This window comes from Diplotaxodon limnothrissa, linkage group LG5, assembly GCF_057381915.1.
Source record: "Diplotaxodon limnothrissa isolate DT_005_m linkage group LG5, D_limnothrissa_male_GT1.1, whole genome shotgun sequence".
NCBI classification, from domain to species: Eukaryota; Metazoa; Chordata; class Actinopteri; order Cichliformes; family Cichlidae; genus Diplotaxodon; species Diplotaxodon limnothrissa.
In genome coordinates, this window is record NC_140600.1 from 22,320,913 (window position 1) to 22,450,015 (window position 129,103).

General features: G+C 41.3%; 4 protein-coding genes across 8 annotated transcripts; 3 read left to right on the forward strand and 1 right to left on the reverse strand.

Moving 5' to 3' along the window:
- Nucleotides 1-32,020: 32,020 nt before the first annotated feature.
- Nucleotides 32,021-61,040, forward strand: LOC146632295 (inter-alpha-trypsin inhibitor heavy chain H3-like). Of its 2 annotated transcripts, XM_085353271.1 has the most exons (23): nt 32,021-32,144; nt 32,767-32,927; nt 33,055-33,159; nt 33,465-33,627; nt 33,724-33,834; nt 34,758-34,886; nt 35,009-35,125; nt 36,420-36,588; nt 36,685-36,795; nt 36,973-37,154; nt 37,264-37,443; nt 37,539-37,660; nt 38,680-38,912; nt 42,396-42,470; nt 42,827-42,877; nt 44,349-44,381; nt 45,450-45,482; nt 57,841-57,912; nt 58,314-58,421; nt 58,562-58,730; nt 59,712-59,860; nt 59,934-60,018; nt 60,118-61,038. In XM_085353271.1, exons 1-23 carry the CDS (start codon nt 32,073-32,075, stop codon nt 60,230-60,232), a joined length of 2,745 nt encoding a protein of 914 aa, XP_085209397.1. In that variant the 5' UTR covers nt 32,021-32,072; the 3' UTR covers nt 60,233-61,038. The 2 variants fall into 2 exon arrangements, with proteins under 2 accessions (XP_085209397.1, XP_085209398.1); XM_085353272.1 differs by lacking the exon at nt 42,827-42,877 and having other exon boundaries at nt 60,118-61,040.
- A 2,708-nt stretch (nt 61,041-63,748) lies between these two features.
- LOC146632296 (uncharacterized) lies at nt 63,749-69,766 on the forward strand. Its single transcript, XM_085353273.1, has 15 exons — nt 63,749-64,118; nt 64,566-64,725; nt 65,008-65,242; nt 65,808-65,911; nt 66,005-66,110; nt 66,198-66,239; nt 66,364-66,482; nt 67,024-67,080; nt 67,186-67,246; nt 67,338-67,561; nt 68,516-68,569; nt 68,653-68,707; nt 68,788-68,889; nt 69,043-69,081; nt 69,166-69,766. Exons 2-15 carry the CDS (start codon nt 64,618-64,620, stop codon nt 69,735-69,737), a joined length of 1,878 nt encoding a protein of 625 aa, XP_085209399.1. The 5' UTR covers nt 63,749-64,118; nt 64,566-64,617; the 3' UTR covers nt 69,738-69,766.
- Nucleotides 69,767-70,547: 781 nt separating this feature from the next.
- Nucleotides 70,548-74,596, forward strand: creld1a (CRELD disulfide isomerase 1a). Of its 2 annotated transcripts, none has more exons than XM_085353275.1 (6): nt 70,548-70,606; nt 71,563-71,734; nt 71,835-71,918; nt 72,081-72,176; nt 72,726-72,866; nt 72,972-74,596. In XM_085353275.1, the coding sequence occupies exons 2-6, from the start codon at nt 71,563-71,565 to the stop codon at nt 73,190-73,192; spliced, it is 714 nt and encodes a 237-aa protein (XP_085209401.1). In that variant the 5' UTR covers nt 70,548-70,606; the 3' UTR covers nt 73,193-74,596. The 2 variants fall into 2 exon arrangements, with proteins under 2 accessions (XP_085209401.1, XP_085209400.1); XM_085353274.1 differs by lacking the exon at nt 70,548-70,606 and adding an exon at nt 70,706-70,769.
- Nucleotides 74,597-78,920: 4,324 nt separating this feature from the next.
- erc2 (ELKS/RAB6-interacting/CAST family member 2) lies at nt 78,921-119,352 on the reverse strand. Of its 3 annotated transcripts, XM_085354259.1 has the most exons (19): nt 118,681-119,352; nt 103,257-103,280; nt 97,999-98,433; nt 97,577-97,651; nt 95,306-95,461; nt 94,329-94,496; nt 93,711-93,878; nt 92,733-92,870; nt 90,868-91,008; nt 90,477-90,617; nt 88,927-88,962; nt 86,484-86,686; nt 84,680-84,802; nt 82,764-82,775; nt 82,283-82,406; nt 82,027-82,187; nt 80,834-80,981; nt 79,415-80,041; nt 78,921-78,947 (listed from the first exon to the last, which is right to left on the reverse strand). In XM_085354259.1, the coding sequence occupies exons 1-19, from the start codon at nt 119,350-119,352 to the stop codon at nt 78,921-78,923; spliced, it is 3,579 nt and encodes a 1,192-aa protein (XP_085210385.1). The 3 variants fall into 3 exon arrangements, with proteins under 3 accessions (XP_085210385.1, XP_085210387.1, XP_085210386.1); XM_085354261.1 differs by lacking the exon at nt 84,680-84,802; XM_085354260.1 differs by lacking the exon at nt 82,764-82,775.
- Between the last annotated feature and the right edge of the window lie 9,751 nt (nt 119,353-129,103).

Consider the following 129,103-nt stretch of genomic DNA (forward strand, 5'->3'; position numbering starts at 1 on the left):
AAATACCTCAGATTAAAACGAAGGTTAATGTCTTTCCTACGATAGAGTATTAGGCCACATTAGAGCTGTTATTCATTCTGTCTGTCTGTCTATCTTTCTTTCTTTCTATCTTTCTTTCTGCATTGCATGCTGTGGTGGAGGAGCGTGTAGTGAGTCTGACTGAGAGATTGAGAATTTGTTTCTAACTTTACTTTTCTGTCTGTTATGTCTTTTTTCTCGATATTATAGTTTTGATTTTTATAGTGTGCGTGGAATTAAATTAAGTGTTACAGATTTTGTTGATTGCGTAAAACCGCAAATATTATTATTCCGATCAGGAAACTGTCACGGACCCAGTTCCAGGGATTCGGGGTCCGTGAGCAGTGTGGACTACTATTGTAGTTATTATTATTATCATTATTGTGGTTATTGTTATTATGGTTGTGTCTGCTGTCCTGTTCCGTGTTGGTGTACTGTCAGGTGTTTAGGGGTGTGTGCTTGTGTATGTGAGGGTGCGGTCGTGGCAGGCACTTTTAGGCCTGGTGGGTGTGGCCCTGCCAGCTGACCGGTCCCATCCAGGAATCCACACACACCTGGCGCCGATCAAGCCTCGTCAGAGGAGCTTCAAAACAGTGTGGCTGAGAGCTCCTCGACGCTGGATCGTTGAGTGACTTCCCGTCAGTCTCAGTTATTGTGCAAGGTTAGTGCAAGTCTGCCGTTAGGTTTTGTACTCACGGCTGCCTTTTGTATGCGTGTTTCCTCAGGAGGAATTGTGGCGACCAGGAGGCAGCACACGGACAGTACACAGGGAACGGAGACAGAGCATGGGATAAGGGAGAAGACACGGAACGGGAGTCGGGATCGCACGGGGGATTTATTGTTGTTTGGATTTTCACCCCTGTAAATAAACGCACTGCCTTTAGCGTCAAGTCCTGCATTTTGGGTCCTCATTTCTCACATCCCTACGGTCTGCCAGCCAGACCGTGACAGAAACTGTCATCAGGCTGCAAATCACCGCTGTTAAAGCATGTTGTCTCACACAGCTGACGGGTTCTTATGATCCTAAGTAAAAAGAATGAAGACCTTAATCTAGTGTTTAATGTGCGAATAGATGATTTTGACTATAACTTATATGTGACTTCAGGCGCGTTGGTGTGTTTTGGGTGTGAGAAGGTTGGCCATTTAGTTCGAACATGTGCTGGAAAAAATGTTCCTGCAAATAATTTAAACTCGGGTGGAAGGAGGGGAAAAGAGGCAGGGAACAACAGAAGCCAGAGATTCGGGGAGCAATGAATTAAACGAAACAGGAGAACAAGCTGCTGAGAAACTTGGTCGGACAGCAGCTGAAGTGCAGGAAAAGCAGACTACAGAAAAAGAGAATGTAGAGCAAATTATCCAAACTCAAAGTCAAATAGTGATAGATACACAGGAAAATCAGGAAAATAACACAGGTGTAGTGAAGGAGAGTTCAGGGAAGTCTCAAGAAAAGAGAACAACTGCAAATGAAGCAGAGGACACAGAAAGTGGTCAGATGCTGTTAGTGGAGTCCTTTAAAGTTTCTGCCCAAAAGACAAAATCTGAGAGTGTAGCTAGCTCTCAAATTGAAAATGATGTTAGAGATAAAATGGAGTTGGGAAGCTCAGGACAGAATCAGGCAGAATCTGATAGTGATATGGAAGAAGAGGATGAAGGTGACCCACATAGCAGACAAGTCTGGGCTGGATCTGGTGTCAAGCTGGCACTGCTGGCTGACTTATGGCATGGTAAGTGGTATGTCATCTAGATATGGGCCAGGCCTGGCGTAGATGACACAGTTTATGTGATGGCATGCCACATCTGGCCCGATTGTGGTTTGGTTTATGTGGCCCAGGCTCATAGAAAACAGGTCTTCCTCGGATCCGGCATCAGCTGGCACTTCTGACTGACTGGTGTCATGGCAGGGTGTATGGATGGATGTCAACCAGATGTGCGCCACCTCTGGCAAACCTGATCTGGGCCACCAAAGGGCTGTCATTCTTTGCGGTATGTGGGCCATGTGTAAGCACTTTTTTTATCCTTGTGTCTTTGGTGATGAATGACTTCAGAGTTTCTATTTTGAACCTGAATGGAGCCAGAGATATGAGGAAGAGAGTTAGTGTGTATGAGTTAAAGAAACTGAAGCACTTAAATGTTAATGGTCCAAGATGTTACAGTTCTGGGTCATTTTGACCCAGCTTTTTCAGTTTCTTGTATTTTGGTATATTTCTGTATTATGATTTATGTTCTGGTTCTTTAGTTGTGCCATTTTGATTATTATTCTAGATTTAGTTCAGTGTCAGTCTGCGTCTTTGTAAATTGTGGTCGTGTCCAAATTCATGGGCTGCATCCTCCTGAGGACGCGGCCTTCGCGGTCTATGTGGGCCAGGTCCTCAGAAGGTTGGGTAGGCCGGAAGTAAACGGCTGGGGAAATTGGACGGTCTAGCCTTCTGATTAGCGTCACCGCTGTCTCGGTGGAGTTTAATAAACTCGGCCGTCTGCTCCTTGCTATCTAAAATATAACAGGACACTGGCGTAAATTCTCGACCGTCTCATACTTCTGTTTAATCAGTTTTCTTTTTGACGTTTAGTCAGCTGTGTAAAAACCAAGGAGGAACCCACCCGGGGGATTAACAAAGTTTTATTTTATCTAATCTAATCTAATAACTTTAATCTCAGCCAAACCGATTTACTCACGAACAAACAAAACACTGAAAAAAGCCCAACAATAACATTTTTAGGTTGTCTAAGTGACTTATATATTACGTTTAACCCGAGTAGCGAAAGTCCGCGGAGATCTGAAAATGATGTGCCGAGAGTTGTGCCGTTCTCGGCCGCATCAGTAACCCTCGAGCTCCCGGCTAGCTATCGAGCTGGTGGGTATAGACGTCTCCGAAAACGTCGAAGCACTTTTGCAAATATGCGATATCTTGATAAACTGAGCAGATATTTGATGTTTACACAGCTACTTTCTCGCCTAAAAATATGTTAAAAGTTTATTTTGTGACCCAGAAAGATTAGTATGAGTAATTTTAAAACTTAGTAGCGGCCGCCATTGTTGGAAACTGGAGTTTGGCTGGGCCGCGCTATGAATTCTGGGATATGGTAGGCCACGAAGGACACACCCAACCCATCCTTCCATTTCTGGGAAAAGGAGGACACATTTGTCGGCTGCATTCGGAGGAGTCTACGAATTTGGACAGCCTACGGCGCGTCGCTGTGACATAATCTGTCTACAAATGCGGCCTCAGGAGGATGCAGCCCATGAATCTGGACACGACCTGTTTCTTGTTTCCTGTTTTACTGAACACACTGTCTGATCTCAGTGTGTTCAGTTTTACTTCCCTCTGTCTCGTTAGCCCTTATCTCTCCCAGCTGTGTCTTTCTCCTGTTTCCCATTCCATGATTACTCCACTGTGTATATAAGCCCTGTTTTTTCCTTTGCTCTCTCTCGTGTCGTACCCTCACTTTCACTGTGTGATCCGTTTGCTATCTCTCCCGCATCCATTGTCTAGTCAAGCAGATTTCCCACACAAAGGACGCTAAGGTGATGGCGATTGGGATTAACGCGATTGAAGCAATCCTGGAATGGAATCCTCATCTGCGTCAGCTCAGAGGATTTAGGGGCTTGATGGACCAGCTGCACAAAGCCCAGGAGGTGTTAAAAGCTCGGGAGCTCGCAGCCTTTGCCCGCTCCCAGTATTCTACGACAAAGCTGCCACTCCTGTAGCAGTGGCAATGTAGGGAGCTCACCACAGAGTTTTCCGCTGCGCAGCGGCATTCGCCACAGGTGAGAGGTATTTCCACACTGCGGCCACAGGATTCCACTACATGCCGCTCAGGGCTTAATTCGCCTGCCTCCTGTTTGGCGGCGATGTGGTCACAGGATGCGGACAAGGACCTCATTCCTCCATCATCACCAGCTTCTTCTATCGCATCCGCTCCCTCCTCCAGGTCGTTCCACACCACAGCCAGAGTTCAGCCACTCGTTAGAGCAGTCAGCAGTGGTGAGTGATGTAGACTGTACCCCTTTTTTTCACCTGTAAATAGTAATGGGGACAGTTTTCCTCTTACGGCTGAGATTGGTGAGATGAAGGCAGTTTTTTCTATTCACTCCGGCCCAGTAGATAAAAAAGACTTTGTGACTGGCTGTGACGTCTTTTCCGTCAAAAGGGCAGAAAATATGGAGAAAACTTTGATTGTGCACCCTTTTTGGAGCCCACTAAGGACTATCGTATTGATTCCAAGTTAGTCTCGTAGGATTTGAAGTCTGTTTTCACATGCACTGCCGAGTTTGTTAATAATTCTGTGGGTTCACAATCCAAAAGTGTGGTGGGAGAATTGAAGGACTATTTTTACCCTGCTCACTTAGAACAAAAAAGCCTAAGCAGGACTGTTTTTTCTGAGCTCGTCCCCGCTACCCGTAGCTCGGTCTTCAGTGTCCCCGCTACCCGTAGCTCGGTCTTCAGTGTCCCCGCTACCCGTAGCTCGGTCTTCACTGTCCCCGCTACCTGTAGCTTGGTCTTCAGTTCTGTCAGCCACTCAGCCACCATTTATTTCTATGCAGGGAGAAAATCTCATTCCAACCCTGGCTGTTTCTCATGATCTGGCTGCTGTAGAATTAGTCACTCCTTCCAGGGCTTCCCCTGAGATTAAATCTCAGCCTTCAACTGACTCTGGACCTCTGAAGGATGAAAGGCCAGTTGAGGATAACTCCCTGCTGCCGCTGCCCGAGCCAAGAAAATGTGCTGTTTTAGCTCCAGCCAGCATCAACACTGCCAGAGGTCTTCGAACCTGCTGGTTCTGTTTTGTGCCCGCCAGAGGCCTCCGTGCATGCTGACCCTGTGTCTGCCTCCGCCGGAGGGTCCGAGGGACCCGTTCAGCAGCCTGCCTCCGCCGGAGGGTCAGAGGGGCCCGTTCAGCAGCCTGTCATCACTGAGGGGCCCGAGGAGCCGCTTCAGCCATCTGTCATTGCTGAGGGGCCCGAGAGGCCGCTTCAGTCGTTCGTCATTGCTGAAGGGTTGGAGGAATTGCTTCAGCACCTTGTGTCCGCTGACAGCTCAGCCACCCCCTGCGTCTTCTGCACCGTCGCCTGCAGTGCCTCCACCTGCTCCATCACCGGTGGCTTCCACACTGTCGCCTGCAGTACCACCACCTACGGGACATTTCTAAAGCGTGTGATAGGAGCACAGTCTTTAGTTGATGTTTGGAGGAAAATGCACTGTTGGAGTCAAATTGTTAAATGTTGTCATATTTCAAGCAGCATGATAAAAGACATTCCTTTGTCTCTGACCACCAGCCAGTCTTTGGTGGGGGAGGCTATAGTGTTTTATTATAGGGACATCCTATCTGAAGGTTCTGTTTTTTGGTTAGTAAACTTCCTGCTTTTATGATCCTTTTGTGGGCAGGAGGTCACACAAATGCACCCCCAAAGACAAACACACATGCTCTCACACACACACACACACACACACACACACACACACATACAGTAAAAGCGCCATACAAATGCAGGTCATTTACCATTTACACACACGTGCTTACACGTGCACACACATACACACATAGTGCCTTATCTTTTAGAACCATAGGGGGGTTTTACAATGGGAGGTGCTTGTGTGTACTGTAACTTTTTTCAATAAAAGGCGGCAAGGACGGTTGTTTATTTGATGCTAACTAGGAGACAGGTGAGGAGTGTTTAGCTCCAAGAGCCTGGTTCTGACCAGTCTCCCTTGCTAGCAAGTAAAAGCTGTTCGTCTTGTTTCCTTCGTTAACAGGAAATTTTACCTCATGTCAATAAAGCTCATTTGATTCGAATTGTGAACCACGCTAAAAATAAATGTTGCTACTACAACCAAACTTTGTCCAGAACATGAACGTGACCCCCCCCCAGAACGGAATAAAAATAACAGCAAAAGTAACAGGAAATTCGTGACGATGTTTATGTGAAGCGTAGTTTGGATCGTCTTTGGCTGCTGGTTGAATCAATATTGTTTGGAGAGAGATAAAACCTGCAGTTTCAGAATCTAGCGCAAAAAGGACGTAAACACAAATCGTCCGCCGACGCTTCAAATTCAGTGAGCTGTCGGCTTTCAGCCCCGACGGCGTGTCCGCGTACGTGCCATCAGCTTAGAAAAGCGACAGCTCACTGAATTCGTGTACCTGCTCTCATTCACTGTTTTAGCTATTTGGTGGTTGTAGAAATTTTGTGAGGTTTAACCTGGCGTTTCGGGCAAAATAAATGTATATTTAAACATCGATTCAGGATTTGAATGAATCGATATCACACTGAAAAAAATAATCAGTGGGATAAACATAAAAAAATCATTGTAATCGGTTGCACGAAATTAAGTTATGTTTGGTTAACCTTAGTTTTTTATGTTATACCTGCACACATTTTTCTGGTAACACGAACATGACTTTTTTATGTTGTTGTTATGTTTTTCATTCCGGTCAAATATTTATAGAAACCACTTGTTTATCAGACATGAACTTTTTGTGTTAATTGTATTGGACTACTATATGTTATATTGACAAGATTATTTTATGGTAAGCTTATTTTATTTTATAACAAATTTCTAATATATAATATATAATCTAATATATAATTGAGTGTTCAATAAATAAAACTAAATTAAGGCTGATCTTACTGTATGTACTGTACACTTTCTCTCAATCAAAGAAATAAGCAAAACATTTTTGAACAATGACCTGTATTTTTGAAAATACTACACAGTTGTAACAATGGACTTTCAATTCATGGGTCATATTTGTACAATGCATCTCTTGAAAAACATTCCACAACATTCCTCAAAGTTATCTGCTGTAACCTGAATTCAACATTGTGGGGCCTTATGACATCGCGCTTATGTAAAAAATCGTTTTTTAAATGTAAGAGCCATAAGGTAATATGGCAACAGGGGTGTAATTATTAAAATGACACAAAGAAGAGACTTAAAATAACATTATAACCCACAGGCACAAAACCAAGAGACCTAAACTGATTAGTATTGGCTTGCTTCTATCACTAAACATCACAATCACTAATACTAGACGATGCAATCTGTTTGTAGTGGTGCACCTTGGGAAAAAAATTGCAAACTGGTGAAATTGGTGCAAGGCACCATTTCCATTGAGAAAAATGGAAATTCAAAGTTTGAATTTTTTTTTAAAAGAGCCATGGCTTGAAAAGTGAAAACTGCAGTAATAAAGGCCCCAAGTTGAAAAGTGCCAGAAAAATAGGTTTCACTATGTACTGCAACTTTACCAGTGCTGGCTTAAAAGAAAGGATGGTACATATTCGAAGAGGTAAACATGTTGTTCCCACATCATAACTGGAAAACTGTTCAATCGTACAGTCTGGTCCTGAAAACCTGGGCCTTCTTTGAAAGGCTGTTCCTTTTGAGCTCCATAACCAGTTTCTATAATACCTCAAAAGGTATACTTTTCCAGTGGATAGGTGAAGTTCAAAGTGTACATTAGTCCAAACAGCATTGCAGCTGCTAGGGTATAGTTATCCAAATCCTGCCAGACTCTCTGGCCTTCAAGGACTATCCTGATGTCCTCAGGGCTGCCATTGGCATCTCTTGACTTTATGATGTAAATTCCCATGGTTGTTTCCTTATTAGATCGTTGGATAATGGCTTCATCTGTGGCCTAGAAAATGCAGAATTCCAAAATTTAATTAAACAGAACACTGGTCAAAGAACATTATACCAAATCTTATTTTAATCTGTGTCACTATTCCAAAAAATGTTAACATTAACACATTAGGTGAACAAAAATGGATTCATTACAGCATGTGATTTGAGTCCTCAGAATGCTTAAAAAGGTAATGCATGAAGTGAAATCTCCATGCAAAGAAGCAGAATACTGTCAGAGCATAGAGAGGTGTTCAACTATGAACTCCACACATAGTTCTAATGCAGGTAAAAGAGAAAAACAAAAAACAAAAAACGCACCCATGGTAAATTGTGAAAATCCCAGGTGATTTTCAACATACTCCTGGCATAGAGTGACAAGCAGCATTTTGTTAAAATTATTATTTTCCCTAGAGTATATACACAAATTAATTTTTTTCTTACCTGGGCTGTGGGCTCCAGAATGTTCTGAAGTCTTCTTCCTATTTGTCCTCCTCGCCTTTTGAAGACCTTTATTAGTTTGTCAGATAGCACATCTATCTGTGAGAGTAATATGGACTGCAGTGGCATGGTGGTAATGCGCTTAAACTCTGCATTTATCTAAAAAGAGAAGTTGTCACATAAAAATGCTGTCAAAATCTCAAATCTCACAAGGTTACATCCACACAAAGTTGTTATTTTTTGTCATATTACTATTTATTAGCTATGGGTCCCATGTTGCTGAGCAGTTCCATAGTTGCCCTTACTTCCATACCACCCAAAGCCTGTTTGCAATCACAGCAGTTGCCTCCTTCTGGCCATTTTGCAGTTCTGCCAAATGACCCAGAAACTACATCTATTATTGTCATATACACATCAAGGTCTTTCATTAATACTTAGTTAAATTAGTTAATTTGACCTTTCCAGAAAATTTACCTTACAGAATGTGAGATAACATATGCAAATCTTCACTAGTAAATAAAATAATGTTATTAAAACCTTAACTGTAACACCTCTACATAACAGCGCTAGAGAATTGTTCTGAAGCAACACCAATCTGCCCTTCAGCAGGGATAAGCACCATATATCGATACAGAAAAAATTAATTTAACATATTTATATTGTCATTATTTTTATCTCTTTAAGCCCTCCTCTCAGTCTCTCTATAAATCAGTTAAAATAATTTGTTGGGTTTTTGTTTGTCTGTAACATGTTATCAGTACATTACATTCACTGTCCCAGAACATGAAATAAAGCCCCACGTCATGCACTTCCTCTCCTAATGAGTACTGCATAGGTGTCATGCCCTAAATAAACCCACTTTAGTGAAGACACCCCCCCCCCCCCCACCCCCCCCAACACACACAGAGCACACCCCATGGCAAACTAGCTTATTTAACTGTTTAACTAAAACATTTTAGGTACAACCAGTTAACTAAATGGACACAAGTTTGTTAGTCTGTATTCACTGAGAAAAAACAAGCGAATGTGACTGGGCACACACTGAAAAAAAGCTAATGCACATTAGCGGGGGGCGGGGGCGGTGGAGTTTCAACAGAAAACATAACTATTTTCTGTTATTTTGATATGACTGGTTTTAAAAGACTGAACATCCTTCTAAAACAAGTGAAAGGCGTGAGACTTAATTATGTTTAGACCAAAAATATAAATGATTCATGTTGGATATATTTACTGTGTTTTTACTATTTTAACAACCTCATCATTGCATTAGTCGCTTTATGCTATAGCATTACGCTTACATTAGCTTTAAGCTCAAGGTCGTCATTTTATTTAATTTCTTTTTCTGGGCTTACAAACAGGACACACAACATTTAGATAACCGTTACACTGAATCTTGGGTCTGTGTTGAGTCTTCCAGCTGCTGACTACAGAAGCTAGATTGACCTTTCAGCATGTTTATAGCGGCTGTGGCTATGTGCTGGTAATGTTACCGTGTGTGAGCAGTCACATTGGCAGCAGACATGTTTCAACAAACTAGTCATATCCCAGCCCTACATTAGCTTGTTTAATGGTTAAGACACTGCAGGTACCACCACTTACTACAGACACTGATGCAAGTTTGTAATAGTCTGTTAATTTAGACTGAAAGAATATACAAACAATATTAACTCACATTATATATGTTAATTACTAATTTGCTTATCGCATAATTTCGGTTACCATTAGCTAACTGGAGCTAGCTAACATTGGCCTTTCATGGTTTTCGATAAACAGCCCACATACCTGTAAAATAACAACACCCCAGTAAAAGTCCAAATATATAAAGGGTCTACACTCTTTCTCACTGGTGTGTTAGCTTTAAAATCTTATTTACCTTCAAGTGTAAAACTCCAGATGGTAGTAGATTTTCCAAAGCGAGAGACAAAAATGGCGGACAGTGCAGCCGATTTTTCCTTTCCAGGGGGCGGAGCTTGAGGATAAAACACGACTAACTTGTTTCTTTTCAACATGATTTGTTCTAAAAGAATGAATATTCTTAAAGAATATGTGAAAATTAAAAGACAAAAATATGTTTAGATGTGAAATTTAAATTAGTCATGCTGGATATATGAAGTAATTCTATGCAAATTCAACAACCACCCTATTGCATTTTTTTCAGTGCACCTTATCCAAGCCAGAATCGATTTTAATCGATAAATCGATAATCAAAACCCACCTCTAATCAGTATGGCCCCTCACGAGAACCCTCAGTGTCTACATGTATTTAAAATTGAGAGGTGGGAACCAGCACCACAGGTGAGGTTGAATACACAGACTGTCCTCTAAATGCTAGCGATGTGAGGATCAATCCTGAAATATCAATTCCTCTGATACCAATCATTTATGTTCTAGAATCGATTCTCACATTAAAATATCGATATTTTAGTAATTTAGGGTAAATTTGTAGTTTATCATTAACAGGAACACAGTGGAAAGAAACTATAACATTCGGATTGTCTACATTCAAAGGAACTACTTCCTCTTCCGCCTTTCATAGTCATGTGCGAAATACGGCTGTATAAATGTCTCGCAGCCCCTTGGCGTGCGCACTCACAACAATGGCTGAGCGTAACTGTGCGGACGTATTTTACCTCCATAAACAGCTGAGACATGGTTTGCGATACATGTGGCAAAAAAAGTGAGGTGTTGTGGCTATATTTGCCAACCTTGAGACCTCAGAATTAGGGAGACATTCAAAAGGGCTGTTGGGGTGGGAGGGGGGGGGGGGTGACTTTTATTGTGTATGTATAATGTAATACAGATACATTAAAAAACACTCCCAAAACAGATTAAATTATTACAAATAAATTATTACAAAATATTAATAAAAACTATAAAAATGGAGGCAACTTTGCCTGTGGTAGAATGTATACAATGACAACAAATCTTTATTGCAGATACTAATTTTACTAATTTAATAATAATAACTTTGTGTTGTAAGATTTATGAGTTTCATGCTTTCATAGTGGTACTTTTTGGACATTTTTTCTCAGGTGGTACACACTGTAAAAAGTTTGAGAAACACTGATAAGTGTATGTGTGCTTTTGGAAAACATTTAAAGCTGCTGTACAGAATCTTTGAAACAAGATTAAAACATTTTTAGAATATAAACAGAGCATCTGCTTCTCTTTACAGCTCCTCACTCCACCAGGGCTGTTTGGCACTTTCTGATAGTGTGCAAATGTGATGTACGTACTGCGGCAGTCATACAGGCAACTGGACGGTCGAAAAGTTGGCCTACCTATTACTGTCTGAGGTTTTAGTAGAGTTGTGGCTGAACCACATAAAAATATATCATTAATTTTAATCTCCCCAATCAATTATAATGTTATGTTGGAATGTTGTTAAAGAGGGTCAAAAATGTTTCAACCCAGTTTGTTTTGCAGATTCTGTATAGCAGCTTTAATATAGGGAGAACACAACTTCCAGACTGTGTGAGTAAAATCAGTTTTTTTTTCCTCTTTGTCAGTTTAACAGTTTCTGTTGTGCCTGTCACTGTTCCCTGTCTGTTTTCTTACCTGGTTCTTCCTGACCTTGTACTTTCTCTCCCCTCTTTCCTCTCTCCCTCTTTGGACTGACAATCATACACAAATAGATTGTATTCAATTAGATGAAAAATTACATTAATATGAAAAAAATTCTATTAAGATCACTAACAAAAAGTCCTCTCTCAGTCTACTTTCAACCAAAAGGCAAATAACTAAACCACATGAACATCTAATAAAAGATATAAACATTGAAACACTGATCCAACATTATTCTTGATTGATGGATCATTTGATTTTACACTTTTACCTGAATGTGGCTCCTTTTTTTGAAAAAACCTCCTTATATCCATTATGAACCTGGCTGTCTCTCTGCACACAAACACACACTCACACAACAGGAGTTATAAGGTTAATGGGCATTCAGTCAGTTAGCTAGTTAGTATCCATTTCAAAGAGGACAGTGGTAACCAACAGTAGGCTGCGGACAATTTAAAGTTTTAGATTTTAAATAGGCTGTATACATTTTAATGGGAGCAACAGGACGATCAAAAGTTGCTGAATTTACTACAGAGCAGGACGGATTGTAAGGTAGCAAACATTGTTGGAAAACACGTTTTCAACACTGCAGGTTACCTGGTGTAATGCTTTTCAGCTAAAAAGAAACATGGTCTGACTCCTACCGAACTATATAAGAGTAACTGAAGGTTAAATGCAGCTAACATGTCCTGTTTTAAGTCAGGCACTTACACCTCCGCTCCGCTGCGTCTCAGCCACCATCGCTGGCAGCAAGAGTGCTAGAGCCAGAGTAGGGGAGAGGCAAGCTGGAACAAACCATTTTGGGAGGGGGGTTATCTATACTTTAGTTGTTAAAATGTTACGTCTCAAACAAGTACAGTACTGTATGCTTTTTATATTTTTACTAGTGTGTCACACAAATAGCAAATATTGTCAAAAAAAGTAAGAAATCTTTGGGGGTGCTTTGATTCAAAAATGGGCTAAAATCGCCCCAGTATCAAAGTGACTTATATATCATGTTTAACCTGAGTAGTGAAAGACTGCGATGGTTTGAAGACCATGTGTCGGTCGGCTCAGATATTTGAAGTTTACACAGCTACATTCTCACCTGAAAATATGTTAAAAGTTTTTTTGCGACCCAGAAAGAGAAATAAGAGTGTTGAAATAAAAAGAGAAAATGCTCTCAATTATGGAGACAGTCAAATGGTTCATTTATGTTTGATGTGTGCTTTACATTTGTGTGGCTGTTAATAAAGTTAGCGCGCTCTAGGGGGCGTATGCGTTCATCAAAATGGCCGAAGCCTGATGTGTGTTTATTCCTCCCTAAATATCGTCGGTGAAGTTTGCCATGCACGTCGGATTTTCCTGCGCATTTTCATACCTCTGCCAACAGGTTATGGGCCCAGGAAGCTAAGAAGTTTTCCGAAAGAGTCCATGTGGTTTTGCCACCGAGAGAAAACGCCGCGACGTACTGCACACTCAGTGAGGATTAGCATACCATGCTAGCGCCATGAGCCGACGAGCCGCTGAGTCAAATAGCCGTTGGGCTCGGCTAGTTTTTGATGGAGACGAAAAGAATTACGAACTATGGGAGACGAAATTTTTGGGCCACCTTCGTTTGCAAGGTTTAAGAGACATTATTTTGAAGCAGCCTACCGACGCGGAGGGAGAAGAAGACAGAGCAAAGAATGCAGAGGCCTACGCGGAGCTGATCCAGTTTCTGGATGACAAAAGTTCGTCTCTTGTTATGCGAGAAGCAGCGGATGATGGACGAAAGGCACTGGGGATTCTAAGAAATTATTATGCCAGTAAAGGAAAGCCTCGTATAATTAGCTTCGCTCCAAAAGTCCAGCAGTGAGAGTGTGACTGAGTATGTGATACGAGCAGAGAGGAATGCTGGAGAAACTTTGAGTGATGGGCTATTGGTAGCAATGGTTTTGAAACCGTTTGCTATCCATGTCACATAAAGTGAAGTTGAAGTGACTTTTGCTGAATTTAAAACTAAACTGCGAAGCTTTGAAGACACAGAGAAAATGCGCGCCACAGCGTCAGATGACAACATCATGAAAGCACGTGCATGACCGAGCGACAATCCCATGTTTGAAAAATCGAATGACCGTGGGGCTGGCAACGCAGACATAGTGTGTTTCAGATGCGGACTAAAAGGACACAAAGCCAGGACGTGTCAGCGCAAGCAGTGGTGTAGCGAGTGTAAAAGCACCATCCATCGGGACTCAACATGCAGACGGAAACGGCGGCAAGACAACGCACGGAAAGTTTCCGAGGAGTCGGGTAGCAAAGACTACGCATTCCGGGTAAGCAGCGAGGATGCAGCGTTCCAGTCAGAGCATGGCATCAACAAAAAGGGTCTGATGGTGGACACAGGGGCAAATTCGCATATTGTCACAGATATAACGAAGTTCAGGAGATTCGACGACAGTTTCCAGCCCAAGTCACACTACGTAGAGTTGGCTGACGGCACTAAGTGCACTGGAGTTGCAGAGCAAAGAGGGGAGGCAGAGTTTTGCTTGATGGACAGCAGGGGGCAGTGCCACAAAACAACCTTGAAACAAGCACTGTACATCCCATCGTATCCACAAGACATCTTCTCTGTGAAAGCAGCTGCCTCAAATGGAGCAACTATGATCTTCAAGCAAGGAAAAGACACCCTGCGACACAAAGACGGTACAAGGTTCCCAATATATGAGTACAACAGACTGTACTACCTGCAAACAGTAAACACTGAAGGTAAAGACCAGTGTAAGGGTTGCTATGACATGCAAACATGGCATGAAATTCTTGGTCACTGTAATTATAATGACATTCAGAAATTACAGGGTGTTGTTGATGGTATGGCAATCAAAGGAAAAACAGACAAATCTGTCTTGCATTGTGAAGTGTGCACACAGGGAAAGTTTGTTCAAACTAGAAACAGGGACCCTGATGCACGAGCCAAAACCGCCTTAGAGCTGGTACACACAGATCTAGCTGGTCCAGTAGACCCAGAGTCCAGAGATGGATATAGATTTGCACTATCATTCACTGATGACTATTCCAGTGCAGTGTTTGTGTATTTTCTGAAAAATAAGAGTGACACAGCAAAAGCGACACAGAAGTTTTTGGCTGATACAGCCCCGTATGGGCAGGTTAAATGTATCAGGTCTGACAATGGAACAGAGTTTATGGGAAATGAGTATCAGGCACTCCTTAGCAAAAATGGAATCAGGCATGAGACCTCAGCACCATACTCACCACACCAAAATGGTACTGCAGAACGCAATTGGCGTACTCTTTTTGATATGGCCAGGTGTATGTTAATAGAGAAACAGTTACCTAAAGAGTTGTGGACTTACGCAGTGCAAACAGCAGCTGTAGTGAGGAATAGATGTTTTAACAGACGCACAGAACAGACACCATATTTAATGCTGACAGGAAGAAGGCCAAACCTTTCCAGGATGCAGACATTTGGGTCAGTGTGTTATGCCTACAGGCAGAACAAGAGAAAACTAGACTCAAGGTGTGAGAAAGGAATTTTTGTTGGATATGACAAGAACAGTCCAGCTTATATGGTCTACTACCCAAACAGTGGGAAAGTACAGAAGCATGGACTGGTGAAGTTTGAGACTAAAACAAGAGTAGAGAGACAAACACAGACTGACAAGGTGCCAGATGATGAGGGTGACTTTGAGACACCAAACAGGTTCACCAAGACCAGAGAACAGACTGATGTGAGTATAGAACACACAGATACTCAGGAACAGATCCCAGTAAGCATGTCTGAGATGAGCAGCCACTCACAGGAGAATGAACTCGACTGCGAGGCTGCAAGGTATCCTTCCAGAGTGAGAAAGAGGCCTGGGTATTTAAGTGAATATGTTACTGATAAGGAGGATTGTGATCAAGTACTTACAAAAATGGTTATGCTGATACTTTGCTATCATTATTTTCATCTACCTCTGATTTGGCTGTACCTGACGACTGTTCTCTCTGTTCGGTTGATGGTTGTGCTAATATCCTGTTATCTGTTTGTTCTTTTATTCTTGATTCTGTTGCTCCCATCAAAATGAAGTGCCCTAGAACCTACTCTCATTGCTGGCTAAATGATACTACACGTGCCTTACGACGTGTCTGTCGCCGTGATGAGAGGAGGTGGAAAAAAGATAAACTTCAGGTTTCTTATGATATGTTACGGACCAGCCGCTCACAGTTTCAAACTGCTGCTAGAATGGCTAAGGCATCTTTTCTTTCCAAAGTCATTTTGGCTAATGGTCACAACCCCCGTATGCTATTTAAAATTTTTAATTCTGTTGTTAATCCCTGTCCTGATATGCCTTTACTGTATTCACAAGCTCTTTGTGAGCGTTTTCAAATTCTTTTTTTAGATAAGGTTTCATCCCTTAAGCTTTCCTCTTCGTCTGCCTCTTATCCTGTCTTTTCCTCTGAGTGTAATTCAACTTTTCATCAATTTGAGCCCGTGTCGCTTTCGACTCTGAAGCAGCTGGTTGATCAACTGAAAAACACCAATGCTGTGTTTGATATTCTCCCATCACGCATTGTTAAGGGCTGCTTTGATGTAATTGGACCGAGCATTCTATTCTTAATGAATTTTTCTCTACTCTCTGGATCTGTCCCACTGGCCTTTAAGCATGCTGTAGTCCAGCCTATTCTGAAAAAAAAAGAATCTTGATTGTTATGATCTTTTGAACTATCGACCAATCTCTGAGCTTCCGTTTCTGTCCAAGATCCTGGAGTGACTAGTTCTCTCTCAGCTTCAGGCGTACTTAGACGCGAACAACATTGCAGAGAAATTTAAGTCTGCCTTTAAGCCACGGCACAGCACTGAAACGGCCTTGCTTAGAGTTCTCAATGACCTATTTTTAAGCACTGACTCTGGACGCTCTGTGGTCCTGGTTTTATTGGACCTTTCCTCTGCTTTTGATATGGTTGATCATAACATTCTTCAACTAAGACTTGAGCATACTGTGGGTATAAGAGGCACTGCCTTCAACTGGTTTAAATCTTATCTTGCTGACAGGTCTTTTTCGGTTAATTTGGGCAACTTCTCATCTTCCTCGGTACCTGTACGCTGTGGTGTGCCTCAAGGATCTGTATTAGGCCCTATTCTCTTTTCGCTATATCTGCTCCCTCTTGGAGCAATTTTTGAGAAGTATAATATTGCCTTTCATTGCTATGCTGATGATATACAGATTTATTTTGAGATTACTGACGATCTTGCTATGTCTTTTCACTATTTTCGTGAATGCATGCGTGAGGTTAAAGGTTGGTTCAAGAGTAATTCTCTTGTCCTGAATGAAAAGAAAACGGAGATCATGGTGTTTTGATAGTAAAATCCCCCGCGACCAACTGTGTGCTGCTCTGATGCCTTTTGCTAGCTCTCCTTCTGATTATGCCAGTAATTTGGGCATACTACTGGATAGCTCGCTTAAATTTGACAAGCAAGTGTCTGCTGTTGTGAGGTCTAGTTTTAATCAGCTGCGCCTCATTTCTAAGGCAAAGCGCTATATTCCGCACATTGACCTGGAAAAACTCATTCACGCATTCGTGACTTCCAGGTTGGACTACTGCAACTCTCTTTACATTGGCCTTTCCTCCACCCTTCTCGTTAGATTGCAGACTGTCCAGAATGCGGCGGCACGCCTTTTGACAGGTAGCAGGAAGTTTTCTTCCATCACTCCTGTTCTTGCTGGCTTGCACTGGCTTCCAATTAAATACCGTATTCAATTTAAAATATTACTTTTCACCTACAAAACCATTAATAATTTGGCGCCAAGCTACCTCAATGAGCTTCTCAAGTTACACACTCCTGTCAGAGCACTTAGATCTGCTACCCAAATTCTTCTGGAGCAACCTCGTTCTCGGCTGAAGTCTCACGGGGACTGCGCGTTTGCTGTAGCTGCCCCGGTCTTATGGAACAACCTTCCTGTTGCTATCCGGGCGTCTGACTCTATGCCACTGTTTAAATCACGGCTGAAGACTTACTTGTTTAATCTTGCCTTTCCACCTAGTTAACACTTGTTGTGCGTTGGTACATTTTTATCCGTCATGCTTGTGAACTACTTTTATATCTTATGGTTGTCAAGGTTTTTATAATTGACATGTGCCAGGTCCTTTCTCTTTTCCCTCCCATCTCCCTTTTCCTATTACTTTTTGTCAAGCACCTTGGTATACCCTTGGTTTTTTAGTGTGCTTTATAAATAAAGTTTATTATTTATTATTAAACATGGATTATTGTTACAGAGCAATGTGTAACATTCCCCAAACATTCAAGGAAGCAATAACTTCATCTAACTCAGAGAAATGGGTCAGTGCAATGGATGAAGAGATGCAATCACTAAGTGAAAATGACACATTTACCTTAACCACTTTGCCTGAGGGTAAGAAGACAGTGATCATTGCTGCTAGTGATGAAAGTGAACCAACTGTTGTGAAGAAAATGCTTGCAGCAGAGTGATAACTGTCACAAAAACAATATGTGGAAAAAATACTTGAAAAATTCAACATGCAGGATTGTAAAGAAAGACAGACACCTTGTGAGCAAAAACTGAACTATGCTGATGATGCAGAAAGGATGAGTGATGTCAAAAGGTACAAAGAGGCAGTTGGTAGTCTGATCTATTTGGCTACATGCACAAGACCAGACTTAAGTTTTATAGTCAGTAAACTTTCACAGTACTTTACTGAGCCAACTGAAGACCAATGGACTACAGTAAAACATGTACTGAGGTATCTGAAAGGGACAACCGAGAAAGAACTGTGTTACAGGAAATGTGACAACAAAGAACTGAGGTTGTGGGCATACAGCGATGCTGATTGGGTAGCTGATGTAACAGGCAGACGGAGTATTATTGCATAAGCTTGTCTGTAGATGGTCCTTTAATCTCATGGAAAACCAAAAGACAACCTACTGTTGCATTATCTACCTGTGAAGCTGAGTACATGGCTTAAGCTGCAACCCTACAAGAAGTTTTGTACCTAATGCAACAGTTACAAGAGATGTAAACATGTTGACATAAAGTACCACTTTGTGAGGTCAACTGTGAGTGCAGGAAAAATAACTCTGGATTATTGTTCAACAGAAGAGATGGTTGCAGATGTAATGACAAAACCTGCAACAAAAGTTAAGTTGTTCAAGTTTGAGAAGTTTATGTTTGGGCATTAACATGGTATACGGAGATGTATACAGTACTGAGGAAGAAACCTTTTGTTTGTTGTTTTTTGTTTACTTAGGAGCATCATAATATGAGAGCAAGTGGGGGTGTTGAAATAAGCAGAGAAAATGCTCTCAATTATGGAGACAGTCAAATGGTTCATTTATGTTTGATGTGTGCTTTACATTTGTGTGGCTGTTAATAAAGTTAGCGCTCTCTAGGGGGCGTATGCGTTCATCAAAATGGCCGAAGGCTGATGTGTGTTTATTCCTCTCTAAATATCGTCAAGTAATGACAATACAGTTTGTTGTGCTAATTTTACATGGGATCTTGCCTTTTCAAGTGATGTTAAACATTAAATTAGGAACATGTTAATGTGATTAAACAATGAAATCATCTATAAATAGGAAAAAAAAAACATCTTAAAAAAACGGTAATATTCCGGCAGCTGGGGTGCCAAAATACTACCGTAAAATAACAGAAAATAACTTTCTCATGAAAATACAGTCATTTTCAGTAATGAAAATAGTTTGTTGCGCTAATTTTACATGGGATTCTGCCTTTTCCAAGTGCTTTTAGACATTAAATTAGGAACATTTTAACGTGATCAAACAATGAAATTACCTATAAACAAGGTCAATGAATGTGGCAATTTGAATCATAATACGTAAATGTACAGAAATATACAGTTAACAGTTGGTTTAAATAATAATGGATCGCATGCCCTGGGACAGACTGACGGAGGAGCACCATCGGCCCCTCTGGCCATCACCAGTAGGTAAAGAGTCTTAACCACGGACACAATACCGAGAGTGTCCGAGCGGGCGCTCAAACCTTCTAATCACAAGGCGAACTGCCAACTCTTGAGCCACGATCGCTCTAAATAGCAATGATAATAATACTTATGTGATGTAACACAAGCTTATAGGAATCATGTTATATACTTTTCCATAGCATTACATTTGAATTCAACAGTTCAATCTTTCAAATAACGGACAGATATTTGTGAAATCACAATACATTTGTGAATGTATTTTAACAATCTAATTAAGCATATGTACAGACAGATACATTTAATAATCATGAAAATTATGTTTTATTACATTACAGTGATTTAACATTAATTTACATTTGAAATGTGAAATCACAGTCTATTTACGTAACTTTAATGATATTCTAGAAGAACAGAACAAAACTGTAAAATGCACAGTAAAATACCTTCATATTAGGATTTTTTCCTACAGTGCAGCCATACCCGCGACATTGTGGTTGTTAGTTCACATTCATTGGCCGATGCTTAGCGTCATGTTATTATGTGTCCCAACATCCAATGGCATGTCACATTGTTTTCATGGCCACACCCTCACCCCAGGTGCAGAGGCCTATTTTTGTTCAGGAATGTTGTGAATACTTTGAGATTCATATTAATTGCAATTCCTACCTCTACATTTATTTTTTAAAATATATAATTAGGACAGCGTGGCCGTGCAATGTTTTATGTCATGATCCTGGGTCTGTGGACCCAGCGTTTTGAGTTTTAGTTTATGTAAGCCCTTCAGGTTTCCTAAGTTCATTTGTTATCATGCCTAGGTGTTTCTAGTTCTTATTATTTCCCCCTCGTGTTTCCAACTATGTTAAGTCTCCCCTGCTCTTCATGTGTTTCATGTCTGTGTCTTACGTTCTCAAGTTCGGGTTGTCATGTCTACGTCTCATTATGTTTCCTGTTTTATTGTGAAGAGGTCTGGTGTTTCTGTGTTCATCGTGTTCAGTTTTACTCTCCCACTGTGACGTCATTATGTTCATGTGTCAGCTGGTTCCCCATGTGTTGCCACTTCCCTCATTATCCTCCTGTGTCTATTTAGTCCGTGGGCTTTCAGTCATTCTTTGTCAGGTCGTCTGTTCTCTCTGTTCACTTCGCTGTTGCTCCTTCCCTGTGCACCCCGCTGTTGTTCACCCCGCTGTTGTTCACCCCGCTGTTGTTCACCCTGCTGTTGTTCACCCTGCTGTTCATGTCTCTGCTCCAGGTACCCATGTCAGTTCACTATGTTTAAGATTTTTCATGTTTTGTTTTAGTTCACCCAGTTTAGGTTATTGTTTAGTTTTCAATGATGCCCTATTATTTTGTACCCTCGTTGCTAGCCTCAATAAACGGCTTGTTTTGTTAATCCACACCACGTTTTGGTCTGCGTTTGAGTCCTCCTCTGCAACACATACGGTCTGCCCCAGCCAGACCGTGACAGTTTTATATGTTCTTTTTAGTTTTTATTCCTATTAATTATATTTTCACTTGTTACCTCTCAATTATTGAATCAGACCTAGATGACATGAAATTTTCAGCAAAATTATAATTCAATTACTCCTTTAATTATTGATTATTCTCATGAATTTTCGATCATTTTAAATATTTTTCCATAGTATTACATTTGAATTTAACAGATCATTCTCTCACATAACAGACAAATATTTGTGAAATTATGATATATTTCTTAATGTATTTTTACAATCTAAATATGCATATGTACAAAAACATATATTTAAAAAACAAGTAAATTGTGTTTTACTATATTTAGAGTGATGTTATGTTATCTTACCTTTGACATGTGAAATCACAGTCTACATATGTAAATTTAATGATATTCTAGAAAGACAGTACAAAAGTGTGAAATACACAGTAAGATACTTTGACATTACTATTTTTTGGAACAGTGTGGTTAAAATGATTCAAATGCAGTAAGTATATACGTTTTTCATATAAATATAGTCTATAACTTAATTATTGTCTTTAGCCCACATAATTACACACTTCAGTTACATAAAACGTGAGTTTTGATCTTATGTACTGTATAGCCTGTATAATAAATAAATATGTAGCCCAATAAGTATAAAATCCAGAAAGCTACACAACATGGAGCGCTTCATTTACAAACACAAGTCTAACTTAAGTTTCACACTTTTTTTGTTAGAAAACAATCACAATGTTACAGCTTAAATTGCACAAAATGTCAGAAATCTGCACTGTCATGAACAAATATTTCAACCTAATTTTTCATGATTTGTTGGATTAACCCATTGAGGTCTGAAATACAACTGGCAATTTTTGACTCCTTTTGAGTTTTTAGTTTCACCCTCAAATTGTTTTATTTTATTTTTTTCCCCTTGCCTTGTTTGGTATCATTCTTTTTTAGCTCAACTGAATTTAGTTGTTTTTTTCACCGACATACTGCATTAGTATTACTGATCTGAAATCACACAAATAACTTTTTTTATAAGTATTTTTTTTACTGTAAAAAAAACATAGACATGTTGAGTAATTTTTATAACTTGAAATGCAAATATAATTGTACATTTTGTAAACATATACAACTATTTATCTAAAAATGCAGCCAATACACCTGCCGAGTTTTTAAATTTTGCACAACCATTTAAACTAAAACCATTAACCATTAAAATTAAAATGAGAGAACAATCAGGTTTCGCAATAAGATGCCCCACAAATGATGTGTGTCAGTAAAAAAAAAGTTTGTCCACCAAAAGACAAATGAGAACAGCACAGGGATAAACCTGCAGGCCTGACAACAGGAGGTGTATCACTCTGCTGGTTTTCTACTTAGTGACAGTTTTTACATTGCAAATGTGCCTTTGTGTTCATTAGTGCCCTCACTGACACACCAAGCAAAACGACTACACAACAGAACAGCTACACAAGACAACACAACACACTAAGTATACACTCCACACTAACCGTCACAAATCTCCCACATCTAACAACTCTCTCTCTCTCTCTCTCTCTCTCTCTCTCTCTCTCACTCACTCGCTCGCTCTGTCTCGCTGTCGTTACTGTCACTCCCAAAACTTTTGCCTCTTCCTAAACAACCAAATCTCAGTGTTGACTTTTTTTTTTAAAAATTGGTCGACATGGTACATTTTTCCACCGATAGGAAAGCGATGGCTTTTTTTCCTTTCTTTACTGTTTTCGCGCTTTCCTTAAAGAACGCTTAAAACACACACACAAACGTGACGACAGTATTTAGAAAAAAAGCATGGCTTATATATATTATCATAACTCTGGATTTACTGGCCTGTAATTAAAATTTATAAGCGTTGTGTCATGGTTTGCTGTGTGGCAGGCAGGAGAAGTACCCAAGATGCAGACTCACAGACACGGGGATAAACTCAAAAAACACAGCTTTATTGCTGGCCACGAGAAGTAATACAAAATAACCTAAAACTGGGAAAACTAAAGCATGAGCTGTACAAGGAACCGAACCACGGGGAGAATTACACACAACATGAGGGAGAACGCGACGCTGAACAGAGGGAGACTCAGACAGAAATACACAGAGGGTAAACGAGGAAAGTGGGCACACACGGGGAACACAGGTGACACTGATAATCATAACGAGACAGGGCGGGGTGAACTGAACATGACATGTACAGGCACAGAGGTTCAGACAGGAGGAGAGAGAGCACGGGGAAAACACAGACATAACGGGCTGGGGAAACATGAAACAACCACAAAGGGAGACGAGGGCTCATAAATACATAGAGGGCACACAGGGGGGAGAGAGAGCACGGAGAGAACTTAGACATAATGGGCAGGGGAAACATGGAATAAAACATAAGGAGAGACGAGGGCTCACAGATACACAGAGGGGCACACAGGGGGTAAAAGCCATGAAGGGAAAACACTTAGGGAACAACACAACAGGGCAACTCAGAAAACATGGCCTAAATAAGGAACGAAATACAAAAATACAAGGAACTAAGAATACTGGGCCCACATGGCCCAGGACCATGACACGTTGAAGTCCGAACTTTCAATGTGGGCTGAAATAGAGACTCAGCGTGGCTGCAGCTTTTTGCTAACTTAAATCAGTCATGTGATTTGGAGGTGCAGCGCGTCCGTGGACTACAGAGGGTTGATAACACTCATTTACAGAGTGTAACATCCAACCACCTGTGTAAAATCTGAAATTCCCATGGTGTTGTTCAAAATGTGCTCTGGCACAATCATAAGCATTGCTTGCTACTGAAAACAAGAAAAAAGCCGGTCCTGCTATGGGCTGAACCATTTGTTAATGGTAGAGGGGGGGGGGACACTATCCAATATATTCAGTTTTAGCATTTATATTCACTGTTGACTGTAACTATGCTCAAACTGTTAATGCTATCTTATTTTAATAAACAACACTGTCATATGAAAAACTGGGTTGGCACTTGGGGTGGCAAGGGATCATTTTAGGGTGGCACTTGCCACCCCATGCCACCCTTCTAGATCCGCCCCTGCCTGTAATCATTATGATGCTATAATTTGATGATACAATAAATAAAATGTTTTTGTACATAGTATCGGTATCGGATCAGTATCGTCGATACTACCCTGAATATTACTTGGTATGAGATCAGAAAGGAAATCAGTGGTATCGCACATCACTACTAAATGCCGTATGGAGTGCCCACCCCCAAGGTCCTATATGTATGTGTTATGAGAGTATGAATAATGTGGATGTCTAGGTTGTGGGATAAAATTCAGACACAGGTGGCCAGAAGGGGGTTCAGAGGAGGAATGCCTCCCCTGCACCTCAGTGTCACATCTGTACCCCAAAGCCCTGCATGTGTGGGGGTGTGAGGGATTCTTACATATTCTGAATATGAACGGGAAACAAAACAAACAACAGAAAACACAGGAGCACATGACCATAGTCCAAATAAAGTTCAGGGGGCCGACCCAGAGCCCACAGGCACAAGAGTTCATGGGTCACACGGTCGGGGGGCCGACCAGGCGGGTGGCACAGGTGACAGAGCTGGTCCGGAGGCCGGCCGTGCGGAAGGCAGCGGCGGCGGCGAAGGAGACGACGGAGCAGTTCAGGGGACCGACCGCGCCGAAGGCAGCGGCGGCGGCGAAGGAGACGACGGAGCAGTTCAGGGGGCCGACCGCACGGAAGGCAGCGGCGGCGGCGAAGGAGACGACGGAGCAGTTCAGGGGGCCGGCCGCGCCGAAGGCAGCGGCGGCGGCGAAGGAGACGACGGAGCAGTTCAGGGGGCCGACCGCGCGGAAGGCAGCGGCGGCTCTCCAGTCTCAGGCGTGCTGGCCGTGGCCTGGTGGGCACAGGACCAGACAAGGCAGGACCAGACGGTGGCGATGCGGGGGCCGGACCAGGCGTCGCTGCAGAGGCTGGGGCCGGACCCGGCGAGGATAACGACGCGGATGAAGCTGGACCAGGCGAAGCACAGGCTGAGGCTGGGCCAGACGAGGACGAAGACTCTGAGGCTGGGCCAGACGAGGACGAAGACTCGGAGGCTGGAGCTGCAGCAGACGAAGACTCGGAGGCTGGAGCTGCAGCAGACGAAGACTCGGAGGCTGGAGCTGCAGCAGACGAAGACTCGGAGGCTGGAGCTGCAGCAGACGAAGCACAGGCTGGAGCTGCAGCTGACGAAGCACAGGCTGGAGCTGCAGCTGACGAAGCACAGGCTGGAGCTGCAGCTGACGAAGCACAGGCTGGAGCTGGAGCTGCAGCTGACGAAGCACAGGCTGGAGCTGGACCAGGAGGAGCAGAAGCAGAAGGTGGCTGGGTGGGCTCCTCGGGCCCTCCAGCTGACGTGACGCGAAGCGGTGGCGTCGCCGCAGGGTGCCAGATAGGCACACCTGGGAGTCCAACAGCAGACGCAGGACAAACAGTTATGAAGGCCCCTGGCTGGACTAAGAGCTGAGGAAACACAGGCTGCTGAGGCACAAACCCAGAGAGAGAGAGAGCAGGTAAAAAACAGTCCATAGGGCTTAACAGCTTAACACAAGAAACCATGAAGTGGACAGTGGTAGGGACCACCAGTTCTGAGCCAGCAATCATTAGGTTCCCAGAGTCTACATCAGTCCGAAGGGGCTCAGAGGTTACTAGCCCAGTCTGTGTAGTCCTAGGAGAGGTCAACATAAGCTGGTTGGACTCAACCGGTGGTAGTGTGCGGCTCAGAGGAGCTGGTTCGACCATACGGAAAACAAGGACCGCCACTCGATCCACAAAAACAAAGCTTAGATCACCAGGAGCTGACTCCTGGAAAAACAGTAAATACACAGATATGGACCTAACCATTGGCACCGTGGTAGCATGACTGTGGTGTGTTGGATGGACGTGTTTGTTGGAACCCGTACCCGCAGTGATCTGTGGCTGCAGAGTGTTAACCCTATTGAGTGGAGAGACAGATACAGGTGAAACGGTATGTGAACCATTAACTGAAGCGGGTGACGCTTCAGGCTGAGAGAGGGTGGTTATGACATTGTTCGGGGCCAAAACCCTATCTAGTGACGAGTTCATAGAGGCAGGAGAAAATGGTGTCACATAAATCCTGACCCCAGCTTCCATCTCCTGAGTGGTGGTTATGGTGCTGGAGCAAAACAGTTCAGAACCACCTGGTTTGTTATCTATGGGGAGACAGGAGACGTGTTGCGACATTACAGTGTCCTGGTCACCATGATCTGCTGTTATGTGTGCATCTTGGTAACATGCTAGGGGTTCATGACCAGTGTTCACAGTCTCTGGTTCGTGAAAAGCAAGTGTAGCTGGGCACACCGGAGCACTAGCTATGCTTTCGTTGCCTTCATTCAGTGACTGATGGAGGAGCAGGGCCGGCTCAGGAGGGAAGAGAGAAACCACAGGCAACTCAGATTTAGTTGGAACTGCAGACACGGAAAGAGACACCAAAGGAAACACCTCCCTACTGCTATTAAAACCAAAGGCGGTGGGAAACCTTGTCAGTCTGTGAATCGAGTCTGTGGTCCCTGCCGGGTTGAGTGAAGCGGGAGCGGAACTGTCTCTGGCCTGCGGCTTGGTGACCGGCTCATTGCTAGCCACCTCACCGGCTAAGTCCGTAGCCTCCTCACATGCCTTCTGCTCAGAGGTAACTTGGAGCGACTGGACAGTTTCACTCACCTCCGAGCGTCGGGCGATGCGGTGGCGACGCGAACGCCGTTTTCTTTTGGCCGTGGGCCCCGTAGACGTGGGAGATGGAGGCTCCTGAGGCGTCGCAGCGGCTGAGGAGGCGGTAGTTAGCGGAGTGGCAGGCGGAAGTCCCAGGCAACTCCGGGGGCCCCCAAGGGCTAGCCGTGTCCCGCGGAAAACCTCATCGTAGGGGGGAGCGAGCCATGGCTCCTCTCGTAGCTCTTCCTCCGGTTGCGCGCCTACGGCGCGCTGCCGCTCCTCGAGGTCGGAATCCGCGCCCCCCACAGCCACCTCGTGTTGCTCAGTGGAGGGCAGAACGGGCCGTGGCGGTGCGCGACAGCGGCGGGAACGCCGTTTCCTCTTAGGGGCGGCCGTGGGCTCAGCCTGGCCTTCCGTGGCGACCGGCTCCTCGCCCTCAGACCACATCCGTGCCAGGCAGGAAGCAGGAGACGAGTAGCCCGATCGCGGCGGCGAGGGGGGGTGGTCGGTCTGTGGTGGGACAGCTGACGAGAGCTCCTCCTCGGTGATAAGCCAGGGCTTCCAACGGAGCTCGTCCTCCCGATACGCCCGTAACACCTGCTGCCGCTCCTCTTCACCGAAGTCGCTGGCCTCTGGCATCTCCGTGCGCCACGTAGTGTAGACAGGCGGTGGCGGAGATGTAGAAGCCGATGAGAAGCGAACAGGCGGCGTAACGGTGGTGAGCCCCATGGTCCCGATCCTGACCGTTTCTGGTTCTTTCTGGGACAGCTGCCCCGGACGGATGCCCACGGCGGACACAAGAAAGTCCCGGATGTGGGGGCGCAGCGCGCCGAATAGCCACGGGAGCCCGGACACCATCCGCTGAAGACGGACGGCTACGGTCTCCCGGTATTCGCCTCGAGGTAGCGTCGCCCATTCCTCACAGTGGTATTCCACCGTGTAGACCAAGTCGTCCTGGAGGTCCGCGGAGGGGTTGTGAGCTGCTGGGTCCAGTTCGGGGTCGCGTTCTTCTGTCATGGTTTGCTGTGTGGCAGGCAGGAGAAGGACCCAAGATGCAGACTCACAGACACGGGGATAAACTCAAAAAACACAGCTTTATTGCTGGCCACGAGAAGTAATACAAAATAACCTAAAACTGGGAAAACTAAAGCATGAGCTGTACAAGGAACCGAACCACGGGGAGAATTACACACAACATGAGGGAGAACGCGACGCCGAACAGAGGGAGACTCAGACAGAAATACACAGAGGGTAAACGAGGAAAGTGGGCACACACGGGGAACACAGGTGACACTGATAATCATAACGAGACAGGGCGGGGTGAACTGAACATGACATGTACAGGCACAGAGGTTCAGACAGGAGGAGAGAGAGCACGGGGAAAACACAGACATAACGGGCTGGGGAAACATGAAACAACCACAAAGGGAGACGAGGGCTCATAAATACATAGAGGGCACACAGGGGGGAGAGAGAGCACGGGGAGAACTTAGACATAATGGGCAGGGGAAACATGGAATAAAACATAAGGAGAGACGAGGGCTCACAGATACACAGAGGGGCACACAGGGGGTAAAAGCCATGAAGGGAAAACACTTAGGGAACAACACAACAGGGCAACTCAGAAAACATGGCCTAAATAAGGAACGAAATACAAAAATACAAGGAACTAAGAATACTGGGCCCACATGGCCCAGGACCATGACACGTTGAAGTCCGAACTTTCAATGTGGGCTGAAATAGAGACTCAGCGTGGCTGCAGCTTTTTGCTAACTTAAATCAGTCATGTGATTTGGAGGTGCAGCGCGTCCGTGGACTACAGAGGGTTGATAACACTCATTTACAGAGTGTAACATCCAACCACCTGTGTAAAATCTGAAATTCCCATGGTGTTGTTCAAAATGTGCTCTGGCACAATCATAAGCATTGCTTGCTACTGAAAACAAGAAAAAAGCCGGTCCTGCTATGGGCTGAACCATTTGTTAATGGTAGAGGGGGGGACACACTATCCAATATATTCAGTTTTAGCATTTATATTCACTGTTGACTGTAACTATGCTCAAACTGTTAATGCTATCTTATTTTAATAAACAACACTGTCATATGAAAAACTGGGTTGGCACTTGGGGTGGCAAGGGATCATTTTAGGGTGGCACTTGCCACCCCATGCCACCCTTCTAGATCCGCCCCTGCCTGTAATCATTATGATGCTATAATTTGATGATACAATAAATAAAATGTTTTTGTACATAGTATCGGTATCGGATCAGTATCGTCGATACTACCCTGAATATTACTTGGTATGAGATCAGAAAGGAAATCAGTGGTATCGCACATCACTACTAAATGCCGTATGGAGTGCCCACCCCCAAGGTCCTATATGTATGTGTTATGAGAGTATGAATAATGTGGATGTCTAGGTTGTGGGATAAAATTCAGACACAGGTGGCCAGAAGGGGGTTCAGAGGAGGAATGCCTCCCCTGCACCTCAGTGTCACATCTGTACCCCAAAGCCCTGCATGTGTGGGGGTGTGAGGGATTCTTACATATTCTGAATACTTTGGATTACTTAATATATTGTCATGCTTTTTACAACTACATGAATGTAATATTACTGTGTGATTTATTACTTTTACTGAAGGATACTCGCCATATCTATACCAACTAGATTTTTAAATCTTAACCCTTTCGTGCATGAATTATGACAACCTCAATCCAGAGTATTTTTATTCATCTTTAGACATGAAAAAAAGATTTTTGAACTTTTTTTTAAAACATGTACTTTTCAAAGAGTTGTTTACATGTCCACTTAGGTGGACAACACATATTTTGACTAGGGCTGGGTATCGTCACTGATTTCTGGAATCGTTTCGATTCCGATTCACAAGGTTCAGAATCGATTCGATCCACGATTCGATTCGATTCAATTCGATTTGAATCTGGGAAATTTTGCCTCAGACAGTCAGAAATATTATAATTCAGATCAGTACATTTACATGTTTTTGTATCTATAAAAAGGAAGCTGACACTCGCAAGACTTTATCAAAGGTGTAAGCATCACAGCAGATGCCTTTGTGTCAAAGTAGCTGAAGATAAAACACAGAAAAACATGAAGGTGATTTTCCTGGCCTGGGATTTTATAAAAAATATTCTGCAGTACATCAAAAACGAAAGAAAACCATTAATCAACATATTAACTAGTGATGCGCGAATCATGAACGAATCGTTCAATACTCGAGAATCACTTTACTGACTCATGAATCATGATTCACAAGCCCAACTGACTCACTGACTCATCCCTGTTGCTGTTAGCAGCAATATATCTAGCTTAAAATTAAAATTGTGGAGCAAAACACAACATCCAGTATCTTAACAAAATAATTTCTGCTCTGAACTGGAAGAAAAAACCCCGAGTAGAAGCTCACATCAAGACAATAGCTCCTTGGTTCACAGTAGCATCGCTCTGCTAACATGCTAACAGCACATTTGAGCTACTCACCCCCTCCCTCCTGTGCTGAATCATAGAGCAAGCGAATCACTCAGGACTCGCTCACCCCCTCCCTTCCTGTGCTGAAACGTAGCATAAACGAATCACTCACTCACTCACCCCCTCCCTCCTGGCTCACAGCTTCTTCTTCTTCTTGGTTGGCAACCAATGTTAAAGCGCATTACCGCCCCCTGGCTCACAGCTCAGTGGACATTTACATGAGAAAATATATATTTGACACATTTGAGGAAAATACTAATAAAATAAAATTAAAATCTTTTGCTCTTTTTTGCTGTATAAAAATTGTTGTTTTTCTTTTTCAATCACTCATCTTAGCAGTATGATATACATGAAAAGAGAAACAAATTAAGTTTGAGTGAAAATGTACATTTTTGCGCTCTCTGGGCAACTGACTCAGTGACTGAAAGGACTCAAAAAACCCGATTAATTTTGGTGAGTGACTCATTCAAACTCGATTCAGTAAAAAGAATCAAATTTACCATCACTAATTACCACAGCAGGAAGGTAATTTTGCAATATAATGACCAAGACTCATGCTTTTAGCATTAAGTACAGATGTGTGACCTTAGAAAGCAGCGGTCCCCAACCCCCGGGCCTCGGACCGGTACCGGTCCGTCAGTCGTTTGGTACCGGGCCGCGAGAGTTGAGGCTCAGGTGTGAAATGTATGGTTTTCAGGGTTTTCAGCATTATTTTGTTATCGTTTTTAGCGTTAACTCGGTTTTCCTCGGTCTTTTCACGTGTGTTAAGAATAAATCTTAGTTTTTTCGGTACCGGTACTAGTTTTATTTTGTTGTATTTATCCGCGACACCTTAAAGGCCGGTCCGTGAAAATATTGTCGGGCATAAACCGGTCCGTGGCGCAAAAAAGGTTGGGGACCGCTGTTATAAAGTTCTGTCACTAAGAGTTACATGCCAAGATCAATAGTCTACTGTCAGCACCTGTCCAACTTAGCTGACATGTCTGAAACTAGACAAAAAAGTATTCTGGAACATCCATCCGCAGAGCACTAATTTGATCTACCTTATCTGGGGTTTTATCTTTACAATTTAATGTAAATGAGATGTTACTGAGATGTTACTAAGTATCAATCCTCAACTAGGTATGAACCTAGGAAAAGGTTCAGATGAGGTGCACTGTGATTATTTGTAAGGAGTTAAAATAATCTATTTATTTAGGAATGAAAATGGCAGGGGCTCACCGAACGTCACAACCCCATATCCAGTGATGGGAAAGCCATTACTTTTTTCAGTAATTAGTAATCTAACGCAGTGGTTCCCAAACTTTTTTTTCCTAGTCCCCCCTTTGTTTTACATGAAAAATCGTCGATTTCTATTATTACTCCTAAACACAAAGATATATTAACTATTTTGGTGTCTCTTTTGGAGTGACAGCACTGTTGACTATACCCTTGTCTCTCCTCTCACAATGACCTGCTTGCTTATGTCTGCTGAATCTGCCCTTCAGAGACCACTGACTGATTTTTATGTTGCACAACACTGATTTGTCTTATCGAAAATGTAATTTAATGCATTCTTTCAGTTTCACCAATAATTACAAAGTCAAATTGTCTTCATGTATCTTTATCAGAACACTGTGGCTTACCACAAATGAAAAGATTGTTGTGGTAACAAAGTCCTGGTAAAGTGCACCGATCTGTCAACATTAAAGCTCACAAAACTGCAGGAAAATCACTTTGTTGGAGGAGTGGTTTGTGTGTGGGGGTGTTTGTTATTGCTGGCAGAAGAGGACAGAAAGTAGAGTTTGCTCTTTAAATATTAAAAATATTTACACAGCAGTGCTGTCCTTGTTTGAGTTTAAAAGGCAGTTTCAGCTGCCTTGATTGCACTCTGGTAGGAGGCATAATGGAGAGAAGTGTGGTGCAAATCACTCTCTTTGGACTGCTGCTGTCTTTGGCCTCCACACTGCCAAACAAGGTAAGATAATAATACTTAAAAAGGGCCACAGAACCACTTCAAGAATCCAAAATCTAAAAAAATGTGTGTGTGTGCATGTTTGCATTACGGATGTTGAGGAGGCAAAAATAAAAGGTTAAAGTCTTTAGCTAACTAATATACAGTAAGATCGCATAATGTCTTGTGAATTGAAGGAATTTTGATCAATCTCTGTTTGCATATTTACTTTATTCTTGCTCTGGGTCGAAGTCAAAAGGAAATTTGAGCAAACTTTAATAGTTAAAGCTTGCTATTGATAACGGTACTGGTAAGTTCTAAATTAAGGTTAAAAATGCCAAGTCCCATTAAGTAAATATTTATTGTCTATTCTTTTTTTAACTTAAATATTGTAATATTATTCTGACTTTGGAAACTTCTGTTTCCCAGTCGGTCTGGGAAATCAACTCTTTAGGGAAAGAATGTAATAGTTAAAACTAGAGGAAAAATAAAAAGAATGGGGTGTTACTGCAGTTAAACCAATTAGATTTCACTGATGTCATCCACCAACACATTGTTTTTCATCTGTTTTTACATCTGACCTTTGGTCAACCAATAAGATCACCTAAGCCACTTTTTTAAAAATGTGCCTCCTGTGTTTGCTCAGGATGACTGGGACATCTACAGCTTTCACATAAACTCCACAGTGACCAGTCGTTATGCCACCACTGTCATCACAAGCCGTGTGGCCAATCGTATGAACGAGTCAAAGGAAATTGAATTCCATGTTCGGATTCCCAAGAATGCCTTCATCAGTAAATTTCGAATGTGTGTGAAGTTAAAATAATGTGTAACCATCCAGAGACATTTGCAAATAAAGAATTCTATACTGAAAAACAAATTACAGGATACTCAATAGTGTGTATTTACACCAGGGCTTCTCTTGGTCCTCCAGGTTTATCGATGGCCAAGTTTATGATGGTGTTGTGAAAGCTAAGGAGCAAGCTCAGCAACAGTACTCTGAAGCTGTGTCCCGTGGTGAAAGTGCTGGACTTGTCAGGTATTTGAGTTCAGTCATAACTTGACATAAAAAAAACAATTCTCAGTCACGCAAAACAAGTTTTTTGGGGGGGATCCATGGGCCAAAGGGTGAAAGTCCAACAGGACCAACTGGGACAAAGCCAAAGCACACCACAAATCTCCTGGATACCCCCATCACAGGCAGGGTGTTTGAAACAAGGGTGTGGGAAGATGTCCCCTCTTCCCACTTTGGGGGTTTTTTGTTCTGTTTTTTTAATGTTCTCATTTTAGCAATAACCTGCTGTGACATTCTATTTAAGGAAATGATTATTGTTTCTGCTATAGTTCTGTAGGAAGGACTCTGGAGGAATTTAAGACCTCTGTAACTGTGGCTGCTCACAAAAAGGTCACTTTTGAACTCACATATGAGGAATTAATGAAACGAACACGTGGCAAGTACGAGCTGCAAATTCATGCTCGACCCATGCAGCCTGTCAGTGACTTCAAGGTGACTGTCTTATTGCTATCTGTTCGGTGATTGTTTAGGAGAACAATGCTGAGGTAAGCCATGACTAGATCTTATATTTACTGTACTTAATACCAGGTGGACGTGCACATTCAAGAGGAAGCTGGCTTCAGTTTCATCGATGTGAAAGGAGGCCTGAGCACCAAAGCCCTCGCTAATGCCATCACTAAAACACACACAGATAAAGAGGTACCGTATATTGGAAATCTCAGTTTTGTAAAGCATTAAGTGAACCTAAGTCCTGTCACAACAGACAATAAAATAGATACTATCAGGATAGGATGATAGGTTGTAGGATGCCTTTGAAAATCAGGAAGAGGAAGCGAGGGAAGGAAGAGGCAAGGATTAAATGGTGGAAGCTACACAGAAATGTACAAATACACAAGTTAACCATGTCATGTGTACATGGCAGTTGCATTTCTTATCACGTCAGTCCACATTCAATACGAAATAAGAAATTCAAATAAGAAATTAAATAAGAAATAAGTGTTTCACAATCTTGTTGATTTTTTTTTTATTTGTGTATACAACAACAAACCATATTAGCTGACAATGGTTTTCTCAAGTGTTCCTGAGCTCATGCAGGGATTGCTACTACAAAGTCTCGTCTATTTTAGATGTGGTGCCAACTGAATGGACAATGATAAAATATTGATTCAAACATTTGGTCCTTGAGTAAAAACATATGTCTCTATATTCTGAATCTTTTAATATATCATATTATAACTGTCTAGTTTCCTAGACAGTCTTTGAGAAAGTGGTGAGACCATCTTTACTGCTGAAATTCCCCGCTTCTCTTTTTATGACCAGTCAGACCTAAATATTTTTTAGTATAATTAGACTTGTTAGAAAACTGAATTTTAAGCTGCTGACCTTTATTCTTTAATATGGAGTGTAAGTTGTCTGAAAGTTTTGTTTATATTAAGATCTTACACATTGTGCAGAATATTTTGAAATTGAGCTTGTACATTCTCACCTTTCAGATGAATGCAATCAAAGGTTTGGAAGGAAAGGACACAGTTTTTTTTTTTTTTATCAAGTAAACAGAAATTAAAATCACTGACCTCTCTGTCTCTCATGAGTCTAAAGAATTAAATTCATTCTGTTTCCAGGCGTGGGTGTATTTCTATCCAACAGTTGACCAACAGAAGATGTGTGACAGCTGTAGTGATCAGGGTATGAATGGAGATCTAGTTATTATTTATGATGTCAACAGGGACAATGGACTAGGACACATCAAGGTAAAACCTGGTCAATTATCAATGTACACACAAAGAGAAAAAGAAATGCTGAATTAATATTATATTTTTCTGCTCCTTAAATTATCTTTTGACCAACGAACCTTCTTCTCACTGCTCCTTAGAAATCTGACAGATACTTTGTTCATCACTTTGCTCCATCTGATCTTCCTCGAGTGCCAAAAAATGTCGTCTTTGTTATTGATCAGAGTGGCTCAATGAGTGGCAGAAAAATACTCCAGGTAAATTCTTTGAAGGGCCTATATTTGCCCTCCTCCCTGATTTTTGCATCTTTATCACACCAACGTGCTTTAGATTTATGTGATTTTAGTATTAGATACTGACAACCCAAGTAAATACAAAATGCTGTTTTTAAATGATGATGAATTTATTTATTTTGGAAAAAACATTTTCCAAAAGTATCACCTGTTAGGTTACCTGTGTCGTTGACCCAGTGGTTTGTTTTTACTGTTTTGAGGTTGAGGTTTTTCAATCTTCTCTGAATCGTTTATTTCTTAGTTTAGTTTAGTATGCTTATGCTCCTGAGTTTACTTAGTGTTTCTGGTTTTGGATATCTGCCTGTGTGTGTGTGTTTTCCCTGTACTTCCTGTTTTACTTTGATAGTCTCCTGTTGTTGTGTGTCATGTTCTGTTTTGCTTCTCTCCCGTCTTGTCTGCTTCATTAGTTGCCAGCTGTGTTTCTCAGGTGTTTCCTCTTTGTCCTTTTTCTCTCTTGTATTTAGTGTCTGTGTTTCCCTCTGTTCAGCGTCACATTCTCCCTCCTTTCTTGCCATGTGTTCGGCCTGCCTGCTTAGTTCACGTTTTTCCAGTTTGTTTTGTTATCTTGGACTCCAGTAATTAAATTCGATTTGATAAAGACGATCAAGTCTTTGAGATAACTTGCACTGAGTCTTTAACATTGCTGTGGACCATTCTTCTTTGCAGAATTCTTTCAGCCACACTTGAGGGTTTACAACGGTCAGTTTAAGGCCATGCCAAAGCATCTAAAGGGATTTAAGTCCTGACATGAATTGTTTATTTGTTTTACTCATATATTTCTGTTTTCAGTAATTCAGAGGTGGACTTCCTTGTGTGTTTTGGACCACTGTCGTGCGGCATAATTTTAGTATGCTTGAGCTTCAACGCACAAACAGATAATCTTTTACAGACTGATATATCTCAGTAACTTTGTCTCTCAGGTGTTCTCAAGATTCATTAGTTTAGGGCTTGATGTGTTGTTTGTTGATATTTGTTAGCAATTACTTTTACACATGGAAACAGGTACAGGTAATTTTTTAAAATTTAAATCATGATCATTTAAAAACTACATTTTGCATTTACTTGGGTCATCTATGTCTAATGTTAAAATTAAATTAATGATCTTTAACATGCAACTGTGACAAATATGGAAAAAATATGAAATCAGGAAAAGGGAAAGAACTTTTTATCAACACTTTTGTGGTGGTTTTTCACTCTATAATTCTAAAACATGCAATATGTTTAAATCACTTTAAAAATGTAACATGTTTTTGCCCAGACTAGGACTGCATTAATCCACATTTTGAATGATCTGGCAGAAGATGATCACTTTGGTCTGATCACTTTTGATGGCAACATTTTGCACTGGAAGCGAGAACTCGTTCAGGCCAACAGCAAAAACCTGGAAAGCGCCAAAAACTTTGCAAGCAATATACAAGCTAGAGGATGTGAGGAGTTGCAGTAAACATATATATTATGGAATATGAACACTTGACAGAAAAATGTCTGGCCTGAAACTTTGTTTGTTTGTTGTTGAATTTCAGCCACAAATATAAATGAAGCAGTGTTGCAAGGAGCACGTATGCTGAATGATCATAGCAGAGAAGGTTCAGCATCTATTCTGATACTTCTTACAGATGGAGACCCAACCTCAGGTTATAATAAAGCACACATTTACATAAATGTGCAAGAATACTTCAAGAAATAGGGGATTAGATTAAACACTGTATTTAATTTAGTTATATGTTTTAAGCTTTTTTATCAAGTTTTTTTTTAGCATTATTGAGACTGTTATTTCTGACTCTATCTGGGTATATCTTGCATCTTTTCAGGGGTGACAAACCTGGAGAATATTCAGTCAAATGTAAGACAAGCTATTGCAGGCAAATTCCCACTGTACTGTCTTGGTTTTGGTTTTGATGTTGATTTTAAGTTCCTTGAGAAAATGTCGCTGCAAAATAATGGTGTGGCACGGCGGATATATGAAGACTCTGATGCTGATTTACAGCTGAAGGTAATTTTCCTTATACAGTAAATACTCTTATGATGTGATTTAAAAATCGCAGAGGATTGAAAGAAAAAACAAGAATAGTTTGTATAATGTCCACATTGTATATCAACAGGGTTTCTATGAAGAGGTGGCCACACCTCTATTAACAGACGTGACAATGATCTATGTTGGTGGGACCAATCTAACCCAGACTAACTTCAGCCAGTATTATAATGGTTCTGAGATTGTGGTGGCCGGTGAGATCACAGATAACAATATTGAAACCTTCACCCCTCAAGTTGTGGCCATTTCGGTAAAAATAGATTTGCAGGACTCATCAGTTGTCATTTTCTTAAACTGTTTTCCCTGTATCTATACTGACATTACATTGCATTTGAATTGTTACAGAGTAATAGAAGAATAATATTCTCTAAATCAAATAAAACCGTGGAATCCACTGGAACAGTGTCTGATGACCGTATCCAGAGGGTTTGGGCGTACCTCACAGTTAAGCAGCTACTAGACAAAGAGTGAGTATGATATATGCCATCTTTCCTCATTTGACTGTTCCTAACAGTTTATTTAATGGTCAAATGTACAATAAAGTTGGGCTTTTAGAAAAGGCCAAAGTTATTTAATAATTTCCCTGAGGTAACATATTTACAGTAATTTCCTTATTTTGACCAGCTTTATACACGTTTCTAAGGAGCAAAGACCCCAGGTTTGATTCTGAGAGGAGTCACAAATCCCTTGGGGTATTTGGCATAAAAAGCTGCATAAAAAGCTGGCTTTTGACTGTAGTGAGACTTAGTTTCTCTTTGAATTAAACCATTTATTAACTAACTAATTAATTATTTTACTTTTTTCCTTCTTTTATTTGGGTTTTATTTATACCTCATCTAATTGTATTATTTAGTTCTAATGTCAGCACTTTTTGTCACCTGTGGTTGTTTTTAAAGTACTTTATAAATAAAGATGATGGTGATGATGATGATAAAAAGCTGCCCGATCATAAAATGTGGACCAGCTTGTGAATAAGGGAGTGGCTGAAAGTAGCTAATGGTAAAAGATTCTATCATGAAAACTACCATAAACACAGTTCAGTAAACAAGTCATGACTGAAATGATTCATTACAGAAACAAAACACATTTCAAATTGCATAGCTCTGTTTGAGGCTAACCTGTCTTGAAAATTTGTTTCATATTAGCAGGCAGCCGATGACCTAAAAACCTATATTTTACATTCTATTGAATGTATCAGTAAATGTTTCCGTTGATCTGGAAATGAGGACCAGCTTTAAAAAGAAGTGTGGCACATGAACTCACTGTTGTCACCATTTGTGTGATAATATTACACACAAATTATTGTTTTATCAATTTTTATGATTAGAATCACAAAATCTAATCTAATCTTTCCATTTTCTAAAAATTCCACCTATACAGCAGTACTTTAAAAACACTCAAGATGGGCCAAGGACATGCAGAAGTTATCAAGTGCACATTTAATTCTTTCTTAATGTTCATATTTATTTAATATTTTGTGGCACAGGCTTCAGTTATCGGGACCGGAGAAAGAGAAAGTAAAGAAGGAGGCTTTGGAGCTGTCACTGAAGTACAGTTTTGTGACTCCTCTCACATCTATGGTGGTCACAAAGCCTCCAGGAGAGAACACAGATGTGCTTCATAAACCAAAGGAAGGTGAAACACCACAGAGATGGCAGCCCCGTGTAGATCACTCCTTTTCAAGACAATATTTGGCTCCTAGTAGTCGCCGTTCATCTGGTGAGTATCACAAACACAAAAAGACTGAAATAAATGAAATGCTTCATAATCTCTACTTTTAGCCCTCAGACTAATGTCATTGTCAAGTTAAGGGGAAAAAAACATATGCATCAAACTGCCATGCCCTGACTATCATCTTGTCTTTATTTTTATTTAGCACATACCTTAAACGCTTAAAGCTGTAAGCTAATGATAGTTATATAAGAGCAGATGCATGCTGGTGCAATAAGCTGTACGTTTTATGTCCAATGGATGTATGATCTGATTAGTCGACTAATCAAAAAAATAATTGGTGACTAGTCGATTATCAAAATAATCGTTTGTGGCAGCCCTAGTCCTCTCCAGGTTCCTCCCACAGTCCAAGGACATGCAGTTGGCAGGGTTGGATTAACTGATTAACTAGTAGTCGCCTGGGTGAGTAGACTAATGTCATTGTCAAGTTAAGGAAAAACCCAATGCGCATCAAACTGCCATCCACTGAGTATTGTAATACCTTTCTATCAGAGCTAGGATGAACTTTGAGCCACAGTAGCTCATCTGTTAAATCGAACCACACATGCCAGTCTTTGTTCCCCACATTTCTCAGTGATCCTAGGCCGCCCATGGCCTCATCGCTGGTTCACCACTGTTCCTTCCTTGGACCACTATTGATAGATACTAACCAGTGCAGACCGGGAACAGAGGCATCACTATGATTACAAAAATTAAGAAAAGAAACTAAAAGTTCTAAACTTCAAACATCAAAACTCACACATAATAACCACAACTGAGAATATTTACTGAAAGAGGGTTGAAAAAGGGTGAGAGACAGCCAATGTAGACAGTGCATCCGGGCCACACATACTGCAGCTGCTTTAATATGATGTAATTACTGCTTGAGGTTGTACTAGCTTAATAACTATAAATACACTATATAAGTAAACCTATACTAACTAATAAACTAGGTACTGTTAGAAAACATGATATGGTGTGTGTTATGAAATGGCTGTGTGCAGGCAGGAAAGGACCCAAAGTGCAGACTCCGGAGACAAACGTAAACTACAAAACACAGCTTTAATGCTGAACTTAAAAGGATAACAAAACTGAGAATACAAAATAGGTTTACGCAAACAGAACACACAGCAAGATGAGGGTAGATCACGACACAGACAAAGAGAAACACAGGGCTTAAATACACAGAGGTAGCAATCAGGGAATGGGAAACAGGAGGGAAACACAGCTGGGGCAAATCAGGCCTAACGAGACAAAGGCAGCAAAACCAGAGACATTAACATGAGACAAGGACTTTCAAAGTAAAACAGGAAACATAACAAAGAGATGCAGACTTGACCCGGGGAGACAGCAACTATGGATAACAGACAGAAAACCAGAACACTAAAACTCTAACAAAACCCACACAGAAAACCTGAACTAAGAATAAACCTATAACCCATAATATAATGAAATAAACAAAATCAAAGAACCAAAAACACAAAACACTGGGTCGACGACCCAGGCACCCTAACAGTGTGATACAGCGGGTCCAGAGATTGTCGTTCAGAGCCATCTATATTGCACATCACACCACATTCAACGCAGCTTACAACTCAGCCCCAAACCCCAATTCACTGTGTTTTAACACAGCAGGTGTGATTATGGATGCTGTGCAGGTGCGTCCAGCACCGCAGACCACGCCCCACAACACATGACTAACATAAGCTGTGTAACTCCGAAATGACAACACAGGCACGGCTTCTTCAAGACGGGCGCTTCGCTGCATTTATTGAACGCCGTGAAAACTACAAACATAAAACACAAAGGCTTTAAGCGCTTCAGTCTATCAAAAGTAACACTTGTGCTTTAACAACAAAAATTACCCCGTGGCCACCTGCCACTTTGGAGGTCCTAAAAGAATACCTTTACAGTCTTGTGCATTCTAAATTAAAACATAAAATAATTAGAACACCATACATTACAAATTTTCACAATATTACAATACAGTTATGGCAAATGACAAATACCTTGTACAGCTGGTAGACTAACCCGGCCTTTGCAGATAGCTCGCTGAACTCCTTAGCGTGATTATTAAACGTGGGCTCACAGCCTATACTATCACGCCCAAACCTCGCGATAATAGCGGTGTAACAAAACTACAATATTGACCACAGAAACGTACAAGCAAGAACATTTTAACTGCTGGAACCATCTATTAAACTTCTTTATACATAAGCCATTTCTGTGACACTTACAAGCTGTGTCCCAAAATGTCAGCTGCATCCTTCGGGGGACCCGGCCTTCGCGGTCTACGTGGGCCGGGTCCTTCGAAGACCGAGAAGGCCGGAAGTGCGAGGCTGTGAAATGGGACGGTCTAGCCTTCAGATTTGCATTACCGCTGTTTCGGTGGAGTTTAATAAACTCGTCCGTCTGCTCCTTGCTATCTAAAATATAACAGGACACTGGCGTAAATTCTCGACCGTCTCACACTTCTGTTTAATCAGTTTTCTGTTTGACGTTTATTCAGCTCTGTGAAAATTCCGGAGGAATTAATAAAGTTAATTATTAAGAAAGTTTTATTTAATCTAATAACTTTGATCTCAGCCAAACCGATTTACTCCGGAACAAATAAAACACAGAAAAAGGGTAAAAAATTACATTTTTAAGTTATCAGAGTGACTTATATATCATGTTTAACCTGAGTAGCGAAAGAGCGGGGGTCTGAAAACGATGAAGTCGGGAGTCCGCTGCTCTCGCCGGCTGGAGTGACCATTGAACCCCCCCGGCTTGCTATCGAGCGGGTGGGTAACAGACGTCTCTGAAAACGTCGGCACACTTTTGCAAATATGTGATGTCTTGATAAACCGAGCAGATATTTGATGTTTACACAGCTACTTTCTCGCCTGAAAATATGTTAAAAGTTTATTTTGTGACCCAGAAAGATTAATAAGACTAATTTTAAAACTCAGTAGCGGCCGCCATTGTTGGCAGCTGAAATTTGGCTGGGCCGTGCTATGAATTCTGGGATATGGTGGGCCACAAAGGACACACCCGACCCATCCTTCAAATTCGGGGAAATGAAGGACGCATTTGTCGGCCGCATTTGAAGGAGTCGACGAATTGGGACAGCCTTCGTTGCCTGGCTGTGACGTAATCGGCCTTCAAATGCGGCCTCCGAAGGATGCAGCCGATGTTTTGGGACACAGCTATAGACTGCTGTAAGTAAGCTCTATATAAATGGTTATCCAGTCTAGAGCACTAGGAATAATGGGTAGAACACAAACACTGACCTCAACATTGGAGAATCTCAACACCCACTCTAAAAAATGCACAACACAGAAGAACCACCTTGACAGGAAAAGACTTGGCTGTACATCTGGATCTATAGGTCAAAGGTCACTCTGTCGAGGATACCAATGTTCACATTTTGGAAGGAGAAGACAATAGATAATCTGAAAGAGGAATGAAAGCAGCCATTTATGTTCACTGTCAACAACTATCTTTGAACAGGAGGGGTTATTCACGACAATCCAGCATGGAGACCCGTTTCCAGGCAACTCAACCGTCACTCACATCTTGCGTCAGGTGAGGTTAGATGCCACAATGGTTTCACCCCAAACCTCTAGTGATAATGACCCATGCCTTTTTCACACTTGTGTGATGAGTCACATGATACATAGTCCTCTTAAGCGACCTCGATAGGGTTTAACTATCTGGGACTATCCACCATTTGATTTTAGAACTGAAGACGTTACTCAGATGAAATGTCTTCAAGAAACTTAAAGAAGTCCAGTAACTTTTCCTTCCAGTCTCCTTAGATTATCATGATCTGGATGACTGCGAACCTACACAGACATAGATTGGCAACTGTACCGTACCCTAAAACATTTTTTAAAGAAAATAACAGATTCCTAAATGTTACTGTTTGTTTCTAATCACAGATGTGATGGGCAAACAATCCATTGCAGGCTATGGAGGATACAGTTTATCAGGTACAGTGCTAAACAAATTTATTAGACCATCACCCAATGCAAGGTTTATGTAACGGCTGCTCTAAATTAACAGAATTGTAACTACCAAACTCACATTCCTGAACAGAAAAATAAGTTTAGTTCTTGAAAATTATGACTTCTCTGAGAAGTTCAGTTAATTCAGTCATTTTTAAAACTAGCTTTTAACAGATTTCTCAAACTCTAGTCTCTATAAGTTCAATGTTCAAGAAACTGAACTACCTTCTAATTCAGTTGTTCTAATGATTAAAAAAAAAAGGATAATAAAAGTAAGACAAAACCTGTGTGAATAATCTAACAATATACAGTGCTGTGAAGCAACTGTTGTTGAAATTTAACAATATATACATTAAATTGCATTGCAATGAATTGAATTAACACATTTTTACTAAAAAAAACCATGTTTGAATCAACCCACATAGCAAAATTGGTATAGCCCGGATCTGGCCCACAAAATGTGCTTACACATGGCCCACATACCGCAAAGGATGACGGCCCTTTGGTGGCCCAGATCTGGTTTGCCAGATGTGGCCCAGACATAGGCCAGCACAAGGCCAGTTGCAGACACACTGGTGGTCCTGTGCTGGCCCATGTGTGGACAACCTCTGGTAAACCTGGTCTGGGCCACCAAAGGGCCGTCATTCTTTGCGGTATGTGGGCCATGTGTAAGTTGTGTGCAGCCATGGGCCAGTTGTAGACACACTGCACAGAACAGTTTCAGGTCTGGCCCCAGATGTCGGCCTAATGTGTACCTTAATCAAGCCATGTAATAATGTCCTGGAACATGCAAAACAGTGCAAAAGTAACATGACAAAACTCTGTTCATAAGTGAATGGACTGACTCTTATATAGCACTTTTCTAGTTTCCCAGATTACTCAAAATGCTCCATACAACAGGCCACATTCAGCCAATCACACACTTTCTCTAAACTGAGTGCTTCCTCACAAACCTGTCAAACCTGCACTTGAAACATTGGCTACAACATGGCATTTGGCTGCAACATGGCATTTGGGTCTTCTAACTAAAATAGGAAAATAGGAACATAAATAGTGCCATCATTGCCAGAGGTCGCCCACATTGGTTGACAAACACCCTACCATGACACCGGTCAGTCAGAAGTGCCAGCTTGATGCTGGATCCAGGGAAGACCTGTTTTCTATGAGCCTGGGCCACAGAACCCAAACCACAATCGATGCCATGCCATCACATAGACAGTGCCATCTCTGCCAGGCCTGGCCCATGTCTGGATGACATACGTCCTATCATGCCAGAGGTCGGTCAGCAGTGCCGGCTTGATACCAGATCCGGGCCAGACCTCCTTGCTGTGTGGGAACAAGAAAAAGGGACCTTGTGTATTATTTTGGGCCATTCGGCTAGTTAAGTATTATATATAAATCGAAATAAACATGTTTCTTAATTTCATGTTATCAATTTGTGTTTTTGTTGTTTCAGGAATCTCAAACACACGTACTCGTGCCGTACAAGGTATGATGTGACACATACTGCAGCTGCTTTAATATTATGTAATTGCTGCTTAAGGTTGTTAATGCGTAGTTTACTGGGTTTCCTAACATCTATTCTTCTGATGAAGGATTCACAGCCGTAGAGCTTTTCATTAACATTTTAACTGGAAATTACTGACTTTTTTGCTTAAACTTTCATTTTTAAGATATTATATTACAGAGTGTAAAACGTAAAAATTCAAACGTAAAAGTATCGAATTTTCTGGATCGTTCCGCACGTCCCTACCCCTCAGTCAGTGAGTGAGATGGTAGACAGCGTCGAGGAGAAGAGTGTGAAAACACATAAATATGATTGACACACATAAATAAAGCAGCAACTGGCTGCACTTTAAAGAAGAAGCAGATGACTAACTAACTAAGAGGAGACACTGCAATATCAACCTACACTGATGAAATACTGTTCGGCTACTGAGTTTGGTTCTGTTTCTGTTATGTGAAAAAACCTTTTTGCAGTGTTTTGTTTTTGTGTTAAATTAAAATGAAAATTTTCATGAAAATATTAAACAAAAGTAAGAATACCTGCTTTTGCAACAGAACAACAAAATTAGGCAATTATAAGGCTTCTCATAAAAACAATGAATGCAAAAGGGTTTATAAACACACAAAGCATCCATCTTTGCCAAGTAGGGCTAAAATATGAGGCTATAGATAATAATAAATTAAGACCCGTTTGGGAGCCGTGTCACAAGAGCCAGCTCTCTGAAAAGCTGAACTTCCCATCACTACAAACCTGACACTGAGTTTTGAGATTCAATATAATACGTGTTTTTATTTATTTAAAGCATGGGTTAGTTTCAGGGTGTGTTTATTAAATCAATATGCAACATAAGGATTTTAAATATTGGTGTATGTAATTCGTGTTGTTTAAATGTATTCAACGTCAATACATAAATCTGAATTGCACTGAATTGAATGAAAAACGTGTATGAATTGACAAGAAAAAGGGACCTTGTTTATTACTTTATTTTGGCAAGTAATAAATGAACATGTTTCTTAATTTCATGTTATCAATTTGTTTTTGTTATTTCAGGAATCTTAAAAGGAAAGAATATTGGCCGTCAAGGTATGATGTGACAAATATTGCAGCTTTTCTATTATGATGTAACTCCTGCTTAAGTTTGTACTAAATAAATTAACTATCTTAACTATGTAAATACAAAAAAATACAATATAATTAAACTTGTACTAACTATTAAACTAGTTACAGGCAGAAAACATGAGTAACATAGGCTGTTGTCAGTAAGCTCTATATAAATGGCAGTCCAGTATAGAGCACTAGAAATAATGGGGAAAACACAAGGAAGGATCTGGGAACAAATTGGCAGAATAAACACTAAAGACAGCAGTGCAGCACAACAATGAACAAACATTATCCCAGACACTGAGAGCAATCATTGTAAAATGGAAACACAAGGCTAGCACAGCTAAACTTAATCAGGGATAAGACAAGGGAAGTAAAGCTGAATACAAAGCATAATAGACAAAAGACTACAAAAATAAAATGGGAACACAAAGAGGCCTAACACAGAAACAGACTCTTAATGAGAAACATTTTACATAAAAAAAAACATATCAATTCATACAATATTCTATTTTTATTGTGTTTTTACAAGAAACCATCTTGAATCTACAATACTTTTTCTTGTAGATTCAAGATGGTTTTTTGTCCTCTTTTTAAACTTTATTTTAGTCACGATTGCTTTGGGTTTATTTATATATAAATATAAATGAATATGTTTCTTAATTTTAATTAATCAATTTGTTCATTATTTTGTTGTTTTATGAGTCATTAGCATTCATGATTTGCAACATTGAGGTATGTTGTGGCACATAATGCAGGTGCTCTATTAAGACATAATTACTACTAAAGTTTGTACTGACTTATTCATTATAAATACACAATATATAAATGCATGCTAACTAATAAACTAGATACTGTGAGAAAACATGACTAATATAGAGTGCTGTACTAATGTTGTCAGCAAGTTCTTTTTTTTTTTTTTTTTTTTTTGGCCTGTCCCGTTTGGCTCTTTTGCCATCAGAATTGTTGTCTAAAGGCAAAGAAAGATGCCCAACGGATTTACTTTACCAAACTGACCATCCCAGCCTTGCCGTAATGGTCCATTTGATTCACCTTTTATTGTTTATTTTATTTTCACTTACTGAATACGGGACAGACTTGACTGGGGGAAAGAAGGGGAGAAAGAAAGAGGGAAAGAGAAACAGCTGAGAAGAGGGACGGGGGAGAAGGGCAAAAGACAAAAACCAACAGAACGGGCAGAGAAAAAAAAATGCATATATCAATCACCTGGATCACCTGCTGAGAAAGAAAAAAGAAAGCAAGCAGAAGAGAACAAGAATAATAGAATAAACAACATCACAATGATATATGGGAATATGACAGTAAATACTAAATGTTAAACATTATTGTGCAGCACATAAGATCAACAGAACACAGTGTGCTTTGAGGTAGGAGCCAAAAAGGGTGTAGTTTGTGGGTGTGATCACCCGTGTGTACACCTGTGAGCATGGACGCGCTTGTTTTTTGTTTTTTTAAAAGGTTCCTTCATGTAATAATCTGCTAGAGGGTGTGGGGGGGCCACAGCCCCGTCCTCCAGGGCGTGAAGCAGGTGTGGAGGAGATCAAAACTCCAGACATCCAGAGGCCCCCAGAACACAAGAGACCAAGGAAGACCAACAGAGGGGCAGCTGCGCCACTGTCCCGGAAAGAGCTGAGGAGAGTCCCAGATGAGGGCTCACTCAGCAGCCGCGGAGCAGAAGCCAGGGGGAGTTGCAGTGACGCGCCCGTGAGCTCCGCCGGCAGCCAGCTGCGCCTGAGTGACCGAGCCCCAGGCCGAGAGGCCGGGGGCACCCCACCTCCGAAGTGGCCCGAGCGAGCCCCAGGCTCCAGGCCCCGATAAGCGGCCGCCAAGGAGTGAGCCGGTGTGTACCTGGACGCCCATCCCCGGACACAAAGAACCACCAACGCACCGATGTCTGAGGGGGTCCGCCACTGGCAGGGGAAGTGGTGGTAGGGGGAGATAGGCCTCCAAACCTTGGAGGGCCTGAGATGTCCCCAGAGAGGTGGCGCCTGACACCCAACCTGACATATAGACACAGACATACAGGCACACACAGATACAAACATCCATTCCCACCCTCATGCTCTCATATGCACTTACTCCACACTCAACCAACGTGGAGACAGACATAAAGAGACGTTGTACACACGATCACACTCCCCAAGCGTACTCTACAAACCGGGTCTAGGTGCCCTCGCCCCTGGAGGGGGGAACTGCACCCAGACCCAGGTGGTGTTTCCCTTTTCCCTGCGGTGGGGGGAGGCAGACCGCCCCGACTCCGCAGCAGCAGGAAGGCTCCACACTCCAGACCGCAGTCGGACGGCCAACTCCTCCTCCTAGCCCCCCTGCTCCAGCAGGTCGCAGAGAACGGGGGTGAGAGAAGACTCCAAACCTCCCTCCACCCGCTCATTGTAATGTTGATGCATGTGTGTTCTAAGGTGCATTTAAAACCCAGGAGGGCATGGAGCTACCTGCCAGAGAGCAGCAGGTAAGCGCATGGTCCCTCCTGCTAGCCCTCAATGTCTACGTGTATTTAAAATTGAGAGGTGGGCAACGATGCCAGGGGTGGGGTGTACACCCTGATGGTACTTTGGACTCCGTGTATCGTGCCCACCCCCAAGATCCTATATGTATGTGTAATGAGAGTGTGAGTAATGTGAATGTCTAAGTTGTGGGATAAAATTGAGGCAGAGGCAGCCAGAAGGGGACAGAGGGGGGGGTAGCCTCCTCTGCACCCTGGTGACATACCCCTACTCCAAGGCCCTGCATGTGTGGGTGGTTGTGGTGGAGCGGGAAGAGGGAGGCAGCTGGAGATGGGGAAGGAAGGAAGGGAGGGGCAAGTGACCCCTCCCTGGGGCCAGCTCCCCCGCTGACCCCAGTAGGCACCCCCATACTCCGCGACCCACCAGGGAAAGGGGGCCCAGGCCCATCCAGACCGGGCCCAGTGCAGCAGCGCCGCCCGGCCCCACAGAGCCCGGGACAGTCCACCCAACCCCACCACAGAGAAAACTGCACCCACCCCACCATCCACTCATCTTCCAGACTACATAAGACAATAAACACCCAGGCTGAGATCTTCCTCCACCTCTCCTGTATCTCCCCCTCCTGCAGAGGGAGCTCCTGAGGAGAGGAAAGCTCCTGCAAGATGTGACAATCTCCCCCACCAGTTGAAGAGCCCCCCAGGTGGCTCGACGCACCGGCGGCACCCTGCTCCAGGGCTGGGCCCCCATGCACCCACCCGCCCACAACCCCGGCAACACACCAACCAGGACCCAAGCCCCCGAGGCCCAGTCCGGGTCCCAGCCCAGAGACGGAGCGCCCCCAGAACCTCACGCCCATCCCGGACCCACCCAGGGCCAGCCAGGCTACCAGGTCAGTAACCCACGTCCGTCAGCACAGACCCTCCCCTAGCCCCGCTGCACGCAGCCGCGAGGAAACAGTCACCAGAGAGCCAACAGAGCCCCTAACCGGACATGACCGCTACCCCGGGTTGAGCCCCCCAAGGAAGATGCCTCCGGGGAACCCCCCGACGCCCTAAGCCTGTCCCTACCCCCACACCAATCACAACAGTGAAGGCGGGACCAAACTATGACCCCCCACCCCCACTAGGTGATGGAGCTGATCAAAGGAGCCCAGAGCAATTGATCTGATGTGGTGGCAGAGGCTGTATCAAGACTAATGTAATCTAATAGATAATTTCTATATTGGTTAGAATTAAGATTATTTTTATTTTTCCAGTTCATGAGGACTGTTTTCTTGGCTATGCATAGGGCAGTGAAAACCATATGGGCGATATTCTTTTCTGAAGTGACATTATCTAAGCTGCCCAACAAACACACTAAGGGGGAAGTTGGAATGTTACATTTCAGACACTTCGATAAGTCTTCACATATCTCGCGCCAAAACTTCTGAACTGGTGGACAGAACCAAAGAGCGTGGATATAATTGTCCGGTGAATTGGTTTGGCAGTGTGAGCAGTTGTTGGTAGACGTAAAGCCCATCTTGAACATCCGATGACCTGTATAGTGTACTCTATGTAATATTTTGTATTGAATTAATTGAAGACTGGGATTTCTAATTAGATGAAAGGTTTTTAAGCAAATCTGAGACCAGAAGTTTAGGTCTAAGTTAACTGATAAATCCGCTTCCCATTTTGCAATAGGAAGTGATATTGATTCATCTGTTTTAGAAAGCATTCTGTATATTTTGGATAGTAATTTGGGGGGTTTAAGAGTAAGAAATTGAACCACACTTGGTGGTGTTTGTAGTTCAACTTGACCCGGTTTAAATTTCTTTTTTACTATGGATTTAATTTGTTGATATTCTAAAAATCTTTTCTTGTTGATCCCATATTGTGTAACTAGTCCGTCAAATGAAATAAATTCTGTTCCTTCTAGTATATGTTCTAAATATTTGATTCCTTTATCACTCCAATCTGAAAAGTTTATCATATTATTGTTTTGTAATATGTCAGGGTTGTTCCAGATAGGTGTACGTTTGCATGGGATTAATGAAGACGCCGTCAATTTTAGAAACTCCCACCATGCTGTCAGAGAAGAGCTGATGTTGATGCTTTTAAAGCATTCATGTCGTTGGATGTTTGAGCTGATAAATGGTAGGTCTGAGATCTCTAGATTATTGCAGAGTGCTTGTTCTACATCTAGCCAAGGTTCATCTAAGAGGGTGTGTTTTAGCCATCCTGAGATAAACTGAAGCCTGTTGGCTAAGAAGTAGTGCTGAAAGTTAGGCAGTTCTAGTCCTCCTTTATCCTTGGTCTTTTGTAGTGTTTTTAAGCTTATACGTGGGGGTTTATTTTTCCAAAGGAATTTGGACATACATGAATCTAGAGATCTGAACCAATCTTGTGGCGGTTTAGTTGGGATCATTGAGAATAAATAATTTATTTTTGGTAAGACCATCATTTTTATAGCGGCAACCCTTCCCATGAGTGATATGGGTAGACATTTCCATCTAGCCAGATTATCTTCTACCTTCTTTAAAAGTGGGATATGGTTTAATTTAGTTAGATCTGCAAGCTTGGGAGAAACATTAATACCTAAATATTTTATATTTCCCGATTGCAGTGGTGTAGAAGAGGAATTATGGAAGGAGCAATTAATCGGTAGGACTGTAGATTTTGACCAGTTAATTGAGTAATCTGATATTCTTGCAAAAGAGTTTATCAATTCAATCACCCCAGAGATATTGGTTTGTGAATTTTGGAGAAAGAGTAACACATCATCCGCATAAAGGCTGATTTTATGTTCCACGTTCTTGCATTTTATGCCCTTAATTACTGAATTCTGTCTAATTGCTGCTGCTAGTGGTTCAATAAAAATTGCAAATAGTGAAGGGGAGAGTGGGCATCCCTGCCTGGTGCCCCTCAAGAGACAGAAGCTGGAGGATGTCTGGTCATTTGTTCTAACACAAGCTGTTGGGGAATTGTATAATATTTTTAACCAGTTTATGAAAGAGGATCCAAAACCAAATTTGTGTAAAGTTGCAAATAGAAATTTCCAGTTAACTCTGTCAAATGCTTTTTCTGCGTCTAAAGAGAATATTGTAGTTTCTAGGTTTTTACTGTATGAGTAGTCTATCAAATTAAGTAATCTACGTGTATTTGTTGATGAGTGCCTACCTTTTATGAAACCAGTTTGGTCAGGATGAATTAAGAGGGGGGTTATTTTCTCCAGTCTCTTTGAGAGAGCTTTGCAGATTATTTTAAGGTCTACATTTATAAGGGATATTGGACGATAGCTTGAGGGATATACAGGGTCTTTGCCTGGTTTTAGCAGGAGATTAATGTTTGCAGAATTCATATTTGATGGAAGTCTGCCCTTTTCTTTAATTTCCAACAACGTTCTGTAGAAAACTGGTGCTAGAATCGACCAGAATTCTTTGTAGAATTCTGCAGGAAAGCCATCTGGACCTGGAGCCTTATTATTGTGCATACTTATCAGGGCTTCCTGGAGTTCACCTGGTGTCAGTGGTGAATCCAGTGCCATTGCTTGAGTGTCCAATAATTTTGGAAGAGTTATGTTGTCCAAAAACTGATCAATTTCTTTTTTAGATGGGTTTATTTGTGGTGAATACAACGTTTTATAGAAATCCCTGAAAATGTTGTTTATTTGTATCGGTTCATATAATGTGTTCCCAGATGAATCTTGAACAGCACATATAGTTGTTTTTTCTTTATTTATTTTTAGCTGGTTTGCTAGAAATTGACCGGATTTATTACCATGTTCATAATTTTGTAGGCGTAGTCTTTGTACTAAGAATTTTGTTTTTTTATCAATTATCTCATTTAATTCTAGTTTTGTTTTGCGTATTTTGTTCAATGTTTCCTGATCTTGGTGGGACGCGTAGGCTTCTTCTAGTGATTTGATGTTTTTTTCTAATTCCTGAATATTTTTGTTTTCTTTTTTCTTTTTATGTGATGAGAAAGAAATTATTTTACCTCTCATCACAGCTTTCCCTGCTTCCCATAGAACAGAAGCTGATGTTTCGGGAGTGTCATTATAGTTCAAATATGAAGTCCACTCTTTTTTAAAATATTTAATAAAGTCTTCATCTTTAAGTAGTGATATATTAAATCTCCAGTTTTTTCTTGGCGTAGTATTATTCTTGTGCATTAGTGTTAAAGATACAGGACCATGATCGCTGACAGCTATAGGGTGAATCTCAGTGTCTGAAATGTCGTTCAGCAGTGAGCTGCTGACCAAAAAATAATCCAGACGAGAGTAGGAGTGATGGACATGTGAGAAAAAAGTATATTCCTTACTGGTGGGGTGAAGGGAGCGCCATGCATCGCAAAGACCAAAGTCGCTCATATATTGTTTGATTATATTTGTGGACTGCCAATTACGCTGAGTTCCCGCTGTATTGAGCCTATCCATGTCTTCATTTAGTCCAAGGTTGAGGTCACCTCCAAGAACAAGTGTGCCATCTAAGTGTTCAGAGAGTGCACTGAAAAAACCGTGAAAGAATGAGGGATCATCAACATTTGGACCATATACACTTGCAATACATAGCTTTTTATCACGTATAGATAGTTTAATGATTAAGAATCTGCCCTCTGGATCTATAACTGTATCGAGTACTGTGAAATTAATATTTTTATGTATTAAAATTGCTGCTCCCCTTTGTCTAGAATTATAACAAGCTGAGAACACATTAGGAAACTCAGGTGTTTTAAGTTCATTCGAACCTCTAAGAGGTCTGTGGGTCTCTTGTAATAGGACAACATCTGCCTGTAGTTTTTTGAGTTGGTTAAATATTTTTAACCTCTTTTCTCTGGAGCCAGCTCCATTTATATTCCATGTAATGAACCTCAGTGTACCCATAGATGTTTGTGTATAACTAGGGATGTATGCTGTGTGCGTCGCTTAGACAGGTGGAGAGAATACGTCACTTGTTCATAAATAAAGAGAAGGAGAGAGAGAAAAAATGTGTGGCGAGATGCTCCCTGAGTCTGACTTTGTGTATGCATAGTTACTAATATGAGTAGGCTTGGCTTAAGTGTGTGTGTATCTTATATGACTGTGTGCGCTGTCTGACTGATGTAAATGTGCTGCCGTTGAGCGCATGGTGCGTATGTGTCGAAATAAAGGATGTTTGTGGATGAGTGTCGAAGCAGGTGATCGAGGCAGTGAAAGGAATAAAGAAAGAAACCAAGGACAGGGGTGAGCAGCATAAAACCAAGAGGGGGAAAAGAGAGGAGGGGAAAAAAAAAAAAAAAAACCGAGAAGAAAAAAAAAACAGAAACAAAACGTAAACATTCCAATTAAATCACTGACGGAGAGTGACGGTGTTAATTCTGCTATGAAATCACACTTTAAGATGCGATTTGATACTGGTAAGTTAAACAGATGTTAATGCAAGTTAGTGTGAGTGGATAGGGAAATGGTGTAGCTGATTCTTATCTGGTGTGAGGTTAATACAGCCACGGAGTGATGTTGGGGTCGCGGTGGAGCTGTCCGTCCACGTACAGCCGGTCCACAGCGATGACAGCGCGGGAGCCCTTCTGGATGAAGCCGCGTCGGATTGGGAAGAGGACCCTGCGTCGTTCCAAGATCTCTTTGGGGAACTGGTCGTTCACGCTGAAGTCCGTTCCTTTTAATTCCCTGCCGCGGCTTTTCACATGTTGCTTTTGTTTGAAGTGGCCGAATTTGGCCACGATAGGACGTGGTCTCCCGGCCGTAGCCCGAATGGGGCCGAGGCGATGTACCCGATCGAAGACGATGTTCTTCACAGTGTCCTCCGGCAGCTTCAGGTGGGTTTTGATGAAGCTTTTTACCGTGGTCTCCGCGTCCTCTCCAGCGGCTTCTGGAATACCAGAAAATACCAGATTATCACGCATGCTACGAGCTTGTAGATCGATAACTGTTTCTTTTATTTTTTTATTTTCTCTATTGAGCTGGGTAACATTATCTGTGAGACATTTCACCGACTCCCTTAGCGTGGCATTTTCAGCAGCAAGCGTTTCCACCTGCTGCTGGCTGTACTCCAGGGATTCTCGCAAGCATTTAAATTCTCGGTGAAGAATCTCCACCAAGGACAGCCTTGCGTCGAAACTGGACAATCGCTTGTCGATTGACTCCAATATGTCGGCAATATCTTTGCCGGCTGGCGATGTTGAGCCGGGGGAATCTGCCGGGCGTTGTCTTTTCGACGACGGCGTCTCAGCTTTGGCCGGGGAAGCTGCACACGGGGTCTTCTTCATCACGAGATCCTGAAAGCACTGATCGATGTAATCTTGGAGAGTCTCTAAACTCTCCTCGTTAGTTATAAGACAATTGATAAGTGTATTTGGTAATGCTGAAGCTTAAATGAATTTGTTCAAATCTAAACTACCATTTGCTTTAATTTTCCGCCAAAATCTCCGGCGTCTGACGTCAGTTACAACATGAGTCGCTTACCTTGTCCGTCACTTCCGTCACTTACTCACCTGCTCCGTCACTTACTCACCTGCTCCGTCACTTCTCACCTGCTCCCTCACTTCTCACTTATAAAAACACAGTTATATTTTTTCTTGTCAGCAAGTTCTATATAAATGCATGTTAATTTTTTAGACTCATTCCATCTTACATTATCAGATTTTTTTTTTCTTCTGCTCAACCACATCTGATTTTCCCAAAATTGTTATGGTTTAAATCTATCTATCTATCTATCTATCTATCTATCTATCTATATATATATATATATATATATATATATATATATATATATATATATATATATATATATATATATGTGTGTGTGTGTGTGTTCTTCTCATGTTTGTGTGGGTTCTCTCTAGGGCTGCCACGATTAGTCGACTAGTCACAATTACGTCGACTATCAAAATCGTCGACGACTGATTTAATAGTCGAAAAGACACAGTAATAAGATTTAAGAGTGTAATAACGGACTGAAACAGAAGATGGCAGCACTGCATGTACAAGGATGCCAGCTGCCGTTAAACCCCAAAGAAGAAGAAGTTGTGTCCCAGAATTCATAGCACAGGCCAGCTCAGTTTCCAACAATGGCGGCAGCTAGCTAGTTTTAATATTACTCTGATTATTCTCTCTGGGTCACAAAATATATTTAACATATTTTCAGGCGAGAATGTAACTATTTAAACCTCAAATATCTGCTCAGTTTATCAAGACACCACATATTTTCAAAAGCGCTCCGACTTTTTCCTAGCTGGGGGCAAGGCTCGGTCGAGCCCGTGAGAACACTGGACTCCCGGCAAATCGTTTTCAAACCCACCGCTGTCTTTCGCTACTCAGGTTAAACATACATAAGTCACTTAGATAACTTAAAAATGTTATTTTTTGGCCTTTTTTTTAGTATTTTATTTGTTCCTGAGTAAATCGGTTTGGCTGAGATTAAAATTATAGTTTTTACACAGCTGAATAAGCAGACGACTGATTATCAGAAGTGTGAGATGCTCGAGAATATACTCCGGTGTCCCGTTATATTTTAGATAGTAAGAAGTTTATTAAACTTCACCGAAACAATCTGCAAATTTCATTAAAATTTAACAAACTATCATCTTGTCTTTATTTTTATTTAGCACATACCTTAAACACTTAAAGCTGTAAGCTAATGATAGTTATATAAGAGCAGATGCTGCTGGTGCAATAAGCTGTATGTTTTATGTCCAATGGATGTATGATCTGATTAGTCGACTAATCGCAAAAATAATTGGTGACTAGTTGATTATCAAAATAATCGTTTGTGGCAGCCCTAGTCCTCTCCAGGTTCCTCCCACAGTCCAAGGACATGCAGTTGGCAGGGTTGGATTAACTGATTATTTTAAACTTAAACTGTCCATAGGTGTGAATGTCAGTGTGAATGGTTGTCTGCCTCTGTTTCCCTTTCATAAAACAGCCACCCTTCCACTGGGGCCATTTCTGATCAGGCTTAGAACCTTAGAACCTCTAAGGATACTTCTAAATTGAAGACCGTTCAGAATGTTTTTATTTATTTTTTTCAGTTTATTAATGGGATAATGTACCTGTAATACTATCGGAGACTATGGTAAATTTTTACAACTACCTGCAAAAGGCTAATGGGGTAGGTTCTCAGTCATCCAGGTCATGGTAGTCTAAGGAGCTTGGAATCTAAGTTAATGGACTTCTTTAAGTTTCTTGAAGATGTTTCACCTTTCATCTGAGAAACGTATTGAGTTCTAGAACCAAATGAGAATTTTCACCAAGCATGACATCCCAGTCCACTTCAGACCCAGCCACACCTCTACATCACAGAATCCAAACAGCCATACTATAAACACATGACATAGAAGAGCCATCTTGATGGGACAAGACTTGGCTATACAACTGGATCTAAAGGTCAAAGGTCACTCTGTCAAGGATGGCAAAGTTCACATTTTGGAAACAGAAGACAGATAATCTGAAAGAGGAGTAAAAGAAGCTATTTATGTCTACTGTGAATGACCATCTTTGAACAGAGGGGGTTGCTTACAACACCAACTGTCTGCCACCTACAAACCAGCTTTGAGATCCCTTCCCAGCTCACGCCCCACTTACATCTAGCATCAGGTGAAGCAAGGTCCCACAGTGGTTTAACCCAAAAACCTCTTGTGATTATGACCCATGCCTTTTTCACACTTTGGCTCATGTGATGAGTCACATGATTAATAGTCCTCTTAAGGGACCTCCACTAGGGTATAAATGCAACCAGGAGATGACGGACTAGAGCAGCGCAGATACTGAAGGACCCGTCCCATCCTGGCAACAAACTGTTCCAACTTCTGCAATCCGGTAGAAGTCCGATTGTCTATTCTTATTTAAGTCACGTAATGTACAGAATTCACCTGAAAAAGGATTCTCTGGTCGAGGTACAGTGCTTAACAAATGTAATAGACCATCACCTGATGCAAGGTTCATGTAATTGCTACCATAAAATTAACAGTATTGGTAACTACCAAAACAAATCTGTTTATTGGAATAATTAATACAACAGTATGTGCAAGCTGTTTAATTAAAATCATATTGTCAATGCTAAAATATAATCATTAATATTATCCCTGAATTTTCAAATGTACTCTTACAAAAACATACAAAAGTATATAATAAAAACAGATATTTCCTTCTTATATGTTACTGTTTATTTTTAGATTAACAGTATTGGTAATTACCCAAAAAACCTGTGTGCACAGTTTTAATGCGTAATTTTACTGGGTTTCCTAACATCTGTTCTTCTAGTGAAGCATTCAAAGCTTTTATATGAATTCATATGTACTATCAGGTTTTGCATTTGTGGGGTAATAGAATAGAATACAATGCTTTTTATTGTCACTGTACACATGCACAATGAGATACAGAGCATCTCCTTCTCAGTGCAGACATGTAGAAAAAGAAACGGGGAGGGGGGCACCGTTTTGCAGCACTATATACATATGAACAGTATTAAATTAATTAAATATTACACAGTAGTGATGGTAAAGAGTGTAGTCTGGGTGTAGAGGGTAGTCCTTGGATTGGGAGGTGGTATTGTATTGTCAGTGCAGCGTGGTTATGGCTTTTTGGAAGAAACTATTTACGCTGCATCTGTAGTGTTTCCCTGAGTGAAGCAGGTTGAACAGGTCAAAACCAGTGTAGGAGCTGTCTTTGATAATGTTTGTCAACAACATTTCTAACAACTTGAAGTGCAAAAATTAGAATTTATGTACAAACTATGTTTACAGATTGACACTGAGTTGTGAGACTCAATATATACGTGTCTTTATTTATTTATTTAAAGCAGTGGTTAGTATCAGGATGTGTTTATAAACTCAATATGCAACATAAAGACTTAAAATATTAGTGTATGTGATTAAATGTATTTACAGTTGTTCTCCCTGATGTCCAACCTGCTGTTGTTCATCTTTCACGTGATACTACTACTCTGGAATCCACTGATGGTATTGTATTGCCTTGATGTCATTCAGGTTGATAAAAAAAATAATAGTAATTGTTTTGGTTTGGTTTCTTTTGTTTGTTTGCTTTTTTTGTATTGCAAGTTCCAAACAACCCATGATGTACTCAGATATGCAGCAAATTACATACTTTTTTTCTGGAAGGAAACTCCAAACATGGGCTGTTTTTCAAATCTCTTCATTAACCATAAAACAAAAAGAAAAGCAAACAAAATTGTAAGAATAATATGTTATATAAATCAGGCTCTGCATAGTATGTATGAACAAATGTGTATTTTTTGGATTCCTGGCTCAGGGGTTATAAAGCACATTTTGGGTAGAAAACCTGGGGTGAATATTTAATTTCACTAAAAATGTTCTAACACTGTGTACCTCTGTATCTCTAGTTCCTGTACTCCACAGGTTTTTGCTAAAAGCTGAGAATCAGACTGTTCCACTATGCTTTGATGTCAGTGGACCTGTCCGCCTTAAACTTCTTCACTATCCCAGCAGGGGTCAGTAGTGTTAGCTTTTTCCATCCTAATTTTTTTTTTCTTTTCAGTGTAATATAAACGAATATTTTTCTTCCCCATTGTTATTTTCATATGAAAACTCCAGTTTGTGGTATAAGATGAGCATTTCTCTTTTCTTCTAGAACTGTCTGTAAATGGTGAGCTTGATTCAGTTACAAATGGAGGCTTCAGCAGAATTTTCATACACGTCAAAGACAGCCAACATGTTGAGATCGACACCAACTGGGTCACTGTACGAGATGGACAGACAGTGACATATTACACTGGACAGGATCGCATTACAGCTGGAAGGTGATGTTGTATTATCATGGTCGAGACTCGTGCTCTCAGCTTTAAGCACAGATGTGTGACCTTATTCACCTGTGTTACCAAGATTTACATGAGAAGACTGTCTCTCTCAGCACCTATATATGTTAGCTGACATCTCTGAGGCTGAAACCCCTAAAAAGTTTGTTTTTTATTTTGTGTTGATTATTGAACAGATGGGATATGATTTTAGTAAGGACAGATCGTTTGAAAGCACCGGTAAGATATATAAGTAAAGAGTATGAATTATAAGCTATTTGGTGATTAGACATAGTGTAACAGATCAGAGTCAATGTTAGGAGGGTACATGCGAATGGTGGATGAGGTAAAGCAATTGGAAGAGGTGGGTCACATGAAGGAGTCCGAAAAGCAAAATGATAAGAGGCTGTGAGATTTAAAACACACAGAACAGAGATTAGCTGGCTCAGAAAAGGAAAGCGAAAGCAGGAACATGATTGTTTCTCACATGAGTGGATTTGAGTAAAGCCCAAATGCACGAGAATACAGGCAGACGAGTGCATACAGATCTTCACTTTTTATGCTGAGGTAGACTACAAGCCATACACTTATATTTATTTACAGACTTAAGTTTACTTATTAGAAACCAAGCCAGCACTGTGTCAGACTGAGGACCTATCCTGGGTGTACCCCAACTCTCAGGAATAGGCTCCAGCTCCTATCATGGATAAGTGGAAGAAAATGCATTGATGGATGCAAATAATTATTTGTTCAGGCCATGAACTGAAGTACAGAATGAAAATGGCAGGGGCAGACATGAAGTAGAGTTTGTCATGAATTCACTGTCATAAATTCACTTTTACAAAAGATGCTAACATTAAAGTCCCTGTACTTTATGCACTGCACTGCTGTTTAATCAGAGCAGGCTAAATTCATCCAAGTAGCATGATCTGTGCAGGTGCTTTATACAGCTTTAAAAAAAAGTTGAGTAACTCCATGTTTTTCCAGTGTGACAGTGATTGTGCGCAACAACGAAATAGACGTTGCCACTGGAGACATGCGAATGGTCATCATAGTTCATGAGAACAATGGTCCAAAAATCCTTTGGCCAGTTTTAAGACGGCGTCCCTCGGACAACAATGCTGAAGGACTTTTAGGTGAGTGAAAAGCTGTGTGTGTGTGTGTCCTTGCTGCATTGGTTTTCAATGTTGCTTCACTCTCTCTTTCCAGCTGTAGAGGCTGCAGTTTATGAGGAGGTACAGCAAGCTCCTGTCAGAAAACTAAAGATTAAAAACCAGGAGGCAGACGTTACTGGGTATATATTCTTTTCTTTTTTGTATTTATGTTTTTGTTTTGCTTTAGAATCCAGCCATTTCTACAAAGATTAATGATCTCTTTATTCTTTCTTTTGTAGGGAGATGGTTGTTGACTACAGCTTTGCTTCTCCTGTCACAATGAAGTGTTGGCTCACGTCTGCTGACTCTGCCCTGCAGAGACCACTGTTCCAGTTTGTCATTACACAGCTTTAACTGGCAAATATGTTGATTTATTTGAAAAATCTTTAATTTAAAAGGAAAACAAGGCAAAAACATATATTGTGGAAACTTTCTTTCCATCTGTTTCCAACATGTAGAAATATAACTGTGAATGTGGATCTAGTGTCAGACAGCATTACCAATTAAAAATAACATACATAAATCAGGATTTATGATTACCACCATCTGCCATTAACATAGCGTCCAAAATGACACAAATGCAGTTGAGATGACAATAACAGGCATACTTCTACACCTTTATTTTTTAAATTCGTTGAAAAATAAAAAAATTAATTTTATAAGTTTAAACTACAGTAATCATATTGTTATAGCTAAATGTTAATCAGCTTTGCTGGCTGATCTGGAAGAGAGTTGGATTGTAGAAGGTTTGCTTATAAATAACAATTTCAAATATTTCTGAATCCTGGTTAAGTACCAGAACATTGAGAGAGGAAACTTTTTAAAACATCTCTTCTGTTTTGTCTTTAGCCTCAAACTGCAAATGACATGTAATGAGGCTGACTTGATTCAAGGATCTCTGACAAATATAATGCTGTTATTTTTCTTGCATAATTTCATGACTTCCTCAGAACAGTTTATGGAATGGATATCAAGCGAATGAATAAAGAATCCAAACTATTCCCTAACCTTGTTTGCGAGCTCTTCTGTACAACAGCTATAAGCCCCTCCTGCTGGGGAGGTTGATGTACAAGAAATTCAAAACACATTCGAGCCACCCTTGTTTCTTTGTATTTTCTTTTCAAGGAGAGAGCTAGACTTTCTTGTAAATTTTCAACATTAATAGCAACGGTTCACTGGGTTTTTTGAAGTTTCAAAGTTTTCCTTTGGACATTGGCTCCTTTTTCGCTCATTTATGTCCAGTATTACTTGACTATTTTCAAAGAAATGCTTTTTTTGTTATATTTTCTATAGCCACTTAACACTGACCTATTCCTGCATAAGGAGGCACCTAACTCAAACAATGGACCAGTTTAGAAGTCTTAGGAAAATTAAACACAAGTTTAAATGATGAGTACTTCTAATACTGCAACTACTAAATAAATTGTTATAATTTTTACTGTTATTATTACCTTTTGGTCATTGTTTATAGTTTCCCAAAACATATGTATATATAATGCTCAGATTTACAGTTTAAAATAAAACTGCATATAAAGAAAACTAAAGTACTAAATGGGAAGGAGTAGTCTTTCATCTTCTTACTTTCAAGATATTCTAATATGCCTTATCTTAGCTCCTCCATATTTGATGACAACAGGTTAAAGGACATTTTGCACAAATGACTGAGATTAAGTTAAGATAAAAAATAAAAAAATTCCCAGCATGCATCTCTACCACAACTGGTGCGGAAAGGCAGCTATTTTAATCAGTGGAGTGGAACCAAAGTCTAACAAAACGTTAGACTTTGGTTCACAATAGAACCATGACACATATGTTATATAACATACAGCCTAACTCATATAATCTGTCAACTTTAACTTGAATACTGTGAGCATGAATATTCTGTTAAATGTGTAGAGGCTATTTTATTTGTGTTGTTATGTTATGTTGACTGGAGCCTCCATGTTTTTATAGGGGGCCCTGGCCTCTCCTCCTTAGAATGTGTGGCCTTATTTAGTTCGTTGGTCACTTATTCACACCAGTCCAAACTGGGTGATGTGTCCAAGACTGACCAAGAAATACAGTGACATATCTAACTCCTAAAGAAAAGTTTAAGCAGTCTCTTCAGTCTTTTTAAACTTTGCACTGATTGGTTCTGTTTACTAAGGTTTTTTACTCCAACACCTAGACTAGAGTTTTCTTTGTTATAAGCTAAGCTATAAAAGAAAGATTTATATTAACTGTGAAATAAGTTAAATAACTCAAAGTAAAATGAGGAAAATGTCTTTCCTATGATGGAGTATTAGGCCACATTAAGAAGAAAAATATTATTTATCATTTTGAGAATAAAATTGAAGTTTCAAGATTAAAGTTGTAATTCTATTTTGAGAAAAAGAAATCTGAATGTTACAGTTGTTGTATCAAGCAAACTGTCATGGCTGCTTTACCCTCTGCAAAACGTCTTGTGTAGTTGGGTTAATGAGATCGTACTTCAGAATCGGTTTTAGTAAGAAGGAGGTTATTTCTTAGCACATAAACAGAGTGTGGAGAGGACTTTAAGGACATTAAAAAGATGGGATAGAAAGTCAGATGGAAAACTGTGGAAGAAATTCCAAATGTATTCTCAATAATGATCAATATGATCAATAATATATATTACTAATATATTACTAATGCTCCTTCATACTTTTCTACCTGTTACCAACATTAACAGAAAAAAAGGTTTATATGAATGACTCGTATAACCTCGTATTTAATGTCTTGAAATATATATATATATATATATATATATATATATATATATATATATATATATATATATATATATATATATATATATATATATATATATATATATATATATCAAGATTTGCAATAACGGTAATTACTCAGTAGAAAATGTGTGGTGCCACTTTACCTTCCAACATTACTCCTTTGCACAGAATTGACAGTAAAAAAGGTATTATTTATATACTTCTTACTGTCTTAGTGCTTTCTACCAAGCATCTTAGTCCTTTCAATGTAAAGAATGCAACAACACCAGCTTGTAGCTCTGCATGCACCTGTCTCTTCATGATACAAACCAAAAGTGAAAGTAATGTGAACACTTCTTACACTGCGCTAAAGTAACAAATACTTCACATTGGCAACCTGTTTAAATGCAATAATTTTGAAGCATTATGAATGAAAGCTAACTCCATGTTTAAGTGAAAAGAAATGAGATTAGCAAGGCTATCTGCTTTTTTTAATGGTAATAGCAGAAACTGAAAAACATAAACACAGCACAAGTTTTAAAGTGTTCAAACTTGCATGGACAGGGACAAGCAGAGTTCGGTTACACGGGTGGTGATATGCCTCACTGTTCACTCACTCTTTATTAACTGGTTCTTAAACAAAGAGAAGATGTTATCTTAAACTGGAAATTTCTGATTATTGCAGTGCATTGAAAAACAAATCGGACAAAAAATGAAATGGTAAATGCAGAAAGGCTTGAAAACTTCAGTGCCATTGTCTCACAGTGACAAAGCAAAAACACTGATATACGTTTTCTTTTCTTTTTTTTCTTCTTTTTTTTCTTCTCAAGAGACAGACACGGTTTTGAGTTTAGTTAAGCATTATGTGGTCAAACCAGTTGAGCTGCTGTGCAAGGTGTGCCATTGTGTTCCTCCTTGAATAATTCTCACTCAACGGGCTGCATTAGAGTGGATGAAAGACATGCAAGTAGGTGTTAAACTTGTTTATCTAGGCACAGTATACCAAAAACAGCAACACAAGGAATTTTTGACAAAGGCACAGAGAACACATTATCAAGTGCTGTCCAAAAAAACAGAACAAAAAACCCAAATAGGAACTGTTAACTGTTAAAGTAACACTCTGTGTACTGTTTAAGAATACTTTAGTCTTATAAAGGTTGAACCTTGTTCTGATTTTAAAAAAAACAACAACAAAAAAACCCAGAAAAAAACCTCCTTGTGGACTTTGAACTTTGTCGTTTGTGTTGGTTACACTGTAATCAAGAATTCGGAGCAGGAAGTTTTAGGATTATGCGGATTGCTGAGTCTCGGTTGCAGACAGGAACAGAAAGAAAGAGAGGCAGGGAGAGAGAGGGAGGGACTTGTCTTGATTCAGTACAATGACGTGCGGTGTGGTGCAATTTTCACATGACTCAAGCACTTGTGGGATACTTTGGTAAGGTGTGGAGCTGAACACCCAGTAGAAATGCACACTTTGGAGTGGATTACAACACGAGATTTTAAAGAAAGTAAGACTATTTCTCTATTAGATTACTAATTTTGCTGTAGTTTTATGTCATTATACTCCTGTCTTATCTAATGTCATACTACAGTGTTCTTATTTTTCATGTTTGAATGCGTTTTAAGCAAGGACTATTGAGTTAACAGCGAACACTGTAATGGATTTGTTAACAACACAAAGATTGCCAATGCCAGTCAAGTTGCTAGATCTAAATTGTATTGATTAAGTTATTCTGTTAAACAAAATAACTTATTTTTTTTATCTCTTTTTGACTAGACCATAAATAAATGTGAAACACATATTCATATATGTGGGTTTATAGTTTATCTCAGTGCCTCACTCCCTTCCTTGTACAAATAGAGTTTCTATGTGTATAACTTCCAATCTCTAACCCAGCTGATGATCAGGAAGCAGCCAAATTACTCGCTTAACAAGGTTTGAATGTTGCCCTCAGAGAAATATGCGTAGAAGAATGCTGTAGGACTGCTGCAGATACCTAAAGAAGAATGTTGGCTCTTGGATGGTCCTTCTGGTGTATTTTACTGAGTCTACACATGCCACTTCATGGCTTGGAGATTTTTGAACATGACAGCCACAAAGTCATTTGCTCACAGGTACTATAATTTACAGTGCTTAAATACACCGACAATGGCATGCCCTGTACATAAAACACAGTTTTCATTGATAGTTTATCATAATGTCCCTGAACATTTTCATTTCCTGTTTCACCAATCAAGTTATCTGTTCTTAAACATTTAATTAAAAGCAGACAAAAGGTTATATGATCAGAGTGTTTTATGTTTTATAACATAGTCATCAGAACTGCAAATATTGCCACCCAGGCTCATTCAGTAACAAGTCAAATGTTTTTCCTCCAATTTTTTTTCTCCTTAAAGGGTCTCTCTAAATGCAAGATGAAAGATGAGATGCCTGTTAATCCCAGCAAAAACACTGTGGATGTTCAGACACTAAAACCAGATTTTAAGCTCTGCTGTACGAACAAGACAGCATGTGCATTATGTTTGGTGATAGACATAGAGTTTAACATCGATCCAGATGAAGACACGGAGGATCAAGGCTCCTCTGGCTCAGAAATGGAAGAATACAGAGAAGACAAGATCACTTCACAAGGTATTTGAAATCCACTTATAAGTTCAAACATCAGCCTTGTATTAAAACAAAAGGAAACTGTAACGTGCCTTTTTATGTGATGCAATTTTTAAACTTTTGTCTTGGTTGAAGGAAAGCCACTACAGTGAGCAATGACTCTTATTTACTTGAAAGTCAGAGTTACTTGCTGCGATATACAAGCAGATGTGTTTTGGAAGTAGAAGAACATGTCCTGGCATGTTGGGAATCATCACTGGAACAATGAATGAGCAAACATGGAGTTTATTTGTGAAATGGTTCGTGTGAAATGAACACGTGTTTTGCTAACAAAACAACAATTTAGCTCACAATAAAAATCAGTTACATCTGATTTGCTTTTTCATAAGTCAATCTGAAGAAGCAGAGGTTTGTTGCAACGCTGTCATAGATAACAGTGGCACAAGTGAAAACCACTAGCTTCAGTTACTAATGGTTAGTAATACAATATAAGTCAAGCGTCTTGACAGATAAGACTACTGGCTTATTGTGGAAATGAAGTTTCAATTCTTTCTTATCCACACCTTCGTTTGTTTCTGTGTTACCACAGGGTCATTGACAGTATGTTATTGCACAGAAGCGTCCATGCCAAAGTGCAAGAAGGTGGTGTTTACAGTGAATAATGAAGCTCTTACTCAACAAAACCAGCTAAAGGTATTGTAAACCCCATGTACTTTGCACTGCCATTACTGCCTCACTTCCAGCATACTTGTCTCATTAACGCTGATCTGTATGTGACTTCTACAGATCTCAGTGGTGATTACTCAGTCAGATGGCTTTCCCTTTGAAATCTCCCTGATTGTCCGTAGCTCAAGTATAACTGAAAGGGTTGCTGCTCCTTCTTTTAATGAAGGTGTGTATTTTTAATTACGTTTGAACTATAAAGCTACAGCTTATTACACATCTGGCAACAGTGACATATATACCTGTTTGTTCTCAGTGTGCTCCCAGGAACTGCAGAAAACTTTACCAGAGTGTCAAGGTAAAACACACAATCAAACAATGTCCCTGTGCATTAAAGCAAAAAACAACAAAAAGAGAGAGAGAGAGAGAGAGAGAGAGAGAGAAAACATACCTAATAACTGACACTGATTTCCTCTTTTCAGTGCCCAAATTCACATTTGCAGTAAACTCAAAGATGAATCAAGTGGAGCTGCAGCTTGAAGACGGGAATAAGATCCCCCCCTCGATGTGCATCCAGTACGAGCAGAAAGGAAGGTGTCAGGTTAGTGATATCAGTGCCTTAATTTCATGACATTTATAGTTTGTCATTTATATTCTGTACAAAGGTTGGAAAGGGTTTGACTTTTTTTTTTAGTAAAAGAAGCAAAAACACCATTCCAAGTAAAACTGTAGCATTAAAATTTCACTTTATTTCAAATTATTAGAACGCATCAGAGGAGAAATTACTCATCATGTGGAGTTTTTCATGATGTTATATAAACACGAATAAGTATACAATCATAATATTCGATGGCTGGTGTAGGTGAAGCTAATTTTATTACTTTTAGTGTGTGTGAAGAAGGTATTTAGTTTAAGGAATAATTCGAGAATTTGAGGAGGAAATGCTTTCACTGCTTTATTAAATGCACTGCAAATAATAATAAGTAATCATTAACACTGCAAAGTAACTACCTGATAAACATAACCTGATAAATGTAGTGAATATTGTCTTCCTCTGCCCACAAAAGTAGCTGGGCAATTAGGCAAATTGTACTAAAGTTGTACTACTCTTCGCTGAAGCCATTTTAAATGTTACTCTGCAGAGTTGGAACAGGATGACCATACCACTGTACTCCGTAACCCGCTGCATGTGTCTCCAGGTATCATCAGCTCTTTTACATGATTTCTCCTGGCTAATATCAGCAGTCTTGTGTCCCATGCAGACTTATATGACTATCATATTCACATATTCACATGTCCTATAGCTGTGGTACGAGGATGGACAAAGGTCTACACGGTCACTACAATGCCCCTTCAATAAATCTGGTGAGAAAATTTGAGCAATGTGTATTTATTTAATTGGGATGATTACCTCCTTGAAATGTAGACATCATAACTCACTATGTGTCTCCCCTAGATTCTCTAAATGAATCACAAAAGAACATATGGGAAAATATCACCGTGTCAAAGCCCCATGTACAAATGACCAGCTTTGGAGAAATGTTATCCTGGAACGTGTCTGCACCTTGCAGGCTGGATGGTAAAGTGTGGCTGCTTAAGAAACACAGTCGAAGCAGGAGTGCCTTCAGCCAACAGCTGGAAAATGGCACTGCATGGAAACAAAACATCAAGGGACTCTGGGTAAGAAGTGAAGGCGTGCACTCCTCTTTTTCAGACTCTTCACTATTACTATCTATCTATCTATCTATCTATCTATCTATCTATCTATCTATCTATCTATCTGTTTTCAAGACCACCTGAAAATGGTAAAAAAAAAAATCATATTTTACATGGTTGGATCTTAACAAGGTTCCATGTAGAGCTTCAACATCCAACAAGAAGAAAGACAAAACATTTTTTGGAGCACGCAATTTATTGAAAACAGTGCTGAAACAACTCAGACAATTATGGCGCCCCTTCCACTGTGGCGTGTAGAAAACATCTCAGGTGGGATCTGCTTGTCATGCCACTAACGTTGGAATCAAGGTTACATTTTTTCTCATCAGAGAATAAAACTTTCTTCCACCTTTCAATGTCCCGTGTTTGGTCCAAACGGTCAGGTATATGGATTTCAAGAGACTCTTTTTGCGACCCTGCTTATGCAGTTCAGCAACCTGACGACACTCAAAAAGGGAACATTTTTTTGCTTTTGCCTTCAGAACATCGTGACAGTGTGATTACCTGACAGAATTTGACAATGAATCAATTTTTCTTTGACAGATTTGGCCTTTTGATCAGCTGTAAAACAGCCTGTTTCAGTTTCAGCGTTGTTTTCAAAAAACTACATGCTCAAAAATGTTTTGTCTCACTCCCATTTCTTCTTGTTGCATATTGAAGCGCTACTTGGAACCTTGTTAAGATCCAATCATGCAAAAAAAATTTTGCCATTTTTGCAAGTGGTCTTAAACTTTTGATCGGGATTGCATGCACTATATCAGTTTGTTCCAGCTCTTAATTGAAAATAAAGGACATTTGCAACGAGTGAAGTACCAATATTAGTATCAATGTATCTGTATTAGACAAAAATAAAATAAAACAGTGTCTAGCTGAACACCCTATTTTATAAACTAATAGGATTTGCAATTGTTTCATCAGGTGAACACATTTGTGTTTGAAAATGTACCCCTCCGGCCCTTGCCGTGTTTGATGGTAAAGTATTCCAAAATGTATAGACTTAGTCATACCTGATTCCTGAACAGAGGTAACTCCTTTGTTTTTATTTGTTTGTGCAGATGAGAGTAAAGGGAATGGAACATGACCTAGGTCCATTTTGTTTTGATGACAATGGTAGGTACATGTCACATTTTAAAAATTGTAAAAGAATAGCATTCTTCTATTTTCTGAAAAGGGATTTTATTTTTTCCTAGTTGCAGCTGGCAGGTGGCGCTGGAGTCTCCTAGCCACTGCTGTTATGCTGCTGGCTTTCATTACTGTGCTGTTGTTATGGTCCTTTCATAAATCTATCAAGGGTAAGTTTGAAAATTTCCTTTTCTTTTTCGCGTTAGTAGTCTAACAATAACATCGCGTATTCACGGTGCAGCGAATCAGTTATTTGTGAAGAGATAAATATCCATGTAGTGATAAATCCAGTGATTTAAATTTACCTGTTCTTACTTTTATAGGATGGGTGTGGAGCTGGCAACACGGTGGGATAGTAAAAAGTGAGTTTTTTTTCTCTACTTTCACTAAAACACACAAACACATACACCCACAACAATACAATTCTAACTTACTTTTCTCTAAAGTTGGTAAGATGCGTCATGTTGTCCTGCTGAGCCCCCCAGACGTGGATGATGCCACTTCTAAGTTGGTGTGTCAGATCGGGTCCAACCTCAGCGACAAGGGCTTCAGTGTGTCTGTCGACCAGTGGAGCAGGAGGGAGCAGTGTAATTGGGGGCCTCTGCCATGGCTGCATTCACAGCTGCTGGAGCTTAACAGCCTGGGTGGCCGAGTTCTGCTGGTTCTGACACGTAGAGCCTTGGAGAGAACCGAAGAATGGATGCACTGGAACAAAGATATTATCAACGAAAGCATGGGGAACAAAGAAAATGATCTACCAAAGCTGTGGTCACCGTATTCTGATTTGTTCACAGCCTCCCTGTCCCTAATTCAAGCTGACAAGCTCCTTGATAGAGCTGGTAAACGTTTCGTTCTGGTGAAATTTGATTCCCACCCAAGAGAGACTCACACCAGAGACAGGTGTTTACCAGAGCTTCTTCAGGGGCTGCCACTGTTTAGTCTTCCCTCTCAGAATCAGTCTCTCCTAGCTGAGCTAACTGTGACAAAGACAGAGAGAGGATCATATGGAGGAAGGTGAGGTACTCCAATGGCTAAAAAGGGACCAAGACCAGCAAGAGGGCATCATCGTGTAAATCTTTTAAATCACCCAAATGTACTTTAATAAGCTGTATTGCTTTTTTGTGTACATGAAGAATATGTTCATCAGAGTTGGCTGCCATGAAGATGATATGCTAATGAAGAATAAGACTCCCGACTCAGTGATAAGTGATACAAATACAGTCAACAAATTCCATACAGAGACCATAACCAATAATCTGTTGTTCTAAATCTCCACATACCTTCAAGCCTTATTTTATTTTATTTTTTAAATCTGCTTAAGCAGAAGCAGCTGCTGTACCAGGACAGTGTATACAAACTGACAGTATAAACTAAGTCCTGACATGTCTTGAGATGATCATCTCTGTACACAAAGACAACGGCAAAAAAATCTGGATGATCTATTCATTTTGGTCTTTTAGGGGATTTTTTGAAAGCAAGAACGATTATAGTCTTATTGTCAAAGCTGCAAAACTGTAACTCCTACAGACTAAAAATAACCGTGCACGGAAGCCTGTCCACACCTGTCTATAACTATATTTGCCTCTGTTTTTGTTTTTTTGTTTGGTTTAAAAGCTAAAACACATCGAGTTATGATTGGTCTTTGGAAGGACAGCGGCTCTTATTGGGCCAGTGTAAGGACTTACTGAAGTACTTGTTATAAGTATTACCACATTCCGTAAGAGCGGTGTCTTGGGACGGATATGTGCTCCGCCCGCGCGGGAGGTGTGAGTTATCTCTGCAACCGAACACAATGTAGCCAACAGCCGGGTCATGTGTCAAGCGGGTCTGTCTTGGATTCACTTCTTTTAAAGTTTTCTGCCCGTTTCACCCTATAGCAGCGCGAAGGTAACGAATACTCTTCATTTCAGAGTCAGTTTGTTGCTGGTCGTGTTGCTTGTTTTAGTGTCAGATTTTCTGTCGGCTGATATGTTTGTTTTTTTCAACGTGAAACATGAAGAACCAGAGACTGGCATCAAGGCTACTTTATATTTAGAAGCACGGTAACCGAGTACGTCCGGTTTCTTTTGGTTTTGTTTGTTTGTTTATGTTAATGTTCGTTTTTATATTGAACCAAACAGTGGTGGAACAAATAAATTAACTAAGAATATTTTAGAAGTTAATATCCTTTATATGGAAAATCCTAATTAGGGTGTGTTAAGCAATGTATTCTGTTACCCCAGCCAATACTGGAGGTTTCCATTTTTAGACTTTTCGGGAAGTAAAACAAAATTTATTAGCTTTATAGCAACTTAATAATTTCTGCTCAAGTGTGGTGCATAATTTGCTACAGCTGCAGATAATATTGAGTACAATGTAAACAATGTAACCACTCTACTGGGCAAACTAGGTGATGACATCATTTCTAAATTACCACAAGCCTCTTTTTTTCAGCATTTAGTTCAATAAAAAAAATCAATCAATAAATAAAAAACAGTCAGAACATATAAGACAACAAATACCTTTGATATGATATATCTGTGATGTTCCAGTAACTGTTGATAATAGCAGTTAATTGATATAGCTTTCAGAACTGTAGTAGTATTTTTGTGTATTTTTAAGCAACCTTTGTTTATATGTAAAACTTTAATGTATAAAACCTGTGTCAAAACAAAACAAAAACGTTTGTGTTATGTGTGAAATATTGTGAAGCAGTGTTGGAGACCATTAAATATAATTGTGGAAAATAACTGATATTGTCATGAAGTAAACAGATAAATCTCACTTTATCTCTACTAACACAAGCACCATTTCGTAAAGACATGGTATTTTGGAGCAAATTCATAGTTTCATCTTCTGGCCAGATGGGCATGAAGAGTCTCCACAGAAACCTGCTTCAGGGTGTTTGTCTATGGAGTCTGCTGGCTGTTCAGGTGAGCAGTTGTCCAGATAGCTGCAGTTTGTGTTCAGGGCCAGAAAATGACCAGTGTGAGGAATGCAGAGATGGATGGACACTCCATAATAAGATCTGTGTAGGTACTGTATACAGAGCTTCTTTCTGGAGTCAAGACATTATCACTTATATATTTAATTTTTTTAAAAAGGTGTTTTTACATTTTTAAATGTTATGTTTTAGACATCGATGAGTGTGGCACACAGCTGGGTAACTGTCCTCCAAACAGTTACTGCTTTAATACAGAAGGATCCTTTGAGTGCAGAGGTCAGTGCCTTAGAGTTGGTGTTAAAGAAACTATGTTGGATACTCATGCAGAAAATTAAGAATTGGACCTATTGTTCACTTGTTTGCTTATTATTTGCAGCAGCTTAAGAATGCGATGCAGGCAGTGGATTAAAAAAAAGGAAATGACCCCTCTTTTCTCAGGCTGCGACGTGGCCTGTGTGGGCTGCTTGGGTAGCGGACCAGCACGCTGCAGGAAATGTGCTTCTGGGTACAGACTGACAGGATCCAAGTGTTTGGGTAAATACAAGAGAATAGTTTGTGCATGATATATGCATGAGTTCCAAAAATGCTGGAACACTGTAAAACTGGCCTGTGCCATATTGTGTTGTAATAAAATACCTGGTATGATTCTTTCTCACAATATAAAAGTGTTTTTGCAATATTATTGCCTTAAAAATAGCACAAAATGCACAAAAATGAGACAAGCTCAGGCGTGTTTGAAGAAAGAGCTTGTATGTCAGCCTCCAGTGAAAAGAGTACACTGAAAAAATATGCAAGAAAATTGTTCCCATTAGAGGTCAAAACAACAAAACTTGAGGCAAAAACACCATTGAGTGCAACCAGGCTATGAAGGAGGAGATACTAGTAGATGATTAAAATTGAACCAAAAGCAAACAAATGACTCAGTAAAGCATCGCTAGCTATATGTACTAGTTTCACTCTATATGACAGACAGAGCAAAAAGTAGGTGAAAAATAATGATGCAGGTACATGGTGGAAAAGTAGAGCTCCAAAGTTCTAGCTGCTTAAAAAGTCTGACCATTCTGTTGCTATTGTTTTGCTCAGATATAGATGAATGCAGTGACCGTGTGCTTGCCTGCCATGGTCTCGATGAGATTTGTACCAACACAGAAGGATCTTTCCGTTGTGACTGCGCTGAAGGATTCATCCGCATGGACAGTGTTTGCGTGAAAAAGCAGTTGCCTCGTGAGTGCCACCTAATGTTAACCATGGACACTTACAAATACATGAACAGAAAATTTGCTCAAAGGAAACCAAACTGAATTCTTCTTTTCTCCCACCCTTCTGCAGATTTTGAGGAGAAAGGTCTATTTGAGGATATCCAGGATGATGAGGTGGAGATACTGAAGCAGATGTTTTTTGGGGTGGTCCTTTGTGCTCTGGCAACACTTGCAGCAAAGGGAGATTTGGTCTACACATCTGTGTTTATGGGAGCATTGGCAGCCATGGCGGGTTACTGGCTTTCTGATCGAGGCGACCGATTGTTAAACAGCTTTGTAAAGGGACATTAGAGTTGCAGACTTTTGCAAAGAGAACTTTACAGGAAATGGACAAACCAATGCGCTGCTGCTTAGAGTGGCCATGGAGTTTTGCATTATTTTGTATTGTGTGGAATATAATATGTGCTTTTAAAAATGTCTTGTTTGTTAAAGTGTATAAACTATTACTTTAAGTTTATGCTGCTTATAAAATTTTTTGATTCAGGAGGGTGACATTTAGTGTGCCTTATCTTCTGCAAGTCTGCAGATTTTTCTCAGACTCATGGATTTAAATTGTTTTTCCATAAGTCAGTGTGTGATATCATGGTCCTTATGGAGTACGGAAAAGAAAATATATTTGTGCAGTGAGATTACAAAAGGTTGATTCAGTTAAGCAGCTAAAGAGTTGAAGTGCATTTGGTGGTATCTAACATCGTCTTATTTCGTAGAATAAAATTACAGATGTCTTGAATTCTATGTGCACATTGCAGTTTTAGTGAGTTTGATTACGGAGATTCAAGTAAAACCTGTTAAATCTTTAAAAGTATTGGCACAGGCACCCAGGAAAAACTGACTTTCAGGGTCTCAAGTATCTTTCTCACAAGGACATTAATGAAGCTGCAGACATCTAAATACCACGGTGAATGTTGTCTCACTTTACACAAGTAAGAGCCAAAGAATCCAAACTAAAGATCTAAACAAAGGGGGGAGAAGGTATCTTAGCAGAAGGCTTAGGAAGAAAGTCATGTGTTTAGATTATTATATATATCAAACAAACACATTAATGTTGTGCTCCTGCAGCAGTCCAAGGTAATGACCATGGCCAGTTTTCCATATAAAATGCTGCTGTTATTTGTATGTACTGCATTAGAAATGACCAACGATTGGGGTTTTTTTTCTCTGTATTTGGAGCAGCCAAAATACAATGAGAGGATGCTTTCACCACCCTTTTTTTAAATTTTTTTTTTAGGTACACCTGTTCAGCTGCCGTTTATGCAAATATATAGTTGGCTAATGATTTAAGTGACTTTGACTATGTCAAGGTTGTTGTTGCCAGACAGCCTGGTCTCAGTATTTCACAAACTGGTGATCTATTTAAAATTTCCCAACATAACCATCTTTATAGTTTACAGACGATGGTCCAAGGCATGTGGACCCCAGCTCAGCAGCCAGACCCTGAACTTTAACATGTAGCAAAAGCAGCGATGAGCAGTTAGGCTGCTGCCTCCATTTCTACCTGTTCATGTTTCTGAAGTCAAAGTCTCTCTGTGCTGGTTTTCATCTTTGCTTTTTGCTGTCAGCACAAACTAAAGGAAAGATTATGTGTCCTCATTAGGATCCTGATTTGTGTTGGTGTATGGAAATTTGTAGTAAAGCTGTTATGTTCAATGCTTTCCATGTGCACATTTTTCAAGGTATAAATGCTCAAATAAATACTTTACATACAGTTATTCTGAATCAGTCATCTTCAGTGAGCATTAAATCAGGTTTTAACTTAAAGAAGGTAGACAAAGTTTATGTATAAAGTAGCAACTGTTTAAGTGATTTTAGTTGAAAAATCACAAACGCAGACAGAAAGAAAGTCACCTTTATTTGATGGATATAAACAAGCTGGCCAACACTCAATAGTAATATTCTGATACAGCACATACAATAGCAAACTGGGGCACTGAGGACAGCCTCCTATAGTTTTTATAAAACAAAACATTACAGAGTATCCATGCTTTTTTTTTTCCCCAAACTTACTCAATCTCACTTTTTTTTTTTTTTTAATTTAGGGACTTTCTCTTTATAAAGTTGTTGTTGTTTTTGTTCAGTTTTTTTTAAATAGTTTTATCTTGTGCATTCACACAACAACATACACGCACTCATAAACAAATAAATTGCAGTTATGCACGCACACATCCCTCTTTTCTGAATGCATTTACACCAGCAACTCCAAGAACATGCTGCACTCTCACAGAACTGCACAGGCTGTCTACTAAGGGGACACAGTAAGTGAGACACACATCACTCTCAAACACAACATCACACCGTCACAATGCACGATGCAGATGCAATTAATGTATGAGGAATGATGCTTTATGGGAGATTAGCTCACGTTCACACGAATAATCATTCAGCATGCTGGACACACATTTAGTTTGCTCCTTGGTTTTTACTGTACACCTCAAAACATTTACCTATACAAATAGTACAGTCTCAAACTGGCATGTTCAGTGCACCGAAAAAATAGAAAAAATAAAGCTAACTTAAATACAAAAAAATGAATAATAAAAAAGTAAACATAATATTTGTTCCGTTAAACAAAAGCGTTTCTGGCATTGGTCACAGTGATTTGTTTAATCCAAAGTTTTCAGTGATTTGCAGTAAAACAAAAACAACCTGTTTACAAAAATTACTGGTGACTTTTCAAGTCTTTCTACACATCTGTTTCTAGGCACCGATGAAGCCTTGCCTTCTCAAATCTGCCACGCGCAATGTCAGATTACTCTTGCGTCTAAGCTCAGGAAACCAGTCCCAGCCTCTAAGCCTTGGTGTCTCCGAAACCTTTTTTTGACGCAACAGTAGAGAAATCGCTCTGCATAGAGAACAGGAGATTATCCTTACATCATCGCTTTCAGTTGGCACATTATGTAAAAATCGACATGCATGGGCACAATTGAAATGTCGTCTACCATGTAAATCATATGTTACTATTTCATGGTAGGAGAACTCCCTACTTCAAGTATTCAGTAGATAAGGACCTGAAAATAGAGGATTCATACTTCATCCCCCTCTCGGTGTAGTGAGAGGATTGTTGCTCCTCTGTCTGTTTGCATTGTCTTCCCTTTTGTTTTTTTTAAACATCCAAGTCAGGATTTATCTTAACATTTGTAAACACAAACAGCAAGGTTTCACACGGTCTGTTGGTTCTTGGTCAGTGGATCAGAGCCGTAACGGTGGGAAGCAGACACATAAAAGATGATGCACAGATCACCTTGGAGTGATGAGTAAATGGAAAGACATTTATATACAACAACCAACACTTGGCCATAAAAGGGAGACACACAGGCACTATGAGGGTTAGAGAGAGGAACTGGGGATTGTAACAGTCTACTTCATTTTTCCACTATACTGTAGCAATTTGTGTGCGCGTGTGTTTTTTTTTTCTACTCGGTTAGCTGTCACAGTCACATACATCATCACTTCGGCTTACGAGACAACAACAACGACAAACACACGAAGGAAATGCATCCAGACAGAGTCACTCAAACCTCCGGTTGGGTGATAACTGTGATAGTCCTCTCACAAGTGCAAGCTTCTGACTGCTGAGTTCAGCAGACATAATCTCAATGCTAACTGTGCGAGCTGCAAAATTAAAAAAATAAATAAAGTCGCTGTTCAAAGTCGTCACCACAGGCAAAGTGGTCTTCAACTGAGTTGTTTTTCACATTAAGAAAGGAATGTAATAATGTCACCTTTTCTAAACTTCTAGATAGATTTGGATACACTTCTTTGTTTCCCATAAACTGTCCTAAAGCTCTTAATTTTTTTTTATTTGGGCTGTCCTGTATTTTCAGACAGGGAATGTTAAATTTGCTGCTGAGGGGGGTTTTCATATACAGTACAAATCAGAGGAAAATCACACCGCTCAACGCTCTAAATAAGACATTTCTCAGACCTCCAGCCAGATAGAAAAATAACCATGAAGAAAAAAGAAACATATATATATTATATATATATATTTATATAGTATCTTGTCAGTTTGAAATGATTTTCTGACCACATATAGACACACTCTATAGATTTCTCTCTATATGTATAATATATTCATATCTATCATATGTGTACAGTTTTTACGAGGCACAGGCCACCTTGTTGAGAAGGAGAAAACAAGTCACTATGTTTGGGGAGGTCACACAAACTACTGCTGGAAGAGTACAAGGGAGAGGGGAGCAGGAGCATACTCTAGGTCAGACACTGGTGTGTCAGTGGCTCCAATAGACCTGCAGGATAAACATCTATTGGACACTGCCTTCTCTTTATAGTCTAGAATGATGCTTATAGTAGCAGTATTTGCTGAGGGACCTAGCCTCTGTTTGTGGATCACAAACCCCATTTGTCAAATCATATGTACAAAGAACTCCTTTACAGTTGTTTATGAAGCCCATTGTGGGATCAAGTCCCTTTACTGTAAAAGGACTAAAAGATGCTCTTTACCAGGTCTTCTCACACCGTTTAGTTTGAGCACCAGCAAAAGCACCATTAGTAAAAATTCCTGCAACACAGAGGAGGTGCATAGGTGCATAGTCTCAGAAATAATCTAAATAATCTGATCAATATATTCTGACCACTCCCTTGGCTGCTGTGATTGGACAATTAAATCATTTTGACTTGATTTAAGTAAGGATGGGAATGCATTCACTCTATGTTTACATCTGCATAGTTTATTTCTTTTTTTGACTACTTTTGATTAAAATGAGGTAAGATGAAGATAAAATCCAGTGCAGCCACAGCCTTAAGGCTAAAACTAGCCAGAGAACTGGAAGGCCCTGCTTGCACAGCCACAGAGACCTCTTGATGTTGCAGGCAAGGCTCAAGCCTGTCATCAGTCAGATCAAAGCTCTTCGTTTTACCAACAAGAAATGACAAAAGAAACCCTAAAACCACTTAATCTGGACTGTGTGGAACATGCTAGTAAAGGGACACCACGTCACGTTTAGAAATGCTGAAGAAACACATGGCAGGTAAAAAGGTTAAAAAAAGAAAAAGAAAGGAAGAAGTCACTGCGTGCCACGGAGGGAAAATATAGCTCAGCAAAACAATCTGATGATTACAACACGCCGAAGGTCATGACAGCCAGGCAGAGGGGTCAGATGTCACCAGGTGAGTCAGGAGGGCAGTGAGGATTGAAAACCATGACAAGAGTCAGGCGGAGGAGCCAACCAGAGCCAGAGGAGTCAGTTAGGCAGGTGAAACAGTCAGCAAGACAACCATGATCTTGAACCAGTCAAAGGAAGAAGGAGGAAGGAAGAAATACTGGGCTGACAGACGGTCATGAGATCTCTGCTGGGTGGATCAAGAGAGCGCCGTTGGCCTGAACTTGTGACAGACAGGTGAGTTGACCTCGGTGTAACCTCTGATACAGTGCTCCCGTGTTAATCACATGTCCAAGCAACAATTAGACACACACAGAACATCTCTTTCTCCATATCGTTCTCTCTCCTTCCATTTCAGTTGTGAATATCTAATGTTGTGTGAAGTGGAGTGCGTCTTGTCCTGTTCACACCAAGAAGAGCTCCCACATCACCTTAAACAGAACATGAAGGAGACAGTGGAAGTTTCAGTTTGGAAAGATTTTTCTTTTAGTGTAATTAATATAATGTTCACTACAGCATGTCTATGCGTGTCCAGATGGGTGAAATACCTGCTCAGCTGTCAGTCTCTATGCATGACCTGCACACCTGAGTTCCCCCTCCTCTTCCTGGGAAAAAAAGGTCCCGTTGCTGGGTACTGATTGAGTGGAGGTAATAAATATTTAGTTGGGTAGTGTTACAACATCATGGCATGGCTGTGCTCCTCCAGTAGTGACTGAATCATCTGAATGTGAGAAAAAAAAATACAAAGATATATAAAGATAAAAATATAAATCTGACAAACATGCTGAGATTTTTACAAAACACCACAGACTCCGCTGGCAAAGAAGTAAAATTAAGAAAGTCTTAAATATTTCTCACCCCTCAAAACAACATTAGAGCTTTGGTTGTCACAGCAAGGATTATGCCCAAATGCCCTCCTCGTCATCCTGTCGTTGGCAGCGTTATGCATGAGGAGAAGAAAGCAGCAGAAGCTGTTATGTTGCTTTTATTCAAAGCAGCATTGAGAACTGGAGGGACTGAAACTGTGTCTTATTTATTGAGACCAACATCTGGTGACTGGAGCGATGTCAGCGGTTAATTCTTTGTTCGCTTAATGTCACAACTATTTCTCTACAACAGAATTTTAACATTGCATCTATTGTCCAACTACTGTGCTACTGTGTATTTGACAGTCTGTCAAAGCAAACTTCTAACCATCATGGCTGAGATTATCACAGATATCTGTGTCACATGCAAGTACAGTATGTAGCTTGTGGCATTTGTTGGTCACAGTTATTAGATTAACTGAGTTTTAAGACATTTTTACTTTTCCATATCAAAAAGACGTCAGTGCTGACCTTTGAAACATGTTGTAAATAGCATTTAATAACAGAGATAACATGTGTGATCTTACCTGGTCTGGGGAAGGGCGATGACCAGCATGCGGGGGTCCTCGGGCTGGTCCCCCGCGATGGTGGGGCGACGGGTGACGTGGATGTTGGGCATGGTGAGGGTGTTGGGGATGCTGAGGGTGCTGGGGGTGCTGGGGGTGCTGAGGGTGTGGATGTTGGGGGTGTGGCCCCTGTTGCGGAGGTCCGTGTGGGTGCTGAGGGTGAGGGTGCTGCGGAGGCAGATGCCCATGCGGGTGCTGCTGAGGATGCTGGGGGTGCTGTTGGTGAGGGTGCTGGGGCTGTGGAGGGCGTGGGTGCTGTTGGTGCTGGGGAGGTGGCTGAGGGTGCTGAGGATGTTGCTGGTGAGGAGGGTGAGGGTACTGCATCTGTGGCTGCTGTGGGTGTGGGTGTTGCTGGGATGCCTGTGGGTGCTGTGGGTGTTGCAGGTGCTGTGGGTGCTGTTGGTGTTGCGGATGTTGCGGGTGCGGGGCGTGTGGATATGGAGTCTGTTGAGGGTGGGGAGCGTGGGAATACTGGGGCTGGGGCTGAGGTGGAGCATGTGGGGGCTGAGACTGGGGGTGGTGAGGAGCATGTGGATGATATTGCTCGTCTTCATAGTTGTCGGCTATCAGCTTCATTCTGCTTTGTGTCTGTAGGAGGAGGGCAGAGGTCAGTGCATGACGCTCTGCAGTTGGCAGAAGTGAGGAGACTGCACACTTGCAGTACATGGCAGCAACTTGTCAGTAACAAAGTAACTGTCGCTGTCCTAATTCATAACATAAAAATCAGGTTGTATTAAATAAGGCTTAAAACTACTGATTAAGATGAGCAACAACTCTCACCTCCTACTGGCAGTTAGAAAGAATGTATAACTCTTAGACACATTTACAATGGCTTTAGGCCTAGAGGCTTCCTCCATTCTTTATATACCGTCTGTGGTTAAACTACAGTACGATTCCAGGTGACCATCCACTGTTCAAGGATCAGTTTATGTGCTTCCAAGGTGACATAAGACAAAAACTAGAGACAGAAAAGTGGCCAGATTGCCTCTGCCAGAATTTTACGTGTGTAAATCATACTAGAGCTGTACGCTTTAAAATTTGAGTTAGCTTAAAATAAAATAAAAATTAAAAAACGGAATATTTGAGACTGCTGCAAAACTGAAGTCTTGGAGGCACAGACTTCTTATTCAACTCTGATGTTTACGGCCACAAATTATTTGCAAATTGAGATGATAATGACATCACTTCATTTTAGTACTAGTCTGGAATTAACAAAGACTTAAGAAATAAAAGCAGAAAAATGACTCTGAACTTGCAAAGTGGTCATGCAGTGATAACCTTGTAGAAAATTGTTTAGCTGACTTGTACAGCTACATTTTTTATTTTGGCAACAAGCATCGGCAGAGAGAAATTTCCTTGGAAGTATGCTGCAGTACTAACATGTTGTTTGAGCTGGTGCATCAGTTTGTCCCGCTCCCTCTTGAGGGCTAGCACCTCCTCCTGGGTCTTCTTTTTATTCGAGGCAGACAGTTCCAGCAGTGCAATATTAGCATCTTTCTCACTAATTGCTGCCAGCAGAGCTTGTTGTCTGAAAGAAAAACAACATAAAACACTACAGTAGTATCTCCAGAAAGATTTAGCTATCAGATAGAAGGCCTCACATTTGACTCTAGAATACTTTGATATACAGAGGTACTCATGATCGACTCAGTGATTACAAGGTGCTCAGACCCTGCGACTGAAAAACAAGCCAAAATCATCACCCCACCAACACTGTGCTTCAACAGGGTATGAGGTGTTTGTACTGATATGTTGTGTTTGGTTTTTGTCAAACTTTGTGCTAATTATTATTAGCAAACATCGCCACATTGATCTCATTTGTCCAGGACAGTTTTTTCTTAAGATGCACTTTTACGATGTGTGCTACCATGTTCTTCTGGCTCTCCCATACAAGCCAAACTGTCATGAACTTCAACATTTAACAAGCTAACCAAGGCATGTAGAGTCTGAGATTTTGTGTTTTTTTCTGCAATTTCTCTGGACATTATCTGGCCTCAGGGTGAATGTGCAGCACATATTGACTTTTGGGTAGATTTAAGGAGCTTGGGAAGAAAAATTATTGGACTATTTTAAGTTTCTTGAAGAGGTTTCACTTCAGAGAAGCTTCTTCAGTTCTAAGACCAAATGGTGGAGAGCCCCAGGTATTCCCTAGTGGGAGTTGTCCCTTTAAAAAAAACTGGGACTCTCCACCATTTGGTCTTAGAACTGAAGCTTCCTGGATGAGAAGTGAAACCTCTTCAAGAAACTTAGATTACAATGACCTGGATGACTGAGAACCTACACAGACATTTTGGGTAGATTGGCTACTGTTTTGAATATCAGTGTGACCATCGTGGTAGATTTCAGATTACTTTTTGTTCTGATAATGAAATCAAATTTCAATTTAGCAGTGCTATGTCGGCTGTCTTCTCATAAAGACGGTGGGGAAGGACAAAAACAAATGAACTGGATTACATTTTGAGAAAAGAAATTAATCCAAGGCTTAATTACAAGAACATTTTTTAAAAAAGGAGGTTGAAAATGTAGACCGCCAATCTGATTTTTGCTAACAGCAAATCTCAGAAAACACTAACTTCATTTCAAGGATCTCCTCCAGCTGTTTCCTGCGTTCTTGTCTCATGTTGGTGAGGTGAGTGTCCCTCTCCTGTAAAGACTGCTGTGTGGAGGAGAGACGCTGCTTGGTGGCATCCAGCTCTTGCCTCGTCCTTTCTAGCGTGTTCATTAGCTCCTCCAACTGACGTTTGGGAAAACAAGGACATATATCTCATTAGGTAATTATTAAACTGTGTATCATCAGGGGTAAATTTTTTTTTTATTAGGGTACATCACCTTCAAGTGGTGACCACCATCTATGGAGCTGTCCTTACGAGGGTCCTGTCCCAAGCCTTTCTTGTCACCTTGCAGCCCCAGTTTGATGTTTGAACCCTTTTTAGCTTGATCTTTACCCCCTTGTCTGCAAAACCACAAAATTTGTGCATTTCCATTAAAAGTCAGTAGAGTTATATGAAAAATATGTAGACTTATGAAATGGGTGCATTTTATACCCAAAACCACAACAAAAATGTGAAACACAAAACAAGCAAAGCCAGTACAGCAATGGGCGATCATGTCAAGTGCATTTTGAATGTATTCAGTTTCAAAATAGTACCGCTTATGAGATCACCAGGACAACAACAAAACATGAGCATCACAGATGTAGCGATAGCTTCATGTTAATTGCATTGCTGAGATAAATCACAGGTTTAAGCACCAGTGTTAGGATGGAGTTAGGAAGAAATGGGGATGTAATGGGAGCAGGGTCATTACTTACCTGGGAGCTAGACTGCAGATGGGGAAAGGAAAAGGCAGAAGACAAGGGGTTGATGGAACGAGTGAAGTAGACATTGGAAGCAGGAAATAAGAGAACACACAGGAAAGTAAAAAGCAAACAAAACAGACACATTAGAACCAGAACATAAAGAAACAATCACAAGAAAAAAGTACAGTGAACCCAGAGGAGATCACGCTGTGTTCATTGCTCATCCAACAACATGGAAAATTACAAACACGCCTGTGGCAGTCACTGCTCTGCAGCCTGACACAGCTAATGCAGGATGCACCTTCTCTGAAAACAAGGGCCCATGTGCATCTTCTGCCAAGCCTGGAAGTGGCAGACATGCATTTAGTCAGGCAAAAGTTAGCCGGGCAAAAATAAGAGGAGAGGACAGGTTGGAGAGTCGAGCAAAAGGAGAGGAAGCCAACGGTGGTTTGATCAAGTGGGCAAGAAGGGAGCTAGTGGGAGAATCAGTTATGGATGCAGGGTTGTTCAGACAGAAAAGACCTGACTGAACTGACACACTTCAGGACTGAGGGCTCAGTCCAGACCCTACCTACTACAGCACCCCACACTGAGCGCGTGTAGACGTGGAGCACAGCAGCTCTATTCATGCAGGCCACTAGGGCTGATCTTTTCCTTTAGTATCTCGTAGAGCAAGCTAGGCAGGGCACGTGGGGGCAGGTTGGGATGGAAAGCAGGAAGAAGGGGGCACTAGAAAATAGGGTCTGTTAGGTGGTGTTAATGGGATATGAGGGTGCAAGGGTGGCTGGGTCACAGAGGGTGACTTGGGGTGAGGCGAGCAGATGGGTGGCTGGAATGAGAAGGGGAAGCGTGCTCGTGGCAACAGCAAACATTAGCTGAGGGCAGACACTTATACAATAAGCTACTACAAACAACCAACGCCACAAAAAGACACAAAAGGGTGTATATTTGTGTGTCTTAAAGTGTGTTAGCAGGAAGCTATTTCCACAAGAACACAAGGAAGTATAGCAAGTTCAAATAAAATGTAAAAAAAGTAAAGAAGTCAAAGCAAGTGGGTAAATCACACCAAGTTCTATAGATAAAGGTGCTGATGCGTGCATTATTTGCAGTATTATTAGTATTAAAACATTTACAGTATATACAATGCGTTTTTAGTTAGGGTTACAAATTACAAAACATTTGCTTATAACACTGCAATTTTTATATTGACAGTTTGCTGCAACACCGGTGTGACTGAATTTACTGTGTGACTTTACCAAGCATCACCACAGAAACACGCCAAAACAGTAAAAAATGAGTGTAGCATGTGGTGCAAATAAATGGCAAGCAATATATGCCTATCTGGACATATATTCACAACATTATGACCTGATGATTTGCATTTATATGAAGTACAACCCTTGATCTTTAAGGTTTGAACTTCATATTTGCTTAAAATTTCACATGGCTGTTTAATTTGCTGTGATTGCTCATGCAGCAAAATATTTGTGGACTTTTTTCCCACTTTACATCATCAGTGCACAGATAAATGAGTTTTAATGATGACTGCTGCCCCCAAAATAAACATGCAACACAAACTCCTTCTCCCTTACACGTGTATACATGCACACGTGCACACACACACGCGCGTAGAAAAGCTCCTTAAATGATCAAAAAGCAGTCACGGACACAGATGCAGACTAGAAAGCAAAAACATTCTAAAGAAATAAAATCAAAATGAATCCAGGGATCTTTGTATCATGTACGCGAATAAAATAATGGCACCACGGACTAAAAACAGACTGTGTAACTCTGATACAAAGATTTTTGAATCCTTCAAACAGCAGGCAGACCCAGGTACACAGGTGAAACCAGATGCAGTTGCGGCAGTCGCAGTCGGAGACTTTAACCACGCAGCCAAGCCTTAAGTGCCAGGGCAGAGCACTCACTTTCCCAGGAAATCCCACACCATGCCCCCTATCTGCTGGGGAGCAGTGGACACAGAAGGGAGCGGGTCAGGGGGAGCTCTGCCACCGGGACGAGGGGTGGGGCGGGGGGCGGGGGGAGGGGGGCTGGTGTCAAAACAGAGAAAGATTTGCAAGGGAGATGAAGAAAAGATTTTGAAAAATCAGAATCAGATTTCAGAACAGAAGAGAAGTAGGTTGAAAGTTGATTCATGGCCAGGGGTAAAGAGAGGGGCAGGTGAGCATGGTACAGAAGAGAGAGAGGGAAATGGGACGGAGAAAAGTGGGTAAAGATGGCAAAAAAAAGGACAAGAAGACGCAATTAATCAAACACCACTAACAAAGTATCACGACATTAATCCTATAATGATCTGAGAAGGGAGTATATAAGTGTCTTTAACACTAAGCAGTGGCAGGGGAGAAGGGCTGTGTGGTCCTCATGCAGATCAACCAATCCCTATGTTAGTCTCATCCGTCTGAATCCTGTCCAGGTAAAGGACGATGATCTCCTTCATTAGACAAACCAAAGTGCAAATAAACTTGCAGTACTGCTCCCAGGAGAGAACCAGAGAGGCCACCTGCTTTATTTCTGCACTCCATTAACTGGACTCAGATGACCTCTTCCGAAAGAGAAGTGGCTGAGTGGAGCATTGCTGATATTTATAAACAAAACCTAAACGTGTAAATCAAAACTGTGTGTACAGAGCACATTATCCAATACCATCGAGTGCAGTGCAGTATGAGAACATCACAACTGAACATAACATGGAAACACTATGAAAATGTGCACAGAGCCACATGGACATTTGCCCAGCATACACCGAACACAGAGAACTGTAAAGCTGACAAACAGATGCATCCAGATCAAGAATAGACTGCTCAGAGCTACTCAGCACAAACAGTGGCACACTGTATTGCTTATGGTAATACCATTAGAGAGTTGGGTAACCTAAATTACAAAATAAACTGATTTATCTGAAGATAAATGGGGTTTTGTTTGCGATATAGAGAGTAGCAGATTTAAAACCATCTCTTTATGCCGGGTTACTTGTTATGATGTGAAACAAGCCACAGAAAAATATTTATTTTTTGTATCATACACAACGTTTTGAGCATTTTGGCCTTGGCCATTTTTTTCTCTTTTCTTTTTTAGTAACATAAAGGGGGACTTCCACTTTTCACGTATAATTTTACTTCCAACAGACCTGTTCTCTATTTGGGACGCTAATTTACAAAATTTATCTCATGTTGTATCTTATATGAGCTAAAACTAATAAAACAGACAATAAACTCATAAAGAAAATGTCATTTTCATGAGGCCCTTTTCTCATGCAGTCCTTTACAAATGGATTTCTTTTTGAATTGGCCAACAGAAAGAATGGTGATTTAAGAAACACCTTTATTAGTGTCCTAAACCTGCTACATCCATCTTTTCTATATACAGTCTATGATCATACATGAAATAAACACACCGTATGTATGTATTGATAAGTTTGTTTTTCCTTTTCTTTACTTGTTTTCTCCCATTTTTTGTGTTTTTATATTCCCTATATTTATATTGTATATAAATATATTGAAGCTAAGTAGAGAGCTAAAAAATAAACAAAGAATGGATGTATCAGGCATTTTCAGGCAAACATGTTAAATTACCTAAGAGGTTTGCTAAAATTGCAGGCAGGTATGCTAATTTTTATCTTCATAGATGTAACAATGGTCATAGAAAACAGAGTGTTTGTTAAAAGGGAAGCATTAAAGCAGTGCAGGCTAATATGCAGTCAGAATTAGTTACCTTTCCAACTCAGCAATTTTCTTGTCCTTATCATTCTTTTCGGTTTCCACCTCTCGCAGGATGTCCAGCAGTCTCTCCACCTCTGTCTGAGCCTTATTAGCTTCATCCTTGTAGTAGCTCACCTCCTTTTCCAGCAGTTTCACCCGGTCCACATACTCTGGGTTCCCTCTGGAGCCCGACTGCTGCTCCACTTCATGGGCTTTCTGCATCAACATGCCAAGAAAAGACAAATACAAACATGTACACGCCCAAAAACACACAGTTAACAAAAATAACAACCCAGTATCAACAAAAGTGTGAAGCGCAGAACGTTTTACTGTCAATGAAAGAGAGATACATACAGTACACTGTAGTCCATCAGTGACTTATATTATCTACGTCTCTTGCAGTGTCCCTGTACTTTCAAATGAATAAAGCCGAGGCAAATGTTGTGGATGAGGGCATCATTACTGGTACTGGCTCATTAGTTTTAACAAAGCTATTATTTAGCTCCAATTAAATGGTCCATTGAGACTCACTTCATGCACATGGAGTAGAATACAGGACTTCAGGATAGTCTGTGAGAGTTTTGTATGTCTGTGACAATAATAACAAATCATTATAGTTAAGCACTAAATTGATTCACTGGCTATCAAAATCAGAGGTCTAGTTTTTGGACAGCAAGGACATCTCTCCACTACAGTGGTACACAGCACCCTGGACAATACACAGCCACATATGTTAACACATATCGCAGAGTTACACAGAGCCATCCACCAAAACACTGCAGTGATCTTCAACCACGGCCGATACCTTCGCTAACAGCACCACACTGAGACAAAAGAGAAGCGTGGCAACACTGATACTGACAACATGCACAAAGGTCGACCAAGTCATGCAAACCCAACGAAGCTGCACAGTCTTTGCAATTGTCAGTCCAAAGAATGAAGAAAGAGAAGCAAGGGTGACCAAGTAAATCTGTTCTAACTGTCATATTTTATGCATGAGGAACGATGCTAGAGTTTAGCTTAGAGGAGATATACATAATTTTATTTAAGACCCAATAATCCTAGTTGAAATTTATGAAAAATAACTACAACAGACAGTTATTGGACAACAAATTGCCCTCCATATGGCCCCTGCAAATATTGCAATGAACAGTATACTACAGAAGAGCATTTATAGGAGGCTATAGGAAGGAAGCACTTGATGATTTGAGGATTTTGCAGTTCAATTACTTTATTTATTTGAATGCATTCTGTGTTTTTATTCTGTTTTCCTTATCTATAACATTTGTTTAAGAACCTCTGAAATTGCCAAGATTCACAAAATACACAAAAGTGGATCAAGTTGGGGGGATGTCAATATTATAATTCACTGTCAAATAGTTTGATATTTTTTGAGGATTTTCACAGAGATGCTAAAACACACTGAACTGAAATGCTGTGCTAAAAATGTAATATTTAGACATAATTCAATGACAAATATGTATTAAAGAAAGGTTTGTTCACTCTGTTTGCCTCTTTTAATTTTTTTCACTGGTTATAAGTGCACCAAATATGAGGAAACTTGAATGCCATGTCCTGTGACTTCAATTGCATAAAGTCTCTGAAAGTCCAATGAAAAGTTTACTATTAATTTGTCATATTCCCCACATGAGCTTCTATGACAAAACACACGTGTGCTGCATTTGAGGTCAGTGTAACCTGTACAATTCAGTGAATGTATGGGTTCCTGTTGCCACACAACTTCCCAGATGAGGCCTTAGTGACTAAAAACATTACCATTAAATTTAGCTATAGATACAAAATTTTACATAAATGTAAAATTTGTTACATTTAAATGTTTTTTTTGTGCTGTGGAAGAATATGACAGTTTATTAAGTATAACCACCGAAAAAACTATCTACAAAGCCAAAACTTAAAAAAACAACAACAACTTCACACATAGTTAAAGCTAATGCAGTCTAACAGTCCTGCAATTAATCCCAGGTGTGTCCTTACATGACACAGTGTAATGAGGCTATACTAAATCATAGGAAGACTTTTACATGTAAAATGTAATTACAACAAAGGGCAATAAACAGCTGTATAAAATTAACCCTCATAAAGACAGAATTTATTGCAAGATTGTTGTTTTAGTTTGAGCTACATATACTTAATAAAATGGCAGAAGAATCTATATTGAGCACGTTCCAGCAGACTAAGTAAGCCTTCGGTTCTACATATATGCAGCACCAGTTTCACCACATATCACAAACAGTTACAGGATGAGCACAGTGCACAGGACTCTGACTGCAGCTCATTATATCAGTACAGTGCAATGAACAACATGCATCCTGGGTGGGTGAAAGCAGGACCTGTGCTGGGGTTTGGCACGATCACCATCTAGCATATTTCAAGGAAGTTATCAGTGTCCTCATGCTTTTAATATGTGCCTCAGAGAGCTCAGGAGAGGGACTTACAGGAGTGTTCATGTGACTGAATAGCTGCTCAGCTTGCTACATTGCAAACAGAGGGTTTGAGGAAGGAACAGGAGGGAGACGGGGGAGTCCCGGGAGAGTAAATGTCAGGATTGAGTTTGAGCCAAAGAGAGAACAGCAGGATCAGACATGGTACAATACATGTTTGACAGATAAGTAACATAGTACACATGTTGTTAGGCTAACGGCAACACAACAGAGACAAACACAGAGGAAGAGATGATACAGCGATAGTCTCAAGAAGGAGAAGAAGAAGGCAAAGAGGGATATTTAATGACTGCCTGCTACTTGCAACACCCTTAAAAAGCATGGCTGCCTGTTACAGGAGACAAAGCACGATGGCAGCCATTAGCCTAATGAAGTGTGCTTTATATAAGGTCTGTTCACATTTCTTGTTCAGGTCCAAAGAAACAGCCTAATGAAGGATAACATGTTCTCAGAAGTGAGACCTCAGTATTCTTGTTTCTTTACTGCTACTTTTAAATGGGACAGAGCTGTCTTCACTAAATAATCTGTGATCATACTTAATCTTCCCTCAATGACACAGGCCAAGATCAGACCAGCAGGAAAATATGAACAGAGAAAATACACTGCACGTTAATTTGGCCAATCATTTCTACAAAAGGAAAGTAGCCTTTTTTTCTTATGTCTGTAACTGCTTAACAGTCTCCACTAAAGTGGTCCCTGAATTCACAATGAGCTCATTCCTTTCTTCGCAGTGGACACTCAGCTCTGGCTTCTTATCTACAATTCAGTGCAATTAAAGAGAGACATTGCTGCAGTCTTCATTCAGAGTACAGAAGCTCTCTGCAATTCAGACAAAGAGACATCCATAGAAAATGTTGCCGTACTGACTGCTAAAATGGTCAGCTTTCATCCAGACATTTCTGAAATCATCAGCGGAAAGTCATCATTTATATATGACCTTCAGTAAGAGTAGCATTAGGCTCATTTTTAAGTTCTTTCTTCACAGTGGATCACTGATAGCAAAACAGTGTTAACCAGTGTTAAAGTCCAGAACATGGCTGCTGTCGAGCTGTTAAACACAGGTTTCCTGAGCACATGAAATTGCTTAACTTTATATAGAGATTGAATAGTACAATCAAAAGCTTAGCAGCAGCTCCAACATGAAACTTGTTGCGGTGTCGTTTTCCCAACACGTGCAAACTTGTATGAGTCTGTGTGGTGTAATGCTAGCTTTACTACACTGTTTGACCCCAATTCAGGATTTCCGACTTTTCCACCTTTACTTGATTTCCCTCTAACTGAAGCACAACAGATCTTTAAAACCAAAAAAACTGGATAATTAGGATTGGCTGCAAAAAGTAACTGTGTAAAAATGAGCATTAGATAAGCCGTCTTTTAATATAGATGGCTGTGGGAACCATAATCTGTAATTACTTCTTTCAAAACAACCTGCTGAAAAATTCTCTACAGGTTAAAAACTGTGAATTGCTCGTCTCTTAAAATCTAAATTAAAATTTTGCATTATAGTGTGCGAGGTGATTCGGTGGTGAGAGATGCACACCTACCTTCTGTAACTGTGTCTCCAACTTACTACATTCCTCTTTTTTCTGCTCAATTGCAATCTCCAGTGACTTGAGCTTTGAATCCTTCTTGAGGCCAGAGGATGCCAGGGATGATGCGTGTTCTTTCAGATCGATGAGACTGGACTGCAGGTGAGTAGTCAGGACAGACGGTTAGCAGCGCTTCAAACCAGGCAGGCCAGCAGAGTGCCAGCATGTGCAACAAAGTTACAGCACCTGAGGCGACTGCTTAAATGGCACCTAAAGCCCTACTGAAAGATAGTGTTTCAATATTTGCTGTGCATAAAAAAGGTGCATGCTCTGCAGCAAAGAGAAGGACACAGTTATGTGTACACAGCCCTGTAGCCTTATAGAGAAAATCTCTTTGCTCACTGACCTCCTTTTCTGTTAGTTCTATCTGCAGGCTGTTCACCTTCTCCTTCAATTCCTTGTTCTCTTTCTTATATGATTCCACTTCTTCCAGTCGTTCTCTGTCTTCTCTCTCCCTTTGGTCCTTCAAACGCTCAATAATCCTCTCCTAACACACAGAAGCACAAAGAATTAAAACTCTTCATATGACTGAACGGTTAAGAGTCTATATAAACATTAAACTGCTGAGATGTTCATTTAAGATTGTTCCAGCACAAATCAGAGATTTGTATCAGTTCATTCCTTTTAAAAAACAAATGTCTCTAGTTATGTGAAATTAATATCACACATGAAAAATACAGTTATTAAGAAATTAGACTAAAATTAAGCTAAAATGCTGAATCAAGCTAGATGCCGTGCCTGGAATTTTACCCCAGTGCTACTTTGTTATTTTTTCCTTGTATGTTTTTATAAGTAAAGATGTAATCATCAAAATCTGGTTACCTAAAAATTGAATAAAACACTAGTGCAGGAAAGAAATAATGATATCTAATGCAGCTAGAGGATTACATCAGCTATTTCCTCAATTATACATAAATCTATGAACTGTAATAGAGTTACTACTGATATTTGGTGAGGTTCCACGATTTTTAGGAGGATTAAGAAAAGTCAAACCCGATGGAGCTTTTTAAAGCACCATGATGGGCTTCACAAACAGCCTTAGTGCAGAGAAGGGCACAGTCGCCCTGCTGCGACATGTGCCTTCATCTCTCTTCTTTGATATCAAGGAATGTAATAACAGAATGTAATAATAAATGTTTTAATATTTTATACTATTCACACTTCTTTCTGCACAAGTACAAATCTGATCTCGTCACAATTTCAGAAGTTCTGTACAATCACTCCACAGCAACTAGACGCAACTTGTAGTTGTTTAAAAAAAGAAGAAGAAGAAACAGAAAACAAGAATTTTTACTAACATGGTTCATTTAGAGGAAAGGTTTAACATATGTGGGAATTTCACCAGCTACCAGCTGACTAAGCTTAATATGAAGTCTGGAAATAAGAGGAAGCATTTCTGTTTGTGTCTCTTTAAATTCCCCTTATGAGGAACTCTAAAGTTCAAGTATCTATGACAACACCGAAGCTTACATTATTCTCTTTAAAGAGTGTAACTTTTACTAAATTAAATAAATAAATGTGTATTTATCTTCTCTTTTTCCTCACCCCCAGTCACAGCAGATAGCTTCTCTCTAATATTAGCGTACAATATAAAGCACTTTGAGGTGATTGTTGTTGAATTGGCACTATATAAATAAAATTGAATCGAACTGAATTTAATTGAACTGATGGCGAACATGCTCCTTTTCTACTCTGTGTGGCACTTGCAGTGTGTTCAAGTTTCACTAGAGCCCAGAGAGAAAATGTTGCAGACAAGTTGGAGCCACCCATACAAACGCTGGCAATGTGCCAATCTGCTAGTGACCAAAACAACCACAAGGAGGTTTTTGGTGCAGCATCCTCTTTGTGATCAGTATCACTTAGCGACAGCCAGCAACCATTTACCAGTCGGTCAGGGAATACAAGTTTGCTTAGGACCGTGTTACTGCGACCTAACAGAGATATAAAACGTCAGGAAAAAAGTTTGCTAATCTCAATTTCTTGTCGATAATGACGCTAATGTTTGGTCCTTGTGGTCTTCTTGAGAGCATACAAGAAAAAAAGAGGTCATTCACATCCTGGATTTTGAATGAATGATTGTCTGAAAAAGTCACCTGGAATTCCTTCCAGTATATACATCCTTTTGATGATATGATAGTAACTACAAACAGATAAAGTGTCACAGTTCAGACAGTGTTACGGGTTCTGTGGTATAAGGGTGGCGTGATCTACCTTCTCTGACAGCGCCTCTTCCAGGGTGGCCAGGGCAGTGTCTGTGTTACTGGAGTCGGTCTGCAGAGACTTGACCCTGTCCTTGAGGTTCCCCAGCTGCTTGTCTTTGTCCCGCAGCTGCTCCTGCAGGTTCTCAATCTGACTCAGAAAAATAAGAAAAAACAAGGAGCAAAACACACAATAAAAAGCACGATCTCCAAACCAGCGCAACATTTAAAGTCGGTATATCTGCCATTTTTTAAGTCTCTGAAGCTTAACACACTACATAAGCAACAATGTACAATGTGAGAAGAAATACATCAAAAACTATAAGACCTTTAAGTTTTGAAAAGCAGAACTTAATGTAAACCTGAATTTAAACCAAACTGCTATCTGAGCAGTGCAGGACTGAATTAAGGTATTTTATTTATGATAAGACAGGAGAAAACAATGATTCATAATTAATAAAAATGATGAAACAGATAAAAGTGCAAAGATGAGAGAGAGAGAGAGAGAGAGAGAGAGAGAGAGAGGGGGGGGTGTGTGATCAGACACAAGAGAAGAAAAACAAAACGGGAGAGCAGGTCTGGGTGCGATATGGAGTAACACTCTGTGAGTATTTATAGCACACACAAATGAGAGCCAGTGAGGCAGAAATATCTTCTTGCTTGTCTTTCTGTGGGCATTTTCCCCTGAGAGCATGAGACTCTCTCACACTTCATGGACAGAGTAACCTCCCAGCTTTATATTTCCACAGAGCGACTGGTTTAGTCCAGGACACGGAAATGTGACGAAACAACCCACACAGTCGCTGTTCATTTCAAATTTGTGACTAAATCTGGAGTAATTAGACATGCCTCCACAATACAGTGTGTTGTAGACAAAAAAATAAACAATAACTCAAAAGCAGAGTAATGTGGGCAAGCCAAAATTGTGGCTAAAGTGTATTTCCTCCCTAATGTTTCTACATGGTGAGGTCTTCTTTCCTTCCATTCTCACCTTTTTCTGCAGGACATTAATCTTTCTTTCTTTGACCTCAAGCATGTCCTTCATGTCCCTGATTTCTCCGGCGAGAGTACCCTTCTCCTCCGTCAGGTCCTGCAGCTGCTTGGTTTTCTTGTTCAAGAAGGACTCTTTCTCCTCCAGACGTAGACGTAAAGCGTCAACCTAAAGCACATTAATACATGTCAGAGGAAGCACACAAAGTGGACTAATTATCCCAAGTGTACCATTATAGTTAAAAGCACTTTGATTTAATAACTTATAGTAACCCTAAAGTAAAAAAGGTGCTGGATGAGTATTTATTAGGGAAGTATTTTAATAATTCACCACAGTTATTTATTTATTACTGCAGATCTGTGATGTTTTCTGGTCTATGAGCTGTGACAGTACACTGGGCAACAGTTTTTCATTGGTAGTGACCTAGGTTGCACTTCACTTACTACAAAGCTTTCAAAGCAAACACTCTGCTGATATGATTTGCTGTAATAAGCCTCGGGCCCAGGGCGAGCCTATTGTTTGCTCAGTTTGGCTAGGAGCTTGAGAATGTTTGTGAAGCGATGTATTGTTAAGTTAATTTATTGTACGTGTACAAATAAGTTGAGCTTGTTTTATTACCTCCGTTTGCAGGATGGCAGCACGTTGCTCCTTGGCAGTGAGAGACTCTTTGAGCACCTCGATATGCTGTTTGCAGTCTGAGTTCTGGTTGTTGAGGGTCTCTAGCTTCGTCTGCAGAGCCAGCAGTTCTGACTCTTTCTTTGACAACTCCTGCTTCAACTGGTCAATCTGTACATGAGAGGAAGCAGATCATTTTGACCCAACCGTTACGTGAGCAGTGTAACGATTTCACACTCACGAATGGGAACCGCGAGCTAGTCTGCACAGCTTTCGCACTATTTTCATCAACACGCTTCTCCCTCATTAAATATGCATTTGGGACTAACTCCCCTGCATTCATCATATATTATACATCATTTCTATTCATGATTGATGAAAAGAAGTCTAAAAATAGAAGAACAAAACTGTGGCTGGTCGCTTAATAAGGAGAGAAAACGTAAACACTCCAAAGACACGTACGCGTGAGCCCCAGAAAGTCACAGACACACACACCTTGACACTATCACAGGTTGTAGGTGGCTGTGCTTGAGTGTATGACTCTAACTCTGATATGCAAACACAACTTATCATCACGGACCGGTCGGAAAACAAGCAGCGGAAGTCAGTTCAACAAAAACAAAGCTTTCATTGTGGCTTATCTTATTTTAGACTTGTGTTTGTCTTGTGGCCACAGATTAATAAAGTGATGTACTTTTTATGTGTAATTAAGGAAGAAAAGTGTTTTCAAATGTTAAAGTATGCGTTTGCAAAGTTTGGATTTTTCCCCACTTTTGGCACGGAGCCTCTTTCAGATTTTTTGCCGACAGGGCACTTTGCTGTTCTCACTATGTGTTAAAGCAGCTCATTTATGTAACACAACATTTTTCAGTACTCTCTCTTCTGCACAGCTCTGTACCCTGAACATCATGCCTGCCATTTTATATTAAGCCATACTTTAACAGCATCAGATCTGCATGCACAGTGCAGTTAGTCTCTACCTTCGTCTTCATAAACTTAGAGTGGTTCTTGTAGACCTCCATCTGTTTGATTTCCTCTTCTCTGTCCTCTGTGTTCAGTAAGCCGTTTGCCTTCAGCATTTGAATCTCATCCTCCAGATCCCGAATGTTGCGTTCCAGAGAGGCAATTTTGGTGTCCTGCACACAAACACGCGGAGGAGACACACCTCAAAACCAGGACTGGCATGTCCAAAAGTTGCATGCTGCAAATAAATCTGAGCTAAAGAAAAGAGTCCAGGAAACAAATGGAGGGTAAAAGATTTAAAGAGAAATACAGACACAGAGACTGAAAGGGGGGGAGGAACTGAAAGATATAGTGAGATAAACCAAGAATGGAAAAAGCTCTTTGGTCTGACTGAGAGCAACTGCAGTATCTGTCGGTGAAATCAGAAGCGTTCTACTCAGCTCCGTGCGGCAGCTCGGAGGATTAATCACCATTGGGAAATATTGAGCGCACATCCAGTACGGCGAGATCAACCAGGACCGGAGAGAAATGCGCAGGGGGAAAGGAAGAAAAGTAACAAGCCGTAGCTTTTGCCGTAGATGCTTGCAGATCAAGTCTCTAGACTGCGACTGTGAGTGCAGCTTTAGCTTCACGGCTTTTTAAATAAATAATACAACGTCTTTAAGATTAGCCATGGTCCATCTCCCTCTCCAGCAGAACATGGAGCAACCTTGTTGTTCTCTGTCTTTCTCTCTTTTTTTGTGTCCCTCCTTCTTTCCTCTTAGTGACTCTGAACTTATGAACTTATGGCCATTAGCAGGGGCAGTGATAGCCCGCTGCAGAGGAAGGTGGGAAATGTGATGAGGAATGATGAAGTACCAGACAAGGATCTGAGGGGTTAACGTCAATGTATGAGCACTGCACATTGTACATGCACTTCGCCCTGCTGCTGCACCTCAGCTCAGTCTCTGTGTTACGAGACGAACATCAATGAACTAACACTGCTGCAATCGAGACAAGACATCGTACCTTTAAAGAAGAGTGATTTTATTCCATCCACATGTAATCACTGGTACATCGACCTGGTCAGTAAATCTTGCTCTTTATTTCCCTTTCCCTGCCTCTGTATGCCTCTCTGTCTCTCTATCTCCCTGCATACTGGCCTCTCACTGTCATAAACAACCACACCTGTTTCCATGGCAGCAGCAGGCAGGCTATATACCGTGCACTGTCTCTGGTGAGTGAGGAGGAGAGGGTGGGAGGGATGTAGGGGAAGAGAGGGAGGGAGGATTATTCGTGCTTCCATCAGCATCAACACAGCAGTGGGAGAGAGGAGAGGGGGAGAGATGCAGGGTCTTCCTGCACAGCACAGGAGGAGAAAGGAGGCGGGACTTCCCCGCGCGCCGTATGAAAATCAACAGGATCCTAGAGCTTGCACATCACATGACTAGGCTGGGGCCTGCTCGGCACGGATCCAGCCGAGTGAGAGGGGCTGTGTCAGCTCAGCGATGATGTCATGATTTATTTTGAGGAAGTGATGTCAGGCCTCTGCAGTGAGGCTGGTGGTGTCTACAGTGGTTCATTGAATGAGCCTGATATCGCTAGTGTCACATCCAGCTGCTGTACAACATGCTTGTGTAAAGAGGGTGGGGTCCTTCATCCTAAAAGATTCTCCATATGGTATGTTTTGTGGAATTATTTACAATCCAAGATGCTTCTTGCTATCCTTTTATACACTTTTTTTTGCTATATTTCAGCTCAGTAGTTTTTCCTCAGTTCAGAAACCTTGAATGAAAATTTTAAAACAATGCTTTGGAGTCACAATACTCCCCTTCAAAAAAATGAAGCTGAAATGATAGAGCTGGAGTCTGGGATGTTTGCAAACAATCTGTCATGCAGAATAGAAAACATCTTGTCATGAAACTGGTGTGGCGTGTTACTGTCTGGGGTAGCTGGCCATCTGTCAAGCGAGCCACAACAGCTGAAATGTTAAACAGTAATATTGACTCTTGTTTATGTTTGCACAACTGCTTTGTGAGCAGTACGTGTGTGTGTGTGTGTGTGTGTGTTTGCTAGAGTGTGTCAGTGTGTTGATGATTGACTCAGCTGCCGACGATCACAATCACAACAATAGATTTGCCGGAACAGGTTTCCATTTAGACATGCAGTGGCAAACATGCTACAGCTGTGAACGTCAGTCAGTTAGGTAAATACAAAAATAACATCTGGCTTTAAACAGAAGCAGTGAAGCGTAGTTGATGATGGGCCCTGCTGTATGTGTTTATGCGCAGGCTGTATAGGAGTCTTACTTTCATCTCTATAATGGTCTGCAGGGCCTTAGTTTTACTTGGGTCCTGATGCAGTTGATTTCTTCTGTGCAGTTCCTTAAAAAAAAGACAACAATTTGTAGCAGCGGTACAGCAAAACCGATCGTGGTCTCCAATGAATAGCTAGATTATTAAAATTTCAAAAGCTCACCTCACAATGCATAAAAGCTTTATGCTTACACATGCAAAATATTTCATGCAACTGCTCTTCAGTTCTTTTACTTCATACATTACATAATTGTTATGATGCAGGGATAAGCAGCAGAGAAGAGAATATTGATTTTGTGACATGCTGCACTGCCATCTAGTGACAACAAAACAAAAGAACAGTTTTTTTTTTTTTTACTCTAAAGCAGTGAATGCAATGACTTAACATCATCATCTTAACCCTCGACATATACTACCTCTCGCAAATGGATGTTTTCCTTCTCCTTTTGATCCAGAATGACCTCCAGGTGTCCCAGTTGCGCCTCTGCTTCTGCAATGCGCCGGGCTCGTTCTTGCTCCTCCTCCTCGGTCGCCCTGCCCGGGCCCGGGGGCAGCCCTTTGCTCTGTAGCATCTCAAGCAACTTCTTAATTGACTCATCTCTGGCACCCAGGGTTTGTTTCTGGGTCTCAATCCTCAGTTCCATCTCCTCTAGGGTCTTTCTCAGCAGGAAGAGCTCCTTGGCCTGTCTGTCATGTTCAGCCTGCAGCCGCCGGAAGTTCTCCTCTGTCAGCTCAATGGTGGTGAAATGCTCAGACCCAGAGCGGTTACCACTCTCCTGCTGCAGCAGGTGGTTGAGGTCTCGCTGTGTGCGCAATTCATCCTGCAGAGCTTGGATGGTCATCTGAAGATGCTACAAACACACACACATATACAAACACACACAGAGGCTTACCAATTATTGAAACTATTTTTAGGTATAGCTCATAACCGGACATTACGTAATAACACTACACATGGGGATGAACAAACAATCCCACAGCAGGTCGATCATGGGGAACACATGACTTACCTTGGCACGCTTTTAGATTTTAGGTTTTTTGTTGAAAAAGTGTGAAGCACGGATCTAATTTAAGTCCTGACTGCATAGATTTACAGTTGTTGGAGAAAATATCTTTAAAAAGAATTCACAGCTTCCAAATATAAATTTATTAGTCTGTAAAGGGCTTTATTATACACAGAAACACCCTGGTGCTCTCACAGGTCTGACTTTCACACTGAGAAAGCAGGGACCAAGTGCATGTACAATAACATGCACATTCAACTTTATGTAAACTGGTACATATAAGTGAAGAAAGTGTGCAGATGAACAAAAAAAAAAAAAACTGAACACCCTGAAATTTAATTTAATTCTAAATCTAAATGATCATAATCATCTGTATTCATCAAACATAAAGTGAAATATTCCAAGCCTTTTTTGTTTTAAATTTGATTATTATCCCCTCCTTGAATCGCTACCTTATCGTGGTGGAGGGGTTTGTTTGTCCCAGGGATCCCAGGGGCTATGTTGTCCGGGGGCTTTTGCCCCCCTGGTAGGGTCTCCCATGGAAAATTGGTCCTGAGTGAGGGACCAGACAAAGAGCGATTCAGAAAACCCTTATGAGGAAAGCATCGAGGGAACAGTTTACCCTGCCCGGGGTAAGGGTTACCGGGGCCCCGCCCTGGAGCCAGGCCCGGGGAGGGTGCCTGAGGGCGAGTGTCTGGTGTCCAGGCCTTAGTCCATGGGGCCCGGTCGGGCACAGCCCAAAAAGGGGAAATGGGCCCATCCTCACGTAGGCCCACCACCTCGGGGGAATTGTGTGCCGGGCAGCAGCCAGGAGTGGAGGCCCTGGCGCACTGATCCCCGGCTACCAAGACTGGCAACTGGGACAAGGAATGTCACCTCTCTGGTGGGGAAGGAGCCTGAGTTAGTGCGTGAGGTTGAGAGGTACCAGCTAGATATAGTCAGGCTCACCTCTACGCATGGCTTGGGCTCTGGAACCAGTCTCCTGGAGAGGGGCTGGACTCTGTCTCAGTTTGGAGTTGCCCCTGGTGAGAGGCGGCGGGCTGGGGTGGGTATTCTAATATCCCCTCGGCTTGCTGCCTGTACGCTGGGATTCTTCCCAGTGGATGAGAGGGTTTGTTCCCTGCGCCTTAGGGTCGGGGAACGGGTCCTGACTGTCATCTGCGCTTATGCGCTGAGTGGCAGTTCAGAGTACCCAGCCTTCTTAGAGTCCCTGGGTGGGGTGCTGGAAGGTGCTCCACCTGGAGACTCTGTTGTCCTACTGGGAGACTTCAATGCTCACGTGGGTAACGACAGTGATACCTGGAGGGGCGTGATCGGGAGGGATGGCCTCCCTGATCTGAACACGAGCGGTGTTTTGTTATTGGACTTCTGCACAAATCACAGTTTGGCCATACAAACACTTTGTTCAAACATAAGAGTGTCCATAAGTGCACGTGGCACCAGGACGCTCTAGGCCGCAGGTCGATGATCGATTTTGTAATTGTATCACCAGACCTGGTGCCACTCGGGTTCTGGACACTCGGGTAAAGAGAGGGGCTGAGCTGTCAACTGATCACCACCTGGTGGTGAGTTGGATCAGGTGGCGGGGGAGGACGCTGGACAGACCCGGTGCACCTAAACGCGTAGTGAGGGTGTGCTGGCAACGCCTAGCAGAGGCCCCAGTCCGTGAGATCTTCAACGCACACCTCCGGCAGAGCTTCAACAGCATTCCGAGGGAGACTGGGGACATTGAGTCCAAATGGACCATGTTCAGCATCTCCATTCCCGAAGCTGCTGCATTGAGCTGTGGCCGCAAGGTGGTTGGTGCCTGTCGTGGTGGTAACCTCCGAACCAAATGGTGGACACCAGAGGTGAAGGGAGCCACCAGGCTGAAGAAGGAGTCCTATCGGGCTTGGCTAGCCTGTGGGACTTCGGAGGTAGCCGACAGGTACCGACAGGCCAAGCGGAATGCGGCTCGGGCAGTGGCTGATGCAAAAACTCAGGTGTGGGAGGAGTTCGGAGAGGCCATGGAAAAAGACTTTCGGACTGTCTCGAAGAGATTCTGGCAAACCGTCTCAGGAGGGGAAAGCGGTGCTCTACCTGCACTGTGTATAGTGCTGGCAGAGCGCTGCTGACTTCGACTGAGAAAATTGTCGGGCAGTGGAAGGAATACTTCAAGGACCTCCTTAATCCCACTGACACATCTTCTGAGGAGGAAGCAGAGTCTGGCCACGAGCTGTGGGTAGTGACCGAAAGAACGAGATCGTGGATACAAGCGGAGGAAATGAGCTTCCTCCGAAGGGTGGCTGGCCTCTCCCTTAGAGATAGGGTGAGAAGTTCGGCCATCCGGGAGGGGCTCAGAGTAGAGCCGCTCCTTCTCCACATCGAAAGGAGCCAGTTGAGGTGGTTCGGGCATCTGACAAGGATGCCTCCTGGGCGCCTCCTGGGTGAGGTGTTCCGGCCATGTCGCACCGAGAGGACCCACGACACGCTGGAGAGATTATATCTCTCGGCTGGCCTGGGAACGCCTTGGTGTTCCCCCGGATAAGCTGGAGGAGGTGGCTGGGGAGAGGAAGGTCTGGGCTTCTCTGCTTAGGCTGCTGCCCCGCGACCCGGCCCCGGATAAGGCAGGAGAAGATGGATGGATGGATGGCTGGATGGATTTGATTTTTATGGTTTAAAACTCATGAAAATCAGAAGTCCAGTAAACTATTAAAACAATTTGTAATGTAGAAATATTTAATTAATGGAATATATGTTTATATAAATACTCAGTACTTGGGAATCCTTTGCCACTAATTACTGCATCAGAGCAGTATGACACGGTTGTTCCACTGCTGAGGTGTTACTGCTCGGTTCCTTTGATGGCGGCCTTCAGCTCGACTGTATTTTTGGGTCAGGTGTTTCTCATCTTCATCTTAGATTCTCTGGGGATTCGGGTCAGGAGAGTTGGCTGGCTAATCATTTACAGTAATAACATGGTCATGGTAGCAGTTCTGGCACTGTGAGCAGGTGGTGCTTTTCTGCAGATGGAAGCATAAAGTGTTATAAAATCTCCTGGTAGATGTCAGTATTGACTTTGGACTTGATAAAAAACAGTGGACCAAAACACCAACAACATCGGCTGAAGACTTGGCACCCTGAGTCATCACAGTGTGCGGACTTCTTACTGGACTTCAAAACATCTTCGATTTTGTGCCTTTTCCACTCTTCCCCCAGACGTCAGGACCTTTGCTTCATTTGAAAAAAAAGCATTTTGCACGTCTGTGCAACAGCCCAGTAACACTGCATCTGTCCACTCCTCGAGAAGCTCTCCCAAGTTCTTGAATCAACTTTTCTCACGATTCTCTCAAGGCTGCTGTCATCCCTGCTGTTTGTGCACTATTCCTACCACATTTTTCCCTTGAAGTCAGCTATCCACGAATAAGCTTGAGCACAGCACTCTGCAACAGCCAGCCTTTTCTTCCGTGCCCTTGTGGACGATGTCAATGATCATTATCTGGAGAACTGTCAAGTCAGCAGTTGGGTTGTGTTTGCATGTACTGAACTAGACTGAGAGATAGACATTATTTATACTGTGTGAACAGTATTTCACTCAAAATGAAATCTATATTTTTCTTTATAAAGACCTGAAATATTTCACTTTATATATGATGAATGTAGAATGTATCAAAGTTCACCTTCTTTAATTTAATCACCAAAAAATGAACTTTTCACAATGCTCAAATTTTCTTAGATGCACTAGATCTTCAGACCATATGAGGGACATTTTTAGAGGAAATCAGCGCAGATATGGTGAAACTGATGAGGATAATATGGGATACAAAACTTATCAACTATACAGATTTTTGTTTTAATCTAAGTGTCTAGGTGCATTTGAAGAGCACAATCTGTATGCATGGTTTCATAAATCTGCCTTTGCCTTTGTGCATACACACAGCTTTATGCATCTGCCACCAGGACACGAATACTAAAAGTTAAAAATATCAGAGGGGCCATACTGTTACAATGAAAACATATGCAAACTAACTGTGAAATTTCCTGGTAGAGACTGGCTGGGTGGATGAAAACTAGTTAAAATATAAAATTAATGAACAGAAGTTACAGTATTGATACCCCATAGGGACAGATCAGCCATCTGTTGAACAAAGGTGTGCATGTTTGTGAATTTGTCTGTCCGTATTACATGATATCAAAGCTATACACCATTCACATTCTTTTTATTGATTGGTTTTGGGTCTAGAGGAATACCTTTAAGGCCCGGTTTCTGTCAAAAACTGACTTCTGTTGAAATTTTCTTCCAGCAGAGACAGAGAGTGGAGCACAAATTACTTTTTGTTCAGAAAATAGCTCAGTCAGGATCTGAAGGAGTGGAAAATATGTGAAATCAAACCGACTTCACGGGGAGTCTGAGGTTTTAGGTTTTGTTGTACTAAAGGAGCACCAGACATTATTACATTAAACAGAGTAATCGCTTTGTACTCTTAAAATGAGGAAACATAAAGACCAGGGTTCATAGGACAAGAAGGGAGCCTGAAACACTGAAAATATTTAACTTCTAGGAGTTATAGGATTCATAGGAGAAAGGACTGTATGGTGCAAAGGGATTGCCAGGTGTCTGAAAATACACGCCACACTGAAGGTGACTCTATGTTGTGCACTCAGCACGTGGTGCAAACATAGGGACAAACCTTGGTTCTCCTGGCATCCAGCAGCTGCAGAGCATGGGCAGAATGAACAGAAAAACAAATGTATGGTGAAAACACAGCGTCAGAGCTTGATGCAACAGAGATGGATGAACATAAACAAGTCAGAGATTAAAATGAGAGCTGCCAGTTTATCAGTCCACAGTCAGTAGTGCAAATTCTTCTTAAAAACAGACATTTTGGCTTGTCATAGTAGGAAAAGCAATGGAAAAAATTAATCATTTTAATAGTGACAGCATTTAATTGATAAAGGATGCTTCAGAGTCCTGAGCTGTTCACATTAATAGCTCTGTCTATACAGAGTGCTCAGAGGGTGTACACATAACCATCAAAAAGTTAGGGATGGAATTCTGTACACTTCTCATCTCACTGCGTGCTGAGACTTACTAGAGCTCAGCTATTTCTTTTATTTCTGCCTTTTCTCTCTACAAGAAGTCAAAAGTCTGTCCACAGAAAAATGATGACTTTATCAGAATGGCTTTTCTGGAAAGAGATGAAGAAAAGATTGGAAATGGCTTTTTAAAAAATGACTTAAGCATTCTGGTTAGCAGCAGTGATAGATGTACAATTAATAAAAGCAGTATAAATTATGTTATTAAGAATGATAATGATGAGATGAAGCATTATCGTAGAAAACTGCAGCTACAGAGAAAATACGCAAAACATTACACCAGCTTTAAAAGTACATTTTTTCCTCTTACAATCTTGCAGCAAATATATTTTTTGATCTTTGTTAGCTTATTTTACCATTTCATTAGAACTTACTGAAATAGTAATTGCAGAGGGACGTAACATAATGAACAGATTAACCACAGAGTCACTAGTTGCAGTTTTAATTTATAATAATTACAGTGTAACTACGTTATAATATATGTAGTACAGCCACCTCTTAATATAAATACAAAATTATCATAAATGTCACAAAACCTTCTCATTTGGCTCAGTATCTGAGCACAGAACTGACATGATACTGTGTAAGTATAAAACATGTACTCTTCCGGCCATCAGGGGGCGGTGTTTGTGTCAGCATTCTTGCGGGACTGCTGCCAAGCACAACTCCCTTCAGTAGTGCTGTTGGAAATATAATATATAAAACAGAGAATGAGGCCAAACTTTAAAACCTGAACAGTCTCTTAGTGACAAACACTTTTCAACACAAAGTTTTCTCTCTCACAGAAATATTAATTTGCTATGTACATAAAAACATGTTAGAAATATATCTAATTTTTTGAACATGTAGAGGTTAAATCTCTGCAAATACTGAAACCCAACCGTTTATTTCTCCTCACATACTTTCTTTCTTATCCTCCCTCATTTCTGCTCCTTTCTCCTAAATTACCTCCCATCTTGGAACTGAACTGCAAAAGCCAGTCCAGTGAATCCATTTACATAATTGCACTGTGGGTTAAATTGACTGCATGGCCGTTCCTCCAATAATCACAGCACAACTGTGGAAGTTTCTGTGAATCAGTAATGACTCAGCGGATGTTCCCTTTTTGGTCACCCTCTCTCTCACGAGTAGGCTTCTGTTTGGCCGCATATCCTAAAAAATTGCTTCCAGAGGTTTCACCAGAGTCGCAGAGAGATGCTAAGCTTCCCTCTTCGACTGACACCTGGTGCAGCCGGGGGTAACTGGCTGTCAGAAATCTTGTAGTGCGGAAACAGGAAATCCATTTGAGAGAGACCATAAACAAGGAGTCAGATTCAGCCATTTTAAGGAATATATCTATAAAAAGCAAAACTCTGGTTAATCTAGAGAAAAAAGACTGAGATTAAGTGGAATAAGTTTCTTAAAAAATCTGCCTGCAAAATTGCATTAACCTGAACTTTAGACCTAAATCTACTCTAGCAATCCATCCATCCATTTTCCTTACCTGTTTCTCAAACTGAGGCATATCCCAGCTACCACAGGAAAAGGCAGGATCGGTAGACAGAAACTTACTACAGTTCCATCTACCTACTCATGCAAAGAGTAACCACTGTATGTGCTTACTCTTTAGCACTGTATTATGTAAGCACTGTATTGTGCACAATACCACAAGGCAGCTTACAACTACAGTAAGTATTCAATTCAGTTGTATTTATACAATGCCAAATTACAATAAAAGTTGCCTCAAGGCACTTTATATTGTAAGGTAAAGGCCCTACAATAATACAAAGAAAACAGAAAACCCCCCAACAATCATATGGCTCCCTATGAGCAAGCGCTTTGGAAAAACTCCCTTTTAACAGGAAGAAACCTCCAGCCAGGCTCAAGGAGGGGCGGCCGTCTGCCACGAATGGCTGGGGTGAGGGGAGGAAGACAGGACAAAGACACGCTGTGGAAGAGAGCCACACATTAATAATAACTAATGAGAGGTGTATGAAGGTTTATGAAGACTTTAAAACTATATTTTGTCATTTTGACATCTAAAAGTACTGTTGTTCTTTAAGAATGTGCACGTGCTACATCTTAAAGAGTCAAACATGACATTAAACAGATTGAACCCAGAGTGTAAAATCTCCTGCCTTACAACATGTCTTTGATGCTCTTTCTTCATAGCTAAATTATCCAACAAAGGCTCAGGAATCTCTGTGAAAATATTGGCTGATTTCTAACATCCTTGACATTTTTTAAAGAGTTCTTCTCCTTAGCAGGGGCTGACAGGCGGCATTAAATAGTTGTAGCTGTTGGGAAAATTTTAAATGTGATCCACAATCAACCACCTTTTTCCTCAATGTCAGAGGAGCCAGCCAACCTCCCTTTGTGCCCTGTTTAAAAGAACTAGCATTCCTGCTCCACCTCTATCACTTGTTGGTTTAACAATAAGGCATGACCTTTTCAGACTTATACTTTGCCTCCATAAATCCTGGAAGCAGAGGAAACTTCAACAGAAACTTCTACTCTTCCCCGCCTTATTATTCTAACCAGTTGCCCACAAGGATGGGTGTTTACTAGGATAGCTAAAATGTGTCTTGCAATGAGTAATAAAAACTGTTAAAGCTACTCTACCCTCAGAATTATATTCAAAGCTGGTGGCATTTAGGCGGTTTTACCAGGTGGCAAAGGAAAAAGCTGCGATATGTGTGGCATACTGTCTGTGTATGTGTTAAAGAATGTGGGTGTTTGCATCTGACAGACAGCTTTAAAGTGCTGACTCGGAGCAGCCTACTCCTCACTACATTCCTAATCTTTGTATTGTATGTCGTGACAGCTGACAATACACAATTACACCCACACGAGGCAACTGTGCATCTGCATGCAGCTACAGGAAAGTTGGGCAGCAGAGTAAAGGCACGAATCTGTGAGTCTAGGCAGTACACACAACTGTGCAGCAAGATTTTTTCTATGCAGCACTACTAAAGATTAACCCTTGGTAGGGGAATTTCATTTTGATATCTTTCAATATGGATTTTTAAAGCTGTAGGCGTGATGTCTAAACGTATTAGATGTTCTCCTCATAGTCAAGAACAGCCAACTATAATACTCCAGCATCATTAAGTTTGATAAAAACCAAAGACTGAGGAGTGATCTTCTACACTTAGGCTTTGTTTAATTAACTGAGTGTCAAAGCGTCACTGTGAAGAATGATATGAAGTTCAAACACAAGATGAAATGATTCATTTTAGCAGTTAAACTGTGCTCTGATGCAGATCTGTTCACTGTTGATGTAATATGCAAAAGAAGAGCAAATAATTTATTGATTATATATTTTTTTATGTTTCTAAACTCATTGATAGCACACTGTTTATTAGTAGTACTATTGTTATCATTTTTGCTAGTATTTATTGGATAATATAATGCAAAGTTGCCATCCACATGGTTATAAAAGTTATTTATTAGCTATAACCTAATAACAAGTCAGGGCAAACCAATATACACTGGAAACAGCCAATGTTTTGTTTTTAAACCCTCTGAGCAATAAAATACAACATATGTTAACTTTTGGCTTCTTTAACCGTTAATGTATTAAATAATTAGATTCATAACCAACGCCTGTAAAACTCGTGTATTTGAGTGCACATGGGGGCACAAGTAAAGGTTTATGTACTTAATTCTGCTCTCTTTGAGATAACATATGGGGGTGGTGATTACCCCAATCCATCATCATCAAATGAGAGAAGCCATAATGAGAGTGCTGCTATCTATTTTTTTTAATTAAAGTTTTTTGTAACTGTGTTTGCGGCCATTTACACACACAAACACACATACACACACACATATATACATATGGAGAGAGAGAGAGAGATAAATATATAGCCAGGCAAATGTGATGACCCCATATTGACCCCACAGGTATGTCGCATCTTTTCTCTTTCAGCTGAAAGTAAGAAATACGTGTGTGTGTCTTGACAGCAATGGTGAGAGAGCACTGTTGTTTTTTGTGTGTTTTTGGCAACACAGTCTGCTATCTTTATGGATAACCCCACATGCATCCATGGTGGCGTGTCAGTAAATATGGGGGTGACAGGACTGACTGAACTATAGAGAAGATCTCTCAAACCTACCAACAGTTCAAGAGCGCAGGAAGCCGGTAATAACAGTTGTCTCTCAAGATGCAGTACATAGATTTTCAGCACAGGAGAAAATCATCAAAATAATTTCTGCACTCTTGAAGTGTGTAAGTGCAGACCATTTGTGCATTGACCAGTTGAATCACTGATTGATTCATCAACACTGCTTGCCTTTCATTAATTGTCAGCGCACGCCTCTGCTAATCATGATTTTCAGTCCTTGTTGTAGTTATGGAATGAGCTTACGTTTTCTTAAATGTTCACAAAGTCTATTTTTTGTAGAATGTTGCAGTTAATTAACAATATAAATGAATACTATAGATTTATGAGGCAGGCAGCAGAAACTGTGGGATTAAATGCACCAGACATCAAAAGAAGAAATGAACCTGTGACACAGTTTGTGTGTTTCTTTACTAATTCTGTGTTGGTAGTGTAACGTTGAGTTCATGGGCTTTAGTGTATCCATTAGGCTCAGACTTATGTGCTATGAATAACAGCAAGCTAATGTGATACTTCTTTATTAAATCGTCTTCAAACTGATGCAAAATAATGATGTACAATCCCATCAGTAATGATGGACTGAAGTGGATAATTTCACGGTCATTTTGCATGAAAAATCAGCTAGTCTGTCTTTTACTGAAACGTAAAGGCTGTGTTTAATCTACAGGAATGTTGCCAAATTAATGTGCTCATGATATGGTTTTTAATCAGGCATGAATTAGAAAAACAGAACCACACATGAGAAAAAAAGAACTAATGTACATTTCTTTTAAATATCAGGGGGTTTTTTTACCTCCAATAATCTATGTTACATTAGAGGAAATAAATATTTGATCCCCTGCTGAATTGGTAAGTTTGACACTTACATAGAAATTAACAGTATCTACTTTTTATGAAGGTTTTATTTTAATGGAGTGAGGCAGAATATCAGGGCAGCACAGTGGTGCAGTGGTTAGTGGCGTTCCCACACGTGAATTGCATGAGATCTCTCCAGGTACTCTGGCTTCCTCCCACAGTCCAAAGACTGTTAGTGGGGTTAGGTTAAATGGTGATTCTAAAGTGACCTTCAATGTGAATGTGAGAATAGTTGCCAGGGTTTACCCCGCCTTACATAAAAGTTATAAATTCATTTGCATGTCACTGAATGAAATAATTATTTCATCCCCTGAAACCAAGCCTTTGGAAGAATTCTTACTCCCACAGATTGGGAGCACAATCACAGATACTCCTGCTCTAAACCATCTTTGCATAAGACTAAAGAGTTGTCAAAGGATGTAAGAGACAAGATTGTGGACCTGCACAAGGCTGGAGTGGGCTACAAGACCATCAGCAAGAATTATTGTGAAAAGGGAGAAACTGCTGATATGATTATTCACAAATGGAAGAAATATAAAAGAACTGTCAATCGCCTTCTGTCTGGAGTTTCATGAAAGATCTTGAGCAGTTGGGACCACAGTAATCAAGAACACCATCCGTAACACTCCACAATGTAATAGATCAAACTCTTGCAGCACCTGCAAGGTCCCCCTGCTCAAGAAGGCACAAGTTCTGGGCTGTCTTAAGTTTGGGGCTGTTCTGGGTTTCTTTTTACCATACAGGACAACATCACTGCATTGAGGGGTCACTGGATGGGGCCATGTACTGTAAAACCTTGGATGAGAACCTCCATCCATTAGGTCATGCATGGGTCTTCCGGTATGACCTAAAACCAGGGTCGGCAACCCTGGGCACCTGTGCCAGCTGTGGCATGCGAAGGGTTAACTGATCTGGTTAACGACCATAGCTGGACTGGCCATCGGGCATACCGGTGATGGTGATTTTTTGTTTTCATGGGCCGATGTTTTTTTGTTTTTGTTGTTGTCGTTTTTGTAACAGTATAAACAATGAAAGGTGGTGGATTGGCCAGATGCTGGCCAATGTGTAAAAATAACTCAGTTGTTTGATGGTGGCTATGGCGGAGCTTTCACAGAGGCCAGCAGGTGGATGAGGGAAAGGGGAGACAGGAGGAGGAGAGACAGGAGGAGGAGAGACAGGAGGAGGAGAGACCCGAGGCGGCCGCTGGTCCAAGTGTCAGGTGAACTGAACTTCAGGTAAGAAGTTATGACCTGCAGTCTATCTGGGTCAGATATAAACCAAGTTTAGGTGTAGTTTATTTTCGTTGTGCTGACTTTTTACAGTGAGTTACAATATCTTGTACTGCGTACTAGCTAGCATGACGGAGGTGCTATACAGCCAATGGCTGGGCGGGTGCTATGATGTTACTGATAGTGAACTTTATTTCATTCATAAGATTAGTTATTAGAGTTGCCAACCGTCCGGTAAAAAACTGAATCGTTTATTTAATATTAATTTCTAGTATCAGCTGATGTTTGCTGGAGCCACAGCTGTAAGCTGCTGGCCATGATATAGGTTTGGATATGTGGTGAGAGGGAAACGGAGATGTCCTTACTGAATTATCAGAGCTGAACAGGTTATGGGGAAACAGGTTTACCTTTTAGGTGACATGAATGAGTTGAAGGGAAGTTATGAACTGTTTCTGAGAGACAAATAACACCAGGATCCTTTTCTAAGTAGCTGAAAGCTGGTAACTGTGCAGGGGCGGGTCTAGCAAAGTTTTGCCAGGGGGCCAGGAAGGGCATTAACAGGGAAAAGGGGGGCACAAAGAAATACTTTTCTTTCTTATTCCATCCATCCATCTTCATCCGCTTAGGCAGCAGCCTAAGCAGAGATGCCCAGATCTCCCTCTCCCCAGCCACCTCCTCCAGCTTATCCGGGGGAACACTAAGGCGTTCCCAGGCCAGCCGAGAGATATAATCTCTCCAGCGTGTCCTGGTCTGCCCCGGGGCCTCCTGCCGGTGGGACATGCCCGGAACACCTCACCCCACCCAGGAGGCGCCCAGGAGGCATCCATATCAGATGCCCGAACCACCTCAGCTGGCTCCTTTCGATGTGGAGGAGCAGCGGCTCTACTCTGAGCCCCTCCCGGATGGCCGAACTTCTCACCCTATCTCTAAGGGAGAGGCCAGCCACCCTTCGGAGGAAGCTTATTTCCGCCGCTTGTATCCGCGATCTCGTTCTTTCGGTCACTACCCACAGCTCGTGGCCATAGGTGAGGGTAGGGACGTAGATCGACCCGTAAATTGAGAGCTTCGCTTTTACGCTCAGCTCCCTCTTCATCATGACGGACCGGTGCAGCGTCCGCATCACTGTAGCCGCAGCACCAATCCGTCTGTCAATCTCCAGCTCCCTTCTCCCATCACTCGCGAACAAGACCCTGAGATACTTGAACTCCTCCACTTGGGGCAGGAACTCATCCCTGACCCGGAGTGGGCACTCCACCCTTTTCCGGCTGAGAACCATGGCCTCAGATTTGGAGGTGCTGATCCTCATTCCCGCTGCTTTACACTCGGCTGCGAACCGTTCCAGTGTGAGCTGGAGGCCTTCACTCGATGAAGCCAACAGAACCACATCATCCGCAAAAACCGCGACCAGGACGAAAACCGCATTGTTCCTCCTGTATCCGAGGTTCGACTAACGGACGAACTCTCCTTTCCAGCACCCTGGCATAGACTTTCCCAGGGAGGCTGAGGAGTGTGATCCCCCTGTAGTTGGAACACACCCTCCGGTCCCCCTTCTTAAAGATGGGGACCACCACCCCGGTGTGCCAGTCCAGGGGTACTGCACCTGATCTCCACGCAACATTGTAGAGGCGTGGCAGCCAGAACAGCCCTACAACGTCCAGAGCCTTCAGGAACTCGGGGCGGACCTCATCAACACCAGGGGCTCTGCCACCAAGGAGTTGTTTAACTGCCTCAGTGACCTCGCCTTGGAAATTGGCGGGTCATTCCCCTCAATCCCAGACTCTGCTTCCTCCTCGGAAGACGTGTCAGTGGGATTAAGGAGGTCCTTGAAGTATTCCTTCCACCGCCCGACAATTTTCTCAGTCGAAGTCAGCAGCGCTCCACCAGCACTATACACAGTGCAGGTAGAGCACCGCTTTCCCCTCCTGAGACGCCTGACGGTTTGCCAGAATCTCTTCGAAACAGTCCGAAAGTCTTTTTCCATGGCCTCTCCGAACTCCTCCCACACCCGAGTTTTTGTTTCAGCCACTGCCCGAGCCGCATTCCACTTGGCCTGTCGGTACCTGTCGGCTGCCTCCGGAGTCCCACAGGCTAACCAAGCCCGATAGGACTCCTTCTTCAGCCTGGTGGCTCCCTTCACCTCTGGTGTCCACCATTTGGTTCGGGGATTTCCACCATGACAGGCACCAACCACCTTGCGGCCGCAGCTCAATGCAGCAGCTTCGGCAATGGAGACGCTCAAGATGGTCCATTCGGACTCAATGTCCCCAGTCTCCCTCAGAATGCTGTTGAAGCTCTGCCGGAGGTGTGTGTTGAAGATCTTGCAGACTGAGGCCTCTGTTAGACGTTCCCAGCACACCCTCACTACGCATTTAGGTCCACCGGGTCTGTCTAGCGTCCTCCCCCGCCACCTGATCCAACTCACCACCAAGTGGTGATCAGTTGACAGCTCAGCCCCTCTCTTTACCCGAGTGTCCAGAACATATGGTCGCAGGTCTGGTGATACGATTACAAAATCGATCATCGACCTGCGGCCTAGAGCGTCCTTGTGCCACGTGCACTTATGGACACTCTTATGTTCGAACAAGGTGTTCGTTATGGCCAAACTGTGATTTGCACAGAAGTCCAATAACAAAACACCGCTCGTGTTCAGATCAGGGAGGCCGTTCCTCCCAATCACGCCCCTCCAGGTCTCACTGTCGTTACCTACGTGAGCATTGAAGTCTCCCAGTAGGACAACAGAGTCTCCAGGTGGAGCACCTTCCAGCACCCCACCCAGGGACTCTAAGAAGGCTGGGTACTCTGAACTGCCACTCGGCACATAAGCGCAGATGACAGTCAGGACCCGTTCCCCGACCCTAAGGCACAGGGAACCCTCTCATCCACCGGGAAAAACCCCAACGTATCGGCAGCAAGCCGAGGGGATATTAGAATACCCTCTCACCAGGGGCAACTCCAGACTGAGACAGAGTCCAGCCCCTCTCCAGGAGACTGGTTCCAGAGCCCAAGCCATGCGTAGAGGTCAGCCCGACTATATCTAGCCGGTACCTCTCAACCTCACGCACTAACTCAGGCTCCTTCCCCACCAGAGAGGTGACATTCCATGTCCCGATTGCCAGTCTTGGTAGCCGGGGATCAGTCCGCCAGGGCCTCCGCTCCTGGCCGCCGCCTGGCACACAATGCACCCGACCCCTATGGCACCTCCTGCGGGTGGTGGGCCTGCAGGAGGATGGGCCCATGTCCCCTTTTCGAGCTGTGCCTGGCCGGGCCCAATGGACTAAGGCCCGGCCACCAGATGCTCGCCCTCGGGCACCCTCCCCGGGCCTGGCTCCAGGATGGGGCCCCGGTAACCCTATCCCGGGCAGGGTAAACTGTTCCCTCGATGTTTTTTTCATAAGGGTCTTCTGAATTGCTCCTTGTCTGGTCCCTCACCCAGGACCAATTTGCCATGGGAGACCCTACCAGGGGGCAAAAGTCCCCAGACAACATAGCCCCTGGGATCCCTGGGACACACAAACCCCTCCACTACGATAAGGTAGCGATTCATTCTTTCTTATTCTCATTTAAAATGTCTCGCTTTTAATAAATAATTATCTTAATCTTACAACCAAAGTTTTTATCTGATGTAAAATGTATAGAAATCATACATATACCAACAAGACTGTACATCACTGTCACAACAGTGTTTGTTTTCATTCAAAGGCTTTATGGCTTTTCCTATAATACCTGGTGGGCCGGTCTCTAGTCATAATGCCCGGGCTGATTTTTTTGTCCCAGTCCAGCCCTGGGCACGACACGCAGTGAATTAATTTGAGAAGGTGCATTAAAAAATAAATGGCTGGGCCAGCGGTGCACATTGCAAATTAGCTTGCATAGACACATTAGTTGTGCCACTTCTTAATGATGGTATCTTAGCTAACAACCCCCAACTACCAGATACAACCAATAAGCTAAAAATTACTTGGCCTACCGGTAAAAGGGACGTTACTAGCTGGCAGTTCTTTCAAGCGATGTTGAAATTTCAACATTCCGACACTTCAAATGCTTCAGGAGCTGTTCGCTCAGCGCAGCATCAACACCGCGGAAATACACGGATACATCGGTAGACTCGTGACAGAACTCACACTCTGTGGGGGTCAAAGTTTGCAGAAATACGAATGCAACTGGTATCCATAGCTGTGCGTGTTCATGGAGCTTGCATTTTCACCTGCTGGACATCACTACCTGACAAGTTTAACTGTCTTCAGAACATTGCGGAGGCCTTATTGACAGTATTTGGCTCTATATATCTGTGTGAGCAGATTTTCTCTCACACGAAGAGAGTCCTCAGGTAGCCATCTGAATGCTGGAGTGAGAGACCAGAGGTCACATTAATACGTGTATCTCTGTATTAACAAACATGCCAATTGGCCCAGTTTATTTTTCTTATCATTGTTGTGAGGAGACCATAAATAGCATTTGCATTTTCTGTTGTACAGTTCATTTGCTGTTATGGAGTTCTTGTTATGGCTAAAAAAGTGTCTTTTTTTTGTTACAAAATAGCTGATAACTATTTGCTGATAGCTGCCAACATCTGCGAACAAATATAATTCTATAAAGTTGTTCTATATAGTGTGTAACTGTTAGTATAGAGCGTTATTAAATTTATTGCTAATGCAATCATATGGCACATTGACTTCTGAGGAAATTTTAGATGGCACTCATCATTAGAAAGGTTGCTGACCCCTGACCTAAAACATATGACCAAGGCAATAAAGAAATGGCTAAAGAAGAAACACATTAAGGTCATGGAGTGGCCTAGCTAGTCTCCAGACTTTGAAGTTTTGAGTTGCCAAGCAGCTGCCAAGAAACCTCAAGGTTTCAGTGAGTGTCTGTAAAGAAGAGTGGGCCAAAAATCCCACCAGAGATGTGTGAAGACCTGCTGAGCAACTACAAGAAACATGTTATGGCTGTCTTACAACTGTGGTTGCCAACAAGGATTTAACTTTAATGTATTTTTTTTTCTGAATTTCTGGTTGATATTCTGTCTCTCTCCATTAAAATTAAACTACCATAAAAATCAGAGAAGATTAGAGTTCATTTCTTTGCAAGTGAGCAAACTCAGCAGGGGATCAGATCATTCTTCCCCCCACTGTATTTTGACATGCTTCAGTGTAATGTATTGAAATAACAAGATTCAAATATGTTCCTAGAGAAATGCAAAACTGCAGTGTCATTAATTGTGTGATTACCTTTTATTTTCTGGCTTACATTTGTGCATATTTTTTATTACTTTACTTGTTATGATTTTTCTGCACTCAAATCTCTGCTCTGAATCTAAACTGATGTGATTCTGTAGAAAAAGGAGACTGTAACATTTCACTCTCATCCAAATCCTAGCAGCCTTGCCCTATGTAAACTGCATTTTAATCTCATCTTGTCAAAATAAAATAGGGAGACGGCCTCCTCATTTCAACACCTTCCTGTCGTGTGGATGAGGCAGCAGCCATCTTATGTGCTCTGATGGAGAGTGGCCGGCACGGGAAGAATCCATGGGCACTTTAAGAAAAGTGACTATTCACATGACGCTGACTGTGACATGACTCAACGTGTCATCAGTACTTTTGCTCATCATGTGTGTATGACAGCTGCAAGCTTGTTTGCTACTTAATGAAATGGGATAAATCAACAAACTGCACTAATGTACTCTGTAGTGGGTTCACCTGAGCCATGAATCATACATACAAACAATTAACTATCCCCTCCCACACAAACACACCCTGGCAATTAAACTTCTGTGCACACATTTACAAGCCAGCACAACTACCAAAGGAAGTAACCGCTAATTAAGAATGCAAACACACTACACACACAGATATGAGGAATACAAGCATGAATGCTTTTTCATGAGGTATTTAAAATACACTCCAACACTCTGGTGAGATTCACAAGTTCACACTTGTGCTAACACCATGTAAAGATTGGCATCTTCCAGCATAAAATAAGCAAACATTGCACCCATGCACAGACACAGAGCAGAGGGACTGGGAAGCTCAGCCTCCATTTTTGTGAAAAGCATTGATGCAGGCTGACTGGGTGGCTGAGCAGGAGTGGTCATGACTCAGTCCGATATGGTATGCTCTAGCTCACATATTTGCCTCCAGCAGCTCTTCTCCAGCTTGAGCGCAGCAAAACATTTGGTGAAATGGAGTCAAAAAAGAACAGTTTTATAACGGCCTCAGCCACACTACATTAAAAATGCACAAAACGGTCCCGGGCTAATCAGTAATCATTACCTCCAGTCATGACCATTGAACGTTTTGATAAAAACTCTGCAGGCTACGCTTGGTATTTCACTCACAATGAAATCTTCGCTTTACAAAACAGACAAAAGGCAAAATCTAATGCCAGAGAGCATGTCTTTAAAAAGTTTGTCTAAAAAAAGAAGCACATCCTCCCTTATTCTAGATTTCGCACGATAAATAATGCATGGCATTTGCTCAAGCTAATAGAGGCCCAAGGCACCTGATGCAACTGTAAAGAGTTCTGCAAGACAGACGTAATGATTGGCCTGAAATTACTCCATTATTAATGAAGCAATTTGCTCCTCACTCAGCCTCTGAACAAGCCTAGTGGGTGTGACCAAAGCATTCCACTGCAAGTATGCACTTATGTAAGGACGCCTTGCAGCCCAGAAATCAACTTAGAACAGACCAATTATAGTAACAAGGCACATCTGCCTTTTATTAGCTGACATACTTCATTAATGAGCCCTACCAGGAGGAACATAAATATCACTCAGTGCAGGGGATGACTATGGACTGGACAAGGCTAAATATATTTGTGGCAAGTGAAAACCTATTAAAGCCAACACTGTATATAGCCTTCATGTTCTACAGGACCAATCAGCCACTGCAATGTCTGAAGCCAGGCTAAAAATGCATACAGGACTCAGTACCTAATCACACTGAATGTAAAGAACTGCTTTGGTCCTGTCACTGACACTGCTATTAAACAGGCACATTTGCATACAAAACTTGTTTCGATGTTAAATCTTTGACTTCATCCCGATGCGTGACACAGACTCTCATCAGTAATAACCAGACAGTCTGCCTACTATTCAAATACAAAGGCTGTGCATAATCTACACAACTGTTGCCAAATTAATGTGTTGCAAATGATGATATCATTTTTATTCAGGCGTGGATTCAAAAAACAAATCAAGGAAATCGAATAACACCACACAAATGCTCATTCACGCCCAAAACAAGTGCCCCCTTGTTTTTTTAGGAATCATAAAGAAAGACAAGAGTCAAAGTACACCTGCCCCACACCCTTTATGAGGGTTGCTAGCAGGTTTAGGCATCCAGCCTGTGACGCATCTTTCAGTTTAGCCTCATGACACTGCTGTAACCACAAGAATAAAAAGTGCAGGCCCTTTTAACTCCAGTCAAATCAGGTGCGTCCACACCGATTTGTTTTTTAAAGGGCTGTTCTTATACATAAATCCAAACCAATGTGCCGACAGACAGTCATGTGACGGTCCTGCTAACACTATCCTTCTATGACCTTGAAGGGGGGAGAGACACCGTCTGCTGCTTTGAGTAATGAATGCCCCACTGGCTGTTCGTTATTTTAAATCACATCTCAAACTGGCACAAAGACGCCAGCCGGCTGGTCATATTTAACCTTTACATCACTGAGGTATTCTTCAATTTGCTGCATCATGCCACAGCCTGCCACAAAAAGAAAAAACATACTGTACGGTTCAGTCTGGCCAGACAAGCAGTACGCTGACCTACTCCACAATCTAGTGCACTGTATCATCAGCAATGACATATCCAACTGAACCGAGGGCTTTATATTCAAATGTTCTCTCCAGACTATGAGTCAGCTAACTGTTTCCAATTTCTGCCACCAAGGTTTGACATAAAAATGATTAAAATCAGGGTGAGCATTTTCTCAACATGAACGCGAGCTCAGCTGGGGGTTTTTTTTTATCCACCTTGTTTTCTGTAGATATTTGTGTGCTGCACACACAGGTCAGTGGAAAAGAAGAAGAAAGCTGCAGGTTAGCCTTTTACTTCATTAACTCCAAAAGTAGGTTGAAAGCTCTCTTAAAGTGAATGCAGTGAAGGCCAGATGAACAGAGGTAAACAGCGAGAGATGATCAAAGCCAGTGCGAGTAAAGGACAGACAGTGGAAAATGAGAATGACAGTTAGAGAGTAAGACAGATAGAGAGTGTTTAAGAGTCCTTGACAATTGTGTCTGGGCCTTGTGCCTACTCTTGTCAGGCAGTGATTTAACTGGGCCATGACTACACCCCCACACTGAGGCAAGCAGAAAACCTTTTGACATCTCCCCCCTCTAGGGCCAATCTGCTGAACCTTTAAAAAAATACACTAAAATTAAGCAGTGCTGCTTCTATACTGTGTGCAGGAAGTTCAGTTTACCTGTTGGCAGCGTCACTGCACTTTTAACTTAATATGCTCAGATTTCGAGTATATTGTAAAAAACTTGATTAGGGTTTTGTATTTCCTGTGGCTGAGGTGACATTGATTCTGCAGAGGAGTACTAGGAGAGGAGAGTGTCGGCATGTTAAATATTTATGCACACAAATAACTCTTTCCAGAAAGGTTCCCACAAGTATTGAAAAACATGACTGCAATAATTCTCTGAAATCTTGGACTGAGGATGACTGTGGTCTATTGCAGAAGGAGAGCGTGGTGAAAGCACAGTCACAGCTCAAGAAGGACAGTACGTGAAAAAAAACAGAAAGGCAAGAGACAAAAGCAGCAACTGAAATTCACTGCAGTAATGAGTGGATTATGACAGCTACGAGGGCTTGTCTCACCTGGTTCTCCTCATGAGTGACTCTCATTTGCTCTTTGAGGATTGACGTACGAGCCGCCTCTTCTTTCCTCATTATCCTCTCCTTCTTCAGTTCAGGACTCCAGAAACTCTTGATGCTGTTGGTGGAAGATCCCAACTTACTGTCCTTCAGGTCAAGCTCCCGTCGCAGCATCTCATTCTCCCTCTGCATCTCCCTGAGCTGGGCCTGCATCTCCAGCAGCTCCCCACCACTGCCCCGCACTGCCTGCCTCAGCAGAGCAGAGGGCACCCCCTGGTGGTGGTGGGGGTGCAGCATGGAGAGGGAGCCCAGGTCACTGTAAGACAGAAGGTCAGCATGAGGCAGCCCCACAGAAGCAATATTGGGACTGCTGCCCATGGCTGTGACACGGCCCCCATACATGGCCCGACTGGTGGCGCGACCCAGAGTCATAGTGCCTTTTGGGTAGGTGGCAGTGGAGCCCACGCCCTCGTGGTCACTCAGGTACATGGGCCCCGAAGTAGCATAGGCAGCGTTGAGGGACTGGATGTTCTCCATGGAGAGCGTCTTGCCCCCCGCACCGCCCCCGCTCCCACTGTGTGCCCTTCGATGGCCCAGTCTGGGGGACCTTGGTAGGCGCGGGGACCGTACGGGGCTGCTCTCTACATGGCCTACAGCTCTGGCACTGCCGTACATGTCCTGTGATTCGGCGGTGTAGCCACCAGAGGGGTCCTTAACAGGGGCGAGTTATAATGAGACTGCTCTGACTCTTAGAACTGCACATGGGTGACTTATTTCATGTCTGAAAAGGTGGAGTAGATCAAAGTCAGATCTGAGGAAACAGGAGAGAAGCTTCTGTTAGATAAATAACCACTATTTGTACGTGTCACATGAAAGGCACAGCGAGACAAAGCATTTACTATTACAAAAAAAACCCCAAAAAAACACTGCATTCAGAAAAGAATACCAAAACAGACCTGGCCTGCAAAATACTACTATGGATTGAAAAATAACTAGTTTTATCATTTATTAGTTTTATTAGCAGCAAATTGACACAATTTATGTGACTTACAGTAATCTCCCAGCATCCCACTGGATTCATACACTGTCCAGCAGTGATGTACAGTAAATCCCATTAATGATCCCAAATAAACAACGGACTAATTCACAGGAATAATATCGTTAGCTTCATAGCATAATTGCCTAAGTCATTGACTTAGTCAAATGACTTAGGCAATTATGCTATGAAGCTAACGATATATCACATGCCCATTCACTGATGCTTGCTTATTGTGCAGTAGAGTGAACAATGATATCCATGGAAAATTTACTGAGATACTAAAGAAAAATCTTTTAAAACATAGTCATTTTTTAAGGTTTTTCACATTCTAATGATATTGCTTTAATTAAAACTAATAGGGGCTATTAGTTGTATTGTTTTATTATATTAAGATATAATGATAAAGTACAGACCCAATTAGCAGTGTTGATTCCTAATTAGCTCCTCGTGCGAGGAGAAAAATGTGTTGTTCGGAAAGTGGTTTTAATGAGCAGTTAGCCCATAACATGTCCCACATACACAGAAGCATGACCGAGCATGCTTGTAACAGTATGAAGAGCATCACAGCACATGAACACAGAGTATCACAGTGCATCCAACAGTGCAGTCAATGCAATATCTAAAGAAATAAATGTGATTTATGTGTGTACAAAAAGACAGCTAACAGATTCCATGGCAAACAGAACAGAGTAAAGCCCTGCAGTATTTTATTGTCTCATAAACGGATAATTTAATTCACACAGTAATATTCACAATAAGACTGTAAAGAGTTTGGGATTGAACGTGTCTTTGGGATCAGCACAATGCTGCAGCCGTTATCTCTTAACTGCATGTTGTTATGTGCAAACAGTAAAGTGTGGATGGTTGTCTGATTCTCTGCGTTTTCCTGTGTTAGACTGGTGAACTGTCCATCCAGTGTGTACGCCGCCTCTTTGCCCAGTGTCATCTGGCATAGACTCCAGACTGCAATGAAGAAAATAAATGGATATTTTTGACTGGGTTTCATTTTTTGAACATGTGAAGGGATTAGTATTAACTATAACAGTAATGCCATAGTATGGGGCCTAGTTTGTTTTTTGTTTTGTTTTTTCAGAAATTAAAAGACTGCAAAGCAAAGCAGACATTACTGGCTAAATGGGAGAAAATGATGTGGGAGAGTTAATTTTTAATGGGTGTAATAATGGATGTGTCAGTTTGTGCCATCTTTAGTTTAAATATATCACAAGATGTATTACGCTTATAATTTATTTAAACCTGATGTCCTTATTACACCGTAGCTGATATTTGGGGTCAAATACCTTATATAACCCTGTATAACCCTGTATAACCCTGTATAAGACAAAGGTTAACTGAGCTTATAGGCATTCAGTGTAAGTTAAAAAGAACCAGACTCTTCCATCAAAGTGTCTCCTTTGGTGACACTTGTTATGCAGATCCAGTTGCCATGGTGACTATGCCAGGGCTAACAAAGATAAAGCACCTCAGTCGTCTGACGTAATGTTTCAAAAAGGTCTGATTAAAAAAAATTTTTTTTAAATGTTTAATTGTATATGCAGCACAAAATTTACTTAAGGGTATATTCTGCAAATAATTCCTTTTTTATTATCATGTACATTCTTGTATTTTACTTTGAAGGGCAGTTAAAATGACAATTAATGGCACGGTAGAGCATATCGACAGGTTGGGCAGTGTGTGAAATTCAATGCGATTTTTGATGATGGGGACCCTCAGCTGCTTTCACCGAAGCTTCATCTGTAAATCAGCGCCTGCCCAGCAGCGATCACTGCAGCCAGGCTAAGGAAGTGGAACGAGACAGTGTCTTCTCTGCTAGCTGTATTAAGTAACAGGTGTCTGGAAACAGAACGGGGCTGGACAGATATATGCATATATTTAAAAAGGGCAAAAGAAAATCAAATGGAATCTGTCTAAAGGCTCGGACAGAGCATGCCTTCAGATATTTCATCTATATCCTTTAGCTGCAAAAAACCCCTCTTTTTTAACTTTACATGCTCAAAGGGACACGAGCAAATTAAATGCAAATTTCAAATATGCTGACATGTGCAACAACAAAGCCTGCTGCTGTTATCTTCAGCGGTCAGCTTGCTACAGCAGCTCTGTGAAGTCTAGTTGGTAAATTTATGGGGAAAAACCCCCAACATATCCAGCAAAAGACTGCAGAGAAGCATCTTTTAACAAATTAGCACTGTCCTGCTAATGAGCCTCATAATCATTATTTTTTTGCTGATAGATGACACTGCTCAGAGTTGAGGCATTAATGTGTCAGAAAATATCCAGTGAATCAGAGTTTGTTAGGATATATAAATGTGAGTCTCTACAGAATTAGGATTATTGTTTTAGTTTGACTTGTGTCAAAAATGATGAGCCAACGATTCAGGCAGTGACTCCAGCATGTTTCTCACTCTGTAAGTTGACCTAAAATATGTCTTCTTGTCCAATGCTGAAGCTTTTTAGGCTATCCAACTTCCATTCCGAGTTAGGCATATAAACTCTGAAATTACAGGAAAACCACACATGCAGAACAATGCTGGGAAATGTTTTAAAAAAAACAACAACAACATACAAACACAGGTTTTGAAAGCACAATAGACTGCCACCGCTTAAGTGAACACACCAAAAGTGTGTCTTTCTCTGTCCTAACAGAAATCAGCTGCTAGTGATAAGGCTTTTACATTGCACAGTATTCCCTGTCCACCATATGGCACATTCCAAGCACATCATTGTGCCACAGTCATGTGTTTCTCTACTTGCACTTGCAGTGGTGGAATAGTTGGATGGAAATCTGTAAATTGTGGTTTGGTCATAGGACTTGCAGTGTAAGATTGCAGATAGTGAAAAAATTTACACTAAATCATCCATTTAGTCCATTTAGTCATTGTTGTTTGTTTCATTGTAGAAGCTGGACTCAAGTGACAAATATCTGTGACAAATACCATAACGTGCTATGTTCTACCTTATATACTGTGTTATAAAAGACTGTGGGGGCTCGTTTATTGTTGTTATAACCCTTTTCTAAAGGAAAATTGAATCACCTGCATCCGAAGCACACTGCTGAGAAAGCCAGAATGACAAAACTGTCAAAAAATGGAAAAAGGAGAGTATCTATTTTTGCAGAAACAGTGATAATATAGAAGAACCTCAAGAGATGCCAGCTGATGACAAGCCCAACTGCAATCATATGGATAACAAAAGGTTCCATGACAAATCAGAAGGGAAATCAGAGCTTACTTCCATTATGACACCAAACTTGTTTACAGACTTTATTATCCAGGCTTTCTGCTGTGAGCTTATTATTGCGATCGTAAATATCAAACACGCGTGGTTTTGGAGGGTTTGAAACATAGATTATGCCGCTGAGGTGACAAACCTAAGAGCAAATTACAGTATAACACGATCAGAGAGAAATGGTGCGGAAACAGCAGAGAGGGTACAGATGTCCCGAAACAAAGATTTCACCACAGGGGATGCTTTGGCTACCTCTGGGGTCAGGGGGAGTGTTTCCTATCAGGCAATCGTGACATTTTATGAAAGGCTGCACGGGGGTATTTTGTTCTTACCCTGATAAAACTGATGAAACGACCAGCCTACTAAACTATATGGAGCGGCTGTGGTAATGTGAGGTCAGAGCGCATGCCAATGGCGGACAAAGAAGGACATTTTCTATAAATAGACTGTCATATGGGCCGATAATAGTTAGTAATTCATGTGAAGGCGGCCAAGCACGCCAACCGGTTCCTTACGAGAGCAAGTGCAACACATGCAGCCTCCTCATCATGTATTCTACTACAGAGCCTTGACGCCCCCGAATGCCTCCCACGGACTTCAACGCTTGGATGATTAGATGAGAAAATGTAGATGTCCACTTATCCACCAAATTCCAGTATTTAAGGATGGTCCAGCTTATGCTTCAGGCTCCTAATGGAAGATGTCACGGGCGGGGGGAGGGAAATGTCAAACACCCCGATATCACGGTAACCTTCATTAAGTCATAAACGACTATTTGGAGCTGAGGTGTTTCTCCTTATGTCGCCTTATTGACACTGGGTGATAGGGGCTACATTTAATGCAGCACAGTAATACAGGAAGGCACGACCGAGCAATTGACAGCTCACTGGGCCTACATTTTCGATAGCTCCAGCGTGGTGTGCATCTGAATACACCAATGAAATATTAGTCTAACCCGCCGTGGAGAAAGCGATTGAAACCTTTATTTTGAAAGACTTCGCTGCTCTATCGCGTCAACGCGGCTTAAAAATGCAAATTCTTACGTATCAAGTGAGCTATGCAATCAGCCACCACGGAATTAGGAGGATTTCTTTCTTCTTCTTTTTTTTAAACGCACACAGCCTGTGCCTTTTCCCCCGGCAAGTCGTTCATGAAACCCTCAAGAAGGCAGGGAAAAAAACCTTCGCGCATGTCAGGCGTTCATTCTTCTGTAATGAAAATCACAGATCTGATGTGAGGTAAAATAAACGCACGGGCTTTACCTTTATCGATGTTAATTCCTCTTCTTCGCCGCTCTAGACGGCATCTTGTCGCCTCCATTCACCCGAGCAGCCTCTCTCAGCATCCTGCGCTGTCATTGGGCAGCGGGCACGCTCTCTCTCCTCCTCTACACGCCAGGGAGCAGCATCACCACTACTGCAAGTGGCAGCTGGCGGGAGGGGATGGGCGAGAGGGATGCGGAGAGCGGCCTGCGCTGAATCTCACATCTTGGTGCTGAATGGGAATCACTGACCATTCCCACCCACATTAGTAGAAGATATTTGGATCTTGTTTTATTTTCTTTTCTTTGCACGTCTCTCTGTGCCAATAATAGCGCATCAAACCTGCGTGCACAGGGCCCTGGAAGCACTTTGATGCTTCCAGGTGCCCAAGTGTCCTTGTGTAAGATATCGAACCCCAGATTGCTCTCCGATGCGTTCATCAGAGTATGAATGTGTGTGTCTGTTAGATAGACAGCACTTAAGTGTAGAAAAATCGTGCTTGTATGAGTGGGTAAATGAAGCATGTTGTGTAAAGCGCTTGGAGCGCTCAAGTGGAGTAGAAAAGTGCGATATAAGAAACAGTCCATTTATAAAGATATGTTAAGTAGCCCAAAAAGGCTGGATTGGTTATAATGTAAGTACAATAACACAGAGTCATAAAGATACTTGAATCAGGTCACAGTTTGTTTACCAAAGCAAACAAATATATCGTGCTTTAAAAAACACAAAAAACCCCACTGGAAATCTTTTTTTTTTTTTTTTTTTTTTGGTAGTCACTCACTTTTTGGCACACCACGGGCAGTCCAGCTTTACATGCTTTACCCCAAATACAAGTGTGGTGGTTAGTTATCAGCTCCTGCACTTAGTCTGCTGCTTTAAGTAGTAAAATTGTGTATTTAATATTAGATACAAGGACAAATTACAATCAAATTATTATGTGATTGTATTGAACTGATTATATATGATTATATTGCACTGACCTTTGTTTAAGTACAAATCAGTTTGGATCATTGACAAAATATACCTGAATACTTTTTTTATTCAACAAGTAGAAAGTAACTCAGTACATTTACTAAAGTATTTTAAGGTTACTTATGTATAGCAGGACTCAAATTTGTTTTTTTTAATCACCTGTTTCTATCATTAGGGCTTAGTCTGTGTGACAGCCTCAGCTCTTTACAGCAAAGCCCGTATGTTTCTGTGACCTATCTGTAGAATGATAGGTCACAGAATCAGGACCACTCTTGCACATCTGATCTAGTTCATTCTTTCTCATCAAGCAGAAGAAACAATCTGCTTGCATGAAAGTGGATCAAGTGCATTTTATTACATATTAATGTCTGTTAGAGTGATTAAAGCCAGTCCAGGTTTGGTTTACATAAGCTACGGGCCTTAATCAGAAAATCCATAATAAAAAGTTGTAAATCAGTCCGATGAAAGGAAACAAACCAGAAAACATGCAGACCATCCTTGAAAACATGGTAAAGCTTAGCAATTAGCTTAGCAATTAGCTTAGCCTTGCATGAAGCTCAGAAACAACAGGAAACCGCTACCGTTGCTGTATGTATAAGACATAAAAATCTACTGCATTGATCAGCAACTCAAGGCCTCATTAATTAACTTGAAATTGGTCTTGTTTAATGTAGTGAAAGCTTTAAGCTTTAGGCAGTTTCTGCCTCTGTATTCAGTCAGAGGCAGAAACTGTTTCATCTGATGCACTGGTAATCTTACAGCAACAACAAAACTTCATGCAGTAACATTTTACCATACAGACAAGAGAGTGATATTAATCTTCTCTAACTCTCCACAAACACAATAGGAATGCCCCCACACCCAAAAAACATCCTCTTTAAAATATGAAAGCAGCCCTGAACTAGGACAGATAATCTTTGTTTTTAAATCAAACCACTGGAAGAATCACAGAGCCAGAAAAGCACTGACACATTGTGTGCTCTTTTATAAAACAGTATTCAGCCTGCCAGCATTATAAATCAAATTTGCCTGAGGGTAACCACGAATCTGTTGAGCTGCTCTGACAGAGGAACCTACGCTGCAGCGGAAATCAATCTAAACCCATGACATCATGCACTGTGATTTTACCATGAGGTGAGTGCGTCCTTCACATGTGTTTGAACACACAGCCCCGAGGGCTTTTCCAATTCCGAACAATTTCCCCCTGGCTCCTGTCTTCCTCCTGTTCTCACCAGCCTTCAGGCCTCCTGGAATTACAGGGACTTTCTCCAATTTTACATTGTAAACACTGACGCTAAGTGTGCTTGACAGGGCCCAAAGGAGAAGCATCAGCATTTCTGTGTCCTGAACACACAAACACGCCAGCTCACATGGTCTCTCTGTTTCTGAAGCTCTTTATTTCATGCGCACACGCCAGTATCCAGAAACAATAATGAGGGGGAAAGAGGAAGCAGTAAAACACCCTTTGGGCATGTTGACTGAATAATCTCTTCTTCTATCTTCCTCTGATGTTTCCATTATCATATCTCATAACCAGCAGGACCTCTTTTTTGTTGTGAGTGCTAGCCATAAGGTTTACTTGCCTCATGTGTGACATCAGTGCCACGGTCAGTTTGCTCAGTATTTAAGTGTTTTAGACTTTCAAGTTTTGTTTTTGTAAATATCTGATGTGATTGTTGGCTTACTTAGAATTTAGGCTGTTTCATGTATTTCCCCACTTTAGTGTATTTAGTGCTGTTCTCGGTCCTTTAGAGTTTAATTCCTCCTTCAGTGTGCCATCCTCTCTTGTCAAGTCTCCTGTATTAAGTTTATTCCGTTGTCTGTTTTCCAAGTTGACTCACTTCCGGCTTTATTTTGATAGTCCATTGTTCCTTGTGCTTTGCTTTTAGTTTTTCTTCCCTTCTCCCATCTTCTGTGATTTAGTTCAGGTGTTGCCTCGTTCTCTCCATCTGTTTCCACTTCGCTGATTGCCCTTCTCCCTGTCTGTGTGTATGCAGTGCCATGTGTCCTATTAGTCTTTGTTAGAGTGTCTGCTCTCCTGGCAGTTCCCATTCCCTGTGTGTGTTTTCTTGTAGTTCATCATTTCCAGTGTTTCCCTTATTTTTTCTTGTTAACACTCTATTAAATCATTTGCTTTATCATCACCTCTGCCTGCCCGAGAGCCTGCATTCAGGCCATCCTCACAACACTGAACGCAGTTTGTAACATCCACAGACCCATGACAATCAGAGGCAATCTCTCTTCTTAACTTTTGAATTCAATTAGGTGAGTTTAAGGCCACGATCCCAAAGAATTTGCATGCACAGGTACTGGTACACACTCCTACATATCTTAAGTATCTCACACTACCCAAAATATAACCAGCACTGCATCAAAAACACTAATGCCAAGTGCCACAAATCTAACCCCAAAAGCTCCATCACTCCATCACAATGTGGAAAGTTCACAAGAAACCACTAAGTTGTCAAATAATAACAACAACTGTATTAAAAATTATTCTGAAATGTGTTACGGATTGTAAATCTGTAACAAAGAGAAATCTTATTTTAAAAACATGAGAAAGGAATAAAATAAAACAAAATGCCAATAGTGAACCACTGAAAAAGAAAACCGCCTGTATGAGACACACACACAGGAAACGCACATGCTGCAAGGGTAATGAAATGAAGGTGAAACAAATAAGGGAAGAGTAGGTAGTCACACAGACAGGAAACCCTCATGGGCAAGAAGGGAAGTTTCTTAAATGAAAAGAGAGCTAAAAATAAAATAGGAAGCAGTAATAAAAATGTGAGGAAACAAAACATTCATTAATGCATATGATATATTGATGTGTAAGCTTTGTGCGGGGGGGGGGGGGGGGGGGGGGGGTTGTTTATTTTATCTAGCATTATGTTTTTAGAGGCAGTGGGGTTTTATGTGGCTTGTTCTGATAACTCTGTATCCAAACAATGGAAACAGTGAGACAACTGAATCAAAACTTAAATCTTGGTTTTATTAAAATTGGTTTATCTCACGCTACAAAAAACCCCAGACCCCGAGAGCCAAGTGCTCACGAACATTATAAAGTTTGTGTGAGCAGTTTCATTATTACCCAGAAGCACACCCAGAAAGGGGCCAGTGTTCAGCTGAAATGAACAATCAACTGATTAGTTGTTCAAAACATTGCTGTTGATATTGTGAGTTCTCTTAACTGCTTACGTTTTTTAAAATAAACAATCCTAAATGAAAACTAAAAACAACCCTTTAATGAAACTTTGTGCTGATGCTCAGACAAAACAATGCATTCAAATATGATGGATTTCAGGGAATATTGGTGGGAATTTGTTCCCTCTTCTTTATCCTTACTTTGCTGGAGAAACCTGGAGTTTCGCTGAACGCTGATGGGTCGGTGAAACACGGCTGTCAGTCAGAGTAGCACTATGACATAAAAAAATATCAGAAATGTCCTTTTTGAAAAGTTTTTAAAATCAGTATTTGCACTGATAGGCATATAAATAATTGTACAAAATGTCACCATAATAAAACCGAGTCTTAACAATTTCTTAAAAAATTTCAAAATCGAATCGTTGGAATTCTTTTTTTTGACATATGCTATTCAAGCAATATGTTTTTCTCATATTTAGTTTTTCTTGATAGAGTCATATTGTCTTACATCAAGGCATCCAGCACCGTGACAATAATAATTTGAGTTTACTTTTTAGTCATCAATTTCCGTTCTTAAATTAAAATTAATAAAACTTAGCCAATCAATGGCGAAACAAAGTCATCAGTCCATAAAGGCGCACAGAGAGGGGTTGTTTCATTATTTAAAGGACTGCGAGCGGGTAGGTTGAGACTGTGACGGGTGAGGGAGGAAACCCTGTTTATTTAATTTCAATAGCCTGATTAATGTTGCCATATTTAGGGCTGA

What these genes read in the sequence shown, in the direction of transcription:
- LOC146632295 (XM_085353271.1), top strand. Translation starts at nt 32,073, where the DNA reads ATGGAGAGAAGTGTGGTGCAAATCACTCTCTTTGGACTGCTGCTGTCT. An exon ending in AGCCTGTCAGTGACTTCAAG is followed by an intron (nt 33,628 to 33,723) that starts GTGACTGTCTTA and finishes ACTTAATACCAG; the next exon opens with GTGGACGTGCACATTCAAGA. An exon ending in TCTTCACTATCCCAGCAGGG is followed by an intron (nt 58,422 to 58,561) that starts GTCAGTAGTGTT and finishes CTTTTCTTCTAG; the next exon opens with AACTGTCTGTAAATGGTGAG.
- erc2 (XM_085354259.1), bottom strand. Translation starts at nt 119,352, where the DNA reads ATGTACGGCAGTGCCAGAGCTGTAGGCCATGTAGAGAGCAGCCCCGTA. An exon ending in TTAATGTCCTGCAGAAAAAG is followed by an intron (nt 92,871 to 93,710) that starts GTGAGAATGGAA and finishes TTTCTGAGTCAG; the next exon opens with ATTGAGAACCTGCAGGAGCA. An exon ending in AAGAGGCGCTGTCAGAGAAG is followed by an intron (nt 91,009 to 92,732) that starts GTAGATCACGCC and finishes TCTGTGTGTTAG; the next exon opens with GAGAGGATTATTGAGCGTTT.
- LOC146632296 (XM_085353273.1), top strand. Translation starts at nt 64,618, where the DNA reads ATGTTGGCTCTTGGATGGTCCTTCTGGTGTATTTTACTGAGTCTACAC. An exon ending in AGCAGAAAGGAAGGTGTCAG is followed by an intron (nt 66,483 to 67,023) that starts GTTAGTGATATC and finishes GTTACTCTGCAG; the next exon opens with AGTTGGAACAGGATGACCAT. An exon ending in ATGCCCCTTCAATAAATCTG is followed by an intron (nt 67,247 to 67,337) that starts GTGAGAAAATTT and finishes TGTCTCCCCTAG; the next exon opens with ATTCTCTAAATGAATCACAA.
- creld1a (XM_085353275.1), top strand. Translation starts at nt 71,563, where the DNA reads ATGGGCATGAAGAGTCTCCACAGAAACCTGCTTCAGGGTGTTTGTCTA. An exon ending in AGGATCCTTTGAGTGCAGAG is followed by an intron (nt 71,919 to 72,080) that starts GTCAGTGCCTTA and finishes CTCTTTTCTCAG; the next exon opens with GCTGCGACGTGGCCTGTGTG. An exon ending in CGTGAAAAAGCAGTTGCCTC is followed by an intron (nt 72,867 to 72,971) that starts GTGAGTGCCACC and finishes ACCCTTCTGCAG; the next exon opens with ATTTTGAGGAGAAAGGTCTA.